The sequence below is a fragment of the Lolium rigidum genome, unplaced genomic scaffold, assembly GCF_022539505.1.
Source record: "Lolium rigidum isolate FL_2022 unplaced genomic scaffold, APGP_CSIRO_Lrig_0.1 contig_34223_1, whole genome shotgun sequence".
Lineage (NCBI taxonomy): Eukaryota > Viridiplantae > Streptophyta > Magnoliopsida > Poales > Poaceae > Lolium > Lolium rigidum.
Window position 1 is genome coordinate 22,104 of NW_025900264.1, and position 144,179 is coordinate 166,282.

A 144,179-nucleotide genomic window follows, 5' to 3' on the forward strand; every position below is an offset into this window, starting at 1 on the left:
CTCGCAGAGGTGCAGCATGCTGCATGATGTGATATCTGGGATGTATACTTTCCTCGTGAACACGGCACTCCCTCCATCCATAATAAATGTCGGAGGATTAGTACAATTTTCTACTAAATCTCGACATCCCTCCGATCTATAATAAGTATCGGGGAATCAGTATAAAGTTAGTATGAATCGGAGGGAGTAACTTTTTATCCCATGACCAACTCACACCTTGATTCAGCTGGAGTAGGTGTTTCTGATAGCTTACTTCGGTTACCATGAATATTAATACACTGATCTTTCGTTTTTGTCAAATTTGTACAAGAATCTCTTGGAATGTAAGTCCAGCGCGAAATGAGTAGGAAGACAGGAGCACGAGCATCAAGGGGATCTCTGCCATATTCTTGTTCCCTGTGTGCTCCATAAAGCTTGAACAGAAACCTTACGCAACAACTTACTCGCTGTCGACAGATCTAGGACCACCTAGCAAAAAAATTCTCCTCATATCCAGTGGCGGAGCGTGACAAAAAGCAAAGGGGGGGCTGAATTTTTTTTTGGCCCCAAATCAAGTCTTCACGCCGGACAGATATAGGGGGCGAATGTCGCGACGCTCCTAGGAGACGCACAATCTAGCGACGGTGATGCATTTTTTGCAAAACAAACTAAAAAAATTCAAAGTTGCTAGGGCTTACCTGGATTTTAGCCTTGCAACTTTTATTTTGTGTCGTGCCGAGGTTTTCTAGAGCAAACTTTTCCCCAACATAATTTTCCATAATTTTTACAGGTTCACATTAATTTTGCTGTTATTTCATTTGTAACATTAAGAGATGATTTTCAAGCTTGAAAATGCACTTACTTTTCTGATTTACACAGAAGTCTACATACCAAGCAAGAGAGGATTTTTTTTTTGGCAAAAATCCACCGATGCCAAGCAGCGATATGCTGATATCTTAATTTTCTATGGAATTGGCATACTAATAACGACTTATAGTTTTATTTGTAATAGAAGAGGATGAGCTAACCTCAATGATGGGCAAGGAAAAAAATGAAGAATCATACCATAAACCAAGGCTCGAGGTTGAAAAAAATAACCTACTGGCCATTGCGGTCAGAGGAACACCAGACAACAACCTACAACTAGTATTAAATTGAGCACTACGCATTGGGTGGCTGCTCTCTGCTCTCTTCTCCTTGCTGCATTGTGGCATGATTGAAAAGTACTACTCCGTACGAAACAATAGCTTGCCAGTACTAGTAGTGCATGTAGCGCATGTAGCAGGGAACATCGATGCAGATGCGATGAAAATTATTCCAAGTCGCGCTTTTGGAAGGTGGGGCTGCCGCCCAGTATCGCCTCCAAGGCGCTCCGCCTATGCTCATATCCCTTCTGCTAGATTACGGTCACTGTTCATAGTACGACACAACTGGCCTTGTCGGATCGGTTGTTTCGTGGTCGATTCGCACTCATGGCCCATGATGAATTAACACTCATCCGCTCAACTTGTTAATCAATCGTCAGCCCTTCGACAGATCAGTTTAGCTTGGACAGAACTGAGTGCTAACTCCGTGGTAGGGGCAGCTTGAACCCGCATGAACTGTCCATGGACTCAGCACTCAAGCTGAGTGCCAGTAATGCAGGACCCTACCATCCGTGCCAGGAGCTACACACAAGTTTTGGGGATCCTGCCTGTTTGGACATGATGTGTGTGTGAGCTAACTGACTGCACAAGTGCTACTGCATCAGGTAGCCTCAACTCTCAAGTGTATATCACAGGTGGGTTTGTGTACTCTGTACTGGGTTATTAGCTGCTAAGGTTGGTGATACTTTATGTTGGTGTCAATTTGTACAACTGGGTTGATCAATGGAAAGGGGGAACTTGAGAAATCCAGCTGTGAGTTTGATGATCTCTGAACATCAATAATACCGTTGCTTGTTGTCCTAGGCAACTGTACCATGAACAAGTAAAACGAAAATTGTGATGTGATGAAGTACATTGCAGGACGCTGGACGCGAACAAAGACTAGCTAGTTCCTTTTTCGTAAGATCAACTAGGCAACTGTGTATCTGTTGCTTTAGAGCTAAACACGATAGGGATACCAACGCTCTTCATGATCCAATACAACTGTTAGTATCTCTAGCCTCACTTTCATGAAGAAGAGGATGACACTAGGAGAGTTGGGGCAATTTTCGTTGGTTTATTTCACACACATCTCACACAATGCCATGCCATACTGAGGGCACGGGGGTACAAATTTATAGCTGCTAGCCAGCCAAAATATGCTAGTCTAAAGATGCTAACTGCCATTCCTTGATGTCTCTGAGTTCTTGATGCCTCTAAAAGCAGTCAAGGATCAGGGATGCTATCCTATCCTAACCACCTGTCCTTCACAAAGGGTCATGTGTGTGCTGCAGTCCACAAGGACCATGTGCTGCAGCAGCTCCACAAAGACCAGAATACAATGACTTATTCATCAACAACTACATCGGTTTAGAGTTCCATGAGTTCATTGCCTCCTGGCATCTTTGATTTACTGTTCACAAGGAGCTGAAGAAGCAATGATGGAAAGGAAGACGACAAGGAACCAGATAAAACAAATGCCAATTGCTAATGACCACCACCCTTCTTGTATGTGAGCTCTCAGAGCCCCTGTATATGTTCATTATGAGATCGGACAAGACCATACTGCTCCATATATTCTCTTACCATGTTGGTGCCTTGGTGGTTTAGCAAAGTTATACTAGACCACCGACACTTATTAAAAATCGGAGGGAGTACATTAATGATTTGTTCACAAATGGTCGTTGTCTCTCCTCCATAGGAGTAGATGCCAAACACCAAGTTCTATCGGATACTGGTTGCCACGTGAGAGCCACATGAGCCTGCCCTCTGCCATGTACTAGTAAACACGATCTCGTTTCTAACTACATCGTCATATGTTGATATATACCTGAAACACGAAGTACGGAACTGAAGCTAAAAATAGTCTACGTTAACTCTTGTTGTTTACGCGGTCGCCTAGGGCGTACTACTGCTCTACTACTTGCTTGATTCCTTCATGAACACAACTAGACCCTTCACACGATGCTAAGTAGCACCTAGGAGTATTTATTTTTGTCCAAATGTCAGACGCAACGATAGTTTCCTGTTACCTGTAAATGAACCAACAATTCTAGCCTGATAGAAACCACATGACCTCAGGAGTAAAACAGGATATAAACACAAACAGCACATGCGAAGACAATTACATTCAGATTTCTTTTTAACAACAGGGACATAGTAGCACGTCCACCCATCCAACACAGTCAGCAACATCCAGTTCACGACGGCTTAATAAACAAGGAAATTCAGCAGACACTAGAGACATTCAGAATTAGCGAGGCTGAGTTCAACCCTTCGAGAGCAAAGAGAGGAGAGATGCCCGGGAAGTTTAGCTCCACGAGGGTGATCCCCAGGTTATTCTACAAACGGCAATGACCCTTACGAAAAGAAAAAAATAGTTTATCACCCATAAGGGGCGACTACGAGGCTGGTTGGGTTAGTCAGTCCCAGCCTGTCGCAGGGATGCTCGAGACGTCGCCCCAACCAGGAGGAAAGGTGTACTTCTGCACATATGCGGCGTCAACCGCACTGTCGTCGTTGGCTGAGTTCTGGCCAGGCTGCACGTCATCCGGCCCAGCCTCTTCCTCGACCTGCTGCAGTGTCTCCTCCTGAGGTTCTGCTCCTGCGTTGGGAGCTGAATGGTAGTCCTCATCTGGCCTGTCGGACCATTCCAACACCTTTTCGGTGGAAGATGGGGCGCTGCCATGTCTGAAGCCACGGTCAGAGGGTTCTTGGTTGTACTCCCACCCAGCAGCAGGTTGGTCTCGGGTGTCACTGTATCCTGAATATCCGAATTCTTCTTCTGGTGGCGGAAGTGGACATCCTTGATAAGAACCATTGTCTGCACAGTACCTCAGGAGCTTATCCCAGTACCGATCCTGCAGCACCGCTTGTTAGTTTCATCAGAAACAGAAAAGGGGCATGATGTAGAAAGAAAATAACTAGTACTACAGCAACACACCTTAGTGATAATGTGAGGGTTTCCTACTATGATGAGCAATGACTTCGCACGAGTTATTGCAACATTGAACCTTCGGTAATTGGTCAGGAAACCAAGATTGAAGATCTTGTCATTCTCATTATGCTTTACCGTTGACCTGACTGTTGAGATGATAATTATTTCCCTTTCTTGGCCCTGGAATTGTTCAACACTTCCGACTCTCAGGTCAGGCATCTCAAATGTCTCTAGGGCCCTCTTTATCTTGACAACTTGTTGACGATATGGAGTAATGACCCCGATATCAGCTTCACGGACTTCACCATCCCTTGTAAGAGTCCTGATGATATTTACTACTTTACTAGCTTCGATTCTGTTGAACCATGATGGGTTGTTGCCTTCTCTTTCATCACATCCCTGAATTCCAACAAAAAGAACAGGGAATGACTTGTTGGGAAGACCAATGCAATCGTAGACAGATGGCACTTCATCTCCCTTGCAAGCAATCAGTTCACTCCCGTAGAAAAGCTGCGATGGTAGCTCTAGGATTGCTGGATGACACCGGTAGTTCCTCAGTAGCTTGGTCACATAGTTAGGGTCCTCCAAATGGTACTGCTCAAAGTCACACAACAGCCTTTGCAGATACGATGTCCCCAAACCATCCTTATCCGCTTGTTTACAGAAAACAACCGGCCCTAATTGCATAGGATCTCCTGCTAACACAACAACGGTGTCTCTTCCACAGAAGGCCGACACAGGAACCATTGCCTCTGGTTCAGAAATTTGGCTAGCCTCATCCAAGAAAATGTGTGTGAAATGCCCCCGGCGAATACCCTCAGCCTGTAGGGTTGATGAATACATGTAGGTTGATATAACTATCCTGTACCGCATTAATGCTCGCATTGGAGGGCACTTGAACACCGTATCTTCAAAGAAGCAGAACCGGATAAAATCAGGATTAACATCATCGTATTGACGACTAGGAGCATTTAGCCTAAAGATATCACTTGGGCGGATCAGATAGCTAGCAGATAGCAGTTTTTCCAATATATGGTCAGCAGCGCTATTGGAAGCAGCACATATGAGAACATTTGCCCTCCTATTGGATGTATAGAGCTGCAAAATGGCCTCAACAAGGGTCATGGTTTTGCCAGTTCCTGGAGGTCCATATATCAAGTATGGTGGAACCCCTCGGCAGCCAAGTATCATCCCGACTGCATCAGCTTGCTCAGTGTTTATGTCAGGATTCAGGGGTTTAAATGGAACCTTCTTGACACTTCTATAACGGGATTGGGAGGGAAACAGAATGTCAGGTCCAATAAGTTCTGCCTCGTGGACAGACTTGTATTGCCTTCTCATGTTCAATCTATTATATGTGAAGCTAGCGTCATACTTATTCCTGTCATGGTGAGCGTTGTGAAACGAATCATCAAATTTCAGAAATATCTCATCAGCTTCAACCTTGTGAATGAAGCCCTGAAGAAGAACAAATCATGATTCATGAATATCAATTGAAACTGATTTTTTTTTTTGTAAGAATGCCCAACAGATATTTGAATGCCAAAGAAAAAGGCACTAACTTGATAAGGCCTATCATTACTTCCAGCATGTCTGGCGACTATATAGTCTCCACTGATTAGTGAAGGCCTTTTTTCTGCCAATCCAAGGACCTCAAGAGACAAAAAACCATTACCCCTCCTTCTCATTGAGACACCCTCCATGTTATATGTTCTCATCTCCTCCTGCGAGTGGGTATCTCAAGTTAGTAAACAAGGATAGAAGCTTTACATTTATGACTACTACTACATGTGTTACCTCCAAATTAATTTCTTCCATGACTAAAAGAGTGCTAAAGAATTTCGCATAGTTTCTGATGCTCAGCTCTTCAGATAGGACATCAGGTCTCTGTTTACACTCAATGAGCTCACGGACTTCTACAGGTATTGCATACTGAGGTAACTTATACTTGAATCCTTGGGTGTGCTGCCGAACCGGCCGGGTACCTGGCACAAATGTAGAACACTCAAATTTCTTTCCTTGACTGCCACGTCCTCTGGAATAAGGTTTATCAGAAAATAAGGCCTTTGAAACATTATCATCAGCCAATAGAAAAGCCACACGCTCAATCTTCTCGTCCCCAATATCAACATGCACTATTGATGTATGTAAACCAATTTCTTTTGGCATACAGGACAGCCAGATTGTTAAAGTTTGCCCAGGCTGAAGTGTACGATCTTCCACAGAAGTCAAACCAAGAAAAGCCTTCTTTGCCTCTTCATCAGCATCATTAGTCGGTGGTGTCATCATGGACAGCAAATAACTATCTTCTGGATTTGAGGAGAAAATTCTAACACTCCACAAGTTTACAGGTTCGGATGAGGTATTCTCTATGCAAATAGTATCTGCGGATGTTTCTCCAACAAGGACAGATTTAGGCTTGCCGTTCTCGAAAGGGAAAGGAGTCGTAACAACCACAGGACCATCATCAGATTGATAATCCTGAAAAGTGTTATCATTCTGATAATCGATGAACTCAACTTCTGGCTTATCACCAGCCACTGAAAATTCCTCATCCGAATGATACCCCATCTTGAATCCTGATGTATCAAAAATATCGAAACAAATTAATAGTAGTCCATTGAGCAAAAAGGAACACTTTTTACTTAAGTTTGCAATAACAAAGCCACTCAGGGTCCTCAAAAGACCAAGATAATATGGTTAACGAGCATATAATTATTTATTATTTTTCTGCAATGTACGAGAACTGGTATCATAACCAAACATCACATATAACATAGTTATCTTAGATAACAAAGGAAAGAGTTTATATTGTTTTGGAACAGCATGCTTTTATTTTTATCCGTGGAACTTATCTAGGAGCTTCAGAAATTCACGAACAAGAGCAGTGATGAGCGTTCAAGCACGGGCGGGCGGCTAGGATAACGCTACACCCTGCCAACTGAGCAGCGACCACCCCTCGACTGTGAACTGATTACTTTCCACACATAAGGGTATGTGCACGTGAATATGAATTTCTGTCATTTAGTTGTACTCGCTATAATCCACATCCATAGATACAAATTCCCACTTGTTAGGCATACCGAGTCATTTTGTGAGGACAATATTTTCCTTCTTTGTGCAAGACACATCATGGCAAGGAAAGTAGGGAATTACACTACACCGTGTCATATTTAAAAGCGTATGACTCTTAACATCCGCATGAGAACAGGGTTGGCGGGAGTGGCGTCGACCGCCCGACCCACCCAGTCTAGAACTCAGATGCCCACTCCTTGCAGTGAAGGCTAGGTCTCCTGACCATAATTAGAAGGGGGGGAATCTAAAACCCCTATCATTCCACTACTGCTTATATCCTAAAACAGCAAGACTGGATTTTTCAATCTGTATAGCCTGGAACGGCATAAACCGACTAGGACAGATATCTCCCTGCGGCCATATCACAACATAGAACATACTGTGCTCCAGCCTCCAGGCCGGATCTAGAAGGTGTGCCGGTGTGCAACCGAGAAATCATCGAGGCCAATTGGGGTTTCTGACAAATCGCTGGATGAAAACAAGGTCATACCTCAAAGCCCAATCGGCAAAGGCTGCGGAGACGGCAGGAACGGCTGTCGCCGACTAGTAAACGGGCGTGAGGGGCGGGGGTGTTTGGGTGGGTGGGGGCGCAGGGCGGGATTCAACCGTAAGGTACGGCAAGACGGCAGCTTTAGGGCAGGCGGTGGCCGTTGGCAGACTACCGGAGAGATTCGGACCGGCGGCGGCGCGGCAGATCAGCACTGAGGAGGAAGAACGAATTTAAGGTACGCGGGAAAGAGGGGTAATGGATCAACTCGAGATGCTGAGTAAATCACGAAAAAAAAGAGAAGAAAGGGGAAGAATCACCTCTGCCCTAGGGGACGCAGGTCGGAGAATCCGGTAGGCTGACGATCGGAGAGGCAAGAACCGCGCCGGATTGGATTAGACCTGGGCCGAGGCGGCGGTTGGAGTAGCCATGAGCGGGTTTATGAGGGGGTTGGCTCTGAGCCTCTGAAAAGAAGGAACACTTCCAAGTTATCGCGAAGAGTCTGTCAGGGGATCTTCCTCATGAAGCCTGGCTTTGATGATTTCCCTTCAGGTTGGTAAGCACATTGAAAAACGTTGGACTGGGAATGGACGGACGAGATAAGCTCCGTGGGTAGTACAATGCACAAACTTTTAAAGAGATGGATGAAAATTAGAGTTTGTTGCTACCCATAGTCACGGTTGATATAGTGTGCCTTGTTGTGCACCAAAATATTAAGGGCATCTCCAGCGGCGCGACGCAAACGGACGCTGAGCGACCGTTTGTGTCCGCCGTGACCGGAAATGCGTCTGGGGCCTGTTCCAGCGGGGCGACGCAAAATGACCGGGCCGTCCGCGGATGCGCCAGGTTTGCGTCTCGGCGAACGCTGCGCGGACGCGTAAAGTGTCCGCTCGGTCCTCGCACGGGCCCGCCTGGCAGCGGCACAACTGCTTCGTCTTCCGCGGCATTACTTCTGGGCGGCGCACTGCAGCCTTTGCAGGGGCCGCGTTAATGGCGTGCCTCAGCTTCCGCGAGCGTGCGCAGCTAGTAGGCGTTGCACTGGCAGGCCATTGAAGGCGAGATGGCGTCGGAGCCTCTTAAAAGGGACGCTGCCGGCGCCCATTTCCCCGACCAAAACCATTGACAAATCCTACAGTATCAACCACACCGACGCCATGGGGAAGAATGCTAGCCGTTCCGGAAGACGAAGAACGACCAGGAGGCTAGCGGCTCGCGTTCCGGCAAGAAGGCACGGGTCGGCCGGTACGTCCGCGTTGACCTCGCGCGGCAGCTGTGGGAGGAAAACCGGCCGGTACCATGAACGGACGCGAACTTGCCGGGAGGGGGCTGGTACCTGAACTCGCGGCGCGTGCCGGTCCCCCCCGTGCCGCTCGTGGGCCGAGAGCGGCGGGAGGAGGTGCGCCGCCGCCGAGCGATCTTGCCGCCGGATCTGCGGGAGGATCCGGCGTACGCGCTAAACTCGTACAACTGGATATCCTTCGGGACGTGGGAGTTCGACGCGCGGCGCCGCGCTGCCTACCTCGCCGACGTAGACTACTTCGAGCGTGAGATCGCCGCCGAAGAAGAAGAGAACGATCAGGAGGACGCGGACGAGGACGGCGACGAGGACGAGGACGGCGACGTGACCATGGCGCAGTACGACCACGACGACGGCGGGCCGGCGTGGGATCCGGAGACTCAGCCGCAGGACATTTCAGAGGAGGAGGCCATTGCCATGGCACTGGCCAACAGCGAGCAGGACGAGCTCAACGAGCTCGCTTTGTGGGACGGACTCGCAATCCAGCTCCGCGAGTCGGCCGCCGCGCAGGGAGGCCGGCGACTCCTCCGGCCACGCCGACTCGTTCCAACGTCCGCACTCCGCATGCTGCTCCAGCGTGGGATCCCTGGCCACAGCCTCCTGCCCGTGCGGCGGTACCTCCTCCACCGCCGACGTACGAGCTTCCATGGCCGACGCCGCAGCTGATTGACCTCGTCAGCGACGACGACCAGTAGACAGCGCGCCTTTCTGGCTTTTTAATGTCTTTTTTTCCATGTAAATTTTGGCGTATGAATGAAAAAAAAATTATGCGTCGTGCCGCTGGAGCCACCCCCGACGCAAACGGACGCCCGGACGCTTTCGACCATTTGCCCCGACGCAAACGGACACGACGCGTCCGTTTGGACGTCCGAAATGCGTCGCGCCGCTGGAGATGCCCTAAACACCATACCAATCATTTTGATAAAGCATATACCTTATTTACTGGAATGCATCCTACCCAGAAACGATGCAAATGGCTAACGTAGCGAGCGGCCAATATGTCAGCGATGATAGACATATAACAAGGGTATCAGTAACTCCCTTCTATCTATCCCAGATTATGATCCTGATCGTTGACAGCCACGATCGTACGGTGCAGAGAGAGAGAGCGGGAGTGCCCTGAGAACGCTGGGTATACAACAGGCTTAATTGCTTTAGTTAATTAATGTGTGGCTTTTTTTTTCACCCGTAACTCCCCCCTTTGCACCGGTTCAGCTTCTCGCGAGCATCTCACCTTATTATCTTCTTTCTTCACAATTGGCCTCCCTAGCCTCTTCGGCATTCAGGTGAAGTCATTGGTCAATTTGCCGCACTCCCCTTCACCCCTCTTCATTGCACCACGCGATGTTGGTGTGCACCGTCACTACCAAAATATACAATCACATACTGTATTTTTTCAATACCCTTTGGGGTTTCTAGTTGAGAGTCATAGGTTGCAAAGTTGCAATTTTGTTTTTTTGGGTTGAAAGGTGAGACACGCCAACCTAAAGCTTCAATTGGCTAATTTGCATAGGTGCATTTGTAGGCGTAGTGGCGCATTTGAATGCATAATAGAGGTGGTTACGTATGGCACTCGCTGCCAACGCAAAGGGTTTCTTCGTACGATGCGAGAGCATCGCCCATCGTACGAGGAAGCTTAAGGCGTCAGCGATAGAGTCTGGCGCTGATGAGCAAGGGGCACACTAGCGGCTCCAGATAGTATGGTGGGTGCTGCAACATGACTGGTGCCGATGTGAAGTGGCAGCGGCTACTAAGGCGCCGAGGCATGGGCAGCCACCAAATGGCCATAACGGCCATCTAAAGTGGGAAGTTATCCCACTTTTTGCTAGTGCCTTTTTGTCATACCACGGAGTATTGACGGATGCAACTATGGACTGATCCCTTATCAAGATGCTTATTGGATCACTACTTCATATCCGGGTGAAAAGCCTTCTCCCGTCCTTATAGGATGGACTCACATGTGACAAATTTGTGTCATTAGCTTGTTGAAGGCATTGTCTACTTGTTGTTGCGGTGGCATTCATTGTTTGGTCTCGTCATACACGATGGTAATCCTTGTTCCCTTCTACGCCCAGCCCAGGCACAGCCATGATGGCGCGAGGGCATTTATCTTCATGAAAATATTGGTGTGGAATAAGTTTCATGTTTATTTCATATCTTATAATATTTTGGTCGTTGTTGCCGTTATTAATTATATAAATTTTTCTAATAATTAATTAAGAAGAGTGGCTACATCACTTTGATGCAGAAGCCCGAGTTTTACCCTCTTTTTTGGAAAAAAAAGGTTGGCAAATTGGAAAACAAATTTGTCAAACGAGGACCACAAATTTTAAGACCTAGTTTGGGTGTTAAACTATGAAAAAATATTATGCATTGGCTTCCAAAAATAGATTAAGAGCGACGAGATGCTAGTGGCATGGTTATGGTGTGAACATTAACTTAGGGTGGAGAGAGCTAATTTAAAATTGAAAAATGTAGCATAATCTAAAGTGGGTAGCAATATGTCACAATGAGCAAGATAAGAAACTCAACTGGTGGCTTGAATAGTGTTTCAATAGCTATATTAGGGTCCCAGCTATTAAATGCGCTTGCATCGGTGCCCCCATAAGTAGCCAGCATAATGTTGAGCTCAATACAATAGATGGAAACCCCATGACGATCTCTACCCTCAAGGGTGGGGTTAGGAGCGACGACAATTCAGGTCATATCGGATTTCACCAGCAGGATCTCCCTTGGCAGCCACACAACCCATTACCCACCCATTCCAACTCTCCCAATCCGCCTCCCACCTCGTAGAATCGCCATCACTACCAACAGTGGCGAAGCTAGAAAATCTCATCATTGGGTTCACCACACTGTAGAATCACTATAGATGTTTTCAAACTTAGTAATTTGCAACAAATTATTAGCAGTTTATAAAGGGGTTAGCATAATTTCATTGGGTTCAGCTGAACCCAATATCTATGTGCAGGCTCCGCCACTGACTACCAACATAGCCGCCGCCCTGTGCTTGCCCCGCACTCACCTACCTAGAATTACCACTGCCACCGACACGACCTCCACCTCCAGTCAACCGCCGTCATGGTTCGGCGGGAATAGCCACCATTTTCTCCATTCTCCGCGAGAAACCTGGCAATGCCGCGGAGCCCCGCATCTTCTGCCACCGACACCACATGTCGTTGGCCCCCCTCTCCACACATCCTCCTTCAACCTTGAGTCTAGCACAACAATGACAGACGTCAACGCAATTTGTTAGCCTCACTCACAAGGTGTTCGTTGTTGAGCAATGGACAACATCGACAAGATGATGCTTTAGTTGTTGATGAAAGAGGTGGCTAATGCCACCGCTGACGATGAACAACGCCTGATGATCTTGTCCGCTCTTCTTCATCTCCGAGAGCAAAATCCATGTTGTTCCTCGGCATGGTGGTTCAAGGGTTGGGAACAAGAAGAACAAGGACTAACATCGGCTTACGAGTGCTATGTTGCTTGACTAGGACTGCTTCACCGATGACACATCACATACCCCCAAATATTTTTGGCTTCAATTTAGAATGAACAAAGGGTACTATCTAGCCAATGGTAACTATCCAGCTTTCAAGGTGGTCTACATATGTGAAGACAATCCCCGACCCACATACAGAGAATAGATCATGGTTTGCTCAATGCCAAGAGGCTTGTCGTAAGGATATCGAACCGACATTTGGTGTGTGCTCCAACAACATTTTGCTAGTTTTGGTATCCTGTTCTTACCAGGTTAGAATTTTAGATGTGGGAGGTATTGAAGTGTTGTGTTATCTTGCACAACATGTCATCGAGATTGAGCGGAAAGATCAAGTGGTTGATGACCATCCATTTGATCATCAGGGACTTCTTGTCCAACTTGACTAGGTGTTGGCTCGGTTTGCTGCATTCTTCACCATGCATCAAGAAATCTGAGACGCATAGATTGTACTCAACATCAAAACAATATATTAGGGCACTTGTGGGCGAGGGGAGGATACGCCGCCTGATTCATGAGCAAGTCGAATTGCAATTTATTTAAATTCTTATACGATTAATTTTATTTATATGTTTAGATTATTGTGGGCTTAAACTAGATAATATTGTTTGAATTATTATTCTTTAAACATAATTATTTGCTATACGTTAAAAAGAAATGAAAAAATCATAATTTAGAGGAACCAACCTACTTGGAGCGGGCGGTGTGGAACGGCCCTCCCAAAAGCAGGGACACATGTGCCAATGCTCCGAATAACGCATTGTTGCCATTATTGAACGCTCCAAATAACGCATTGCTGTCGTTGTTGCCTGCTACAATTTGTTACGCGTTGGTGTAGGTGCTCTTATCAAGTGGTATTTGACAAAACACATTTGCCGCGCATCACGCCTATGTGGCGATGCACATTACGTGCAGCGTGCATCTTTTTGTTTCTTGTACCCAGGCATCTCAAATCTTCAATTTCGAGATAGGCGATTCATTGTATGGTAGGTAGGATAGTACCATAGTATCTTGCACATGTTCTTGGTCGTATATACGACTGTAAATTGCACAGATTTCACCTTGCGAAATAGATGAGATGTTGGTTTCACGCTTACTGCGACCTTGATTTTCTGAACGACTAAATAATTAATTGATCTCTACCTGCTGTCAACTGCAAAGTCCTGGTCATCCTCTTAAAATTCCGTGGTGTAGCAAACTGGTCGAAATGTTTTTTTTATTACCTGAACTGATTAAAATGTTCTTTTACGGAACTGATTAAAATGTTTTTTTTGAGAGAAAACTGATTAAAATGTTGTGCGTAGGATTCATTCGAGTCTGACAATAGCACGGAGAATGCATGCGTCGTCGCGGGCCCTACGCAGGCCGTTTCGAAGGGGGCCCATGTGAACGCGCAACAGAGGTGAGCTGCGCGTGATGGACGACTACCGTCGCGGCCCGGGGGGTCCAGGAGTTGGCTCCCGATGGGGCACGAGGAAGCCGTGACCATGGGCCAAGATGGCACGCGGTTTGGTTGGGCCGTCCTGGGCGCGCGTTACGCATTTCACACATTGGGGTCGCGATTTTCCGACGAACCAGAACAAACGAGGTCGACGTACGTATCCTGAGGCGCCGGCCGACGCATGCAGCTGCTCGCGGGTGGCATGGGGAAAAAGAAGCATGGAAGAATCCATCTCTCTGGTGGACCTCTCGCATGGGCATGCCATCGATCCAGGTGATACGAATCATCACGTCCAACAAAATCATGAACCTCACCTGCAGCTCGTCGACAACCCGATGGATCCAGCGCAACTTACTTTGCTTTGGGGCTTTGGCCTTCGCATGCGTTTGACGTGACTCACCACAGTTTTTTTCTTCTAACTTCTTCTTATTCCGTGCGTTCGATCGTTCTGGAAGATGAACAATTCCAGCGGTTCGTCCACCTTAACTATAACTTCGACTAAGCTCGCCCGTATGTAGGGGTGTAAATGGATAGGACAATTTCCACGTCGAAACTGGTTTAAAATTTGTTTTAAGATATCCATATCTGATTTAAAAAATCTAGCGGATAAGGATATTGATTGCCAAGTGATGCTCAGGATAAGATATAAGATATGATATAAGGGCACGTACAATACGGTGATGTTAGGCTTCCCTTAGAGATGCCACGTTGGATTTTTTGCTTAGTTGGAGGAGAGATAATGAAGAGAGAGAGAGAAGTTTGTCTTCTCTTAGATAAGGGATCATCTCTTAGGAAATAAGAGAATATTATTTTCTCTATTGTATCACATATGTCTTCCCTTAGCAACAAATTTCCTACCAAAATTTAATTATTCATATTAGTTGCTAGAGAAGGCTGTAAGAGATAGTGCATTGTATGACTTATATCTAATGCCTTCTCTAGCTGATATGGCGAGGTAAGGGAAGACATGCCTTCTCTACCATTGTACATGCCCTAACAAATAGCATGTGAATGTGTATTATCCGAAATTTATTAGAATAATCTGAATATTTCAAACTAGATAATCCGATTTTTTTATTCAAAATCTAAAACCAATCTCAAAACGGTAGTAGTTATTGAGTTATAAAATTTGTTTGGCGAGCATGTTTAGTTTAAATTTCTATCTATGCGCTCAATTTTTAATGTATCCCGTCTCTTTTTTCTTAACTACACAAGGAAGAAAATTTAAATCTCTCTCACTACCTATTTTTGTTTCCGTCCCTAGTCTGCCCCATTTTCGATTCGAACCCGCAATCAGGTATATCCGTATTTCAATTTAAAACAATCAATATCCTCTAGATCGATTCGAATCCAAAAAAAATAATATGATAAAAAATATGACATAAGCAAAATTCGATCCAATCTCGTCCGTTTACAACGCTGTCCGTACGCATGGAAAACCCTGCTGCCCGGCGCGCGAAATCGCGAGCTACACGTATACGCTGGGGCTTGCAGTTCGATGGACGTGACGATTCATCAATCCACAAGTACCTAGCGCGACAGCTGACAACGACTGACCGGTCACCAGTCTCGTACATGTACATACATCGATCGAACTGGCCATGCCATGCTTCACGCATGCATATGCGTGGCAGCAAAACTTCAACGACTAACAGACAACACGCCACTGCATGCATTTTCTTCCAGCCATACTATTGGATTTATACGGGATGCTCATCCAAATTTTGGAATCTCAACGCCCATTCTTAAGGTTCACAAAGCAAGCTCCTCTACTCACAATCTCACACTAAGTGAGTGAGACGAGAGGGAGTTCACGTGAACTCCTCATCTCTTGAGCTTGAGACCTGTTATGTGAAAAACTAATTTTTTGTTTGGTTCATTAGCTCGGTTGGGTATATATCAGCGTGCGTGTGCAGACTCAACGTGTGTCCGTCTTCCACTGAATGTCAATTGAGTCGTCTGTTATTCTCCTAGGCTATAACAGAGGGCGAGAAAAGGAACATACCTAGAGTTATGCGTCCCTCGCTATGATTTCCAATCACGACAGCTATGATTCTCCTAGGCTGTTTTTCTCACTAGTCGACATATTCTTTATTGCACTAGTATTTGTTTCACACGTAGATATGCTAGATGTACTAAGACTACTCCATTGGTTAAATTTGTTCTTTGGTAAACAAACTCACTCCAAAGTTGTTTATAATACAAGTTTTACAGTGATTGACATTTTTAATAACCGTACATCCACCCCGATCTAACGGTGGTAGATATATGGAACCAAACAGACGGAACCAAAAATATGAGACCGGAACCAAAATTTGTAGGACCGGAACTTTCAATATATTTTACGAATATTATAAAAGACGAGCGTCCTTTTGAGCGGCCAGAACATCTAATGAGACTGCACCAATCTTAAAGCAATTGACATATCTGCACACATGTTAAAGCAAGCAAATTGAGCATAATCTCTCTCGCCAAAATATCTCAATCGTCTCTCCTCAATCCCCATTCATACTCTCTCACTGATGTGATGGTCTCCCCGACGATCCTTGGGCAGCGGTGGTGGCTGGAGAACCGAGGGGCGACGACTGCTAGAGCACCAAGGGCGGCGGCGACTGGAGCACCGAGGGCGGCGGAGGCGGACGAGATCGAGAGCGTCTCTCCCCGGTGATCCTTGGTTGGCAGCGGCTGAGCACCGAGGGCGACGGCCGGTGGCTGGAGCCCCGAGGGTGGCGGAGGCGAACGAGATCGAGAGTGGCGAGGTGGATGCGCCATATGCTCGACTCCACTGCTCACCCCCCTCAGCGCCCGCATACTCGCGCGCCATATGCCCGACGGAATGCGGCGCCGACCTAGAGTATTCAAAGCGACGTGTACAGTCTCGATGTTGTATTTCTGAAACTACTGACAACCCATGGAGAAAATCTTAGTGCGAGAGGTAAACTATGGTGTTGCCGTGATGAGATGGGCGCGACGCCATCCATGGTGGAGTTGGCGAGGGAGCTAGAGACGATATTGTAGATGACGCCGGAGATGGATGGTATAGTACTATCGAAGGTGCTGACCATGGACCCCTAGGCACACCCCTGGCAGCACGTGGCGTGGACCGAATAGTACTTGTCATCATCCGATGCCTCCGGCAGCAACCTGTTGAGCAGCGTTGTGCCCAGCATTAACCCTCGTTGAGAAACTAACTAGTACTCTGAGCTTAGTCAATTGTTGATTGATATGTTCTGTCACTTGTGTTTGAAGATACAGTATTACAAATTAACATTACCGTTTTGCTCACACCCGCCTCGGGCGAGCACACATCAATACTGCTCAACGATGGTACAATGCACTTGTGTTAGTTGCTACTATTGATCTTATGGTCGATCTTAAGAAGTATTGCGCTCCAGCTGCTACATATTCCATTGATTTTCTGCAGTCTAATGATTACTAATGCACCGAGGAATTGTATTGGCATACCTTGCTCTGCGCCTGAGATATCCAATCAGTCTAATATAAATACGGGATTCATACCCCTATTGCAGAAACTAGCACAAAAGGGCAGCAAAACTGCAGTTGTGTTTAAGGCAGAAGAAACCAAGCCCCATTATTCACTACAAATGTGTATTGCAAAGATGGATTCTCTCACTGAATTAAGAAATCTAACAAGTGATGACATAAAATCCGTTTCAACCTTCTAAAAGTATCTATATCCTAAATCATTTCACTATTGACAAATAGAACCTAGCAGACAATCGACATCATGACAAATAAACAAAGAGCTAGATGCAAAAGTTCCGATACATCTAGAAATAAGAAGATAATAGATTTTAGAGATTAAACACTTCAATATTTGTTCAACAACACGATCATAATATCCATGATTTCAGTAGTACAGTTGCATGTGCTACTAGCAGCAATGGCTACATACAAGTACACAAACACAAGCTCGCTCACTAAGTTAACTGCAATAGAGAGCCAAATAAGGGCAGTTCATCAGTGCACTCAAGCATCAACAGAACATATCACAGATCCAATACTTTGTTCCCAACATCTGCAAGTGAATGACATTGTGCTTCAAGCTCCAATTTATACTACTTGGATCGAACACTGCCACTGTCAAAGATGAAGCCCCATTATCGGTCATCGTCTGGGTCACACGATGATTCCCTGTGCTGTGAATCACCGCTGGCATCCTCTGCGTCAATGTAAATCCGTTTCAGCGCCTGCACCACTTCGCCCATAAAAGGCCGTTGTGATGGATCGTTGACAGCGAAGCAAGTAGCCACTGTTGAGGAAATTGACGCTGATGCAAAGCTCACCAAGCTAGTTGAAATTGATCTGCCATCCTTTCCCAAATGAACCATGCCGTGCCAATGCATTGATAGACCCGAGCATTTACCGGAACAGTTAGTGGGGTCATAATCTGAGCATACAAAGTGGCGCACAGATATTAGGTAGTACCCCAACAACAAAGAGAAGTTAGCAATTCACACGATTAAATCGTACAACCAAATTCAGAAAGACACGTTATACTTAATTAAAACATTTGGCGGCTAGAGTTCCAGACATTTGTGAAAACACACAAACCTACATTAAATAAGAACTGTCTTATGACAGAGCAAACAAAATCATCTGAAACTACACAAACCTACATTTCTTATGGCTTGGGATCATGGTGTGGTTACCGGCTCTGACTTTGATATTCCCCGCTTCTCGGTTACCTCCCATTTTGTTGTTGGCTCCAACTCATGGTGGCTTACCACTATCTACGGGCCTCACTCTGATGAGGATCACGTGCCGTCCCTAGATGAGCTCCGGAACATTAGGGCCTCTCACCAAGGAGGCTGGGTTGTCACCGTCGATTTTAATATGATCTACCAAGAAGCTGACAAAAACAATCCTAATGTCTCTAGGCGGGTGATGGGTCGTTTTCGCAGGGCCATTGATGATCTGGAGCTGCGTGACCCCCCCCCCTGAATGGTCGTCGTTTCACCTGGTCAAATGAGCGCGAGAATCCCACTCTCGAGCGCCTGGTCCGTGTTTTCTGCTCTGTTGATTGGGAAGCTGGACATCCAAACTGTTTGCTGATATGTGCGGCTACTCTCATCAGTGATCACTGTCCTCTCCTGCTGCACACTGAAGTTACTCATTGTCAACACCGCAAATTCCATTTTGAGCCCTTCTGGCCACAGATTCCTGGTTTTCATGAGACAGTGCAAGCTGAACCTGCTTTTGGGAATCCAATCACAGTCGTTGACCACAAGCTCCGCACCCTTGGTCGTCGCCTCAAATCGTGGAGTGATAAAAATGTGGGAAACATTAGGATGCAGATTGAGTGTGCTAAGGAACTCATCTACAGATTTGATGTAGCTCAGGCGTGAACTAAAGAAGAAGTTTTTAGGTCTTTGCTCCCTCCATCGTACTATGGCTCGACAACGACCGCGTATCCTCTGGATCAAGGAAGGCGAGGCCAATACCAAATTCATTCACCTCCATGCCAATCAACGGCGACGAAAGAATTTCATCTCTCAAATTAGCCATAATGGTGATATCCTGGTCGACCAGAACCTCATTGAAGATGCTTTTGCTAACCACTTTGAGGATGTTTTCGCTGCTCCTGCTGACCGAGACTTCCCCCTGAATCTGGATGCCTTGGGACTGCCCCGTTTTGAACTTTCTCACCTCAACGCTGAGTTCTCTGAGGAAGAAGTTCTTGCTGCCATCAAGGACATGCCAAGTGACCGTGCTCCGGGACCTGATGGGTTTCTCGGCCGTTTCTTCAAGTCTTGTTCGGTCGATCATAAAAGAGGATATTATGGCAGTCTTTGCAGCTGTTCATTGTGGTCGTGCTCACGGTTTTTCCAAGATCAACAAGGCCCTTGTCACTCTTCTCCCTAAGAAGCTGGATGCGTCCGAGATCCGGGACTATAGACCTATTAGCCTTGTGCATTGTGTGGCCAAGCTAATTGCAGAAACCATGTTTCTTCGGCTGGCCCCTGTTCTGCCATCCATGGTCACTCCCAATCAATCTGCTTTCATTCGTGGTCGTACTATTCAGGATAACTTCATGCTTGTTCAGCAGCTAGCTAAGTCCTTTCACTCTGCCAATGCCCCAAGCTTGTCTTGCTGAAGTTGGACATTGCTAGAGCTTTTGATACGATATCTCGGTCGTTCTTGATCGAGCTTATGCGGCATCTTGGCTTTGGGCATATTTGGATTAATCTGGTCTGCTTGTTGCTGTCAACCGCCTCTACCAGAATTTTGGTCAACACCAATCCCTCCGCTGAATTCTTCCACCACCGTGGTGTCAGGCAGGGGGATCCCCTATCGCCAAAGCTCTTTGTTCTAGTTATGCAGGTATTTCACTACTTGGTCGACCTATCTGCTCGTTTGGGACTGCTTGCAGCTCTGCCGAGCAGCCAGGGTGCTTGCCGCACATCTCTTTATGCTGATGATACCATGATCTTCTTCAAGCCCACTCTCAGTGACTGTGATACCATCAAGCAATTGATACAGATGTTTGGGGAAGCCACTGTGTTCATACTAATATCCTCAAGAGTGCAGCTACTCCAATCAGATGTTTTGAGATGGATAGACAGCTAATTGCTGATCAGTTGCTTTGCCCTGTTCTTGACTTTCCTATCACCTACCTTGGTGTGCCTCTGTCCATTTACAAGCTGCAGGCCCAGGACCTTCAACCCATCATCTACACCCTCCACCGCAAGCTCTCTGGATGGCATGCGAACCTCCTCTCTAAGGGAGATCGCCTTGTGTTGGTCAAGTATGTGCTATCTGCTGTCCCCATCCACACTATGTTAGCTACCGATATCCCCAAACCTGTTAGTGAGGCTATCGTCAAATGCCAACGGAACTTCTTCTGGTCTGCTGGTCGCAATGATGGTGGTGGGGGTTATGCCATCGCCTGGAAAGATGTCTGTCATCCTGTTGAGCTGGGAGGCCTTGGCGTGCTGGACATCAAAATGCCTGAGTTGGGCACAGCGTGCCAGATGGCCCTGGCTCCACCGTGTTGACCCTGCGAAACCATGGGCCATGTTCCCTATCCACTCCAATGCTCATGTTAAAGCTCTTTTTCATTTGGCCACCTCGATCAAGCTAGGCAATGGCACCAAGGTGCTTTTCTGGTCTGGCAGAATATTTCCCAGCTTGCTCCAGCTGTCCTTGCTGCTGTTCGCCCCAACGTTGTCAGCTTCAGATCTGTTGCTGAGGGTCTTACCAATAATTCTTGGATCAGGGACATCTCTGGAACTCTCTCCGTTGAAGGGGTTCTGCAGTTTCTGCTTTTGGTTGATCTCACAGAAGCTCAAGTGTTGTCGCCTGCCACTGAAGATGAGTTCATCTGGAATCTCTCAAGCTCTGGTCTATACTCTAGCAAGTCTGCGTACAGTGCCCTTTTTGCTGGAAGAACTTTATCTCCGCGCCATTTGGCCATTTGGGATTGTTGGGCTCCCCTCAAGTGCAAAGTGTTTGTTTGGCTTGCTGCGGTTGATCGCTGCTGGACCGGTGAGCGCAGGATGCGACATGGCATGTACTTCTGACACCTGTGCTGTTTGTGATCAAGAATCTGAGTCAATTAGTCATCTTCTGCTGCAATGCCCTTTTGCTAAACAAGTCTAGTTCCATACCCTGTCTAGACTTGGCTTGCAGGCCTGCTTGCCAGGCCCGAATGAGGCTTTCTCGTCTTGGTTTGAGACGGTTGCCACTCGTGTCGCCCCCAACCTGCTCAAGGCTGCAAGGTCCATCATCATCCTCACCCTGTGGAGAATTTGGAAATCTAGGAATGATGTCGTCTTCAACAGCCTGAGCCCTTGTCACATGGATCTCTCACTCTATCCTCGAAGAAGCTTGGCTATGGATTCTTGCCAGCGCCAAGGAGTTATGTCGCTTACCTCTCCATGCTCGACCTCCAGACTCTCCCTGAGTCCCTGGCCGATGGGTTAACAAATGTTAACCCATGTATAGTTTTCTTCTTCTTTTCTTCTTTTTGTCCTTGTCTTTTAGATCCTTTTTTTTTGTTTCTCTGCCTTTCTCTTGTAGCGCAGCTACAGTTTGTACAGTTTTCCGCCTCTTTGCGGCTCCTTCTAATATACAAAGACACTCGCTTAGGCGTGTGTTAGAGAGAAAAAATCATCTGAAAGTAATCTGGAAGCTTGTCCTCTCAAGTTATGATGGATTATAGTATACATAACAACCCAGCTTTCAACCTAAACATCTGAAAGTAATCTGGAAGCTTGCCCTCTCAAGTTGATGTGTCTAATAAAATGCAGTAACAATTTGAAGATGAAGAACATAGGGATCTAGGCAGCTCTTCAGATAGGACATCAGGTCTCTGTTTACACTCAATGAGCTCACGGACTTCTACAGGTATTGCATACTGAGGTAACTTATACTTGAATCCTTGGGTGTGCTGCCGAACCGGCCGGGTACCTGGCACAAATGTAGAACACTCAAATTTCTTTCCTTGACTGCCACGTCCTCCGGAATAAGGTTTATCGGAAAATAAGGCCTTTGAAACATTATCATCAGCCAATAGAAAAGCCACACGCTCAATCTTCTCGTCCCCAATATCAACATGCACTATTGATGTATGTAAACCAATTTCTTTTGGCATACGGGACAGCCAGATTGTTAAAGTTTGCCCAGGCTGAAGTGTACGATCTTCCACAGAAGTCAAACCAAGAAAAGCCTTCTTTGCCTCTTCATCAGCATCATTAGTCGGTGGTGTCATCATGGATAGCAAATAACTATCTTCTGGATTTGAAGAGAAAATTCTAACACTCCACAAGTTTACAGGTTCAAAAGAGGTATTCTCTATGCAAATGGTATCTGCGGATGTGTCTCCAACAAGGACAGATTTAGGCTTGCCATTCTCAAAAGGGAAAGGAGTCGTAACAACCACATGACCATCATCAGATTGATAATCCTGAAAAGTGTTATCATTCTGATAATCGATGAACTCAACTTCTGGCTTATCACCAGCCACTGAAAAATTCTCATCCGAATGATACCCCATCTTGAATCCTGATGTATCAAAAATATCGAAACAAATTAATAGTAATCCATTGATCAAAAAGAAGCATTCTGACTTTAGTTTGCCATAACAAAGCCACTCAGGGTCCTCAAAAGACCAAGATAATATGAATAACAAACACATGATTATTTATTATTTTTCTGCAATGCACGAGAACTGGTATCATAACCAAACATTACATTACAACGTAGTTATCTTAGATAACAAAGGAAAGAGTTTATATTGTTTTGGAAGATCATGCTTTTTTTTATTTTTATCCGTGGAACTTATCGAGGAGCTTCAGAAATTCACGAACAAAAGTAGTGATCATGAGCGTTCGAGCATGGGCGGGCGGCTAGGATAACGCTACGCCCTGCCAACTGAGCAGCGACCACCCCTCGACTGTGAACTGATTACTTTCCACACATAAGGGTATGTGCACGTGAATATGAATTTCTGTCATTTAGTTGTACTCGCTATAATCCACATCCATAGATACAAATTTCCCACTTGTTAGGCATACCAAGTCATTTTGTGAGGGCACTATTTTCCTTCTTTGTGCAAGACACGTCATGGCGAGGAAAGTAGGCAATTACACTACACCGTGTCATATTTAAAAGCGTATGACCCTTAACATCCCCATGAGAACGGGGTTGGAGGGAGTGGCGTCGACCGCCCCACCCACCCAGTCTAGAACTCATATGCCCTCTCCTTGCAGTGAAGGCTAGGTCTCCTGACCATAATTAGAAGGGGGGAAATCTAAAACCCCTATCATTCCACTACTGCTTATATCCTAATACAGCAAGACAGGATTCTTCAATTGCATAGCCTGGAACGGCATAAACCGACCAGGACTGCCGCCATATCACAACATAGAACATACTGTGCTCCAGCCTCCAGGGGCGGATCTAGAAGGTGTGCCGGTGTGCAACCGAGAAATCATCGAGGCCAATTGGGGTTTCTGACAAATCGCTGGATGAGAACAAGGTCATACCTCAAAGCCCAATCGGCAGCCACCGCGGACGCCGGTGTCGCGGACTAGGAAATCGCTGGATGAGAAGAAGTATTAACCCTCATGGCTGGCTGAAGCAGAGATTCAAACATACAAGACATATCAGGATTCAGGCAGGCAGAGATGCGGGCAAGAAAGAAGCAGAAAGGAGGCGGTCGCTATGGGGAGGGGGGGGAGAAAGAAAACCCTAGGTAGCGAGCGAGAGCGGGGCAGGGGGTGTAGGCGGGACCTTGGCTGGCCGGAAAGGGTAGCCCTTGACCCTGGCGAGGACCAGGTCTCCGAGCCGCGGGTCTCGGTCCATTTGGTGCCCTTGGCGCCCGCGCAGCGGCGAGGAGCCATCGGGCGGCGAGGCCCCTATGCGCGCTGCTTCTTCCCCGGAATCCGCTCGTACCCCGGTGAAGAGTACAGGCCAGTCGGCGCCGGGGGGGACCGTGACCGAGAGGGCAGGGCGAACCCTAGCAGCTCGCAGCGCGGCACGACGGGAAGACCCTATCCGACGGGGGGGGAGGGGGCGGTGGCGGTGAGGGTGAGGGTTCCTACGGCGGCGGGGCGGGGCGGTGGCGGCGATCGAATCCGCGCGGGCGGGCGGCGGTGGAGTGGATTACTGGGCTGCAACTGCGATTACAGGGGCAGACGGTGGCCGGCGGTAGACTAGGACAGACCGGCGGCAATGGATCAAATTAAAGAACCGGGAAGAGAAGTCGCAATGCTGCGTAAATCACGAAAAACACAGAGCAAAGGGGGGAAAATCACCTGCCCTAGCAGACGCCGGTCGGAGAATCGGGCGGGCCGACGATCGGAGAGGCAGCAACGGCGGCGGATTGGACTAGAGCTCGCCCGAGGGGGCGGCGGTTGGGGGTGCGAGAGGCATGATCGGGTTTATGAGGGGGTTGATGGCTCTGGCTCTGGGCCTCTGGAAACAAGAACACTTGCAAGTTATCGCCAAGAGTCAGTCAGGGGATCTCTCACATCAAAAACTTTGGAGCAGTACTATTGTTTGGTGAGCACATTGAAGCATTTTTAAATTTAAATTTGAACAAAACCAAAACACTTATCATGAATTGGAGGAAGTACTACCCATAGTCACGACCGGCATAGTGTGTGTGGTCTTTGTCTCCAAACCTCTTCATTTGCGCCGGTTCGGCTTCCACACAGGCACCTCATAGGTTGCCATCATTTTCTTCTTTCTCAGAAACTAGCCTCACTCTCCTCTCCGTCATTTAGATGAGTGCCGCGCGATGTCAGAATGCATCGCCACTACCGGCAAGAAGAGTCATATATTTCCTACTATCCTTTGGGGGTTTCTATTTGTGAGCCATAGCTTGCAAATTGGATCGAGATTTGATTTTGGGTATTGGAAGTTGAGATATGACATCCTAAAGCTTCAATAGGATGGCTGGGAAAAACATGTCTCGTCAAATGAGAGCCGCGAATTTCAAAGGTTCAAAATTTGGGTGTTGAACCGTCAGATTATTATCCGTGGGCTTCTCGAAATAGAGCAAGAGCAAGGAGGTGCTACTCATGTGGCTATGATGTAACAATTGGTTAAACTTGAGAGAGCTATTTTGAGAGTGTGGCATAATCCGAAGTCGACAGTAAGATGTTGCAATGCCTTTTTCTTTAATTAAGGATAACAACGTGAGTAGGATCGTTTTATCACTTTGTTGGGAGCAGCCTATAAATATGAGGGGATAGCTACATGATCTTACAAAAATTAAGGGCTTGTCTGGTTGTGGGGACAAACTTATCCACCATTGGAAATTTAACCAAGTTAGGTAAGTGTTGAATGACAAGTATTGGTGTCGTGCCACATCCTTCAGTTGAATTTGTGTAAGTTAGCAAGTGTTGATTCAGGCCGGTGGCCCTTGGCTCGAAATTGAGGAGGAAGAGTAATGTCGTGCAACATCCTCCGGTTGAATTTGTGTAAGTTAGCAAGTGTTGATTCAGGCCGGTGGCCCTTGGCTCAAAATTGAGGAGGAAGAGTAATGTCGTGCAACATCCTCCGGTTGAATTTGTGTAAGTTAGCAAGTGTTGATTCAGGCCGGTGACCCTTGGCTCGAAATTGAGGAGGAAGAGTAATGTCGTGCAACATCCTCCGGTTGAATTTGTGTAAGTTAGCAAGTGTTGATTCAGGCCGGTGACCCTTGGCTCGAAATTGAGGAGGAAGAGTAATGTCGTGCAACATCCTCCAGTTGAATTTGTGTAAGTTAGCAAGTGTTGATTCAGGCCGGTGACCCTTGGCTCGAAATTGAGGAGGAAGAGTAATGTCGTGCAACATTCTCCGGTTGAATTTGTGTAAGTTAGCAAGTGTTGATTCAGGCCGGTGACCCTTGGCTCGAATTTGAGGAGGTCAGTAAATGTTGATACACGAAAACATGTACTCCCTCGGTTCCTACGAGTAAGTCGTACATGTTCCTACGAGTAAGTTGTACATGTACTCCCTCGGTTCCTACGAGTAAGTCGTACATGTTTCCCAAGATTTAAATTTAACCAAGAATTTGTTCTAGCATATGATGATTATTTGATACGAAATTGGTGCCATCGAAAAGTGTTTCGCGGAACGTAACTAACGGTGTCAGCTTTGCACAAGATAATCGAGATATAGCTGCTATCTTTTTTTGGCAAAGAGAAATCGATCTTGGAGGGTGCACCAAGTAGATCGATGTACACATTCAAGTACCTGCATAACTCAAATCTTTAACCTGGAGATAGAGGATGAAGATACTCGAGGTATGGTAGGTAGGGATCCAAACTGGTGTTATATGTATGCACATGTTGTTGGTTAGTAAATTGCACAGATTTCGTTTTGCCAAACATGAGGCTGGCTTCACACAGTGCTACGTACGTATGGATCTAGTTTTTTTTTTTTTTGAAGCATTCATCCCTTCCCGCTACTGTCCGTCTCCCTCGCAATGAAATTTCAGTTCTGTATCGAGGCATTGGCTGGTGGAGATTGCCGTGGTTGGTGTAGCAAAACTGAGGAGTAATAAATGTTGTAAGCGATAGTGCGATACGATGATGGCACGGAGAATGCACGCCAAAGTCGTGACATGTCTTGGGCCGTACCTAGGCGGAAGAGGCCGTATCGCAGAGGGGCCCACGTCCGCGCGCAACAGAGGTGGGCTACGCGTGATCGGGGGCCCAGGAGTCGGCTCAAATTCGCAACCGTCGGCACGAGCAAGCCGTGACCGTGGGCTAAGATGGCACGAGGTTTGGCTGGGCCGTCCGGGGCGCGCGTTACGCATTTCCAGGAATTTCTCAGGCTGTCCTAGAAAAAAATGGACTTTGTCACGCGTGAACATCGGGATCGCGATTTTCCCACGAACCAGAACAAACGAGGTCGACGTACGTATCCTGAGGCGCCTGCAGCTGCTCGCGGGTGGCATGGGGAAAAAGAAGCATATGGAAGCAGAATCCATCTCTCTGGTAGACCTCTCGCATGGGCATGCCATCGATCCAGGGTGATACGAATCATCACGTCCAACCAAATCATCAACCTCACCTGCAGCTCCTCGACAACCCGATGGATGGATCCAGCGCAACTTACTTTGCTTTGGGGCTTTGGCCTTTGCATGCGTTTGACGTGACTTATCACAGTTTTCATCTTCTTCTTCTTATTACGTGTGCGTTCGTTCTGGAAGATGAACAATTCCAGCGGTTCGTCCACGTTATCTGTAACTTCACTGTCTCCGCTCGGCCAGACGTAGGGTGTAAACGGATAGGACAATTTCCACGTCGAAACCACCCTCGAATCGGTTGTAAGGTATCCATATCTGATTTTTAAAAATCCAGCGGATAAAGATATCGATTTCGAAGTGGTGCTAGATGCGATATATATAGGATATGGCATAAAAATAGCAAGTGGTTATGAATTATCTAAAATTCAATTAGGTTCCAAGGTTTTAAACCGGATAATCCAAAAAAAATAGTCAAAATTAAGACCAATCTCAAAGAGTTAGTAATTATTGGGTCACAAAACTTATTTCACCAGCATGTTTAGCTTAAATTTCTATCAGTGATGGAGTTTTAATGTATTGTGTCTCTTTATTCTTTAGCTACACAAGAGTTAAAATTTAAATCTCTCTCAAGAACTGTAACTATTTACCGATGAAAACACATGTCAAACTATTTTGTTTTCGATCCTTGTCTGTTCTATATCGATTCTAATGTGCTAGCTTGGCTATATCCGCATTCGAATCCAAAACAAATCAATATATCCTCAGTAAAAACAATATGGTACGAGCAATTCGATCCATTCATCCCACCGGTTTACAACCCTAGCCGTACGCATGGAAAACCCGGCCGGCCGGCACGCCAAATGGCGAGCTAGCTACATGTATACGCTGGGGCTTGCAGTTCGATGGACGTGACGACTCATCAATCCACAAGTACCTAACGCGACAGCTGACAACGACTGACCCGTCACGAGCCTCGTACATACATCGATCGAACTGGCCATGCCATGCTTCACGCATGCATATGCGTGGTAGCAAAACTTCAACGGCTAACAGACAACACGCCGCTGCATGCATTTTTTCCCAGCTATATTATTGAATTTATACGGGATGCTCATTGAGACAACGAATTCTGAAATCAAGGCCTATTCTTGAGGAGAGCTTAATTTGTGGACTAGGTTTAGGGCCACTTCTTTTGGGCCTATGCTTATAGAGAAGCTAGCTTATAGATTTCGGTGGGGAGAAACTCCGGTGGGGAGAAGCTCCTAGAAACACTTCATCCCCTTCTTTTGGGCTTATGAAATATATACTTGTTTGTTATGCAATGTCCGTACTGCCCCCTAAATTTGATGTGCAGCTGATTATTGGTTCCATAGTGAGATTTTCCATTTAATTAATACATAGAATTTGGAAAAGCAGTTATCTAGATATTTATACAACAGGTTAGCGTCCAAATCAGTATACAGAAAAATGCAAGCGTTTGAAGTAATACTATGTGACCTTGTAAAAGAAATTCTTCCAAATAAACAGCACATGAATAGTTCGCTCTTTCTTCCAAATACACAGTACAAGAGCAGTTCGTTCCCGTCTTCCAAAAATAGTACAGGAACAACAGTACGCAACGAGTACATACAGTTGTTGGAGGTGGAGCTCGAGGCCTTCAGGGCTTCAGGCGGAGACGGAGATCGACGCCGTCATCGGGTGGGGGCGAGATGTCAATCGGCGGCGGCGGATCGAAGAACTTCTTGCAGGGGCGCCTGTCTGTGCTGCGGTTGGAGATGCGTCGGTGAGGGGCGGCTGCGCCGGTGGGTAGGTGGTGGTGGAGCGCCGGGGGCGGGGGCGGCAGCGCCGGCGGTTAGGCGGTGGTGGAGCGGCGGCAGCACATCGACTCCAGTTTTCTCGATGGGGGACGGGACAGGCCTAGGCCCGAGGGTTCTCGATGGTCTTTTTTTCTTTCTATTCTATATATTTCTGTGATCAACCGTTTTTCCATGTGGAGGGGCAATCTGTCGTAAATTATACCAAACTCGAGGGCAATTTGATGTACCGCTTCGGTTGCCTCACGCATAAGCTCGGGAAACTGGTCTCCACCAGTTTCTGGATTTGCATTGAGAGCTGGCTTCTCGGTGGAAATAAGCCCAGATTAAGCCAGAGAGTTCTTTTGGGCTTCTCCTCTTTGGCACCTAGAAGAAGCTCTAGAAGCTCAAAAGAAGTGGCCCTTACACACTCAGCTCATTGCTACTTGGAAGAGCGTTGGAGTGGTTCATAAGAAAAGCTCTTCTACTCACACTAAGTGAGTGAAACGATAAGGATTTCGCGCGAATTCCTCATCCCCTCGCTTCACCACGCAGCGTTAATAGAGCTCGAGACTTTTTAAGGGAAAGACTAATTTGTTTTTATTTGGTGCATCAGCTCGGTTGGGTATATGTTGGCGAGCGTGTGCATGCTCAACATGTGTTCCTGTCTTCGACCGTGTGGCAGTTGAGTCGGCTCTTCTCCTTCCAAGCTATAGCGGGAAACGAGAGAAGGAATAGATATAAACCTCCTCATCGATCCCGACGTCCGCGTGCTTGGCTGTTCGGAAAGCATGCCTATGATGAAAACCCGTCCGTTGAGATCCCGCACATGAAAATAAGTTGTTTGCGGAATGTCTCGGCGCGACTGCTCGCCTCCGTCTGCTTCCTCGGCGTCTTTCTTTCTGTAGGAGCATGGGCGACATCGACAATGCTGTTGCGATGGTGGCCTTCTCGGCCCGGCATGTGTGTTCTTCTCATATTCTTTATTGCACTAGTACTTGCTTGGGATGTTCTAAGACTACTCCATTGGTTAAATATGTACTTTGGTAAACAAACACACTCAAAAATTGTTTATAATAATCTAACATACTATACACTACAAAAATGGTTCACAAGTAAAACATATATATGTCATAAAATACATGCATGGCATGCATGTGTACAAGTCAGAGTAGTGTGCGCGCATACATAAATGCATCTGGGATGTGCACATCCCATCCAAGTCTCTCTCGCCCCGCGTCGTTCCCCGGGGCGACGCCTGGGCGAACCCTAGTGCCGCCAGCCGCCGCCTCCCCTCCGTTCCCCTCCCTCCGCCGCTGCCCTCGGCGCTGGCCACGGTGGCGGCGGTCCCCGGCGCCAAAGGGAGTCGGGGGGTGGTCGTGGCGTCAATCTGTTGTGGCGGCTGGGGCGGCTACTGCGGGGAGGCGAGCACGGCATCAGGGGCGGCGATCCCCTGGTGTGCGGCGGCAGTTGTCCCTTCCATGGCTTCCCGGCGATGGGGGATGGTGGTGGCTGCGGGTCTGGTTCCCACACAGATCCGTCGTCGGTTCTCCTGACGGCGCGAGGAGGGGGCAGCGACTTTACGAGGTGTGGATGGTGTGGTACCGGCGTCCAAGACCGCGTGGCGTGGCAGGCCCGATCTTTGATCTGGGTCGCGTGGGTCTCGGATGGTGCGTTCACCGATTCCTCCTTCGTTTTCGCTGGCTAGCAGATGACGGTGAGGTGGCCTGTTCATCTGTTTCGTAGTTTTAAGGTGGTGGTCCTAGGGTTTCTCTTGCGCGAAGATGGAGACCTCCTGAGGCCTGCTCTCCTTGATCTAGCCGGAGTGTTGAGTTCTGGAAGGCGCCGCTGGCGAATGTAACAGTGCTTTTTTGCCTGGAGTTTGCTGGATCGGGTGGTATTCGGTCGTGCGCACCCATGTTTTTATTCCAGCCGTTTGGTTCTGGAGGGAGCGGCGCGAAGCTCTGTTCTGTATTGACACCAAGTGATATTTTGGTCCATGGTGAAGTCAGAAGAAGAGAATATCATGAAGGCTGGATCAGAGGTCTAACTAATGGGGAATTAAGTCTCCGCGCTGTTGAGGGACTTGCTTGGTGTTCCGGGCTTCGCAGCAGTGGTATGCAAGTGGGGGCAGCAACACATGTGAATTTCAGAGTCCTACCTTTCAGGGTGAAAATTCAAGGTCTGGCCTTAACTGGTTGTGCCTGGCAATGACCTTGTTGGAGGCATTGTTTATGAGAGCGGGGACTATCTTCAGGGTGAAAACCTAAGATCTTTGATCGGGCGACGACGGCGCTGATGCACTGTTTCCTTCTTGTAGGCGTCGCTTTTGGAGAGTCTGTATTTCAGGTGTTGTCTTGGTGGTGGATGTATTGCTGTTGCTAGGCCTAGAATGCTGTAGCGGGACTTTTGTTTCTTAGTTTTCTTTTTCTTTTTTTAGCCGTGTGCATCCGTACTGCCATTAGGGTCTTGCATTGTTGCAGAGGCTGGGTATGATATTAATATATTCCCTTTATCGAAAAAAAATCTAGGATGTGCACTAAAAAAATAGACTTATAGTTCCCCCCGTGACCGTGTGAGGCTGTGACAGACAGCTGCTTCTGCCGCACGCATGCAGAAACAGCATTTCCAAAGGTGTACCAAGGTCGATCGTACTATCTTTGCTCCATCAACTAGTTTCCAAGCCCAAAGCCTTTCCTCCGGCTTTACAAGCCAAAGTTACGTACGTTGGATCAATGCATGTGTTGGTTGCTTCGCACTCTTCAGATGCTCGACCTCTCCCGTATCTTTGCTCCCGAGCTGATGACCGAGATGGTTTTTTTTCTTCTTTTCTTTTCAAAAAGAACTGTTGATCTATTAATTACCATCAACAACAGTATAAAGAACACCAAAAATAATGGAAACCACAAGTCTGTTTTTCGACAACATAGGAAGACTACGAGCACTCAGAGCAAGCTGCAGGCGCGCTGCCATTCTTGCCTCACCATCATCGGATGCAGGCAAATCTTTTCGAAGTAGAGTTTGTTGTAGTAGACAGACGAAAAATCATTGTGCTAAGACCTTTAGGGTCCACAACAACATATCAGCAACCATCGCAATGATGAGAACCGTAGATCGAAAGAACCGAACTTGTAACCATAGTGACAAGCACAAAAACGAACCGGATCCCAACAGATCCGTCGGACATAAAACTACACGCGCCCTCCACCGGCGCATCACCGGACCAAGCATAGAGCTGCGAGGACCTTATTCTACCATCAAGATGTAGTCGCCGCCGCACCATCCCGAGGAAAAGACACTGAAAACACCTAAAACAGAAAACAGAAAAACTCTCCCGCCAGCGAGAGACCGAGGTCTACCACACCTCCAAGGCCTAAAAGGCCATCAAAAGCGGGGCTGACCGGCGACTCTGCTGGTGGAGGGCACAAAAACTCTATCCGCTCGTATCCCTCTCGTACCTTTTGGTTGATGTGTGACCGTGTTCCCCTGAGATGGTATATATCGATTGCCGGTCAGGATTTTTTTTGCTAGGGGAAAATTACCCGTGGACTACGTTGTTTTCTGTTTTCGCAAATACTAGATATAGAGGTCGAAACATCGCCCACGATATTTGAAGCGAATTTACAATTTTTTCCAACATTTATCAAAATAATAAAATTTAAGAAAATTATGTCATAAAATACATGCATGGCAATGCATGTGTACACGTCAGAGTAGTGTGCGCGCATACATAAATGCATAAAAGATAGACTTATAGTTCTGTGACCGTGTGAGGCTGTGACAGACAGCTGCTTCTGCCGCACGCATGCAGAACAGCATTTCCAAAGGTGTACCAAGGTCGATCGTACTATCTTTGCTCCATCAACTAGTTTCCAAGCCCAAAGCCTTTCCTCCGGCTTTACAAGCCAAAGCTACGTACGTTGGATCAATGCATGTGTTGGTTGCTTCGCACTCTTCAGATGCTCGACCTCTCCCATATCTTTGCTCCCGAGGTGATAACCGAGATGGTTTTTTTTCTTCTTTTCTTTTCAAAAAGAACTGTCAATCTATTAATTACCATCAACAACAGTATAAAGAACACCAAAAATAATAGAAACCACAAGTCCGTTTTTCGACAACATAGCAAAGACTACGAGCACTCAGAGCAAGCTGCAGGCGCGCTGCCGTTCTTGCCTCACCATCACCGAATGCGGGCAAAGTTTTTCGAAGTAGAGTTTGTTGTAGTAGACAGACAGAAAATCATTGTGCTAAGACCTTTAGGGTCCACCACAACATATCAGCAACCCTCGCAATGATGAGAACCGTAGATCGAAAGAACCGAACTTGTAACCATAGTGACAAGCACAAATACTAGATATAGAGGTCGAAACATCGGCCACGATATTTGTAGCGAATTTACAATTTTTTCCAACATTTATCAAAATAATAAAATTTAAGCAAATTATGTAAATACTGGAGAACTTCGTCCGGTAGAAGATTTTCTCCGTGTAACTGCGAGATTCTAGAAATACCGGCCCAGAAAAGAAAACAAAAAGCATGATGCTGACGCCATAGTCCATGTTGCCCGCTCATTACGAGTTGCTATACTTCGTTTCTACATTAATTCTTAATTACTATACTACGGCTTAAATTATGAAACAGAGTGATACTCCGTACTAAGTATGTTTCAACTTTACCACGATGTTTTTACATGTACTACGTGCGCATGCCGAATTTCTTCAACTCTTTTTTGACGGTGCATCATCCCACCATGTGGTTAGTACGTGTTACCCTGGACAACTTTACATGATTATCAAGTTGCATGCAGACCATGCGGTAAAAACAACTCGGCCTTGCTTAAGCATCAAGTATGACGATTTGACCTGACATGCATGGTTGATTTTCTCTTTACTCTTCTACGCATCTTCTTCTATATCTTCATGCGATCATGCATCCATGCTTTCAGCGGCTGCGCGCTTTATATTCCTTTTACTCATCTACTGTGGACGTGCCCGTGTCGATCCTCCATGCATGCACTCGAAAGCGTGGCATTCTAGTGCATACATCTCTATCCCAGTCTTTTTCAACACGAGCCCTGCAAAGCATATGCACGTAAAGAGAAAGAACATCTTGCTAAAACGGAACTCCGGTTGCGTGCATGGGATGCATGGTGGCATATATCATTGACGCGATAGAACACCCTGAGCCCTAGGCCTAGTACTGGTGTGTAAAGACACGACATTCCTTGCCTATTCTGGTGGGAGCTAGATCGATCGCTTGGTTGCTAGCTCTTGTCGTGACCAACACTCACTCCTACGCAGCTGCAGCAGCAAGCAAGCAGGAGGAAACCTGTACCACATGATGGGCGCCATGGTTTTCTGGGAGACGAGCTATGCATACGTACGGTGACATCAGCAGCCATGCATATGCACGCCTCGACGTTAATGCACATCTATTTCAGGGTCGCCTGTCATGCGCTGCAGTGCAATGCACATCGTCCCTCGGAGTCTCTGACCCTCCTCCATCGATTGATGGTGCTTGCACGTAGCAGCCACACGACGAGGTTGTCGCAGCTCGCAACTCTGCTCGATCTCTCCTCACACGTCCATGTCGATCCATCCGTCGTACCATTTTCCCTGGCTGAAAAACATGATAAGCGTTCCATAAGTGATGCCAGAGCAGACGCCAGAAATGCACATGTACATAGCAGATATTTTTCGCTTATACGGAGTATTTCTCAAGGCAGCCATTTTCTAAAACTATGTGGAAACCAAGTCCACTTTTTTACAACAAAAAACTCACTCTACAAAATAGGGTATAATTACTTTAACATACTCCCTCCAATCCATATTATTTGCCACTAAAATAGATGTATCTACAATTTAATTGTGTCTAGATACATCTATATTAATGTCAAGTAATATGAATCGGAGAGAGTATGAAATTTTATGTCTACACATATTCATCTAAATCACAAAAGGAGTGTGAGGGTGCCGAGCTCCGAATCCATACACATATATGCTCCAAGTGCGAGGAAAGGTGTGTATTTGGAACCTGAGCTTGCTAGAGCCCTTTATTTTGTATATTAAAATATTTTGAAGTTTTAAAAGAATCTGAAGAAAATACATACGTACATGGTAGGTAATGATATATACTTGAAATGTGAAATATCTTTATCTGAAATACGATATAATATGGCTAGATATATAATCTGACAAAATTTAAAGATACATTGTTCACACATCTAGATTTATAATTTTATTTTTTTACAATGTTTTTCGAATTGAGACTTTGCACAAGTGAAGTATACATTATTCCCTGTTTGTACATATTTTTCAGATTTTCTTTAATTGTAAAAATATATTTTTGAAATGTTCAAAATTAAAGGGTCCAGTGAACCGGGAGCCAAATTAACGCACTCGAGGAAAGGCCTTAGGCTGGTCATAGTGGTAAGTATCATGTAGTAGTATCATGCATACGATACTTGTGTATGATACTATCACTATAGTGGTTAGTATCATGAAGTAGTATCATAGTTATGCTATATTTATTACTTTTTAGAATCTCAATGCAAATTTGTGCACAAGATTTGTTTGGCATTAACTTTTCTCGTGACATGCGCTATGATACAGTATCTACCTATGTTACTCTAATCTCCTCTCTCCTCCTTAATTAGCTGCCACATCAACATTTTTGTGGGACCAATGTACATGATACTAGCTATGATACTAGCACTATGGGTAGCCTTACAGTACAGTAACCGAGCAACGTGCATGAATTATACGCTGTAGCACCCTGGCCAATCATTAGCATAGACACAATCAACCCAGAAATGCATGCAAAATCCAATCGATGGACTCCTCCCATATAAAGATCGCTTGGGCCCATTCAAAGCATGGCTCTTCAGTACTCACCATGAATGCCTATGGGGTCTAGCAGGGGGAGCCACAAATCTCTCTCCAGCCGTCGTGTCTTCTCATGCATGCGTCCTGTGTGTGTGCTTTTCTCCGATCACTTCGAACTCAAAGATCAAAGCGTCTAATGTGTCATAGTCATTTTCCCCATACTAGAATGATCTTCCCAGGGCTTTAGCTACTTACCCGCTGTCCAAAGCTGCGAGAGACCTGAAGAATGATTGACTAAAATTAATGTTGATGCTTCTTTCATGGAAGACAGTTTAAGCGGAGCATGGGGTGCTGTTGCAAGAGGCCAAGAGCACAAGATGGCTCCGTTATGTTCTCTGCGTGGGGCACTATAGTTGTCAATCTATCGGCGGGAATGGCTGAAGCCATCGCTTGTCTCGGAGGTCTTAAACTAGTTATTAACCTCACACATGGTGATTTGCTTTTCCAAACAGACTGTAATTCTCTGCTGAAGTTTTTTTTACCCTGGATCAGCATGCAGATCACCAACAAGTATCATAGCAAAGGAGTTTCATTTGCTGAAACCTGAGGATAGATCAATCAAATTAGTGCATGTTAGTAGGAAGGTTAATGGGGTTGCCCATAACCTTGCCCAGATGGGGCGTAGTGTGGAGGTGTGTTGCTTGATCATGTTCCGGCTTGTATGTCTGAACTGGTTGTGCAAGATTGCAAGAACAATTTCTCTGTCTAAGTAATATACAACCTCTTTTCCAAAAAAGAAAAACTGCTCACCCATACTGTACCATTTGATTTACTTGGTGTTTAGGTGATAACCCACCCGTTGTATCGGAAATTGAGATTTGATTTCTAAATACTCCAAAGAGAGTAAATCCAACACATGAGATGCTAGAAATTTACCAAAGAACCACATCCGAAGAGAAGAAAATACTTCTTCTAGGTATATTAATATTATGAGTAAATGCCATAAGACCGCAACTATTGTGGCTAGGGTTTTACATAACCACATCTGATGAGAATTTACCAAAGATTAATCTACCACAACATTAATTTGAGGTAACTTGTTTCATGATACCCAAATATCGCAATTTAAGTTGTTTGTCACATGTCAAAGAAATTGTTTCGCTCTGGGTTTTAAGCAGGAACAGAACTGACCTAGCCTGCATAAAAAAAACTGAAATTTGAAAATTTCCATTAATACAAATAAATTAATTGATTAATTAAGGAGGTTGCAAGCTCATTTTGCCCCACTCTTGAAAGCTTTTACGGTTTTCTTAACCCTCAACGGAATTTCAATATAAAAATCAATCTAAAACTAAAAAATTCTATTAACTCAAATTATCTTACCTAGAATAAGTGGGAACTATTTAGCTGTTTAGAAGTTTGAACTTTTTTATGTAGTTCAAAATATTAAAGTTTTCAAAATATCTATAAAAACCACGCCCAAGTTCGCTAAAGCAAACCAGTTCTTTTGGCACGTGATGTCTGATTGGTGGGACCAAGGTGTCGGGAATGATGCAAAATGCTTAAACCGTGAGATTTTGGGGTATGTGAAACAATTTACCCAAGTTATTGTGGTTTTTGTGTGTGAGAGAGAAAACCCGATCATGGATTTCGGAAACTCTTGATCCAATAGTTTTGTGTTTGGGATATTTTTTTGAGAGAATTTTATTTTTATAATTATTTGTTCCGAGAAAATATTTTTGGTACATTGACTATTACATTATATATATATCCACATTTGAGTATTTTCCAGCGCCAACTGTTTCCTTTTGTAAGGGGTGGCTAGTGAGACAGTTATTTCTCCTGCCTAACAGGATCGACTGGCTCGACATCTTGTATGTCTCCTTAAGGCATTTTATTCATTCAGTGGAAAGAGGTGTTAGTGTCGATAGTGTGTTATGTGTTGCTTCATCAATCTTAAAACTCTGCAACTTTAGTTTAGTAGGCGTTGTGTGAGCATGTACACGCCTATGCTGTGTTTGACTTCAGTACAAGGAAAATGAGTATTTATAAGATACGCACAAGAAAGAAGTTTATCAATACGTTCCTATAATAAAACCACATAACATTTAGCAAGCTTGTGATTACATAAATATAGTTGTCCCGATAGATGTGAAAACCAGACAAGCACGTTAAATTGAAGTTTTGCAACATTATTATTTAGTTTTTTTTCCCTTATGACTTATTGCCGTAAGATGTAGGGGCAGTTTTTTGTTTTGTATATTAGTGACTTAAATGGAATGTGCATTTCACTAGTTAGTAGTTGTAAATTCACAACTTATATATAAAGATGTACCACATGTTCGGTACATGCATAATAGCAAGCATTACTATTAGACTGTAATTATTTTTTCTGATCTGACAAAAGTAAACCGTAGGTTGGAGATCTGGCCGTATTTTGTTACATTAAAATTATTTCAGCTCGTCCGTTTTTTAAATGGGATAGGTCTTTGCATCAAGCGACGCATGCAGCCTGCTTTATTGCACAGTCTTAAGGTTTAGATTTTACATCTCGTGGATCACACAAGATCGTACATAATATCAACCAGCAAAAAAAAAAGGAACAAAACAAGTCGCCTATACATCTTGTTAACATTTAAAAAGCCGCCACCCAGAATTATTTCAGCTAGTCTGTGTGCGTGCCCCCTTTCTCCGGTTTCTACCGGACAATGATTTGCTTCAGGAAGCAGGTACTACTGCTGATGATCATAATCCATTAACTCCACAACTGTTGGCGTGGATGATGAAGATTGTTGCCATTGTGCAGCTAGCCGATCTGTCTCAAGTCTCTCAGGTCAGTACTGAATCAAAACACCTGCAGATCATCTTCAGGGTGCACTCAATCTGCTTATCATGAAGCAGCGAATCATTTCCACTCTAGACCTTCCATGGCGTGCGAGCACCCGCAGCTCACAAACACATAAACAAAAACGAATAACATAAACTTCCTTTTGCAGACCACCAGATTCCATCAACACATAAATTTGTTGGCTTTTCTTGCCAAGAAACACAGTGCAGAAACAGCACTGCACAATTTTCCTGCAGAGGTGAAGGCTGGTGAAAACATGACAGGTAGCCTTTTAGTCAGCTCAGTTGATTCAGACAACACTCATGAAACAGGGAGGGCATGAACAATTAATGATGGCCCTATGCACCCTTTTCCATCCATGGAGATGATATGCGAGAAATGCAGGCATTCATGGCCCCCATTTCCCCCTAGCTTTTGAACTGCACACAGAGAGGTAAAACTGTGCAAAGGACTACTACTACTTGTCGTTTGCTGTCCGAAAACAGGGAGAAAGGAAAAAAAATGTTGCCATACAATGTACAGATATATGAAGAAGGGAAAAAAGATCTGGTGCACGCTTTCCGATGTAGTCAGTAGTTGTATCTTTGCTGGGGTTGCCAAAATCTTCTGGACTTATGATTGGATCATCGTACTATCTGATATAGAAACAGACCATTCGGTGTGTGTCATCTGGGTTCCTTGCTACTATCTTTGAATTCAGTGAAATAATTTGAGTCGCAATGGCCACCAGCTGCAGCTGCAGTGTATCACTTTGTTCAGAGTTCTGAGAACGTCGTCCTCACCTGCAGTTGTAGCAATGGCTCATCAGATCTTTATTGTATACCATATGGATCACCACAAATGTTTATATTGTATACCATATGGATCATAGTTGTACCTTGTCTCAGTTACCTGTCCTGTGAACTAGCCAAGCATTTGTTGCATTTCTGAAGATGTCCAATGTGCTAGTCTGGTTTTGATAAATTCAGTAAGCTCTGATGTGCTTTGCAAATCAACTGCATTGATCAACACATACCAATGCCAGTGATCAATTTTAAGAAGCTTAACTTATGTCCGATAGGTCCTGGCGAGTGCACTCTCCTTCACCAATTTAGCCTGTCACCGAAAAACTATTAGTATTTTTAAGCACATACGTTTAACTGTAAAATGAATTCACTATCCAAACGATACCTTTTCATTACTAGTTACAGGACTGAACATTTGGAGGATGCCAATGTTCTTGAACCCTTTCAGTAGAAATTCAGATCAGTGTATCCATACGGATTGATGTCGGTATATCCATATGAGTAAGGCAGTAGTTCCCCGATGTCCAACTGAGAGCTTGAACAGCTCATTTTCTGAATTCTGCTATGATTGATCGACTCCACTTCTGCACTAAAGACGCTGTAGACCGGCCGATGATCTGAAAACCGAGATTCGCCACGAACATATGACATTTGACCAAGACCCCTTCCATACCACAAAATGCGATCACACCTGCACGGCACAATTACTAAAATTACTTAACTGTACAGAATCCGGCAAATATTGCGCATGAGAGTGCAACATGGGTGGCAACACAATAGGCGAATTGAAGCAAATGAGGCTTAGCCTGTGACCGGCACCTGTTTTTATTGTTTTGTTCAACTCTTGGTTCTTTGAACGGCTGTGTGCATCCTAGTTATGCATAGGCTGGGTGTATTGCTACAAAACTTTTTGAGTAATAAAGCGCCCTTTATCGAAAAAATGAGAGTGCAACATACCATGCAGGAGTTCTCCTCTTCTCCTTCTGGTTCATGTCATCCCCAGCATACTTGTCAGAATTGTTCGAGTATTTGTATGTCGGCGGGAAGTATATTCTCCCCTCATTCCACCCGACAAACACTCGCCCGCCTCTTTGTTCGATCCTTAGCTGGAAGCGTAGAATTTACTTGTCAGTGAGATCATACTACAATGTTATGTAATCATTTTCATAACGAGAACAGCCAGGGATCTTCGGCTTTTGCTGACCTATTAGTAATCTTGGAGTAACATGTTAAAGTAACACAATGACAAGACAAAAGCATTGATTGCCTGTGACATAACAATTTTACAGCTTTCCAGGCCCCCCCAACGGTACACACATATACACAAATTGTGTTCAAGAAGGTTTTCAAGCTCTCACCTGATCTTTCTCCAGCAATGCTTTCCAATTGCGCATCTCCACCAGGGCCTTCACTGACCGATAGGAAAGCGCAATTCGGTAATTTAGGTCCCCGAGCCAGATGATACGACTGAAAGGAAAGGCAGGTTAAGGGCCCCAACATTACACCAAATGCACATGAAACAAGCTTTATGAGACCATTTTAAGGTTCTTTGCTTACTCATGCTCTAAGATAGTTTCCGGCGATCGTTCGTACTGCCCATAAACCATTGGGAACCTGGTCTTCCTAAGGATCTCAAGCACATCAGAATTGCGGCGCATCTCATCGCCTTCCTTCTGCCCTGATGTCAGGTGGCTGCAGACGAAGCAGAAGCTTGTTTGGTGCAATGTCATGCTAATCGAAATCGAACCCTGGAAAATAAATACTTTCCTGTTCAATACCTAAGCTAACAATGCTTCTTGTTTGTGACCAATTCAGACAAGGTAAAGCATTACAAAAATAAATAATAAAGAACCACAGAGCATTAGAACAGTGACCAACCTTATTTCCTAGGTAACCCATCAATCCTCTGCCAACACAAGAAACCTTGAGATTTCTTATGTCATCCCTTATGTCCTTCCGAGCCCAAATCATCAGAAATAATCCCACCATTTGCTTGCTCGCAACCAGGCAATATCTGAACATCAGGTTGCCACACAGATTATTCACTAGTATCTCCTTAAACCATACTGTACTTTAGCTCAACAAACAAAAGTACGGAGTACATGAATAACCTGAAACCTGAAGCGCGCGTACCTTGTGTGACCAGAAGCTGGTTTATGGCTGTCGTCCAAAGACGGCGCGTGGCCGTACCCGTACGACATTGGCGAGTACACCGTGCTCGGCGACTCCCCGGTGTTATTGTCGTCGTCCGACGACCCACCCCACCGGCAGTGCGCCTCGTAGTCGCTGGGCCGGCGGGAGCCGTAGATTGCGCGGTCGCAGACGCTGTACCGGCGCTCCAGCCTGGGCTGCGGGGCGAGGATGTCGCCCTCCATCCTCAGGCTCCGGCTGTGGAACGACCGGCGCTGGAAGAAGGCCGCGTTGTTGCTCTGGTGCCTCGACAGCCCCTCGAAGTCGTCGTCCACCTCCGCCACCGGGTCCGGCGGCGCCGGCGACGGCGTCCGGAAGCTGCCGCTGGCGCTGGCGCCCGGGAGGGTGTTCAGCGTCCTCCTGATCAGCGACACCCACTTCCTCGCCGGCCCGTTGTCCTCCGTCCCCAGCACGTTCCCGGCGTTCAGCGGCACGATCTCTTGGAACCTTGCCGGCGGCGGCATCGAAACCCCATCAGACGTGGATGAATCCAGGTTTAGGAGAAGACAGGGGAAATCAACATACCCGAGGACATAGATGTCGGCTGGCGGCGCGGCGTGGAGCCAGTCCTCGAGGCCCATGCCGCTCGGAGGGGATCGGCCACCCACATTCCACGTAGCAACAAAGATCCTGATGTTTTTTTTTCCAAGAACAGACAAGGGGAGAGAATTACACTCGGGCAAGAATGTGGGATCAGTCAGTCAATCACCAACCAGCATTGATACAGATGCAGAGCGGCGGCGGTGCCGACGAACCTGTAGTCCATGGTGACGGTGGCCTCGGCGGCGTCGAGGTCGATCTTGCCCCGCCTGGAGTGCTCGCGGCTCCTCCTGGACGGCCTCTCGGTCCTGCTCTTCTTGGCCGTGCTCGGCTCCCTCCTGGTGAAGCTGCTGCCCCTCCACTCTTCGTCGTCGCCGCCACCGCCTCTGTGGCCGGCCGCAGCGGCGTCGTCGGCGTGGAAGTCGTGGGCCTTGCTCCTGATGTTGAACCACTTGCGCACCAAGCTCTTGGACCACGACAGCTACAAGATGCAAGCACATTTAGGCAGGAGGAAACAGAGCACGGGCAGCGAGGGAGACAGAGCTAGGAATGGGAGGAGAGGAGATACCTTGCTCTTCTTGGTTGAGTTGCAGCCATCTCTCATTGTTTCCTGAGGTCAGGGGAACACAACACTCATGCAGAAGAAGAGCCCAGGGTCGAAGCTGCTGCTGCTGCTGCGAAAATGGGCTGGGCAGCAAGCAGAGGGGCCAAGGAAGAAGGGGTGGAGACAATGCGGCCACTGTTTGGCTTCACACTGTCTACAAACAAAGATTGTGATTTGATGGAAAGAAGAGAGGGAGAGAGAGAGAAAGTGAGGATTGATGAGGATGAGAACAAAATGCGGATTCTCTCAGGTGGAAGGACAGAGGCTGGATAACACTAATGCTGAAAACAAATTCGATCAATGCCACTCCTACTGCTTGCTAGCCTGCACAGCAAAGAAGAGGAAGGGGAGAAGAGAGCATGCCAAGTGACTGAAGAAGGGGGCAAGAAGAGTGAAAGAGTAACCGTGAATGAAAAAAGAAAAATCTGAGTGAGTCGTTTGCCTGTGTGCGAGTAAGCTTCAAATACGTGTGAGGGTGGAAGAGAATAAAGCGAGTGCAGAGGAGGGAGGAATCTTAGGATGGTCAGTGTCTCTGCTTTTTATCGCTGCTCCAGCAAAACCCAAGGAGGGCAAGCCATGCCATGCACACAAGCAATACCCTTCGGGGAAAAAGTGTGTGCTGCAGTGCCAGAATTTGAGCATGTGAGTGAGTGACCGGCTGCTCAAACTTGTGAAGAAAATAACTTGGGATTTCGAAACAAGATGGAACATCCGCTGCAACATTTTGGACTAGCACAACTTGATAGATATTACATGAGCTGCGGCACATTTTCGTGCCTATTTCCTCACTAAATTATGGAATTAAGCACGTCTGCTGAAAAGGATACATTGTTTGGAACAGTGCACTACTGATGAACTCCTGGTGCTCCCACTGGCCGTTCTTCAGGCAGCAGAGGAACAAAGAAAGGAGGAGCAGTCGGGGAGTGAGGCACAAAAAAGGGGAGGAAAGATAAAGCCATGAGGCGATCTCGCTAGCTTTTTTCATCTCTTCCAAGACGTTTTTCCCCTTGCGTTTTTTTGGTACCCGTGTGTGTGTGCCCTAGTTTGTTTGTTTTTCCTTGTTCTTTCCCCAGCCACTGTTCCTGGGTTTCGATACGCTTCGGTACTCGCCACCGACTGACTGGTCGTCTTTGCCTGCTAGATCTCGCGCTCCTGTGCGTACGGCTGGGAGAATGTGAGCTGGAATTTTCACACGCTTTTATCTGCGCGCCAGAAGACAATCTTCATCCAAGTGCAGTACTGTCCTTAGCGGCTTGACGACGACATTGAGGAAATGACCACAATCCTCGCGGCGAAGGAGATCATGGACGTGAGGCCGAAGAAGCGGCAGTGTCGACCATGGGGCGGCTTTGCACCCCTCGGAACCGCGCTCATTGGCACAATATGCTATAAAGGTCTGTTCGGCGCACGAGTGGAAGGAAACTTCTCTCTGGATGAGTCTAGAACAGATGATGTTCCCCAAGTTTCCGATGAGGAAAATAACTTTCTTACTGCCCCTTATTCAGAGGACGAAATAAGAAAGGCGGTTTTCCAAATGGAACACAACAAAGCCCCGGTCCTGATGGCTTCCCTGATGAGTTTTATTTGGCTTTTTGGGATGTCATCAAGTCTGATCTTCTAGATTTGTCCGCTGATCTTCATGCTAGACAAGTAGAGTTGTTTCGCCTAAACTTTGGTGAGATTATTTTACTGCCTAAGGTTAATGAAGCAGAAATGATTCAACAATATCGACCTATCTGCCTCCTCAATGTTAGCTTTAATTTTTTCACTAAGTTGCCACAATTAGGCTGAACACGGTGGCTGACCATGTAGTCCGACCTTCACAAACTGCTTTTATGCAAGGGCGTAACATCCTGGATGGGTTGGTGGTCCTTCATGAAACATTTCACGAACTACATCGGAAGAAGTTGAATGGGGTTTTATTAAAGATTGACTTCGACAAGGCCTATGATAAGGTGAAGTGGTATTTCTTGCAACAAACCCTCAGAATGAAAGGTTTTTCTGAAGAGTGCCGCCCTCTAATTCATAGTTTTGTCTCGGGTGGGAAGTGTTGCCATTAAAGTCAATGACGATGTTGGTAAATACTTTCAAACCAAGAAGGGACTAAGACAAGGTGATTAGCTATTTAACATAGTGGCAGATATGCTCGCTATTATGATTGAACATGCAAAGTCTGAAGGTCAAATTGAAGGAGTTGTTCCCCATCTGGTGGACGGCGTATTGTCCATTCTTCAATATGCCAACGACACAATTCTTTTTATGGAACATGGCATCGAAAAGGCTAGAAACCTGAAATTATTTCTTTCAGCGTTCGAGCAATTATCGGGTCTGAAAATTAATTTCCATAAGAGTGAGTTGTTTTGTTTTTGCGAGGCCCAAGATCATGTTGCTCTGTGTGCTGATTTATTTGGCTGCGGACAAGGCCAATTTCCTATCAACTACTTGGGAATCCCAATTCATTATCGGAGACTGACCAATGCGGAGTGGAAATTGGTGGAGGAAAGATTACAAATTCGTTTATATAGTTGGAAAGGCAAATTACTATCCCTAGGCGGAAGATTAGTTCTTATCAATGCAGTACTAAGCAATATGGTACTGTATATGATATCTTTCTTCCAGCTACCTAAAGGAGTCTTAAAATGATTGGATTATGTCCGATCAAGATTCTTCTAGCAAGGGGATAGTGAAAAAGCGTAAATACCATCTGGCTAGATGGAATGTGTTGTGCCACCCTAAAGAGCATGGTGGTCTTGGCATTCAAGACCTCCAGGTTAAGAATAGGGCCCTACTTGGTAAATGGTTGTTCAAGCTACTAACCGAGGATGGCATTTGGCAAACACTTATAAGGAGGAAGTATATTGGCTCAAAGGCATTATCCCAGGTATATTGGAAGCTTGGGGATTGGGCTGGTCTTAGGGCAACGAAGAGATTCTTCTTTCCATATGGAACTTTCTCTATTAGGGATGGGTCAAAGATTCGTTTCTGGGAGGATAAATGGCTAGGTAATGCCACACTTCGAGAACAATATCCGGCATTGTACAATATTGTGTGTCACAAGGGCGATACTATCGCTAGGGTGTTGGAAACTTTCCCACCGAATGTGGCGTTCAGAAGAAGCCTCATTAGACCCAGGCAGGATTCATGGAATCAATTGCTACAGCGACTATAGTCGGTACATCTGTCGCATGGGTTAGATGAATTCCGCTGGAATCTTACTGATAGTGGTTCATTCTCGGTGGCTTCTATATACAATGTGCTAATCCATCCAAAGATTCATGTTCATAATAATTCAAAAATTTGGAAGATGAAGATACCACTCAAAGCAAAAGTGTTTACGTGGTATCTTCGTCGAGGAGTCATCCTCACCAAAGATAACCTTGCTAAACACAATTGATACGGAAGTAAGAATTGTGTCTAGCTTTTTTCATCATGATGAGACTATAAAACACTTATTCTTCCAGTGTAAATTAGCTAGATCTATATGGTCAGCCATCCAGATAGGTTCTACCTTATACCCACCACATAGTGTTGCGAATATTTTCGGCAACTGGCTCAATGGTGTGGATACTAGGTTTAAGCGTCTTATTAGGATGGGAGCGATTGCCGTTATTTGGTCGCTATGGCTATGTAGAAATGATAAGGTTTTTAACAATGTATCTTCTAATCTCATGCAAGTCATATACCAGTGCACGGCTACTCTACGTTCATGGTCACCTCTTCAACGAGTGGAACATCGAGACCTTTTTATGGAGGTGTCTACACGATCGGAGGATACGACGAGGGATATTTTTTCCCCCCATTATACATGGAACAATTGATAAGCGTTGCCAGCACGAGATCACATAGGAGAAGGGATTGCATAAGGTAAGTTTTACTAAGAATAGTTTCTATTGTCAAATTCCTCGGTAAACACGGTTTGACATTTAGAGGATCCAGTCATCAAATTTACAATGATCTTGATGGTAATTTATTTTTATGTGTTGAGATGGTTTTTGAGTTTGATTTGGTAATGCAAGACCACCTCAGACAGATTCATAACAAAGACATTCGGTATCATTATCTTAGATATATAATGCAGAATGAGTTGATTTCTCTTAAGGCATCTAGCATTACAAACACTATTACCAAGGTAGTTAAAGTGGACAAATATTTATCTGTTATCCTTGATTGTACCCCATATGCAAGTCACAAGAGAAAATGAGTTTGTTGGTTCGACGTGTTAATACGTCGGATGCCCAAATGAGTTTTCTTGGTTTGTTGGTGGTGAATGATGCATCTCAAAAGGCTTTTTAGTGTATACCTTGATTCATCAATTCATATGGTTTTCGAATTGAGGTCATTAAGGTCCAATGCTATGTTAATGGATCTAATATTGAATAAAAAACAAGTCAGTGCAAAAGATGTTGCTTCGTACTCCCTCGGTTTTTATTTACTTCGTGTTTAGAGTTTAGTCAAAGTCAAAGTTTAACCAAAAATTATAGTAAAAATATCAGTATCCATTACACCAAATATATATATGATGAACATATACTTTATGACGATTCTAATACAATAGGTTTTATATCAGACATGTTGATATTTTATCATAAATATTTGGTCAACGTTGCAAAGTTTGACTTTGAACAAACCCAGAACGCAGAGTAATTGTGAACAGAGGGAGTATAAATCAAGGTTTGAAATAGAGTGCAAAAATAAATAGCAGTGGACTCATCCAAACGTTATAAACGATATATCGTGCTAATATCGTGCTATAGTCCAAATAGCGTTTTAAAAAAACTAGATATAGCCTAAAAGTAAAGGATTTCAAAAAAAAAGTCCAAATGAAAGAACTATACATAACCACGGAAAAGAAAAGTTCTCCACTTTTTTAGAAGCCTAACATCAACATTCCACGAGGCAACAACATAGAAGAAATTATTTATTAAGAATCATCAGGATTAGTCACAATATCTTCTGATTAAGAAGAGGAACCAATAGATTGCAATTGATCACCACAAAAAAGGAACCTGTATTTTTCTCATGGAGGAAAACTCGGGCCATTGGGCCAATTGGATCCACAAAATAGCAGGCCAACTTTATGGAGTTTTAGCCAGATATAGGCATATAAAATGTTATATCAAAAATAGAGCCATTGTGAGCAAAATTACTAAAATGTAGCATTGACTCTCTAAATAAGCTATTACGCACTCTTAACGCAGAAATAGCACACTATTTTAAACCTTTGTATAAAGTCAAGAGCTTTGGATATGTCATTCATGTGATTGCCACAGTCTTAATCTCACACTTGATATGGCAAAATCTTGTGGTAAAGTTGTTTCTCTTTTTTTGGAGTTGTGCAACGGATCTATGTTTTATTTGCTTGCTGTACTTAAATATGACTTCTTTTTGCTTGATCACATGGAAAATTTAACTATGAAGTCTATGTCCAACACTAATTGGGAGAGTCAAATAAAAAGGCTAAAGCCATTAGATTTCAAGCTCCTCGGCTAACTTGTGCTCTTCTTGAGTTAAGTGAAGATGGTGATATCGAACTCAAGGTTAGGAGTGATGCAAAAAAAAGTTCTTATATAGTAGCTTTAAATTTTTATTTTGTATGGTAGTTTGGCATGGCATTCTCTTTTCTGTAAACATGGCGAGCAAGAAGTTACAATCACCATCCATTTGCATTGAGTCTACAATACAACAAATATAAGGTATACATACTTACTTTAACATCTATAAAAATATGGGTTTGCTTCTAGTTTGAGAACTGCAAAGGAAATTGCATCTGGATTGTGTGCAGAGCAATCATTCCTAATAGAGGCATCGCGTTTGTAGGACAAAGCAATCTGATGAAACTCAATGCGAGGAAGCAATCTTGCAAGCAGAGGATAATTTTAAAATTGACTACTTATGGTCGATATTGCAATTACATCATTGACACACATGTTTGAAGCACATCAATCATTCAAGTACATGAAGGCTCTTGAAGAGTTTAATAGCCTTGAAGAATTGGGTGGTTCTCAACTAATAGACTGATGCACTAAATTTGCACAAATTTTCTATCAATACCGAGATGGTTCATCTGGTTCCTATGCCGAGTTAAATAAACTGGCTTCTGAGTTAGGTGTTGTGCACCAGCTAGACCAATGTTTGCTATGGAGTTTTCTCAGTTTGTGGAAGAAGCGGATTGTTATCCTACTATTTGCTTTGCTTACCGGATCTTATATATTTTCTATGCACATGGTTGTTGCATCAGCTGAAAGAAGCTTTTCAAATTTGAAATTGTTGAAGAACCATTTGAGATCTTTAATGTCCAGGAGGGGTTTAATGATTTGGCAACTCTGTGCAGAAGCTTGAGGATCTTGGCTCTCGACAAATGGTTATGTTTGGTGATAGAGGCTGGCTTTGAACTAATGGTTGTGGCATCGAGGTGCATGGTGTTACCGGCAATCATTGGCGAGGCTCCTAGGCCTAATTTGCCTCAGCTTCTCCATCTTAAGATGTTGCACGGTTCTCCTCCGCGCTCTGTAAAGATAATACAATGAGCATACAGGGGCGTTTGATTTGCGTGCTCAGTCAAGTCTTACGTCATTTGATTTGGGTCGTGATTCGGGTTAGTCATGAGTAGCATACAGGGGCGGAGCTCAATGAATCATGAATGAACCCTGATGCACAGGTATACGGGTGCATACAAAACTTTAGTCGTTCTTGGCGTCAAAATAGGAACTGTGCATCAGGGTAGGCCGGCAGTAGTGCATCAGGTTTATCTTTTCGATCCTCTGGCCACTCCCGCATGTCCGAGTCCGGCGGCGCCCAGAACCCTTGAGGCTCGTCCAGTACAAACAAGCCTCTCCAGTCTCCACTTAAGTCAACAGACGGATCGATTCACCTGTTCCTTTTTTTCTATCGATTAGTTCCTCTGATCCTCTCGTACACACAGGCAGTTCGACTCGATCGATCACAAGGCGCAAGAAGCAGCCCTCGACGACCCCATCGTTGGTGACCCGCCCTAAATCAAGTCTGTAATTCTGCAGATTTACCTCCTTCCATCAGTATGTTTCATCTCATTGTTTTTTTGAAAATTATGTCCGCCAAATCTTTTTTTTTTTTGAAACTTATGTCCGCCAAATCTCATGAAATTGTGGCTAGTGTTTGTGCAGGGTATGTATATAGTTTGTATACTTCAATGCGTTAGGCAAATTTTCAAGCGTCATTTGAAATATTTGTTTATCAAATATGAGTATGTTATGACAAGTTTATTCTCAAAAGAAAAGCACTATCACGGATATTAGGAAGAACATCAACTGGAGATTCAGTATTATCCATTTAGAAAAAATTCAAAGATACTAAAAAGTATTGTTTAAAATATATCTACTTAAGTAATATCATATTAACCATTATACTAGGTTCACTTGAAAATTAAGTTTAGTTTTTTACCTCGTATGTTAATGAGCCTTTGTGTTGGATGATGTAATTTAGAATTTGGAAATGCAAATACTTTTTCCAAGTAATTTTGTCCTCTATTTCATCATTTATAGTAGACATTCTGGTTTTTGATTGATAGTTCTTTGGATTTATACACTAAGGGTGTGTTTGGTAGCCCGGGTGTCGAGGGTGCTCCTCGGCAATGTCCTCCGATAGGGGCTTAGGATTGATGGAATCCTGCAAGCTGACACGAGACATCGGTTCACAGACAAACGGGGAGAGCGATTTACCCAGGTTCGGGGCCCTCGATGAGATAAAACCCTTACGTCCTGCTTGTCTGTTCTTGATTATGATGAAAATAGGTTACAATGGGGTGCCGAATAGTTCGGCTGAGATCTCGTCGAGATGGCTAAACGCTATGATGATCTAGTTCTAAGCTTCTGCTGGCTAAGTTCGTTCAGATTGATTGTATCCCCTCGGCAGCCCCTCTCCTGGCCTTTATATAGGAGGCCAGGTCTTAAGAGGTCTAACCGAGTACGACTAGGTTTACAATAATTTTAAATCTAATCTCTCCTTGTTCGGCCGCTTCTTTGTCTTGCTTGTCAAGGAATCTTCTAATGCTCCACCCGGATGGGCCGCCTTGCCTCCAAGTGCCTTCATGGGCCCCCAACTAGGGAATATAGGATAGGGCAACGTCGGTTACCCGAAGGGTAGTGCCCACGTAAGTAGCCCCCGAGTGTCTAGCCGAAGATAGTTCGGTTAGAGACTAAAGCATGGCTTCTTCTAATGTCCTTTTTCTTGATTGTTCTTGTTCTTCTTCTGTCGGGTGCGCGTCAGCGCTCCCGATGAGAGTAGTCCCCGAGTCTAGGTACGGATGCTTGCAATCCGTGCGTAGACTAAAGTTGTACCACTCGAATATTTTTGCTCTGCCGAAGTTTTTCTGCAAGTCTTCATAAGTCATCCGATACATTTCCTCATGCAAGGGATAACGAGTAACATGCCCAACTTTTGTTGGTTAACTGCCGATGGCAAAACAACGTTATCCTACACAGAATCAAGTCCCCGGGCATGATCCTGGAGTGCAAAAAAGTTTTATCGGGTGCACGGCCAGTGCTCCCGATGGGAGTAGCCCCCGAGTCTGGACACGAACGCTTTACGATCGGGTGCAGACTCGAGCCGAACATTCCATCCTTCTCTTTAAATATATCTTTGAGTCCTCATTCTTTCGAGTGCGCGTCTTCTTTTTATCGGGTGCGCGTCAGCGCTCCCGATGGGAGCAGCCCCCGAGTCTGGACACGAGCGCCTTACGATCGAGTGCAGACTCAAGCCTGAACATCCAAAGATTATCTATTTCCCTTCGATTGCTTTCGATTTCCTCCATGATGTCATTGATGACGCTTTTACCGATATTTTAACTTTGACTGACAAGATGCGACCCGCTGGGCCTGTTTTTTCTCTGTCTATCCTTGTTTTTAAGCAACATCCTCACCTCTCGCTCAGTTACCGAGGCGTCTCCTCGATTTACGCAATCTCTAATGGCAAGGATCCACTTGATGAACTGATAGCAATGACACGCGTCCACACAGCCCTCAAGTTCTCCCTTTCTTAAAATCTCCAAAGGACGAAAATCTCCATCCTTCTCTCACATTTTCCGTAACATCTTCTCGCCCTTCTTCTTCTTCCTCCTGTCGCTACTGCTGCGCCGCCGCCACTGCTTTTCCAATCTTCCCTAGATCTCGCAATGGTGAAGAAGAAGAGCCTCACCGCCGCCGCCAGTTCTACCAGTGGTGGCGCCGCCGTGATGGCGTGTAACTCACACGTTCGTTGGGAACCCCAAGAGGAAGGTATGATGCGCACAGCAGCAAGTTTTCCCTCAGAAAGAAACCAAGGTTTAATCGAACCAGGAGGAGCCAAGAAGCACGTTGAAGGTTGATGGTGGCGAAATGTGATGCGGCGCAACACTAGGGATTCCGGCGCCAACGTGGAACATGCACAACACAACCAAAGTACTTTGCCCCAACGAAACAGTGAGGTTGTCAATCTCACCGGCTTGCTGTAACAAAGGATTAACCGTATTGTGTGGAAGATGATTGTTTGCGAAGAAAACAGTAAAACAAGTATTGCGATGAGATTGTATGCGATGTAAAGAATAGGACCGGGGTCCACAGTTCACTAGAGGTGTCTCTCCCATAAGATTAAAGCATGTTGGGTGAACAAATTACAGTCGGGCAATTGACAAATAGAAAGGGCATAACAATGCATATACATGATATGATAAATATAGTGAGATTTAATCGAGGCATTACGACAAAGTACATAGAACCGCCATCCGAGCATGCATCTATGCCTAAAAAGTCCACCTTCGAGGTTATCATCCGAACCCCTTCCGAGTATTAAGTTGCAAGCAACGGACAATTGCATTAAGTATGGTGCGTAATGTAATCAACAACTACATCCTTAGACATAGCATCAATGTTTTATCCCTAGTGGCAACGAGCACATCCACAACCTTAGAACTTTCATCGTCACCGTCCCGGTATCTAATGGAGGCATGAACCCACTATCGAGCATAAATACTCCCTCTTGGAGTTAAGAGCAAAAACTTGGCCGAGCCTCTACTAATAACGGAGAGCATGCAAGATCATAAACAACACATAAGTAATAGATTGATAATCACCATAACATAGTATTCTCTATCCATCGGATCCCGACAAACACAACATATAGTATTACGGATAGATGATCTTGATCATGTTAGGCAGCTCACAAGATCCAACAATGAAGCACAATTAGGAGAAGACGACCATCTAGCTACTTGCTATGGACCCATAGTCCAGGGGTGAACTACTCACTCATCACTCCGGAGGCGATCATGGCGATGAAGAGTCCTCCGGGAGATGATTCCCTCTCTCGGCAGGGGTGCCGGAGGCGATCTCCGAATCCCCGAGATGGGATTCGCGGCGGCGGCGTCTCAGTAAGGTTTTCCGTATCGTGGCTCTCGGTACTGGGGGTTTCGCGATGGAGGATTTAAGTAGGCGGAAGGGCAACGCGGGGGGCCACACGAGGGCCCCACACACTAGGGCCGCGCGGCCAAGGCCTGGGCCGCGCCGCCCTAGTATGGCGGTGCCTCGTGGCCCCACTTCCTTTCCCCTTCGGTCTTCTGGAAGCTTCGTGCAAAAATAGGACCCTGGGCGTTGATTTCGTCCAATTCCGAGAATATTTCCTTACTAGGATTTCTGAAACCAAAAACAACAGAAAACAGCAACTGGCTCTTCGGCATCTTGTTAATAGGTTAGTGCCGAAAATGCGTAAATACGACATATAATGTGTATAAAACATGTAGATATCATCAATAATGTAGCATGGAACATAAGAAATTATCGATACGTCGGAGACGTATCAGCATCCCCAAGCTTAGTTACGCTCGTCCCGAGCAGTAACGATAACAAGGATAATTTCTGGAGTGACATGCCATCATAACCTTGATCATACTATTGTAAACATATGTAATGAATGCAGCGATCAAAACAATGGTAATGACATGAGTAAACAAATGAATCATAAAGCAAAGACTTTTCATGAATAGTACTTCAAGACAAGCATCAATAAGTCTTGCATAAGAGTTAACTCATAAAGCAATAAATCAAAGTAAAGGTATTGAAGCAACACAAAGGAAGATTAAGTTTCAGCGGTTGCTTTCAACTTATAACATGTATATCTCATAGATAGTGTCAATGTAAAGTAATATAACAAGTGCAATATGCAAGTATGTAGGAATCAATGCACAGTTCACACAAGTGTTTGCTTCTTGAGATGGAGAGAGATAGGTAAACTGACCCAACAATAAAAGTAAAAGAAAGGTCGTTCAAAGAGGAAAGCATCGATTGCTATATTTGTGCTAGAGCTTTTATTTTGAAAACATGAAACAATTTTGTCAACGGTAGTAATAAAGCATATGTATTATGTCAATTATATCTTACAAGTTGCAAGCCTCATGCATAGTATACTAATAGTGCCTGCACCTTGTCCTAATTAGCTTGGACTACCGGATCATCGTAATACACATGTTTTAACCAAGTGTCACAAAGGGGTACCTCCATGCCGCTGTACAAAGGTCTAAGGAGAAAGCTCGCATTTTGGATTTCTCGCTTTTGATTATTCTCAACTTAGACATCTATACGGGACAACATGGACAACAGATAATGGACTCCTCTTTAATGCATAAGCATGTGGCAACAATTAGTGTTCTCATATGAGATTGAGGATATATGTCCAAAACTGAAACTTCCACCATGATTCATGGCTTTAGTTAGCGGCCCAATGTTCTTCTCTAACAATATGCATGCTCTAACCATTAAGGTGGTAGATCTCTCTTACTTCGGACAAGACGGACATGCATAGCAACTCACATGATATTCAACAAAGAGTAGTTGATGGCGTCCCCGAAGCATGGTTATCGTACAACAAGCAACTTAATAAGAGATAAAGTGCATAAGTACATATTCAATACCACGATAGTTTTTAAGGCTATTTTGTCCCATGAGCTATATATTGCAAAGGCGAATGATGGAATTTTAAAGGTAGCACTCAAGCAATTTACTTTGGAATGGCGGAGAAATACCATGTAGTAGGTAGGTATGGTGGACACGAATGGCATAGTGGTTGGCTCAAGGATTTTGGATGCATGAGAAGTATTCCCTCTCGATATAAGGTTTAGGCTAGCAAGGTTATTTGAAGCAAACTCAAGGATGAACCGGTGCAGCAAAAACTCACATAAAAGACATATTGTAAACATTATAAGACTCTACACCGTCTTCCTTGTTGTTCAAAACTCAATACTAGAAATTATCTAGACCTTAGAGAGACCAAATATGCAAACCAAATTTTAGCAAGCTCTATGTATGTCTTCATTAATGGGTGCAAAGTATATGATGCAAGAGCTTAAACATGAGCACAACAATTGCCAAGTATCACATTATCCAAGACATTTTAGAATTACTACATGTAGCATATCCCGATTCCAACCATATAACAATTTAACGAAGAAATTTCAACCTTCGCCTTGAACATTATGAGTAAAGCCTAAGGACATATTTGTCCATATGCAACAGCGGAGCGTGTCTCTCTCCCATACAGAGAATGCTAGGATCCATTTTATTTAAACAAAAACAAAAACAAAACAAATCGACGCTCCAAGCAAAGTACATAAGATGTGACTGAATAAAAATATAGTTCCAGGGGAGGAACCTGATGATGTTGTCGATGAAGAAGGGGATGCCTTGGGCATCCCCAAGCTTAGACGCTTGAGTCTTCTTAAAATATGCAGGGATGAACCACGGGGGCATCCCCAACCTTAGAGCTTTCACTCCTCTTGATCATAGTATATCATACTCCTCTCTTGACCCTTGAAAACTTCCTTCACACCAAACTTCAAGCAAACTCATTAGAGGGTTAGTGCATAATTAAAAATTCACATGTTCAGAGGTGACACAATCATTCTTAACACTTCTGGACATTGCACAAAGCTACTGGACATTAATGGATCAAAGGAATTCATCCAACATAGCAAATACGGCAATGCGAAATAAAAGGCAGAATCTGTCCAAAACAGAACAGTCCGTAAATACGAACCTGAAAGGGGCACTAGACTTGCTCAAATGGAAAAACTCAAAACTAATGAAAGTTGCGTACATATCTGAGGATCACGCTCGTAAATTTGCAGATTTTTTTGAATTTTTTTACAGAGACTTATGCCAGAATTCGTGACAGACAGCAATGCTGTTTCTGCGTAGCGATCCCAAATATAACATCAACTTTAGCATAGAAACTTTACTTGGCACAAAAACATGATAAGGAGAGGTTGCTACAGTAGTAAACAACTTCCAAGACTTAAATATAAAACAAAGTACTGTAGTAAAAAACATGGGTTGTCTCCCATAAGCGCTTTTCTTTAACGCCTTTCGACTAGGCGCGAAAGTGCAAATCAAGTAACATCAAGAGTAGAAGCATCAACATCATTACCGGGGGTGTTGGGAGTTTTCTCAACAATGCATGTTATCTCGTCTATGTAAGTTTCGGAGGCTCCTTTTTCATTATTCTTAGGCTTGCTATTCTCATCAAACAAATTTTCAGGAACAAGCCAACCATAGTTATTTTCTAGAGCTTCATGCATTCCTAGGAGCTTACAAGGTATTGTTGTCTTAACCTCCCCACCATCATTAATATCATTAGTGTACTTTACTCTCTCCATGTCCATCTTTTCAAGGAGACTAACAAAATTTGTGTAAGAACCAAGCATTTTATATTTAGCAAAGACTTTTCTAGCCTCTCTTGCTACACCACCAAATTCTTTAAGAAGGGTTTCTAAAACAAAGTCTTTCTTCTCTCCTTCCTCCATATCACCAAGTGTGAGAAACATGTGTTGTATTATAGGATTGAGATTAACAAATTTAGTTTCCAGCATGTGGACTAAAGAAGCAACAACAATTTCATAAGTAGGAGCAAGTTCTACCAAGTGTCTATCTTCAAAATCTTCAGCGGTGCTAACATGAGTGAAAAAATCTTCTATATTATCTCTTCCAATTATAAATCCTCGGCCTACCGGTATGTCTTTTAGAGTGTACTTAGGAGGAAACATGATGAAATAAACAAAAGGTAAATAAGTAAATGCAAGTAACTAATTTTTTTTTGTGTTTTTGATATAGAGAGCAAGACAGTAAATAAAGTAAAACTAGCAACTAATTTTTTTGTGTTTTATTTAAGTGCAGCAAACAAAGCAGTAAATAAAATAAAGCAAGACAAAAACAAAGTAAAGAGATTGGGAAGTGGAGACTCCCCTTGCAGCGTGTCTTGATCTCCCCGGCAACGGCGCCAGAAAACGAGCTTGATGCGCGTAGATGTACACGTCCGTTGGGAACCCCAAGAGGAAGGTATGATGCGCACAGTGGCAAGTTTTTCTCAGAAAGAAACCAAGGTTTAATCGAACCAGGAGGAGCCAAGAAGCACGTTGAAGGTTGATGGTGACGAAATGTGATGCGGCGCAACACCAGGGATTCCGGCGCCAACGTGGAACCTGCACAACACAACCAAAGTACTTTGCCCCAACGAAACAGTGAGGTTGTCAATCTCACCGGCTTGCTGTAACAAAGGATTAACCGTATTGTGTGGAAGATGATTGTTTGCGAAGAAAACAGTAAAGAACAATTGCGATGAGATTGTATGCGATGTAAAGAATAGGACCGGGATCCACAGTTCACTAGAGGTGTCTCTCCCATAAGATTAAAGCATGTTGGGTGAACAAATTACAGTTGGGCAATTGACAAATAGAGATGGCATAACAATGCACATACATGATATGATAAATATAGTGAGATTTAATCAGGGCATTACGACAAAGTACATAGACCGCCATCCAGCATGCATCTATGCCTAAAAAGTCCACCTTCGAGGTTATCATCCGAACCCCTTCCAGTATTAAGTTGCAAGCAACGTGACAATTGCATTAAGTATGGTGCGTAATGTAATCAACAACTACATCCTTAGACATAGCATCAATGTTTTATCCCTAGTGGCAACAAGACATCCACAACCTTAGAACTTTCCGTCACTCGTCCTGCATTTAATGGAGGCATGAACCCACTATCGAGCATAAATACTCCCTCTTGGAGTTAAGAGCAAAAACTTGGCCGAGCCTCTACTAATAACGGAGAGCATGCAAGATCATAAACAACACATAGGTAATAGATTGATAATCACCATAACATAGTATTCTCTATCCATCGGATCCCGACAAACACAACATATAGTATTACGGATAGATGATCTTGATCATGTTAGGCAGCTCACAAGATCCAACAATGAAGCACAATTAGGAGAAGACGACCATCTAGCTACTGCTATGGACCCATAGTCCAGGGGTGAACTACTCACTCATCACTCCGGAGGCGATCATGGCGATGAAGAGTCCTCCGGGAGATGATTCCCCTCTCCGGCGGGGTGCCGGAGGCGATCTCCTGAATCCCCCGAGATGGGATTGGCGGCGGCGGCGTCTCTGGAAGGTTTTCCGTATCGTGGCTCTCGGTACAGAGGGTTTCGCGAAGAAGACTTTAAGTAGGCGGAAGGGCAACGCGGGGGGCCACACGAGGGCCCCACACACTAGGGCCGCGCGGGCCCAAGCCTGGCCGCGCCGCCCTAGTGTGGCGGCGCCTCGTGGCCCCACTTCCTTTCCCCCTCGGTCTTCTGGAAGCTTCGTGCAAAAATAGGACCCTGGGCGTTGATTTCGTCCAATTCCGAGAATATTTCCTTACTAGGATTTCCGAAACCAAAAACAGTGAAAACAAAGAATCGGCTCTTCGGCATCTTGTTAATAGGTTAGTGCCGGAAAATGCGTAAATACGACATATAATGTGTATAAAACATATAGATATCATCAATAATGTAGCATGGGACATAAGAAATTATCGATACGTCGGATACGTATCAAGCGACGAATAGTTGAGCCCTAGTTCAAATCTGGTCAGTTTCCAGCGGATTCGGCGGGACACCGCCGGAAGCCGCATGGGTTCCCAAAAAGCTAATGCATGCACATGTCATTTGATAGGTGGTGCGTAGGTGGTCTACTATCATCGCACGGAGGTTTCATGTCATCCTAAAATGCGTCCCATGTAGCTGTTTCACAAATAAAAACTGTTTGGGCACACTAAAAATGAAAAGATGGTCGCCCGTGGATCGGATTAGAAATCCGCATCCGAGGTCTTGCTTCCCATCCTAGGGCCCACACACGTGCCAAATATGACCTTATTTCGGCAAACTATGTCATGCCGAGACCGTTTCCCACCTCATTTTCAATGAAGTCAACTAGATTTAAACTAGAGTTACTTGATCTAATGCTCATGATTTTTGGATAAATTAACTTTGTAGATTCAAAATATGATACTGATGTCATATTTGTATTCCTCTCATTTTTCTGATCAATTTAGACATATTATTTGCCAAATTCACATCTACCGATATTAATTATTTCATATTAAATAAAAAGACAAAAAAATAATTTAATTGTTTTTCAAATTCTACATTATTATATATATATATTCATTGTTGTTTACTTAAGTAATTGATTAGAATTCAAAAATATAGAGGTGTGGCATCACGGTCAAAAGGTTAATATGATTGATATGGTAGTATTAACAACAAGGTGTCATTTCTTTCATGGAAGCTCATCCGAAGAGAACCAAGAAGTTAAGCGTGCTAGAGTGGGAGTAGTGTGAGGATGGGTGACCAAGTGGGAAGTTTGACTACAAGTGTAATTTGACCTAAGATTAGGTGTTCTAAGTGTGATTGTGAAAGATTACCAAGTTAAAAATAATAAGAAGAAAATTGAAAAAAAAAAAATTTTCAAAAAACATAATTTGAATATTTTTTCATCAAATAATTTGAAAATTTTGAAATACTATGCCGACGGTTATACCGTCGGCACAACAATCTACGCCGACGGCCAGTCTATGCCGACGGTGATCGGGCAGTCCCCGACCAGAACTATGCCGACGGTCACCGTCGGCACAGCCTATCTCGGCATGTATGTAATCATGGATCTACACGGGGCTCCCAGCGGCCAACAACAAGATGTCTTCACCGGCCAAAACAACAAGCCGGCCGGTTTCTTCAACGACTATAACTTCGATCGCGCCCAGAAGTGGATGTCTTGGATGACAAGGCGCATCCACACTAACCCAGCCTACGCTACCGTCGGCATGATTGAGGTTCTCAACGAGCCTGTCTCCGGGCATGACCCGGAACGACGGTACCCTGCCCCCGGTCAGGGCATCTCCAACCGGGCGACCCAAACGGACGCGCTGGGCCGTCCGTTTTGGGCCGTTTGGGTGGCCGAACGGACACCCGGACAGCGCCCCGCGTCCGCGTGTCCGTTTGGGTCGCACGCTGCGCCCAACGCAACGGTCACTCCATTTGGCCATTTGGCCTACTTCTTTGGGAAATAGGCCATCCGGCCACGTATACTTTATAAAACAATGTCTAAACCTAGAATAATATCTCATAAACATGGAATAATATATAACTAACATAAAATATAGCAAATAGCATAAAATAGCATCAAATGTAGCATGATAAATCAATTAAAATGTGCCATAGTTTGAGAAAAATATAAAAATTACAATTGAGATTGTCTAACTCAATTTGGGCGCTCGAGGATCTCCTTCTGCATCTTCAAGAACCAAGCTCTCTTCGCCTCACTCATGTTGGTCAAGTCGGCGTTCATGATGAGGTTGTCCTCGGCTTGGCGTTTGAGCTCAACTTCCTGCGCCTTCATCTCCATCTCTTTGGCCCTTGCCATTGCTTTGAGCTCAATTTCCTTCGCCTTCATCTCCACCTCTTTCGCCCTTGCCAGTGTTCGTGAGCTCAAGTTCTCTCTCTTTGAGCTCAAGTTCTTTAGCTTTGGCCTCGGGCCTTGACCTCTTCAATCTCAAGCTTCTTCTGCTGGACATCAAAGAATTTCTTCCTGTCCTCTTCTTTCTCCCGGCGCCTCCTCTCATCCCTCTTGTCCATGGACACCTCTCTATCCGCATGCATCTCCTTCAAAGTGCCATACAATAATACGGAGGAAGCATCACGCTTCATGTCGGCTTTGGTTGACTTGTGGCCGCGTGGACGACTTGCACGAGAACCGGAGCTACCGCAAGGCTGCCCACCATCAAGGTCAATGACTATGGCATCTTTGGCGGGGTTGTTGCCAGTCAAGGTCGCCATGTACCCCTCAAACCCCTCCTGGAACTTGGGGGTGCCCTGGAGTTCCTTCCAACAATGAGGGAAGGCAAAGGTCTTGTCTCCATTGTTGGCTTTGTAGAAGTCCAAAGCTCGCCACACCTAGAGCAAAGCGAGAGAACAACGATAAACATATGTGCGAATATCGGATGATTAAGTTGAGGTTAAGAATCATACCAAGTCCTTCATACCCATGCCACTAACGGGGAGCCGCTTCGCGTGCTCATACGCCGCCTGGAACTTGTTGCATTCCGTTTGAATTGTTCCCCACCTCTTTTGGATCGATATGTCGCTGCGGTCGCTCTCAAATGGCTCCTGTCCATATTTGCGATGTTCATGGAAGTATTCATAGACCCGGCGCCAGAATGCGGTCCCCTTCTGCTCGGCACCTGTCAACGCATCTTGCCCGATGGTCAACCATGCATTGACGATCATCTTGTCCTCCTTCTCCGTGTAGTTGGCGGTTCGCTTGCTTACCCGGCGAGCTCTAGCTTGTGCAGCACGCGGCTTGTGTGAGTCCCTCAACGAACAACGGCTCCTCCTCGATGTTTATGCTGCCGGGACAGGCGGCTGTGCCCTCCTGTGTGTCAACGGGAGGTGGCCGGGGAGCCTCGCTGTGTCGAAGGATATGGCAGGGTGGCCGGCATCGTCCGCGCGAAAGACGTAGGGGCCTGCACGGCCGACGGTGACTGCGCGCGCGCGGCCGACAAATCGTCGAACAGAGTTGCGTGCGCCGGCCATGGCAGCTGCTGCCAGTGTTCTTGTGGCCTTTGGAGTTCGCCGGCGCACGGTTGAGGTCAATGGACGAAGGTGACGGCCCCGACATGGACTCTCCCACCTCCGGTGACCCATCCCGTGATCGGTACGCGTGCCGCCTGTAATGCGCCCCCACTCGTGCCCAAACGGGGCAGAAGGTGGGCCAGCTTGATCTTGGAGGAAGGGGCAGGGTCACGGATGAGGACGAGCTCCCCCCCCCCCCGAGGCCGTGCCGGTGCCGGGGATGAGCATGTGCTGGCCGAGCGAAGAGTGGCCGTAAAACAGCATGGCCTGCGCCTGCTCTTGCATGACCGTGTTCTTCGCCTCGTGTTTGGAGTTGGAGGAGGTGCTCCGCCGCCCGCACCCGCTCCTCCTCGGCGGCGGCCTCCTTCTTCCGTTGATCAAGCGCCCGGCGCCGGTCCGCCCGCTCTTGGACTCCATCGCCCTCTCGCTCCGGGGTGAGCTCGGGCTTCGCCTTCTTCGTCGGCGGCCCGGGCTCCACGACCACCGGAGCGCCCGGTCTCGAAGCCGCCTCCACGGAAGGAGCGGCAACGGCCGCGACCAGTGCCTCCTCTCCGATGGTGGCGGTGGTGGCGGTGGCGGCGGCAGTCGCTTCGTCGGCCATCTCTAGGTTTTGGGAGTGGAGTGGAGTGTTTCTGTTGTGGGAGGCGCGACAGGCGGGCCAGGGGCGGACAAGGGGAGGACGCGAGCGACCAGCCTTTCGCGTCCGCGGCCACGCAAACTCGTCCAAGATTTGGGCCGGGTTTAGGTCGTCCCGGACGGCCCGGCCGTCCGTTTTAGGGATAGGTCCGCGCGCTGGGCCGCGATTTTGTCCGTTTCGACCCATCCGGACGCGCGGGCGCGGGATGGGTCGCCCGGTTGGAGATGCCCGGCTAGTCCAGAAGTACTACCCGGGCGCTCTCAAGGCGGTCCGAGATGCCGAAGCGTCGCTCGGCGTGGCTGACGGCAACAAGCTGCACGTGCAATTCATGTCCCAGAAATGGGACTCAGGTAACCCGCGCGACAACTCTGCTGTCGCCAACGACAAGCGCACTGCGTTCGATGACCACAACTACATTGGCTTCGCCATCAACGACAAGGGAACCGGGACAGCCTCATGAGGAGTGCCTGCAATGACCATCGCATCGTGAACGGGCAGGCGTTCGCCATTACCGGCGAGTGGAGCATGACGTCGGACGTGAGCCCGGATGACACGGACTTCTTCAAGAAGTTCTTCACGGCCCAACAGCAGCTCTACGAGGAGCCTGGGATGAGTGGCTGGATCTACCGGACATGGAAGACGCAGTTGAATGATCCTCGATGGACCTATTCTCATGCCACATACCTCAAACTGGTCCCCACCGATGCCGCTGCCTTGGAAAGGAATGTGTATCAGGATGTGTGTTACCCTTATCGTAGTACTGCTACTTTTTAGATGAGCTCTATTGATACCTCTTATTAATGTGCCGCCAGTTTTCCCCATAAGCATGCAAATTTCATGATTTAAGATTTTAATTTCTACAGTGAAATTGGAATTACTTGTAGTTCAAGTCTAATAATATTACTCCCTTTGATACAAATTACTTGTCGCAGATTGCCTAAATCTGCTACAAGTAATTTTTTTTTTTGACAATCAATACCACATATATTCATAATAATAAATAGTACATGGTAGAGATACACGAGCTGTCTCCAGCGATTACAATATAAAGTCTAAAAGATACTAGCAAATCTTCGAGATCTTCAAACTCTTTCTTCTTCCAAGCCATAATCTTGTACTTTTCTGGAGTCAGCCAAAGATAGATAACAAACCATAGACCTGTAAAGACCAACGACGGTTCTCCCATAATTTTAATTTGAGCCGCAATGCCAAGGCTGCGTGCACGCGCGCAACCATTAAAGTAGTCAATCAACATCGGCAAGAGTACCAACACCAGTATATCAGGGAATAAAAACCGATCTGCCTTGTCGACGTTGATGGAGAGCCGAGAGTACGAATCACCATTGTCGAGGACGTAGCAACCGGGACAAAAACTGCGAGGATAATCCTCCTCGCGGCAACCATGAGAAAAGATCCAAGATCGATCTGGCGAAGCAAGATCTGAACATCCATACCTAGATAATTATAATCTTTCAACACCACCATTGACGTCGGGAAGGAGATCTCGTCGTCGAACGAAAGGCCGAAGATCACTTATTGCAGACGATGTCATCTCCATTGCGGGGAAACCAACAAGAAAACGGCGACCAAAATCCTAACATAGACTACTGAAAAGACTACTTTTATTGAAAACTCCACGCATAGATCGGGTTCCTCACTCCTCCCGACGCCGGCGAAGCCGGCCGGAGGAGGGAGAACCGATCTATGGAGGAGGCTGAAGTGGAGACGGCTAGGGATTTTTCTTTCTGGAGGCGGTGGCCGTAGGAACTTACGTCTGTCGGTCTACCCTAACCATAGTTACTTCCCCGAGTAATTTAATTGAAGTACCAGCGAGTATCTATGAAAAAGAAGTCATCAGGAGTATCCGCGAGGTTTCACATCAAATTCTAATCTGCTTGTCATATTCTGAGTACTTCTGGAGCCCAGATAGCCTTGCACAAAACATGTCTCCATGCAGCCTTGCACCATGTAATCAATCAACTTAAGCCAGAATCGCATAGTACCTCATTGCAGTGCATGTGCCCTTATCAATATCAACTGCAAATCAACATTTGATGCGTGGATTTACATCACCTGAAACCCAATTATCAAGAAAGAAGATCTCACATCACAAGGGCAAAACAAACCTATGGTACCAATGGACAAGTTATCGCATTCTCCCAGAAGTAGAACCTCCTTCTGAATCATGTTAAACTAGGAAGTTTGCCACGGTGGCATGCCACACCCTTGGTTGTTAGACTGTTTGTTATGCTATTTTAGAATTACTACAATATATGAGTTATGTGAAGTACTGCAAAAGTGATATGGCAAAACATTTATACAACAAACCTGTCCCAAGCATAGGCAAGGGAACCGTAGATGGGCAAATGAAATCCAATCAATGAAATAATGGTTTGAAAGTATTGATGAATAAACGTAAAAGAAGTACTACTCAATGGTAGTATTTTCTCCGACTAAAAGAGGCAGCAGGTGATGGAGTACTTCTATCTTTTAAAAGGTACGTAAAAGAAGGTTATAATACTTTTCTAGGTGGAAGACGTGATAGACGGTGCAGTAAGTATAGTTTTTCGGTGGTACCGTAGAAAAACAGAACAATATTTTCCTTGGGTTAAAGAGATGGAGAATGTTGGATTTTTCTTGGCCGTTAAAGACTTATGCACCGACGAAAAATTACTTGCGGGTAATTACTATCCAGAACTATGGATGTGGTTGAAGGTTCGTGTAACAAAATTAGGTAGTTAACGGCCCGTTTTATAGGTGACATCGGCTTGGCGTTCAAGATTTTTCCAAGAAATTGACGTTCGGAAAAATATAGGTAGCTACCAAGCCTCGCGGAAAACTATTGCGATATAGTTAAATTAAAATTGCCACAAAAAATAATGGTAGTATTTTCTCGTGCTAAAAGAAACAGCGGGTGATGGAGTACGGGTGATGGAGTACGTCTATCTTTTTAAAGGCACGGAAAAGAAGGTTATAATATTTTTCCTAGGTGAAAGATGTGACAGACAGTGCAACATGTATATTTTATTGGTGGTACCGTAGAAAAACACAACATTATTTTCCCCAGGTAAAAGAGGTGGCGAATGTTGGATTTTTCTTGACCGCTAACGACTTATGCACCGGCGAAAAATTGCTTGCGGGTAATTACGGTTGTGGTTGAAGGTTCATGTAAAAGAATTAGTTAGTTAACGGGCGGTTTTAGAGGTGACATCGGTTTGGCATTCAAGATTTCTACGAAGAAATTGCATTCGGAAAAATATAGGTAGCTACCACGCCTCACGAAAAACTATTACGATGTTAAATTAAAATTGCCGCTGAAAAGTTATGCTTCGATAAAAATTGCTGCAAGGTAATTAAATTGCTATTGAATCCAGAAATTTAAAAGGTCAAAAAGAATGTGGAACTGTTCATTACACTGCTCATGCACCATGAACAGTGCCCAAAGGCACGAGGGCATAGCAAAGTGCTAAAGCTTTTATATATAGTAATTTTTTCTAGTTGTTCGAGGAATACATACTAATGATTTATAGCCAATAATTGAGTTACAAACTACAAGCAAAGCACCAAGACACTGGACTTTTTTCTCAAACAGAATTATGATGTGGCACTAATAGTTGAAAACAAAGAGGAAGCAGGAAACAGAATATCCTAGGCCAGCCAGAATAAATAATGGAAGGCAAAGCAAAAGCAAAAGCTGAAGCTAAAAAAACAGGGGAATGGAAGCTATACACTTAGCTAGACACAAGGTTTACAACAAAGCATGAGGGTGGCGGCATTCAGCGGAAGATTACTAGGAGGCTTCCTGCCAGCAATCATCCAGAGCCAAGATTCGCACAAGACTGATTCTACCAGATCATCGCAGGGCGGTTGAGCACCAACAGTTAATCCTGCACAAGACTGATTCTACCAATAATATAATGATGGGAGAAGTATCTTGTTGCAGAAAGAATCCAACAGCTAAAATTAAGATGTCCAATAATATAATGCACATAAACTAAATAATATAATGCACATGCTGGAATAAGCACATCACTGCACAAAGAATCCAGGATCCAGGAATCATATAGGTCATAAATTCTTGTGGTGATTTCTGTTTCTAGATCCAGTCAATTGTTATACCTGACTTGTTGCAAAATATGGTGGTAATCTCACCAAATGGAAGAGAAGGTTATCACAACCGACTACCACGTGTGATCCATCTTCCACACAGCCTATATCCCACAAAACAAACAAAAGGTGGAATTGGGACTATCCCATCCACCTAATATGGATGGTTCCATCCCATCCCAACCAGATCAGCAACCAAACACACGCTGTTAAAGTTACACGAGAAAATACTGACTAGGCTCATTCATGTCAGTTAATATCGACAGGAACACCAAGGATTATTTTTCTTTGAAACGGGGGCAAAAGCCTTGCCCCATTCAATTAATTAAGAAGTGTGTTTTACAAGACCGTTAAAGTTTATTAGTACATGAATTACTCCCCCGGCATCATTTCACCCAAATGTTTCGTGCCGGCAAGCGCCCAAAGCCGCGCCTCTCTCTTGATCTTATCGAAGACTAAATGCGACGGAGCTTGTTTATTCCGGAAAACTCTAGCATTGCGCTCGCTCCAAACCTCCCAGGAGATTAACAAGGTGAGGGTTGCCATGGCCTTGCGGTTCGGCATGTGGGCACCCGACATCATGGACCACCATTCCGAAATGCCGAGACCCTCCCAATGCCTGGTGTCAATTGCCTCCATGCCCAACCAATCCTTGATGGAGTTCCAAAGGCGGGCGGTGAAGCGACAATAATGAAGAGGTGATCCACGGATTCCGCACATTGCTTGCAAAGAGGACAAAGCCTGCAATTTGGCCATCCCCGCTTCTCTAACCGGTCCGTCGTCCAAATCCTATTTTGGTTTGCAAGCCAAGCAAAGAACTTCACCTTCGGTGGCGCCGACGCTTTCCAAACCAACTTGTGCATGGGGGAGCGGGTTGATCCCAAGAATTGTATCTCATAGGCCGATTTAGAAGAATATTCGCCATTCGGGGTAAGCCTCCACATTATGTCATCCTCGGTGTCTTGTTCAAAATGGACGTTCGCAATGAGGGACCAAAGCTCAACAAATTGTGAGAAGTGCTCCATGGTAAACGGGTGCCCCAAATCAATTTTCCCCACCCAAGCATCTTCATTCACCACTTGCGAAACCTTACAATTCTTTCTCTTGGACGAGGCATATATGAGAGGGGCGATTTCAATGGGCTTCCTCCCCTCGAGCCAAGGGGCATGCCAAAACGGGGTCTTCTTACCATTTCCATTACTCATGGCATATGGTTATTTCTTTGGTTGGCCAGCATGTAGGAGGACAATTATGTCAATTTTAGCTAAAAGAGAATGACAAGTGGGGTAGGTACCCGAGTGACAGAGTGAGTATGAACCAAACACAATCATTCTTGCCCGAGTAACCCAATCAAACACAACAACTATCGGCAAAATAGAACTTGAGTTATCTTCAAGATAACCACCTTAAGGAAACAAAAAAACTATTTTGACGTAATACGACACCAAACAGAAACCTCTTACTTTTTGTTAAACATTGGTAATAAGAAACCTTCAGGTGCTCAGAAAAGTTTAAGCCACTGTTGCATATTTGTATTGTATGGGTCAAGCAGATGGTACATGATAAGTTACAGTGCATCATAACAACTATAGCATCTCATAAAACATGTAACTAAAAATACCGGTTCCAGTTCTAACATAGGATTATCATAGCGTATCAGGTAAAGTCTGAGAAACAATCAAGTTATACATTCTCCATTCTCGCTCATGAGGTAACAGAAGCAATGAAGTTGAAGATTGAAGGTTTCAGATTGATATAGAAGAAACCCAGACCCACATGATTTAACGCCTACCACGAGGTCCATCGCCTGACCTCGGACCAGGAGAAGAGAATTGGAGGTGCAATTTGTGTGTGTATGGGTCATATATGTCAAACATGTAACCTGCAAAAGGAAGCATCACAGTTTGTTTCCACTTAAAGTTATAACACCGACAATATGTACTATAGTAAGATAGTGGGATTATGCTAACTCTAGAAAGCATGAAATTGATCATCTATGGAACAGAGTTTTATGTACTAAAATACTAGAGAAAGAAAAAATAGTAGTAGTAGCAATACAAGGCACTTGTCGCAATATTCAGGTTAAAAGCTATCTGGTACATGCTGAATATTAAATGAATAAACTTATACTAGGAAAAATGTGTGATACACAAAAAATAGTGAAGACATTAACCTATTGGAAGTGAAACATAGCAGAAAATAATAGGGCAAGTGGACTGCATGCAAATTCTAGCATGTAAACTCTAGCTACGTAAGAACAAGAAAGCTGTGCAAACAAACAATGAAATGGAACAGTCAACAAGGATTGATGATTACCCGTAAGTACTTATGTAAGAGAAACAACTTAGGCAGACAATGATAGTAATGCAAAGGATGTTCAAAACACAAATCAACAAGGAACGGTAACATAAGTATTATAAGTAGAATCCTACAATGTAGGAGGAACAACTTAGGCTGGCAAAGATATTAGATTAATTCACCTTGCAGAGACTCCATGGCAGAAAAGGCTTGGCCAGGAGTGTCAAAGTCAACAAAAGCTATTACATGTCTATTATTAAATCCCCTATTGACTAGCCTTACATCACAGAACCCGGTAAAACGGCGAAATATGTCTAGAGAAAGAAGAGTCAAGGAGCTGAAGCAATAAATGGTGAAAGCTAAGAGCAGGTACAATAGAGTCCAGTCAGCTGGCTATAAGACATTAAATAATATATCTTAGGTGAGTTGGAGGAGAGAGAAGGGGAGAGAGAAGAGAGATGGGCTACTATGCAATAGCAAGCTCTTGCACGTGCTCCTAAGCACTTTGTGAGAGTGAAAGGTGGGCCATGTGTTAGTAAAGTAGTCCATTCTTATAGCCAACTATTATACATGTTAGCTATATGGTGACTACAAATGACATAGCATCTTGTTATAGTCAACAGTTGGCTATACTATTGGAATTGCTCTAAAACACAACAGAAAAGATTGAGAGGTCGATTGGTGAGAACATAAACATAGAAAAAGAATACTATGCAAAAAAGGATACGTGTAAGTTCCCGTCTAGAACAGTTGGTAGGGAGACCGTCAACATATAGGGTGTTTGATGCATTTGGAGGAAGATGGCTCTCATAAGATCTGCCAGAAGGCATCTGCGAAGATGTACCACGTCAAGTTAATAATCCAGTACTTAACATTTACTGAAGAACAAGTGACTACTGTGTTACCTCATTGTGTATGTGAGGCCCATAAGGGACTCCCACTGATTTATCACATCCAGTCATTTCCATCCACGGTCCAAACGGGCTGTCTGCAAAAAGAGTGTAAACACTAAATTATTTGCACATATCTGTCAATTGGCATTACAATTCTAGAGGACACTGAATGTAAAGGGTCCTTTTGAGCTGAGAAAATTACAAGTTATCAATTGAGGAGACTATGAGTTATTAACCTAGCATATACCTCAATGACTACAACAAATATCCAACTAATGCCCAAATGGCCATCAGTCATGCTCTCAATAAAATACTGCAAGGGTATGCGTGACCGGCCTAGACAACTACGTGTACTCATCGACCAGCGGCCGTCCCAGAAAGAGGTTCTCAGGCTCCCGCCAGCCATCTGGTGGTGGACATTCATGATTCTGACAACCAGAATAGAATCACAGTCCACCTTTCCTACTTGTGTTTAACCAGAATGGCATTTTTTTTTTGCAAGAGGCTCATCGAGTAATGGCAAATCTGTTTCCCAATGCAGGATCCAATCGGTCCTCTCTCAGTTTCCATTACAAGAACACCATGTTATTCCATTACTCATGTCAGACATCCCCTAACAAGGACCTTATTCTTCTTCTTCGCGAGCGGAATGGCGAGCGACCCCATGCTGCAGCCGGCCTAGCGGATGGGCAGAGGAAGGTGCAGATGGTTGGCAAGGAGGATGACCAAGGTTCACAATTTGTGCGCCAGCGCGGTGTGGCGTATGGTCAGATCAGATTTCTGACCAAAGAAATCGAATGGAGATATTGGATTTCAAACCTTGGAATGGTGAAGGACGCAAATTTGGGAGCATTCTTAGTTGGTGGTTCTTGGACAGGTGTTTGAGAGCTGTCTTGTGGACATGAGTTGCCATGGGTTTGCTGTTTGGACCCAGATAAACATTACTAACTACACTTTCAGGAGACAAAGCAGGGGGATTAGTTCTTTCAAATACCACAGCCATTATTTTGCTTTAAATTTCATGCAAAAATACATGCCGGAAAGCATAGAAGCACTACTGAACCGTTAATTGATGCATGAAAAGTAAGGGCGGCGTACCTAAGCACCATTTATTTATAATATATTTGGTCATAAACATCCATTTCAAAGCTCTTTACAACGCTATGCTAATGTTTTCAACAATGCAAAATCTAACACTAAACCCAATTGTAAAAAGGCTACAGGCCGCCTAAGAAAGTCACAGAACACCATCCTATAACTATACATCTCTTACTAGGATTACTGAAGCTTTGACAGGAAATTTAGGCTAAGGAAACAGTAACATGCTATCTGATCACTTCTGTTCTGTATTCTCATTACCAAATCTGAATGCAGTGATGTTTAAAAAAAATATAATCTGACCTCAAAAATATCTAAAATATCTCCATGTTAAACTAGAGACAACTAATGGGTTGACTATTGAGCTTCCCTTAAAAACATTGGGGATAATCAAAGATATGGCTACACTGCTGGCTGCAGTCATGTACCTCTTTTAGACATAACTGAAAGCCTAAGCCCACATATAGTCACCAAACAGACAATTGTATAAGCTACAACTATAATCATCAAAAAAGTCTATTGTATAACCTACAGCAATTAGCATCACAAAATCTGATACAGTTCGATTTCTCTATGCTAACTGCAAAGGTACCACATCTATTACGGTTGTCCCTTAAACTTTTAAATATATCTGCACAAACTTTAAAAAAGCATTAATATAACAGAAGAAGAGAGCTGATCAGTGAGCACAAACCGAAGTATTCAGGACGCTGACGCTTGGGCGGAGGGAGGCCAGCAGGCAATGGCAGCCGCGCAATCATGTCTGCGGCCTGTAGGAACTGCATCGCCATCATGGTTCCCGCCTGCATCATTGGTGGAGCAACACCGTGCGGAGGTGGCAGCATGGGCGGAGGACCGGCGGGGGAGAGGCGGTGGTGCCATCATAGGGCCGCCTTGCGGCGGCACCGTCATGGCCGGCTGCTGCATGGGCATCGGCGCCACCGCGGTTGCCCATTGCATCCCCGGGTGCGTCATGGGGTTGACTTGCGGGGACGGAGGTGGCATCAAAGAGACTTTATGGTTTGGGAGTGCCCCAGGAGCGCCGGCCATCCCGGCCGCCGACTCGGCCACGCCGGCCTGGTGGACCGGGTCGGCGGCAAACACAGACGAGTCGGTGGCGGGCGCGGCGGACCGGTGGATGGGATCGGCGGTTAAGAAGGACGAGTTGGGGGCGGCCATATCCGGAGGCTGGTGGCAGTGGGCGGACGACTTGCCGGATCTGTTCGCCGGAATGGGCTAGGGTTCCCGGAGACGGCGGCTGGGGTTGGGAGGAGGTGGAGGCGTGGTGTAGAGATGCGGGGCATTTTTATACGACGGCGCGCGCTCCAGGTTGCCGGTTTTGGCATCCGGTGGCCGTTGAAGGAAGGAAACGCACAGGAGGCGAGGCGAGGCGCGCGCGCGGAGGCGACAGTGCGAATGCCTGAGGGATGGCGCGCGTGAGATTTCTCGTGCTGAGCCTGCGTGGGTCTCTAGTGCTTAACTTTGTGGGTAATCACAGCCCAGTTGCGGGTCTCTAGTGCTTAACTCTGTGGGTGAAGCGAGCACCAGAGCTCAGAGGCACTGAATGAGGAGGGCACGGGCCTAGAATGCAAGTGAGAATGGATTTGGTGTAAGCCCAAGTTTTTCTTTACCATTTTTTTCCAGATTACGAATAGCTTTTCTTAATGAGCCACCCAAGATTAGTTTTACTAACTTAATTTTCTAATTGAAGAAGATTTTTTTTAAGTTGAATAAATATTTATTCACACTGAAGAGAAAAAGGATATTGCTTGTTTTTTTTTGCATATACTACATCCATTCCAAATTAAATGTCACGACTTTGGCCAGATTTGGTCTAGATACACATGTATTAAGATACCTTTTAGTGTGTAAGTTTGCTCATTTTGAAAAAAAAATCTTTAACACTTAATTTGAAAAGGAAGGGAGTGGTTTGATTTAGAACAACAATTCCATTCTACAAAAAGAATTACTTAAGAGAACGAGACTTGATCTAGAAATTCTCTATTTTCTATACATTTTATCAAGCATGAACAATAAGCTCATGTCATATAACCCTTATTTGTAGGTTTGAAACATGACATACATCCACATATTCTTGTACCATAGCTTTATTTTCAAAAAAATTCTAATGAAAGCCATGAATTTGACATTAGGGTTAGTTTTGATGGGTGCGGCCAAACCATTTACTTTACAACCTTGTTGTAAGTCTAGACAAGTTAGTCATATCATGTCTATGAAACTTTGAGGTACAAAAAAGTGTAATTCTACAAACTTATATAGTACTCCACATTGTTTCGTGTGTTACTAACAATGTTGCCATGTGATGATACATGCATCAAGCAAGCTCGTTGATATTTATAACCACTAAAAAGGTAGAAATTATAGAGTTGAACAAAAATCGAAGAAAGGAGCTTCGCCAGCGATACCTCGTTTATGCACCATTTTCAAATATTAAAACTCCAACTAAATCTGCAACGTTTCTTCGCTGTTCTACACCACTAAAGAGAAGAGTTCCACATACATTCAGGGGTTTGAAAGACTTAGTTTTTAAATCGTTTTTTATGTTATAACTTGGTTACGTTCACCTTATTATGAAGATTACGACGTTATTGATACTCGTTTTCCCTGTTAATCTCCCTTGTCATGTGTGCATGTTCTCTCATGCACGAGTAATCGGACATGGGAGATGTAAGGGACTAGTAAAATATAGATGTTTTGATAATGCTTAATTGATATATGTGTGAATTATTTTATCGTCATTGTGCGGATGTTTGTTCATAGTGTGACCAAACATGTTGTGCGGTTTTTCAATACTCCTTTTAAGATCCAAACAACATGATCTAGTTACCTAATTAAGAATGTACTATCGTTTAGTGACTTTGCAGCCTTTATGTGTCAATTGCTGGTATCAATGATAAGCAACTACGTTATGAGGAGCACATGAAGTCACGACATGTAATGCGTTGGTCCGATCTGTTGTTCTTAATTACCAAGCTGATATAGAAGTGCAATAACAGAGAGGAGTACAATATAGTCATTCAAACCCATGCGATGAAGTTTGTCTATCCAATGGTGACGAGCCTACCATGTACGCATGCACAAAGATTAATGTCACACTTTGTTGTCCAAATAGAATTTCTGCTGATATTCGTGAACCAATCATTATTGCGCCTAACCATTTCATTACAGAAAATCATATCTTCAGTTTTGTTTGGTTTGTTTTAGTTTATTACCACAATTCATATTCCTTCATAAATTATCCACAATATCTATGCTACTAAAGTCTTGCATGGACCTACTAGAAGTATGACCTAAACACCAACCAACATAACACTTTGCATCCTCATTGGGATCATAGGAAACTAGTATCGATATTTGTTGTGTGCTTCAACTAACTCTATGCGCTTGCATGATGTGTTAAATATCAGCCAACCATCAAGGTAGTGATAAGAGGGTTTGAGGAAAAGCCACTGGTTCACACCACATACCCTCTTAAATTTATAGTACAACGTACTCTACAAATCTCGATAGGATACTTTTAGACTCATACACTGTAAAATCATGTTTAAAATATGTAGAGACACTAAACGGGATGTAAGAATATATAAACACATTTTGGTCCACCTCAACGGCACATGTACATTGTGGTAAATGGATGCAAGCTTGTAGTTTCTATGATTTTCCTTCATTTAAACGGATTTAACATCAAAAGAATGTTTTAACATAATAATACTGAAAATATAATTTTGAAATGGATATTTACTGGCTTTGGTATGTTAAATACACTAATAATTATCATTGTATTAGTTGATAAATGATGTGATAAATGTTGTGTGATGGATACATATTTAAGATTTAGAGAAATATTGAATTATGCATAAGTAAAAATGTTTAGTATAAAAAGTTTGATAGCATGATATTTTAAAAATAGATTGGGTAATGTTCTCGTCTAATTCAGCCCAATACAAGGTGACAATTTTATATGAAAATTTATTGTAGATTCTCAATTACATTCTTAGAAGTCACATCTGTAGTTGTGTAATGAGAATATGAGTATATAATTAATTAAAATTTGAGGGCATTTTTCCTTTCATTTTCATCATTTTTCTCTCAGAGCACTGAAGCAGAAGACGATGCTTCTAGCGACTGAGCGAGACTCGCAGGTTCGAGCGACACAAATAGTTAGTGTAAGCTTGTATTGGCATGAGACAACGATTTCTTTTTACCACGGTGTATCTAGAAATATTTATGGTGGCATATTTGCACTTCTGCTACATCTTTACATATGCATCGTTAACAAAATAGGAGCAACAAAAATTAAAAAAATTCTAAAATTCTAGACCTATATCACCAACAAATAGCAGGACACCGAAAAAATAATGTAAACCTGTTGAACAAGTACGAATGCTAAAATCCTAAAATTAAGTGATAATAATAATAAGTAATGCCAGAGGCTATGTTTTCTGTTGTTGTTGCTGTCAAAACGTAGCGCGCGCCTAGTGATGAACTCGTCGCCAAGCCCCAAAAGTTGAGCTTATTTTCTCAAGAAACGTGTGTGCTGCAAAATCGACAGGTGGATCTCAGCCTCCAACTCGGTAAAGTTCCGGTGCCATTGTTATCTTGCAAGAAATGCACATGATAAAAAAAAAACCCCCGATCGTTGGATCTCAGCTTCGATCTCGGCCAAGTTCCAGTGCCGTTGTTATCTGGTTCACCTCAGTGTAGTGCCATCGTTATCTTGTTAGGTTAGGTCAGGTGTGATGCCATACCATTATACCAAATCACTCCCGTCGCGCTCAAATCATGATTGTATTAGGCCCTTTACCGCGCAAAGCAACAACTGTTACGACGTCAGAACATCAGAGAGGACCTGCCTCACAGTCTGCCAACGGGGCTAGGTTGGGTGCGGACCGGAGTCGGTGGCCCGTCCGGCGAGCGACCCCCGTTGGTCCGACAGACCTACCCTCGCCACGGCGCCAGATTGGTAACACGATGTGGCCGCACCTGCTACGAATGCGAGTCCACCTGAACCTGTGCGTGGCTTGTGAGCGCGATGTTGTCATTCGACCTCTGATGTCCGAGTCATATTCCCATTTCCCCGAGCCCAAGCCGGGAAACGGAAAGCCCAGCGACCGAGACGACTCCTGGCCGGGTCACTCTCGACTCCAGCCCAACGGCCGAGCCGGAGAATGGTGCGGTAGGTGGTTTGCCTGGCGCTGCGCCGTGTGTGTGACAGCGACATTCTTTACCCTTGCCCCGGCCTCGCCGCCGCGAATATACCTCACCCTCCGCCCCATTTTCACCTCGCCTCGGCCGCCTCGCTTCCCCTTATATGCACTGGAGCTCACTCCATTCGCGCGGAGGAAAAGCCACCGCGCCGCACCGACACGCGCGCTGTTACTGGAGCGGAGGAGTGTGCCCGTTGTCGCTGCGGGGGGCTCGGCGGCGGCGGCGGCGGCGGCGATGGGGCTGCTGTCGAACCGGGTGGAGCGGTCGGAGATCAGGCCCGGCGACCACATCTACACCTGGAGGGCCGTCTACGCTTACGCCCACCACGGTACCTACCCTGCCTGCAGCCCCTCCTCCCCTCCCCCATGTCTCCCCTCCTCCGGTTGCGCCGTCTCTCTGAATTCCAATCTCTCAATGTCCGCCAACGGCTCTTCTGCGCGCTTCTCCTGCCCGATTGCTCTGCGCTCCCGTGCCTGGCGAATGTGGGGCGTCGGCGCAGCGGAATTTCACTGTCGGTTGTGTTTTGCGTCTCGTTTGGCGGTGAGTAATTCAGTGCGCGACTGCCTGTTTCATCTCTACCGGGGCATTCTGGCGATCCCCTGTAGTCTGTACAGACAAGTCCCCTGCTTGAAGCAGGGGTCGGGTCGCTTGATTCGTAGGGAGATGCACGTCAACCACCAACTCTCCCTGCTTGTATTGCTTTTGCAAGGCCAAGTTGCCGAGAAACTTCAGAACTGCTCAGCTGTAGCACCGCAATTCTGCACAGTATAGATAGTAGCCTCCTCCCGTTGGGCTTAAGTCTTCTCTAAGAGTTTGAACACCATTGGTTTTGGTTGAAGACTGTAACAATAGGAAAAGAAAATTATTTACTACGGATGGTAATGATTCATGCCATAGTTCTACTCCATCTCATATTTAGTTCGTTGTAGGAGTTGAATTCTCGAAGGAAAAAAAGGAGTTGAATTGAGGGGTTAGAGTTAAACTGAAGCTCCCGAACTGCATCCCTAAATGCTTCCAGATGGCTGCGAGCCCGTCCCATAATGCTTCCAGATGGCTGTGAGCCCGTCCCTGACGCCACATGCCGTGTCTCCTGCTCTACATGTACAACAATCGACACTTGTTCTTCTTCACCTACTGCTAACCAACTTGCTTGTCCGTATCTATTGTTTCTTGCCTTCGTGGAGTAGCTTTCCTATTACTGTATTATTTCCAGATTGCTCACAAGGCATGAGAACTTGGAGCCCTCTAATTATTAATTTGTCCTGGAGCAACTGTAAACTAATACACTACCTCCAAAGTACCATTTAGTTTTACTTTGTTTTGCTGAGAACTTGGCATCACAGCTGCCCCCCTTTTGTCTTTTATCCTCAACCCCAGCTGCATTTGCAGTAATTCTCTTACTTTGCGTTATTCTAAAAAAGTTCTCTTGCTTTGCTTCTCAGTACTTCAGTAAGTCACGCACCTTTGATATCCCATTTCTACACCGTGTCACTGTGCGCTATATGGGGCTGGTGTCTAAAGCATCAGACATATGTGCTTTTAGTTGGCAGATGCAGTGTTGTATCTATTGACGTGGTCCTTTTTGTGCATTCAGTCAGGGCCGTAGCCCATATGTAGGGAGGACATGTTGTAGGTTTTGCACATGATGCCATGGCGACCTGCATGTAAAAGCTACATTATTTGTCAAAACTGTCTTATCCTCTTGCCCCACACCCACCCACTCACACACCAATCTGTCGGTTCTTCCTGAATCTGTTTCTCTTTTCATGCATATTGCTTTTCCAGATATTATTGTAGTGTTGGGTCATTTTCTTACTCAGTTACCACTGATTGCGTGTTCAGGTATTTACGTCGGAGGAAGCAAAGTGGTCCATTTTACGCGAAAGAAGGAGGTTGAATCTTCAAATTCGTCCAACTCCTTCTCCAGCCTGATCTCATTCTCAGAGGCTTCATCGGAGTGCCCAACATTCCCAGACTGTGGTTTTCAGCTGTCGGATAGCGGTGTCGTACTTACCTGCTTGGATTGCTTTCTTGGCAATGGCTCACTCTACTGCTTCGAGTACGGAGTGCCATCTGCGATTTTCCTTGCGAAGCTGCGAGGGGGAACCTGCACCATTGCCCAATCAGACCCATCTGAGGTCGTGGTCCGGAGAGCTATGCACCTGCTTCAAAATGGGTTTGGCAACTACGACATATTCGAGAAGAACTGCGAGGACTTTGCACTCTACTGCAAGACTGGACTTATTCCCGCCGATGAGCCAGGCATCGGGGCAAGTGGGCAAGCATCAGCCGCCGTTGGGATCCCATTGGCAGCTCTTATGTCGAGTCCATTCAAGATGTTTGCCGCCGGTCCACTCGGGATGGCCACTGTCACGGCTGGGATGTACTGTGCTGGTAGATACATCACTGACCTAGGAGTAAGGAAGGATGTCACCAAAGTCGAAGTGGAGAACCTATCGTCACACCTTGGTTTCCGCCGCATTGAAGATGCAGAATCGGTGAACAGCAGCCCAGATAAAGTGAAGAAGACCTTGCTCCCAATGAAGAGAAAACGCGAGAGGTGACTTCCGCGATACGGTCTGGGAGCATAGACTTCTCTGCACTACATCGATAATTGGTGCAGATATGTGGATACTATATCAAATCTATGCTTCAGTATAATAAGCTTGATATATATAGCCATAGATATAATGTAACTGTGAAGCGTGCTCTCATTTAGTTGAGTGCACACTTCACACCATCAGTTGAATAACTCTCCAAACTGGATCTGTGATGGAAATTTCACAGTTTGGTCTCTAAATCAGATGTGTTTCTACCATTTAGTCTATTAATATGATAAGCTCTCATTCAGGGTGTTTCGCTCCCTGTTCTTTCACTTCTGCTGCAAATTGAGAGCTACAGCAGTATTTTCAGAAGTTTCCGAGTCATGATTAAGACCTAAATTGTGTTGATTGTTTCTCATGATGAACTTAAAATCTGAGCACTTTGGAGGCTGAACTCCAAAGTCAGCTACAGTTTTACACACTGATAGACAATATTTTCAGATGGTACTGAATCATAGTTAAGACCTAAATAGTGTTGATTACTTCTCACTGTGAATGGCCATTTCTAAGCCTCTCAAGATGGTAAACTGTCGGCAGTTTGTTTGTACTTTTCATCAGGTAGAGAGTGTCATAATGTATCACTGACTCACTGTATGATCACTCGAGATGGCCAAGCGTCCGTAGTGTGTTTCCACTTCTCATCATGATTCATGCAGCAGGAGACAATTGAGCATAGTATCACTGTATGATCACTGATCAGTACATATTTGGTCCAGGATTTGATGATTGTAAAATGAAGGCAAACCTGTCCGGAATCTGTATTGTACCAGAGTACCGGATGCAGATGCAGGCACAGAGGAACCAGGAAAATTCACCGCCTTTCTGCATGTGGAGGAAGAGGAAGATCTTGGGCAGGCAAAGACGCTAATGTGACTGTTTCCTTGGAAATTACTCAAGTACTCAGCTCCCTTTTCACCTTTCTCTTTGTCTTCTAGCTTTAATCATTGATCTCGCGGCTTGATCCCCTCTGCTCGAATCATTTCTCTCTTTTGTTTTCGACCGATCCAGTGATCATGTCCTGGATCTAAAGGCTGGCTGGGTGCCAGGTTGTGCATGGAGATCTGGCTGGGCGTGGATTTGGTAGGAGAAAGGTGAGAAATATCATTGCTAGGACCACTGTCACGGAGGGGTTAGTCAGGATATATTATCTCTGGGCTTACATGCCCTTTGTTGTACAAGCTACAGCGCAAGAAATTAGTATTCTGTCAGCAGTGGATCTGGTTGACTTGACTGTACTGTACCGGATGTACTCCGTAGTCTGTATGCCTTTGGGATATGCAGAAAAACCGAAAACTGAAACCAAAAAGACTGAGACTGAACCTGAAAGACTTAGACCGAAAGACCGGTCAATATATTGGTAGCAAATTTCGCAAACCGAATTTAGTTTGGTCAAGTCAGTCATTAGTTCTCAGTAACCGAATTAACGAAACTGACGAGCTTTACCATTCCGCCCAATTTTCAGAACTGTGTGATATGTGTGAATTATGGATTTGTGGTATTATTGTATGTTGATCAAACTGCTATAGTGTGGTTTCGTCTTTGTTTGGCATTGTTGAAGGCTTATTCTTGCCTATCGATAATAACATATGTATTGAAAAAAAAAGTCCAAAATGCATATGGAATGCTGCAATTTTTTACTAGATAGTGTCCAAGTTTTGTGTCGATTGCATTGTCTGGGCATGATGGATGCCGAATTATTGGGTACCCGAATTTATTGGATCGTAAAATAATTATATTCTGGTTTTTATTTTTAAAAGCACGAATTTAAAGTAGACCCAAGTGAACGCACAGACCTAGTCTATACGATTGCATGTGTGCCACCGGAGAGCATGTGGGGAGTGTATATCAAATGGTCCAGCATGTGATTGGCAAAATGATATGCAGTCTTATTATCTTTCCCGTGAGACCGTGACACGTGTGATTGTGACCTCAGTATTACAGATTTTTTTCCGGTATCATTGGCTGTTTTCCTGTCATAGTTCTTATTTCTTCCCACCACGCGAAATGCCGGGTGTGGCCCGATTAATGCATGTGGCCCATCGCATCTCATCGGGCACCGACTCGGAAGATTCTCAACAAAAAAAATTTAGATAATAAAAAAAAATGAGAGTGACATGATCGAAGTTATGGAATTGTTTCGGAATACATGGGCATTACGCTCTTTTCAAATTTCCCATGCCACCAACATGGCAAGCGAGGTCATTGCCTTCATTGATTCACCATTCCTGCGGACGACGTGAGTCCACTAAATGACCAATCCTTCATGGTTTCCATGATATGCCAGTATCTAGGCTCGATATCATCTAAGCCAAGCTAAATCTTTAGGTTGGACCAAAGTCTAACAGTGAACAAACATTTCAAAAGGAGATGTGTGGCCAATTCTAGCACTTGATTGCAAATCTTACAAAAGGCCATAATTTTTCCATTCTCACTGCTCAAGCCTATCTGTCGTCCACATTCTATTTTGAACAATCAACCATGAAAAAATCTTGCATTTGGGCTACCTCCACAGTTTCCACACCAAGGAAATCATGGAGGATGTGATGAGGCTCAAAATTTGCATCATGTATACCAATTTGTCCGAATAGCATTCATTTTTTTTTTGAACTTCCACATGATTGGCTTGGAGTGTCATTTTCCAAATGAATATTGTCAAGGAGGTTCCAAAGTTTGGAGAATCGGACAATGTCTTGGATAGAAAGGCCATTGAACATTGATTTGAAAGACCAAAAAGTTGGTTTCCAAGGTTTTTGCAAGCCTGGAGAATCGGTAATTCTGCTAGATAGAAAGGCCATTACACGAGTTGATTCCAGAGACCGAAAAGTCATTTTCCAAGGCTTTTGCTACCGTGCACTTCTTATTGGAAAGCTCAAAGGTGGAAGTACTTCTTGCATATGCATAATTCATTCCGGCATCGAACCACCCATGATCGTTTTCAAGCTAATTTGGTTAAGCACATGTGAACTCATGCAGGAGAACAACCTAGATAGTCTGTTTCGATATTCAATTTGGGTTGTCTTATTTGTAAAACTATGTGGGATTGTGAAATATTCTTGTTTGAACAAAATTTACTTTTTCTACAATTTGAACTGCCTTGTTTGAATTGCCATGTTATTTGGAAGGCAATGGCCAACTGGCCAGGCCTGGGCAAAGCCAGCGCGGACCGAATGGGTCGCGCCGCGTGGTGCCCAGGCCAGCCAGACCCCGCACGATGCATCATATCCGTGGGCCGACCCAAACAGATAAAAACGGACCGTTTGGATGGCCAATTTGGACCGGCCTGCTGGTGATGCCCTTAGCGTCAAATAGGAGTGGCCTCGTCAAGGGGAGCGCGCCACAGGTCCGGCCTAGTGTTATCTTTGTTTTTTTTTTTTTTTTGCTTTTTCAGGTTTATTCTATTACTTTTCTGCTGGTTATTTACTATTTTTTAATGTGAACTTTTTCCGAGATTGAACATATTTGAAAAATGAACATGTTTACAAATTTTTTTGAAAACTGGCAATTTTTGAAAATTGAACATATTTTTAAATTTTTTTTTTGAAATTTTAACATTTTTAGATTTAACATTTTTAAGATTGAATAATTCTCAAAAATAAACATTAATCCAAAAATTATTATTTATTTGAACTTTTTAGAATTTGAATATTTTTTGAATCCTAAAACTAAATATTTTTTTAAAACCGAGAAAAACCTTACAGAAACATGAAAACAAAAGAAAGGAAAAAACCTGACAGAAAACCACCAAAAGGCTAGGTGAAAAAAATAGCGAAGTATGGTCCGGCCCATAACACGAAGGGGGTGTGCTATTCAAGGTAACCACCAACCTTGTTGATGTATAAGGTTTATACCACAAAAAAATGAAACAAGTAGACTGACTCGGAAAAAAGATATGCATTGCCCGTTGGAAAGGGCCAAAGGCTGTCACCGGCTCACTGGGTGCCCATTAAGCATTGCAGCAAATGAAGCTCACAAACATCCCAACTTCACAACACAAAAAGTTCATCATTTCAATTATTTTTGATTATCATTTTTATTTTATCCGACTTTCTAATTTATTAAAAAATATCTTTTTATTCACTAAAGTTATTTCCTTCTATCTAGGAACTCTTTGCATTGCCCGGCTATTCAACACTTCTATCTTTTTTTTCCTACAGAAGTGGAATATTTATATCAAACTAATACATTAATGGTTCTTTACAAGCAATGACTTAAGGAAGGAAACACCACACAAGCGTCACCGTCACCGTTACTAGATCCTACCAGTGAAGGCTAGATTATAGCTTTCATACCAAAGATCAAGTTCGAAAGACTTCGAGGTTCAGCAACGGTACGACGCATGCACATGTACAACCAACTATGGTGAGATCTAGCTTGATACCCGATACTCACCACCAAATCTCCATGACACGGAAAGACCGAGATGCCTCCATTTCTTTTGCAAATAGGACATACTCCCTCCATCCCAAAATGTAAGGCGTCTAAGGATTGGTTAAAAGTCAAACTTTACTAACTTTGACCAAATATTTAGAAAAATATATTTACATCTATAATATCGAATGGACATATTAAGAAAAAATATTTTATGGTGAATCTATTCATATTGATTCAGTACTGTAAATGTTTATAATTTTGTGTCTAAACTTGATCAACCTTAAAAAAAGTTAACTTTTGACTAATCCTTAGACGCCTTACATTTTGGGACGGAGGGACTACGTTCTATCTTTGATAAGCCGAGAAAGGTCCAACACGTCCGATCAGAGAAACCACTGCACATGTGCCGGGTCTTGACATGAGCTATGAGCGTTGCCACGTAACTGATAGCCAGGCCCGCATAATAACAAGAGCCATCTACGTGTGACCCACGCTCGACATGCATCTTCAAGCGAGTTATAATATGGTTGATTTAGCCTTGACTAAAATTCAAGTGAGTTCGAATTGAGTCCTCATCGATCTGTCTAGTCGATATATATTGGGCTAAGTTTGAACACAATAGGCTGATGAGAATTTCAATCTAGAGCGATGTTTTCAACTACTTAAAAGCACAACAATGTCGTAGTTTTGTATTTTGCGTAGGACTGGCCGCATTCCACCTTACTGCCTAGATTTTCAATACTTTAATTTTTTTGCGGGTATTCTATACTTTTTAATTAATCTTCCATTTTTTTTGTTGCCTAAAAGATGAAGAAAGCTCCCACATCTAGGATACAAATCATCCTAATTTAATATGTAACAATATCACTATATGTATAATTGTATCACTTCAAGCATCGTGCTAAATTGAGCTAGCTAGTGTTTGCTTAAGATCAACCTCTTTTTTTAGTCGAGCTACACAAACACTTCTAGTCGCCTCATTTACCCGAGTCAAGCCCACAAAACGAGTAAATCTCGACATAGTACAAGGCTCAGGCCATGGATCGCTGATATCCATTCTTCCAAGTGAAGAGATATACATGAACTACACATCCACATGGACCACCATGGATGGCAAAAAGGAGGAACCGAACGGAAACGGAGCCTGCTCGGCATGCCGAGCAGTTAACGCGATGTGGTTGTTCCCCACACTCCTCCGCGGGAATCAGACCGTGAGACTGCCGTCTGGAGCACTAGAACTGGGATAAGATAGCACTAGAGCACGACGGGAACGAACTCAACGTTCCCCGTGCCATGTTCAGATTGATTAGCCTACGCTGACGACAGAGAGAAAAACGAGGAGACCCTGGATGGCGACCCGATATCGTTTTTGGCTGGCCGATAGGAATTGCCGGGGTTGTAGCGATGCGATTTTGGGGATGAGACGGATGGGGACGTGGATAGGAACGTTGGTGATCGGACGGGCCGCAGCGAGATATCCGCCGCGCGCCTCGTGAGCGTCACGTATCGCACGGGTGTTCCGTTAAGCCGCACTCACATGATCAGGCCTTCAATTCAAGACGATCATCGAGCCTTCAATTCCAGAGCTGAATTTGGAAGCGATCGGCGGCGTCAATGGAATCTTGAGATCGGAACAAATTGTACGTACGTAGTACTAGGCTGTGTATGTAGCGCATAACTGCACGCTCGCGTCGCCCGGCACGGCACGTATCCTCCATAACTCCGCCGGTATATATCCGTCACGACCCAGGCGGTGTGGCCGTACGTGTGTGCGTGCAACAAAAACCCCACCACCAGGACCCGGCTCTGACTGACGGCGAGAGGAGAGAGATGGCGATCGGCGGCGCTGGCGAGGGCGACGGGGCCGGGAGCGGTGAGGGGAGGAGCGTGCTGGTGACGGGCGGCGCGGGCTTCATCGGCACGCACACGGTGCTGCAGCTCCTGGGCAAGGGCTACGCCGTCACCGTCGTCGACAACTTCCACAACTCCGTCCCCGAGGCGCTCGACCGCGTCCGCCACATCGCCGGACCCGCCCTCTCCGCCCGCCTCCACTTCATCCTCGTACGCACGCCCCACCTTCTACTCCTCCACTCTGGTTCCTTCTCCGATCCTCGTTCCTGCCGTAACTTGCGGCTGACTGGTTTGATTTGGTTTGGTTGGTTCGGTTGATCCCAGGGGGATTTGACGATCAAGGATGACATCGAGAAGGTGTTCGCCGCCAGGAGGTGATTTTTGGATCGATCGTCCATTCCAATTTCCAACCCGATTAAATCTCGCAACCGGTGATGAAATCTTGGGCTTTGCCAGGTACGACGCCGTGATCCACTTCGCCGGGCTCAAGGCGGTGGCGGAGAGCGTGGCGCACCCGGAGATGTACAACCGCAACAACATCGTCGGCACCGTCAACCTCTACGACGTCATGAAGCAACACGGATGCAACAAGGTACTCCATCTTGATCCATCGCCCTAAAACCCCTGTCGTCTGCACTTCAGAGATAGGTTTCTGACACCCGCAAGAACCGAACGTACCAGCTGGTGTTCTCGTCGTCGGCCACCGTGTACGGCCAGCCGGAGAAGGTGCCCTGCGTCGAGGACTCGCCCCTCAAGGCCCTCAACCCGTACGGCAGGACCAAGGTAACTTTCTACAGTCCGTCAGGTTGTCATCAGTCACTGCAATTGGCATCGATGTGACGGTGATCGTCGACATGTAGCTGTACCTTGAGGAGATGCTGCGCGACTACCAGCACGCGAACCCGGAGTGGCGGACGATCCTGCTACGCTACTTCAACCCCATCGGCGCGCACGAGAGCGGCGACATCGGCGAGGACCCCAAGGGCGTGCCCAACAACCTGCTCCCCTACATACAGCAGGTGGCCGTGGGCAGGCTCCCCGTGCTCAACGTTTACGGCCACGACTACCGCACCAGAGACGGCACCGCCGTCAGGGACTACATCCACGTCGTCGACCTCGCCGACGGCCACATCGCGGCCCTCGAGAAGCTCTTCGCCACCCCTGACATCGGCTGTGTCGCGTACAACCTCGGCACTGGCCGCGGGACCACCGTGCTGGAGATGGTGCGCGCGTTCGAGAAGGCATACGGCAAGGTGTTTGATAGTGATATATCTCCGTTGTTGGTATTTGCCCTGTCAGTTCAGATGAAAAAGGGGCTTCAGACTGACCGTCTGTGGCTGCTGCAGGAAATCCCGGTGAAGATGTGCCCCAGGAGGCCCGGCGATTCGGAGCAGGTGTACGCGTCCACCGCCAAGGCCGAGAGGGAGCTCGGCTGGAGGTAATCCATCGCCATGAACTCTAACCAACTGCAACTTCTCTAGTTTGTCGAGTGGGATTAAAACACATACTACGTACACACCTGTACCGCTTTGCTTTGCATTGCAGAGCCAAGTACGGGATCGAGGAGATGTGCAGGGACCAGTGGAACTGGGCCAGGAAGAACCCCTATGGCTACTGCGGCAACGCCGAGAAGGAAGACTGATTTGATCGTGCTACCGCTTTCGATCGAACTCGTCGTCGCCTGAGCCTTGTACTACCTGGAATATGATGTTAATAATCTCAGGGCATTCAACTCTGCCCCTAAAATGTTTCATGTTATCCTAGGAAGAGCATGCGCACAAATTAAGGTCCCCCAAGGCCCAAGCTGGAACTCGGGCTGATTTACGCACCAGCTTGCCCCAGGCTTGCGCTCTGGGAGCTCCTATTCACCGCTTCAGGCGCAAGTGCCCGTGTTTTTTCTAAAAAGCCCGCAATTAGCATGGTCAATTAACGTGTAGTTTTAAAAATCACAAATCATGAAAATCATATTTACTGCTTATAAATCAGTTAAGCGCTAGAAAATATAATATAAATGTAAAAACATGAATGTTCACATTTCTATAGATTATGTTCACATAAAACTGAATAAATGTTAATGTGTTACACAAAGAGTTTCAATATATGATAAGTCATCATATAAATAAAAAAAAGGTCACTTGCATCTAACTTAATGTTTTATGTGTCTTTAAATTACTTTTATATATTAAAAATTAAAAATAATATAAAAATAAGAAACATAAAAACATGAAATAAAAAAGGATGTTTCTAGTTTCCGTATCAACGTTTACGAGTAGGCCTGGGATTAAAACTCGAAACTCGCGAGTTAAACAAGTAACTCGCGACTCGACTCGCCTCAACTCGAACTCGGTGTATAACGAGCCAAGTCGAGTTTTATATTTTATCGTTAAACGAGTTCAAGCTAAACGAGCCGAGCTCATCGAACTCGTGAGTAGCTCGTTTAGCTCGGTAAAAATGGAGTTGGCCCAAGCCCACCAAAATGGGCAAGTATATTTATGGTTTCTCAACTTGGCAATCTTATTCTCATGATATATTGATCGTTGTGATTTATATTGTTCTGGTATCATAGTCATAATGCTTGTTGTTCATCATTCATGCCCAAATACTCGGGAAAATGCATTGTACATTTTACATGTTCTATTTAACCGTTTAAACGAGCTACTCGTGAGTTACTCGCGAGCTTTACGAGTCGAGCCAAGTTTTAAATCCGGACTCGATTGTTAAACGAGTTGAGTCAAGCTAACTCGATTGTTGACCGAGCTTTAGCGAGTCGAGCCGAGCTGGCTCGGCTCGGCTCGAATTCCAGCCCTATTTACGAGCAATATTGTACAAATAAAAGTTACTACTTATGTTTATATACGAAAAGTTGTAGGCTCCGCATGTGAAAGTGTCGTTGTTTAAAATCTAGCCCAACCATTGAGCGTGGCAAATGAGTGGCATTGTTAAACAAACTGGCTCCGAATCTAATGGAGTAACCATTCACCATTTGACCTGACTTTTGATGGGGATGATGGCGGTGATGAGATAGCTAGATTCCTTATCTCTTGTCTCGCTCTTTAATGCTCCTCTGTCCTCTTTGCAACTCTTTGCAACGATTCAATAACAATTAGGTAACTTGTGTGTGTTCTAGATTGGATGCCAGAAACGGCATTAGGTTCTCACATTATGGGTGGGACTACCCGAAAAAATTGAGTTTAATTTAGCTTGTAATGGTTGGCCATCATAGGATACAAAAATCCTGGCTCTCTCGTGGTTAATTTTTCTATATTGTATTTATTTAATAAAAATATTATATCACAAAACGCTAGAGAAAAAATAACCAAATGTTGTTTACAGAACTTTAAATAATTAAAATACTAAATTACACCGGGCTGAAACTATGAGCCTCATCTGTATACTATATTGATCTTTGTAAGACATATACAAAAATTATATATCACTCAATTCAACATTCATTAGTATTTTAACTAGATTAAATGCATTATACTGTGGTCCTATATGGGTTGCGTGCTGAGGTGTTTCATTTAATTATTTTGGCTATGTAAAAGCTAAGACTATTATATTCCATTTTATATTGTCTATCTAACGACATTACTCACAAATAATACTAACATAATATGAAATATGCAGTTCAAATTTCTCTAGTCACAGTCGACAAGGAGAGAGAACTTCTCATAACAATATGACCCTCTTGTTATCATAAGGTTGAATATTATTTTGGACGTCACAATACTTATACTTTAATCTTCAAAAGATGATTTTCTAAACCAGCTGATGACATCCTTAGTGGCTTCCAACGCTAAATACTTATGATTCATAGGAAAGCTTATTAAACAAAGATTTTGAGATTAACAACATGAGCGTTTATTTTCTAGATAATGTTGTTTTTCCAGTATCGTATTTCTATCATTTACATTGTATTATTTTTATTATAATGGAAGTTCTGCAACACCATGTGAGCAACACAGATAAATTCTTATTCCGCTTGGGTTTAAGCAGTATATCAATATCAATATCAATATGTGGCATACAAGTTCTAAGTAAATTGAACGAAGTTCGACTGGTGAAGTGCGCGATGTATGGAGAACATTCGTACTGCACCCTAAAAAAAATCACAGGTACTACTTCCAGTGTACCAAATATCTCAATTGCCGACGGGTGTGTCCGGCAGCGCCGCAGCTTGAAGGATCCTGCTCTGCCTCTTCAGGTCGTGCACGCCCGTATCATGTTCGACCTTATGCTCAACCCGGAGATGGCCTCCTTCTATCATTTTGTTTCACGCCTCGGTTCCGTGCAACAGCAACAATAGCAGTTTGAAGATCTATGTCGCTTGGTCGGTATTTTGTGCAAGTTCGGTTCAGTGTCCTCGGGCCTGACGTCGCCGGCCTCCTCCGCCCCGATGCACCTCAAGATCCTCCGCACGTACGCGTCTATGTGCACGCACCTCACATTGTGCTTGTCCGCTGCTGTCAGGCGCGGCCACCTGTTGGCGTTGTGGTGATGTTGGTGTGTTGTGGTGGTTTGGTGGTTTGGTGATGCAACGAGAATGACTGCCTGAAGATGTCAAGCTGGTGTGCTACTTGAGGCGGCGCAAAATGACCTTCTCAAGATCTTCCCCGCAAACCAAGTGCGACCTCCGCCCGGGAACCGTTGGCGCCAATTCAAGTTCGCCACATGCAAATAAAGCCGGAACCTCAAGTTCGTCTTCCTGGATCCGAAGGCCGAGACCTCGACTTCATCTTCTTCCTCTCCGAACCCGAATCCGATGACCACCTTGGTTCCGATACCGTGAGATTCCGACCATAACTAACCCTATTTTATAATATGGCACCTATCTTGTTGCATCTCTTATCATGTTGCACCGCATCACATATCTTGTGGGTTCGGGTAAATGACGAATCACTTAATATTAAATATGGAATTATGCGGGATTGTTTATCTTATCCCGGTTCTATTTAATTTTGCGTAGCTCACCCATGCTATGTTTTGCCATGGTAATCAACATTTAATTTGCGGGGTAAAAAATAACTCGAATCTAATAATTATTTGTCCGAACTCCGGTTTCGATTTAATTGGATAAGTTGCATTGTATCATACATGCATATCACCTCGAGCATGCCGGTTCTTCTTCTATAGTAGTAAGAATTGCATCTGATGTTTGTTCCAGCATTTGCTTTTTCTCGGATAGGATCACGAAGTGGTGTTGTGAGATAGGCAAGTTCTCCGACAAGTTCTTATGCAGCTTTTCACAGGCGAGCTCAGCACTTCACCTAGTTTACAGTTTTCTGCTCATTGTTCTTTTGCTATCCACATGTTACGATTCTGTTGTGTCCGTGTCATATTCCATTGTTACCAAATGTTGTTACGGAGATGCCAACCAATGTATTTTGTTTAACACTGGTATGCTTGGTGCAAGTTTTTTCTGTTCTCTTCTTTATTTCTTTTACCAGAAGGGTTGATAGTTTCAAAAAGACTTGTTCCTTTATCTCTAATAGTGGAACCCGGAGCACTTTGTTGCTTCATATGGAAAAAAATATTGTCCACAAATATAATATACCAGGTTGTCAATATAGAGCTCTAATCTGATTTCATGTTGTCGTACTCAATATCAGCTTTTTTGTGGTCTTCTTTTGATAATTGGTATGTCACATTTGTGTATCGCCGCGTGCCCATGAAGGTGTGGAACTGGTCGTAGAAAGTTTCCTATGGTGCATGATTGGATGGTGTGTGCGCAAGGTGATGGAAGGTGATGGAAGACGATTGATGAAGTGAGTATGGGAAGTTATTTGGATTCCTTTGCCAAATTATCACAAGTTAAGCATTTTCCACATACAATCATCCATGTACCGGGAGCTTGCGTTTGATTTAGCCGATGTATTCTCTCAAATGATAGAGTGCTAATCATTTCTCTCTATTTTACATGTTCTCTCGATGTATACATGTAGTAATTGATATGGGATATGAAAATTTGACATGATAGTCCATAGCTGTTAGGGTGCATGATGCAGATCTAAGCATATACAATTGATTTTTCAAACAACATTAACTACTCCCCATCTCTTTCAAGAATAAAACTTCTGATCTCTAACTACTTCAAGTTAGAAAATGCACTGAAATCATGTAATTTATCTATAAGTTAGTTCTTGATCGAGAGTTGATAGCAACATAACAATTTAGTTCGCATGTATATTACAATGTTTAGATGTCCCTCCACTGCTCTTTTGTAAGGAATATTGAAGAAGCTCCATTTTATCTCAAAATTGGTTAGACCTAGGAGTAGAGATTAGTCTGTCTCAACTTTGTATGCATTGTACATATCATGAATTATACATATTTTGATCATTGTATGTAAGCCTAAACTTTTTATTTAGATTGTGGCAGCGCACATGCATTCTACTAGTAAGGAATAAATTTAATAAGCTACGTCAATTTTTCAACTATTGCGTACGTTAAGTCACATCTATGAATTACTTTTATGAATTGCATGAACACTTAATATGAATCGCCATGCCAATTTATCCAAAATGCATGATCATTTTATTTGTCCATTATAACAATTAGTGCTGACTAGTAAATATGTTTACCCGTTTTGGATACACAAGTGATGTCGTTCTTTGAAGATCTAGTCATGCAAACAATTCATTTCCAAATTCTGTTTTGGACATTGCATATTTCTTTTTTTACTTTTAGCTATAATCTAAGGAACACATTGTTGCTATTTATCTAACTTCACCCATGTGCAGTTACAACATTTTATCCGAGAGATGACACAAACATATAGCTAGCTAAGATCATCTCTAACAATAGCCCTAAAATGGCATCCTAGGAACGCTTACTTCTCTATCGTTTAGTTTTTTCTATTCGATGAATAACCCTCATCTTCTAACACCCATGATCTTGGGGAAGCTGCTATATTTCTTGAGACAAGTCAACATGATTAGGAGTTATCTACCCTAAAGATATCCTTTGTTCCTTATAACACGGTTGTAATTATTTTTTCATCAAGTTTGTTATAGTGGTGGAGTCAGCAAGAGGGGGTTGAGGGCAGGGTGTTGGAGCAGAGGTGAAATATGGAGAATGCTGGTTAAAAGTTCTCCAAAATTTTAAGATTGGAACGGGGCCTTGAATAGAGGGATTTCACTGAGACTAAAATGGGGAGTGTCCGTCTTTGCAAATCTTTTGCGGACCCTGTGTGAGTATTGTGACGCCCCAAAACCGGTACCATGAGGATCCCAGCGAATCCGCCAAAATCCGCACGATATCGATTTTAGGAGACGCACCACCAAGCGCCTCGTACACGCCGAAGCATGCACGCGATGCGGGTGGAATCAATCACGAGCAGTAACATTACAACAGGATTACAATAGAGCCCACAAGAAACATATATTACAACAACGACTCCATCGAGTCAAGATACAAATAGATACATACAAAGATCAAAATCATACAGGAGATCAAATACGTCCGAGTACGGACAAGATACAAATTGGACTAAGAGTTCTGAAGATAACCAGTGGCGTCCATAACCCTGCCCAGGCCAAGCCGGAAGGGTAACCTTGCTAGCGTCGTTCTTCATCGTACCGATCTTCATACCTGCCCGGTTATATCCCGTAGAAGCAGCAATAAGTACGGGTTCGTACTTAACAAGACTTCAAGACGTATAAGCATTCGTCAACCAGTCGTCCTTTGTACTTGAGGCACGCAGGGGACTTAGAGGACGCAAGAGGAACGTCATAGGCAATATGGTGGGGTTAAGCGGCAGCGCGCAAGCACTAAAAGAAACCTATAGAGACACTCTACAACAGTCGTCTAATCAGAGAAGGTGAGAGAGCGCATAAACTAACAGTTCTATACTCTGCAAACATAACACAGCCGATGCGTTCCCCCCTCGCAAGGAAGTACTTATAAAGGCACTCACACGGTTGTCAAGTTTTAACCATTTATTATTGAAGTTGTGCTAACTTACTACGCAAGTTATTATGATTGAAACAGCAGGTGTAAGTTGTCTATGGTCGAGTCATACAGCTCCAAGTCGTCCATAACCGCGGACGCGGCTTATCGATAAGATTTAACCCTGCAGGGGTGCCCAAATGTGCCCACACGCACGATCAACCCACTTGCGACAGGTGGATATAACGACTCGCACTCTCCTTCACGACAACAATGTCCAGGAAGCCACCTAACCAAGTTGAACCCGAATCGAAGTCCGGCCGTATCTCCGAGACGGACCTAGCTGTTTGCGACCACGACTTCCGAGGGTCAAAACACACACCGGGGCGAATGACCCGCTTCAGCACGCGATAAACGCTCGTGCCGCACCTATACGTGCATACCGAAACAAGGGATACAAGGCACCCGAGGGCTTCCCAAAGTAATTAAGTAACAAGTCGGCATGCACGCAACAACAAATGGTAAAACATTGCAAACTAGTTGTGGCCACTGCACAAAGCTGTAGATTCCGGCAGTGGTCGAGGGGAGACCCAGAAGCATACCCACGTGTGGTTAGAGCGCTCAGTCTCGGAATAGATAACAGGAACTCGGGTCCTAAGCTTTAAAGAAACACAAGTGAGCCGTCATAAAATGAGCAGCTGACCCACTGATACGTCTCCAACGTATCGATAATTTCTTGTGTTCCATGCCACATTATTGATGTTATCTACATGTTTTATGCACACTTTATGTCATATTCGTGCATTTTCTGGAACTAACCTATTAACAAGATGCCGAAGTGCCGATTCTGTTTTCTCGCTGTTTTTGGTTTCGAAATCCTAGTAAAGAAATATTCTCGGAATTGGACGAAATAAAAGCCCGAGAGGCCTATTTTCTCACGAAGCTTCCGAAGTCCGAAGGAGAGACGAAGAGGGGCCACGGGGTGGCCAAACCCTAGGGCGGCGCGGCCCCACCCCCGGCCGCGCCGGCCCGTGGTTTGGGCCCCCGTGCCGCCTCTTGACTTGCCCTTCCGCCTACAAATAGCCTCCGTGACGAAACCCCCGATACCGAGAGCCACGATACGGAAAACATTACCGAGACGCCGTCGCCGCCGATCCCATCTCGGGGGATCCTCGGAGATCGCCTCCGGCACCCTGCCGGAGAGGGGATTCATCTCCCGGAGGACTCTACACCGCCATGGTCGCCTCCGGAGTGATGAGTGAGTAGTCTACCCCTGGACTATGGGTCCATAGCAGTAGCTAGATGGTTGTCTTCTCCCCATTGTGCTATCATTGTCGGATCTTGTGAGCTGCCTATCATGATCAAGATCATCTATATGTAATTCTATATGTTGCGTTTGTTGGGATCCGATGAATAGAGAATACTTGTTATGTTGATTATCAAAGTTATGCTTATGTGTTGTTTATGATCTTGCATGCTCTCCGTTATTAGTAGATGCTCCGGCCAAGTAGATGCTTTTAACTCCAAGAGGGAGTACTTATGCTCGATAGTGGGTTCATGCTCGCATTGACACCGGGACGAGTGACGGAAAGTTCTAAGGTTGTGTTGTGCTTGTTGCCACTAGGGATAAAACATTGATGCTATGTCTAAGGATGTAGTTGTTGATTACATTACGCACCATACTTAATGCAATTGTCCGTTGTTTTGCAACTTAATACTTGGAGGGGTTCGGATGATAACCTCGAAGGTGGACTTTTTAGGCATAGATGCGGTTGGATGGCGGTCTATGTACTTTGTCGTAATGCCCAATTAAATCTCACTATACTCATCATGATATGTATGTGCATTGTCATGCTCTCTTTATTTGTCAATTGCCCAACTGTAATTTGTTCACCCAACATGCTCGTTCGTCTTATGGGAGAGACACCTCTAGTGAACTGTGGACCCCGGTCCAATTCTCTTTACTGAAATACAATCATCTCGCAATACTTGTTTCTACTGTTTTCTCTCGCAAACAATCATCTTCCACACAATACGGTTAATCCTTTGTTACAGCAAGCCGGTGAGATTGACAACCTCACTTGTTTCGTTGGGGCAAAGTAGTTTGGTTGTGTTGTGCGGGTTCCACGTTGGCGCCGGAATCTCCGGTGTTGCGCCGCACTACATCCCGCCGCCATCAACCTTCAACGTGCTTCTTGGCTCCTCCTGGTTCGATAAACCTTGGTTTCTTTCGAGGGAAAACTTGCTGCTGTGCGCATCATACCTTCCTCTTGGGGTTGCCCAACGAACGTGTGAAATACACGCCATCAAGCTCTTTTTCTGGCGCCGTTGCCGGGGAGATCAAGACACGCTGCAAGGGGAGTCTCCACTTCTCAATCTCTTTACTTTGTTTTTGTCTTGCTTTATTTTATTTACTACTTTGTTTGCTGCACTAAATCAAAATACAAAAAAATTAGTTGCTAGTTCTACTTTATTTGCTATCTTGTTTGCTATATCGAAAACACAAAAAAATTAGTTTACTTGCATTTACTTTATCTAGTTTGCTTTATTTACTATCGCTAAAATGAGTAATCCTGAAGTTGAAGTTCGTTCATTTAAGCAACAAGGGGAGAATGTTTAAAAGATGCTTGGTATAGAATTAGTGATGCCCATAATAGGTGCACTAAGAAATACTCCACCACTATCCTACTCGAGGAATTTTTATGTTGGTATCTCTAGTTGGAATAGATATGTTCTTGATTGTCTCGCGGGAGGTAATTTCCTAGGTGTTTCCGCTTTAGAAGCTAGTTGCATTATTGAGAGTTTATTTGGAATACCACCTGTTAATGAAACTAAAAGTGAAACCTCCCTTGAGGATGTTATGAAAAAATTAGAAACCATAGAGAAAAATTGTAGCGTTGAAACTAAATTGGAAATATTACTGGATAATACTGATAAACTTGATAAAATCCTAGGAGGAATTAATGAAAGAATTGCTACTCTAGAAACTTGTGCTATCCATGATAATCAAACCCATAGAATTGGTAAAATTGAAGAAGCTATGAGAAAATTGGGTTCAACTTTTTCTTCTCTTAAATTTAATGAGAAAGCTTATGTGGGTAAGGAGCAAAAATTCATGTATGTCTCTAAGGTGCCTAAACCAAAGAATTACTATAGGCCTAAAATTGATAAAACTCCCAACACCGCTGGTAATGATGTTGATGCTTCATCTCTCGATGTTACTTGATACACACTTTCTGCGCCTAGCTGAAAGGCGTTAAAGAAAGCGCTTATGGGAGACAACCCATGTTTTTACCTACAGTACTTTGTTTTTATTTTGTGTCTTGGAAGTTGTTTACTACTGTAGCAACCTCTCCTTATCTTAGTTTTGAGTTTTGTTGTGCCAAGTTAAGCCGTTGATAGAAAAGTAAGTACTAGATTTGGATTACTGCGCAGTTCCAGATTTCTTTGCTGTCACGAATCTGAGCCTACTGCCCTGCAGGAAGCTCAGAAAATTATGCCAATTTACGTGCATGATCCTCAGATATGTACGCAACTTTCATTCAATTTGAGCATTTTCATTTGAGCAAGTCTGGTGCCATTTTAAAATTCGTCAATACGAACTGTTCTGTTTTGACAGATTCTGCCTTTTATTTCGCATTGCCTCTTTCGCTATGTTGGATGAATTTCTTTGATCCACTAATGTCCAGTAGCATTATGCAATGTCCAGAAGTGTTAAGAATGAGTGTGTCACCTCTGAATATGTCAATTTATATTGTGCACTAACCCTCTAATGAGTTGTTTCGAGTTTGGTGTGGAGGAAGTTTTCAAGGATCAAGAGAGGAGTATGATGCAACATGATCAAGGAGAGTGAAAGCTCTAAGCTTGGGGATGCACCCGGTGGTTCACCCCTGCATATATCAAGAAGACTCAAGCGTCTAAGCTTGGGGATGCCCAAGGCATCCCCTTCTTCATCAACAAATTATCGAGGTTCCTCCCCTGAAACTACATTTTTATTCGGCCACATCTTATGTGCTTTTTCTTGGAGCGTCGTTTTGTTTTTGTTTTTGTTTTGTTTGAATAAAATGGATCCTAGCATTCACTTTATGGGAGAGATACACACTCCGCTGTAGCTTATGGACAAATATGTCCTTGGTTTCTACTCATAGTATTCATGGCGAAGTTTCTCCTTCGTTAAATTGTTATATGGTTGGAATTGGAAAATGATACATGTAGTAATTGCTATAAATGTTTTGGGTAATGTGATACTTGGCAATTGTTGTGCTCATGTTTAAGCTCTTGCATCATATGCTTTGCACCCATTAATGAAGAAATACATAGAGCATGCTAAAATTTGGTTTGCATATTTGGTTTCTCTAAGGTCTAGATAATTTCTAGTTTTGAGTTTGAACAACAAGGAAGACGGTATAGAGTATTATAATGCTTTCAATATGTCTTTTATGTGAGTTTTGCTGTACTAGTTCATCCTTGTGTTTGCCTCAAATAACCTTGCTAGCCTAAACCTTGTATCGAGAGGGAATACTTCTCATGCATCCAAAATACTTGAGCCAACCACTATGCCATTTGTGTCCACCATACCTACCTACTACATGGTATTTTCTAGCCATTCCAAAGTAAATTGCTTGAGTGCTACCTTTAAAATTCCATCATTCACTTTTGCAATATATAGCTCATGGGACAAATAGCTTAAAAACTATTGTGGTATTGAATATGTAATTATGCACTTTATCTCTTATTAAGTTGCTTGTTGTGCGATAACCATGTTTACTGGGAACGCCATCAACTCATTGTTGAATTTCATGTGAGTTGCTATGCATGTTCGTCTTGTCTGAAGTAAGGGCGATCTACACTGAGTTGAATGGTTTGAGCATGCATATTGTGAGAGAAGAACATTGGGCCGCTAACTAAAGCCATGTTCCATGGTGGAAGTTTCAGTTTTGGACAAACATCCTCAAATCTCTAATGAGAAAAGAATTAATTGTTGTTGAATGCTTAAAGCATTAAAAGAGGAGTCCATTATCCGTTGTCTATGTTGTCCCGGTATGGATGTCTAAGTTGAGAATAATCAAAAGCGAGAAATCCAAATGCGAGCTTTCTCCTTAGACCTTTGTACAGGCGGCATAGAGGTACCCCTTTGTGATACTTGGTTAAAGCATATGTATTGCGGTGATAATCCAGGTAGTCCAAGCTAATTAGGACAAGGTGCGAGCACTATTAGTACACTATGCATGAGGCTTGCAACTTATAAGATATAATTTACATGATGCATATGCTTTATTACTACCGTTGACAAAATTGTTTCATGTTTTCAAAATCAAAGCTCTAGCACAAATATAGCAATCGATGCTTTTCCTCTATGAGGACCATTCTCTTTACTTTTATGTTGAGTCAGTTCACCTATTTCTCTCCACCTCAAGAAGCAAACACTTGTGTGAACTGTGCATTGATTCTTACATACTTGCTTATTGCACTTATTATATTACTCTATGTTGACAATATCCATGAGATATACATGTTACAAGTTGAAAGCAACCGCTGAAACTTAATCTTCTTTTGTGTTGCTTCAATACCTTTACTTTGAATTATTGCTTTATGAGTTAACTCTTATGCAAGACTTATTGATGCTTGTCTTGAAGTGCTATTCATGAAAAGTCTTTGCTTTATGATTCACTTGTTTACTCATGTCATACACATTGTTTTGATCGCTGCATTCACTACATATGCTTTACAAATAGTATGATCAAGTTTATGATGGCATGTCACTCCAGAAATTATCTTTGTTATCGTTTTACTCGCTCGGGACGAGCGGAACTAAGCTTGGGGATGCTGATACGTCTCCAACGTATCGATAATTTCTTGTGTTCCATGCCACATTATTGATGTTATCTACATGTTTTATGCACACTTTATGTCATATTCGTGCATTTTCCGGAACTAACCTATTAACAAGATGCCGAAGTGCCGATTCTTTGTTTTCTCGCTGTTTTTGGTTTCAGAAATCCTAGTAAAGAAATATTCTCGGAATTGGACGAAATAAAAGCCCGGAGGCCTATTTTCTCACGAAGCTTCCGGAAGTCCGAAGGAGAGACGAAGAGGGGCCACGGGGTGGCCAAACCCTAGGGCGGCGCGGCCCCACCCCGGCCGCGCCGGCCCGTGGTTTGGGCCCCCGTGCCGCCTCTTGACTTGCCCTTCCGCCTACAAATAGCCTCCGTGACGAAACCCCCGGTACCGAGAGCCACGATACGGAAAACATTGCCGAGACGCCGTCGCCGCCGATCCCATCTCGGGGGATCCCGGAGATCGCCTCCGGCACCCTGCCGGAGAGGGGATTCATCTCCCGGAGGACTCTACACCGCCATGGTCGCCTCCGGAGTGATGAGTGAGTAGTCTACCCCTGGACTATGGGTCCATAGCAGTAGCTAGATGGTTGTCTTCTCCCCATTGTGCTATCATTGTCGGATCTTGTGAGCTGCCTATCATGATCAAGATCATCTATATGTAATTCTATATGTTGCGTTTGTTGGGATCCGATGAATAGAGAATACTTGTTATGTTGATTATCAAAGTTATGCTTATGTGTTGTTTATGATCTTGCATGCTCTCCGTTATTAGTAGATGCTCCGGCCAAGTAGATGCTTTTAACTCCAAGAGGGAGTACTTATGCTCGATAGTGGGTTCATGCCCGCATTGACACTGGGACAAGTGACGTAAAGTTCTAAGGTTGTGTTGTGCTTGTTGCCACTAGGGATAAAACATTGATGCTATGTCTAAGGATGTAGTTGTTGATTACATTACGCACCATACTTAATGCAATTGTCCGTTGTTTTGCAACTTAATACTGGAGGGGGTTCGGATGATAACCTCGAAGGTGGACTTTTTAGGCATAGATGCAGTTGGATGGCGGTCTATGTACTTTGTCGTAATGCCCAATTAAATCTCACTATACTCATCATGATATGTATGTGCATTGTCATGCTCTCTTTATTTGTCAATTGCCCAACTGTAATTTGTTCACCCAACATGCTGTTCGTCTTATGGGAGAGACACCTCTAGTGAACTGTGGACCCCGGTCCAATTCTCTTTACTGAAATACAATCATCTGCAATACTTGTTTCTACTGTTTTCTCTGCAAACAATCATCTTCCACACAATACGGTTAATCCTTTGTTACAGCAAGCCGGTGAGATTGACAACCTCACTGTTTCGTTGGGGCAAAGTAGTTTGGTTGTGTTGTGCAGGTTCCACGTTGGCGCCGGAATCTCTGGTGTTGCGCCGCACTACATCCCGCCGCCATCAACCTTCAACGTGCTTCTTGGCTCCTCCTGGTTCGATAAACCTTGGTTTCTTTCTGAGGGAAAACTTGCTGCTGTGCGCATCATACCTTCCTCTTGGGGTTGCCCAACGAACGTGTGAAATACACGCCATCACCCACCGATGCCTCCGCTTAACAATTATTAACAAGTAACCATGATACCCTCAACCGATATCTCCATAAACCATGTGTCATGTTCCCCAACAGATAACCCGATAAAATAGCAGTAACGGTAACAACATATAAACAGCACTAGCATGCACTACGACTCGCAAGGCAGACACGAAACCAAACAATAGCTGTGGGAGGTTGGTGGAGGCAATATGGGCTGCTTGAGGTAACAGTGAAAGGGACACGTGACAAGAACGCAACTTAAGGATAGCATGAGGGAGAAGGCAAAATAAAATAGGTAAGCGACTTCTGCAGGGGCAGGAGTATAAGGGAAATGCTTGCCTGTTAAAGCTTGCCGAGGGACATCCGGAGAACTCGTCGCATCTCACTGCACCACTTCACGATCCTATCCGAGAAGAAGCAAATGCTGGAACACACATCGGATGCAAATCTTACTACTACGGCAGAAGAATCGGCATGATCATGATATGATATGCATGGCATGGCAAACATGATGCGGCGATGCAACTTATCCAATTTAAGCGGGATCGGAACCCGGACAAACAAATTATTATGTTCGAATTGCATTTCTACCGGCAAAGTTAAATGGTTGTTAGCATAGCATAACATGGCAGGGGTGAGCTACTTCAAAGTTAAATGGAACTGGGACAACATTTATATAATACCCCACATATTTCATATGTTATCTATTAGGTGATAATGCAAACTAGCACGAGGCAACATGATGCAAAATGCAAACAGGCATATGAATGGCATATTTATATTCAGCATATTTTTATGATCAATTTCATATAAAATACTTTGCATTTTGACAAACAGTTTAAAAGATATGGATTTTGCAAGATATAGACTTGTCCTGCCATTTTACAGAAAAGCCAGGGAAGGTTTTCTCACCGCACGAGAAGCTATCCAAGGGCACTGACTGGCGGAGCCAAGGATTGCTGACTGAATGCTGGATGTTGATCTTTTTTCTCGCCGGACGGAAGTTAGCACATGAAAACGTTTGGAACCCAGCTGTCAGCGGACAGAGAAATAGAATAAGCAAACATAGGCTTTTGCATGCAACTGGATTGGAAGCAAAGATTCGCACGATTGCATACACAGGAAGAGAACTGGATGGTTACTGCAGGGATTTGATCAGCAGCAGCCGCGACACTTCTTGAGCCGGACCAAGATGAAGACCTGTACCAGGTGGCCGGCCGGCCGCGACGATCAAACGACGCAGACCCAACTGCCATTTACACAGCGATCAAACAACAAAGCATCAGGTTTCTGTGTGGAGCAGAAATCGAATACGAGCGGCCAGAATGGAGGAGCAAGCAACATACCAAGTACACTGTGTACGTGGTCTTGTCAAAGGAGCAGACGGTGCATCTTTTCATCAGGAAAAGCCACGCCTTGGACCCGGACGACGCGGAGGAAGACATGACCGGACGGTCGCTTCGGACGGCGACACTGGTTGATGGAGAGAAGATCGGTCCAGGGAGCGACATTGCGGAAGCAACACATCAACGAAACGGAGGCTCCATGGCGGAGCGCTGAAGAGGAAGAATAGTAGGGGCTAGGGTTGTGCAGGGGTTGGGGATTTTATAGGACGGAGCCGGAGCAGCTCGTCCGTCCCATCAAGTCGCAGTCGACGTGGAGTCGCTCGGATTGCTGCCGTACGAAGAAGAAGGATACGGAGAGGAGGTGGGCTGATACGGGAAGTGGACTTGCATGGAGTGGGCTTCATGCACCGAGGCAGCGTTGGGCTCAAGTATGGAACGGCCAGGAAAGACATAGACAGGAAAAGAGGCCAACAAGGAGATTTTGGCCAGAACGTAGTGTCCAACCATCTCCAAGGATCTTGCCAATTAGCAAGAATAAAAGGAAGAGATAAAGATATGGAGAAAGGAATAAAAAGAGAGTTCAAGATAGAAGAAAGCAAAGAGAGAAGATATGGGAGGAAAGGCTGCAGATATTTCATGAACTTTATTGTTAAATCTATAACAACTTTTCAAATACTCATAAACGTTTAGTTTTGGGGTTTTCTTAAATAAGAAAAGGTCGAGGGTGGTTTTATATAGAACCATATGAGAGGGAAAATAAAATAATAAGGGTTTATAAAATAATTTTATTTTGTAAAAACATGGATGATATGATGGATGATGTCATGATGATGCACAAAAAGAAAAAATAACAAACAATTCTATAGGGATACTACCCTGGGCCGTTACAATCGACACCACTAACAAGGAACCTCGCCCCGAGGTTCCACGTCAACCTAAGGGGGAGTTGGTTAAACTATCGGATCTTCTTGTACCATGTTGACAAACACCCGACCTTGAGGTGGAACCTTTTTCTAGCGAAGTGTTGATCTTCTCGACACCACTAACAAGAATTGTTGCTCCATGTAGAACGGCGACACCACTAACAAGAAGTCGGTGTTCCGTTGTTGATGATGCACTTCTGCCGGGACCTCTGAAGATCGGACCTATTAGGATAAAGACAAAGATCGTCCGACCCGCGTAGAGACCTAAGACTCAGAAAACTCAGATAAGAGAGAAGACTCCAAAATCGTAAAGGTAAGAGGAGAAACAATATAGATAAGGAGAAAAATAGAGCTAGTCAGATCTATCCAACGATTTTCGAAAATAGTTTTTGCCACTCTAAACCTAACGACCATTGGCAAGGTTATCCTAAAGGCTGGACTAGTGGGGTACCGTCAACCTGATGCTCTGATACCAACTCGTGACGCCCCAAAACCGGTACCATGAGGATCCCAGCGAATCCGCCAAAATCCGCACGATATCGATTTTAGGAGACGCACCACCAAGCGCCTCGTACACGCCGAAGCATGCACGCGATGCGGGTGGAATCAATCACGAGCGGTAACATTACAACAGGATTACAATAGAGCCCACAAGAAACATATATTACAACAACGACTCCAACGAGTCAAGATACAAATAGATACATACAAAGATCCAAATCATACAGAAGATCAAATACATCCGAGTACGGAAAAGATACAAATTGGACTAAGAGTCCTGAAGATAACCGATGGCGTCCATAACCCTGCCCAGGCCAAGCCGGAAGGGTAACCTTGCTAGCGTCGTTCTTCATCGTACCGATCTTCATACCTGCCCGGTTATATCCCGTAGAAGCAGCAATAAGTACGAGTTCGTACTTAACAAGACTTCAAGACGTATAAGCATTCGTCAACCAGTCGTCCTTTGTACTTGAGGCACGCGGGGGACTTAGAGGACGCAAGAGGAACGTCATAGGCAATATGGTGGGGTTAAGCGGCAGCGCGCAAGCACTAAAAGAAACCTATAGAGACACTCTACAACAGTCGTCTAATCAGAGAAGGTGAGAGAGCGCATAAACTAACAGTTCTATACTCTGCAAACATAACACAGCCGATGCGTTCCCCCCTCACAAGGAAGTACTTATAAAGGCACTCACACGGTTGTCAAGTTTTAACCATTTATTATTGAAGTTGTGCTAACTTACTACGCAAGTTATTATGATTGAAACAACAGGTGTAAGTTGTCTATGGTCGAGTCATACAGCTCCAAGTCGTCCATAACCGCGGACGCGGCTTATCGATAAGATTTTACCCTGAAGGGGTGCCCAAATGTGCCCACACGCACGATCAACCCACTTGCGACAGGTGGATATAACGACTCGCACTCTCCTTCACGACAACAATGTCCAGGAAGCCACCTAACCAAGTTGAACCCGAATCGAAGTCCGGCCGTATCTCCGAGACGGACCTAGGCTGTTTGCGACCACGACTTCCGAGGGTCAAAACACACACTCGGGGCGAATGACCCGCTTCAACGACGCGATAAACGCTCGTGCCGCACCTATACGTGCATACCAGAAACAAGGGATACAAGGCACCCAGGGGCTTCCCAAAGTAATTAAGTAACAAGCTGGCATGCACGCAACAACAAATGGTAAAACATTGCAAACTAGTTGTGGCCACTGCACAAAGCTGTAGATTCCGGCAGTGGTCGAGGGGAGACCCAGAAGCATACCCACGTGTGGTTAGAGCGCTCAGTCTCGGAACAGATAACAGGAACTCGGGTCCTAAGCTTAAAAGAAACACAAGTGAGCCGTCATAAAACGAGCAGCTGACCCACCGATGCCTCCGCTTAACAATTATTAACAAGTAACCATGATACCCTCAACCGATATCTCCATAAACCATGTGTCATATTCCCCAACAGATAACCCGATAAAATAGCAGTAACGGTAACAACATATAAACAGCACTAGCATGCACTACGACTCGCAAGGCAGACACGAAACCAAACAATAGCTGTAGGAGGTTGGTGGAGGCAATATGGGCTGCCTGAGGTAACAGTGGAAGGGACACGTGAAAAGAACGCAACTTAAGGATAACATGAGGGAGAAGGCAAAATAAAATAGGTAAGCGACTTCTGCAGGGGCAGGAGTATAAGGGAAATGCTTGCCTGTTAAAGCTTGCCGAGGGACATCCGGAGAACTCGTCGCATCTCACTGCACCACTTCACGATCCTATCCGAGAAGAAGCAAATGCTGGAACACACATCGGATGCAAATCTTACTACTACGGCAGAAGAATCGGCATGATCATGATATGATATGCATGGCATGGCAAACATGATGCGGCGATGCAACTTATCCAATTTAAGCGGGATCGGAACCCGGACAAACAAATTATTATGTTCGAATTGCATTTCTACCGGCAAAGTTAAATGGTTGTTAGCATAGCATAACATGGCAGGGGTGAGCTACTTCAAAGTTAAATGGAACTGGGACAACATTTATATAATACCCCACATATTCCATATGTTATCTATTAGGTGATAATGCAAACTAGCACGAGGCAACATGATGCAAAATGCAAACAGGCATATGAATGGCATATTTATATTCAGCATATTTTTATGATCAATTTCATATAAAATACTTTGCATTTTGACAAACAGTTTAAAAGATATGGATTTTGCAAGATATAGACTTGTCCTGCCATTTTACAGAAAAGCCAGGGAAGGTTTTCTCACCGCACGAGAAGCTATCCAAGGGCACTGACTGGCGGAGCCAGGGATTGCTGACTGAATGCTGGATGTTGATCCTTTTTCTCGCCGGACGGAAGTTAGCACAGGAAAACAGCGTTTGGAACCCAGCTGTCAGCGGACAGAGAAATAGAATAAGCAAACATAGGCTTTTGCATGCAACTGGATTGGAAGCAAAGATTCGCACGATTGCATACACAGGAAGAGAAGCTGGATGGTTACTTGCAGGGATTTGATCAGCGGCAGCACGCGACACTTCTTGAGCCGGACCAAGATGAAGACCTGTACCAGGTGGCCGGCCGGCCGCGACGATCAAACGACGCAGACCCAACTGCCATTTACACAGCGATCAAACAACAAAGCATCGAGTTTCTGTGTGGAGCAGAAATCGAATACGAGCGGCCAGAATGGAGGAGCAAGCAACATACCAAGTACACTGTGTACGTGGTCTTGTCAAAGGAGCAGACGGTGCATCTTTTCATCAGGAAAAGCCACGCCTTGGACCTGGACGACGCGGAGGAAGACATGACCAGACAGTCGCTTCGGACAGCGACCTGGTTGATGGAGAGAAGATCGGTCCAGGGAGCGACATTGCGGAAGCAACACATCAACGAAACGGAGGCTCCATGGCGGAGCGCTGAAGAGGAAGAATAGTAGGGGCTAGGGTTGTGCAGGGGTTGGGGATTTTATAGGACGGAGCCGGAGCAGCTCGTCCGTCCCATCAAGTCGCAGTCGACGTGGAGTCGCTCGGATTGCTGCCGTACGAAGAAGAAGGATACGGAGAGGAGGTGGGCTGATACGGGAAGTGGACTTGCATGGGGTGGGCTTCATGCACCGAGGCAGCGCTGGGCTCAAGTATGGAATGGCCAGGAATGACATAAACAGGAAAAGAGGCCAACGAGAAGATTTGGGCCAGAACCTAGTGTCCAACCATCTCCAAGGATCTTGCCAATTAGCAAGAAAAAGGAAGAGATAAAGATATGGAGAAAATGATAAAGAAAGAGTTCAAGATAGAAGAAAGAAAGAGAGAAGATATGGGAGGAAAGGCTGCAGATATTTCAAGAACTTTATTGTTAAATTTATAACAACTTTTCAAATACTCATAAATGTTTAGTTTGGGGTTTTCTTAAATAAGAAAAGGTCGAGGGTGGTTTTATATAGAACCATATGAGAGGGAAAATAAAATAATAAGGGTTTATAAAATAATTTTATTTTGTAAAAACATGGATGATATGATGGATGATGTCATGATGATGCACAAAAAGAAAAAATAACAAACAATTCTATAGGGATACTACCATGGGCCGTTACAAGTATTTTGGCCAAAGTCCTCAAAAATTGATCTAGTTTGAGTATGGGCTCTCTTGTAGATGCTCTAGTTCAAGCAGATGGTCGGATTATCACTACCAGTCTGAACGTGCGGCAAGTCATGTTGATCTAGCACGCCATAATCGTTATATAAGGGCATCTATACCTCAACACCATAAGGTCGCTTAAATGGAAACAACCTCCGGTTTGTGGCCATCATTTTGTGATAAAGAAAGAGAGTTTCCGGATTGGCTTGAATCGCGTGGATTATAGTTTTTGTACATATGTTAGGTTTGTGTGGATTTGATAGCAGCACCTCTCCAAAATTAACAACATTGTACTAATGAAAATCCCTTGCAACCATACAAATGCATGTTTATCGACCACATGCAACGCCTCCTCTATATGTGTCTCATTATAGGCTTGGCGAGTTGGGACCGGTGTTTTGGTCCTACATATCTGTCGCCGCCTACCGGTGCGATGAAATCTTGTTTTTCACTTGACGTTACTTGGCATTGTGGTGACGGTGGTGTTGATGCTTGTTTTGGTGTGTTGCTCTCTCATCTCAGATTTTGGTGCTCCTTATACCTTTCTCATATATCTGCTGATGAAATGTCGGGCTTGCACATGTGTTTACATGGTCACAACATGGTTTTAGATGGAGCTAGCAGTTCATGTCATTCCTGATAACATGTGTACTAAGTCTAGTATGTGTATGTTTGGCCATCAAACATATGGAGAAATGACGAGACGCGGAGAAGCCTAGATGGAGACAACAACTTTGGAGAACATTGACATGAATTTAAATTTTACTAGAGGGTGCTCTTGTTTGTTTTGTTTTCATTTTGTTATGTCTATTAGTTAACAATATTAATATCTATGTTTTTGCTACAACGTAACAATTTTAAACCAGTGATTGTACAGAATATCATATCCTGACCGAAACTACCAACAAAAGTTAGTAAATGCAAACAAATGAGATGTCCTTGTATAATTTTTTTTGCCTACTCACATCGACCTCCATGCACATCAATACTAACTCCATTAATCAATTAAGCTCGTTCAAAAAAATCAATTAAGATGTAGAAAAGATTAGGAGCAACATATAGTTTGTCTAATGCCTTGGACCCAAAATATAAGATTTTCGGGTACGAAAAAATAGCTTACCAAAACATATTATATTATGGGCAGAAGAAGTAGAAACAAACACAAATCAATGCTTCAATTCTGGGACGCCATCATATTATACTTGCCATTGCACATTTGTAGCTAGCGCAAAGAAACAGAACTTCTAAAACCAGTATGCAATTATCTAAACTTCTATAGCATGCCCATTCTATTTCATGAATGGAAAATATTTTGGCACAACATAAGATAGACTCAAAAGTATGTAAGGTATATATTTCATATTAAATCCATGTAATATTTTCTTCAAATTTATTAATGCGGTCACTAATCTAATTAACTCGAAAGTATCATCGCAATAAAAATCGTATTGTGTAAGTGAACTTGAATTATTTTGCATCTACTTCAATAACTAATCATTTTCCATTTATGCTATATATTAGTACATCATTTATAGTCCATCCAAATTTGTTATAGTAGAACACAAATTAGTATTATTAATTTTACAATATTACATTATGTATGTCATACTGATTTTAAAAACCATCTCTAACAAACAAACAACGGAAAACACTGAAGGACTTCGTACTTGGACTATAAGGAATGACATTTCTAAAATATTAATCGTCTACATATTTCCACACCGATAAATATTATGGAAGCTAAGCCATTCACGATTGGTTGGAGGGAAAACACGTATATACATAACACGGAGCAAGATGGGGACTTGTATGACATACACAACTCACATTGCAGTAGAAAGATGGAGCAACAAATTATTAGTAGATTGTTTGAGATTACAAATCATGTATTCACCACGCAGCTCAACTCGTAGATTAGATCACTCTTTGTTAGGGTACCATCTTAAACATTGACAAGTAAGAAGTTAAGCTTATATGAATTTAAAACAAAACAAACCAACTCATATGGGACAACCTTTTGTAGCCTTTGAAGTTGAGTGTAATTTAAGGAAAAAATTCACAATATTATTTCCACAACCAAGACTCCGAAAATTGCCCTATTCACTTAAACTGTTGCCACATAAAAAAAAGATATAAACTATATTCCACAAGTAGCGACAAACTATATTATCCGGCAAGGATTCTTTTATATAGATAACCAATTCCTTGGAAAATAAACTTTATCCTTTTAAATAGATCAAGTGGCCGAAGCATACAGAAGCTTCGGATATAGTAGGCCGAAGGATAGAGAAGCTTCGAACAGTAGTAGGGTGACAAAATATCACAAATACCAAGTCCCCAGCGTATAATTCCAGGTCCCCTAGGAAACAAAACAAAAAATCTTATCCGAATCGCCGGACAGATGGTCGACACGTGCAGCAGTCCAGGCTGGCGCAAGCCCGCGCCCACCCGAAAGTTCCAGAACGCCCAGCCGCGACAACCCATCGAAACTTCTCGCTCTTTCCTACCGCCGCGGGCCCCACCGCACCCATCCCGCGGGCCATCGCGCGCAGAATCCCAGCCGTCGCTCCCCCACCAGATCCGCATCCGACGGCGGAGACGCCCCCGGCGGGAGATATGTTTTACGCGCGAGCCGGGTCCACGCGCCGCGGCTTTCTCGGTACGAGTGGTCTGTGTCGTGTCGCAGTCCGAAAATTTCATTTATCAAACAGTGCGTTTTCTTTTGCCCACATTTTTTTTTTATTTCCGTCTCATCTCTCTTCTTTTTCTCCGGCTTTCTTTCTCCTCCTCCCATTCGCGTATAAATTTCCTAATCCGCGGGCGAAGGTTCCAGAAGGCTTCGTCCGTACGTTCCTTTCCTTTCCCCAGTGCCCTCGCATCTAGAACCTACCACGGGTTTCCCCGGCCCAGATCCGGCCGCCAGGAAGGCTCACCGGCCCGGCCAGATGGCCGCCGACCATGGCGCGGACGGTGCTGGGGCTGGCGGCGGAGCGGAGGCTCCTCCTCCTCCGGCCCCCATGCCGGGGCTCGCGGCGGACGCGGCGGGGCAGCGGTCCCTGCCGACGCCGTTCCTCACCAAGACGTACCAGCTGGTGGAGGACCCGGCGGTGGACGACGTCATCTCCTGGGGCGACGACGGCTCCACCTTCGTGGTGTGGCGCCCGGCCGAGTTCGCCAGGGACCTCCTCCCCAAGTACTTCAAGCACAACAACTTCTCCAGCTTCGTGCGCCAGCTCAACACCTATGTACGTGCGTTTTTGCTCGCTGTGCTGGGTTGGTTTGGTTTCTCGGTCTCGGGCTCGGGTTTGGATTTGGCTCGGTTTGCCCATGTCGTTGATAGATTGGATTTTGGGTTTGCTGCGACGTGTAGGGATTTAGGAAGATCGTGCCGGACCGGTGGGAGTTCGCCAACGACTGCTTCCGGCGCGGCGAGAAGCGGCTGCTCTGCGACATACACCGCCGGAAGGTGGTGCAGTCGGCGGCGGGGCTGGCGGCCGCGGCCGCCGCCGCGGCCGCCGGTGCCGTGACGGTCGCCACGGCGGCGATCCCGATGGCGGTGCCCGTGACGCACTCTGGTTCTCCCGAGCCGCAGCTCTCCTCCGAGGAGCAGGTCCTCTCGTCCAACTCCGGCTCCGCGGCGGAGGAGCTCCCGCTGGCGGCGGCTCCATCCGGCTCCGGCGGCACCGGCGGCGGGACCGGCGTCGGGTCCTCGTCCGGCGACGCGGGCGACGAGAACGAGCGGCTGCGGCGGGACAACGCGCGCCTCACCCGCGAGCTGGGCCAGATGAAGAAGCTGTGCAACAACATCGTGAGCCTCATGTCCAAGTTCGCGTCCAGCCAGCAGCTCGACGGCGCCGCGTCGCTCTCCTCCGTGGTGAACTGCTCCGGCGAGTCCGCCCTGGCGCCCGCGCCGCAGCTCCCCACGGCGATACTGGATCTAATGCCCTCGTGCTCGGCGCTGGCAACGGCCGCCGGCCTCGCCGCCGCCGACGGCGACGGCGAGCCCGACGCGAGCGCGAGGCTGTTCGGTGTCTCCATCGGGCTCAAGCGGTCCCGAGACGAGGAGGACGACGAGGACGGCCGCCGCCGCGAGGACCACCATCCGATGGAGGTGGACGGCGAGGCCAACGGCGGCGGCGGCGACGTGAAATCGGAGCCAGCGGCGAACGGCAGGTCGGAGCAGTCGCCGGACCAGCGCTCGTGGCCGATATACCGGCCCAAGCCCGTGTACCGGGCCTGCAACGGGCAGGACGGGGCCGGGTCGGATCCGGACAACTCCAACTCGAGGTGAGGCCCCACCATGTAGAAGCTTCGACGCTTCTAGAGCCAACTAATTATTAATTAATCAATCGTCAAGCACCAAATAATAGTAGTACTGTACAAGCATTAGTAGAGACATGATGGTAGAAGTCTTGAACTGCTTTGCTTCTTGGGGAACTTGTCCCTTCTATGTGTAATGTAATGTAATCTGCCCATTTCATTTTCTCATAAGATGTATCTGTACTCTTCTTTAATTTCATCGTGGTAGAGTTTGCCGTGGAAATGGGAAGTCCATTTCCCGGATCTGTACATACCTTTCTAGGAAGAGATAGTATCTGCAAGCAGAAGTTACTAGCCAGTCTTGGAAACTACGGAACTTTGGGCTCGTATGAAACGTGGACGATAGATGCAGGCAGCTGCACTTGTGAAACCGTGTTCAGACGGGTCAAATTGAGATGATATCTTGTTCCAAAGAAGAAGTCGAGATGGTGCATGGAGCGCCAGAGGCACGTAACCCCCGTGTAGACGTCACGGCGGTAGTCGCTACTAGAAGGCTCGAGGAGGAATGCGCATTTGTTGGTTGTGGGCATGGGGCATTGGGGCGAGATGGGGACGCGTCGTCCAATGGCTGCGAGTCAGGAGAACCAACGTGCGCTGCCTTTCACCGGTCTTGTTCTCTTGTTTATTGCCGTCTTTTCCAGTTTCCTGAAGGCGTAGATCTCCACGTCGAGGGAACAGCTGGTGCGTCGCTACTCGCCGGTGGAGTCTGGTTGGGATCTCCAAAAAATATCTGCCATCGGCACCTCGCGGTTCTAGACTTTGTACTGGTGGGTCCCATGTTGGGTCGCACCGGGTTCATGTGGACTACGGCGGCAACTTCAAACCTCGGGTGTTCGTGTTTTGGTCCAGCATGGTGCAGTTGTATGAGAGGTCAGAGCATCTCCACCAGTAGCCCCTAAATAGGCGGAGGTGCTGGCACTGCATCCTCCATTTGGCGAAGCCGTTTTCACACCGGCGCCCCCAAACAGGCGTCCCGATATATTTAGAAAATCAAATTCAAATGTTAAAAACGATATTCATACGATGTTCGAACGAAATTTATATAGATTTAACACGAATTCAAACTAAAAAACTAAAAAAACATCTAGCGACGCGGGGAGTCGAAGGCGCTGAAGTCTAGGTCGTCACCGCCGCTGGACGACGGGAAGGACCAGCTGTCGGCGTCGGCGCCCTCCTCCTCGTCGGCCTTCTCCTCCTTTGGCGTCGGCAGCTCCGATGGTCTGGCGAGGTCGACGTAGTTGGCGCCGTGGTCCCTAGCGGACCACACCGCCACCTGCCGCGGGTCGATCGCGATGTGACGGTTGTCCTCGTCGATGGAGCGGCCGACAATGTACTGCAGGCCGGGGAACTTCTCATCGTCGCCGTCGCCACGACGGGCAGGTAGGAATTGGACACTAACATGTGGACCTGATCGTCCTGATCCGACGTGGATAGTGTGGAGTTGGTGCCGACGTCACCGATAACCTCCCTTGGCATATGGGTTGGTTGGGGGTGGCCGACTATTTTATTGGGCTTGTGATGACATGTATTTCTTATGGGGGCGCCAATGTGAGCGTTAGAGAGACATATTTGAAATCAGAGGTTGTGTTATTATCAGAGAATGGGACGTTGATCCTCAGACATGCCTATCCTGAGTTTTTGTCACTGGTCTCTTATATATAGTCCTCTAAGCCATTTTATGTTTTCGGCTCGAGACCGTTTTAGCCGTTAGAGGAGAAAAAAGTACTCCTCTATATCTTATTTAGTGGTTTGGTTAGAGATGCTCTTGTACTGGTAGATTCTGAAAGCTCACATTGTTTTGTTAACTAGATAATACCCCGCGCATTGCTGCGGAAATTGTTTGATAATATCTGTTTGTATTTAAGAGGATGTTTGTATTAATAAGATCATAACTCACAATCGGAAATACTTACCATTTGATTATTGTATTATCAGAAAATATTAATAGAAAAAGATTTTGTGGGTTTTATTTAGACTTTGTGGTGGTTGCCTTCTTCATTGACGACAATTTAGACATCGGTTTCCTCTCTACATAAAGTTAGTATTCGATAGTTTTCGTGGGTGATCCCTGGGAAGCTCTGTGGTGTTGAATCATGAGGATATATATCAGTTTCCTCAATGAGTGTATGACATCAATTATACAATCGAACTAACCATCCGATGCGTTCAACTCTGAGTGTCACAAAGAAGCAAAAGCAAAAATAGACCATAATCTTGCATGAAACACCTCGTAACACAATGAATCAAAAACAACATATCATGATTAAAAGGAGGTGTCACAATCTGACATAACTTGCATCAACCCTAGTCTCCCATGAATCGTGTGATGCAGAATCTCTTTATTCACTCAGTAGGTTATTGTACACTTTCTAAGACAAAATGAACAAAAATAACATATTGATTTTAAGACATTTCTTGGGTTTCATAATCTACAGCATGACTTACATCGTGCAAACTTTTAATATCAATCTGCTCACACGCAATCCAATCTGGGTAAGGAAGTATGAATCATTACTAAGAATAGGTTTCTGCCAAACATACACAATTTTTCTGACATTATTTTTCAGATTATCCTTGAGCAGAGCTTCCTGGTCCAGTTCCACATCAATATATCCACTTGACCTCCGACTGCAGTTTCTATCTGTAGGAAGTAATTTCATAAGTTAGTTAATAGGCATTAATCGGACATTACCTGTCAGCTCTTATATATATAGTAACCTATTGTGAAGTATTGTACACTTGTATATTAATGTGTTGTTAGGTGCACATTTCAAACTTGTATACTAATAACTCATGTAAAGTGCATAGTACAAATATTAGAGAAAACGAACAACATCTCATTGTATATAGTGCAGAATTAACACGGTTACCAATTGATAGTAAATCATAAAATATGGACTAAAAGGAACTATTGTGGCGGAAATTCGTCTTGGCTCCCGGGAGCATTTGCTCCCGGATTTTTGGGGAGCAAATTTTGTTTTTCAAAACTTTTCAAACAATTCCGAAAAAAATCATGCACGTACCTGACCATGGCACGCACCACCTTGTGAAATGTCGCTGCGAAATGTCATCGTATGCGTCCTGGGCAAAAATGACAAATTTCCAGATCTGAGATTCATATTTTTGGATCTCATTTCATGTCAGAAATTTGTCATTTTTGTTCAGGGCGCATACAATGACATTTTGCAACGAAATTTTACACGGTGGTGCGAGCCATGGTCAGGTACATGCATGATTTTTTCCGGAATTTTTTGACAAGTTTTCAATTTGTTTTAATTTTTCGAAAAAACCGGAAGCAAATGCTCCCGGGAGCCAAAACGCCTCTCTATTGTGGCTACTTCTGAAAGAGGCTTTACTTCTGAAGATAAAGCATCCTGCTTTCAGTTTGACAGAAAATTGGTGATCATTATGTATCAGTAGTATTCCTGAAAAGCATAACACGAAAAAATAGATATCGATTAGAAACTAATGGAAAATTTGTGTGGGACAAAATATTAAGAGCATCTCCAGTCGCGTCCCCCAAACCGTCCCCCAAACCGCGCCGGATTGAGCGTTTGGGGGACGTGTTTTGTTCGTGCCGCCTTTGGGGGACGTCGCTCCCCAGCCGCGTCCCCCAAACGCCGCCGCCAAACATTTAAAATACTTTTTTTAACACATAATAAACCATTTATCAAATGTAGCATATGAATAAAAATGTTTGCGAGGATTGTTTTCAAATTAAATTACAACAAATAATAAAACAAGTAATCAAATATAATAAATAGGGCTAGATGCTACATCAAGGTGCCACAGTATTTTCTTTGATCCTCCACAAATGCTCAACGAGATCAGCTTGAAGTTGCTCATGCACATTGCTGTCACGGATCTATGCGTGCATGGCGAGAAAATCAGCAAAATCTGCAGGCAACTCATGATCAACCTCCGCAAGAGGGCCTTGACACTCATAGGGACCAACATGTGACCTAACATGATTCTTGCGGTCATCCTCAATGATCATGTTGTGCATGATCACACAAGCCTGCATCACCTCCCACATTTGGTCGTGAGACCAGCTTAGAGCAGGGTACCGGACAATGGCAAATTGTGCTTGAAGCACACCAAATGCCCGCTTGACATCCTTCCTGCAAGCCTCCTATCGTGTAGCAAAGTGGGAATTCTTCGGACTCGATGGATTCGAGATTGTTTTGACAAAAGTGGCCCATTTTGGATATATACCATCGGCTAGATAATAGCCTTTGGTATATTGGTGGCCATTGATCTCATAGTTGCATGGTGGAGCATGCCCTTCCACTAGTCTGCTGAACACCGGAGACCGCTGCAACACGTTGATGTCATTGTGTGATCCCGCCATGCCAAAGAAAGAATGCCAAATCCACAGGTCATAATCTGCCATAGCTTCAAGCACCACACTGCAATATCCATGACGCCCTTTGTATATACCTTGCCAAGCAAACATGCAGTTCTTCCATGCCCAGTGCATGCAATCGATGCTTCCAAGCTGGCAGCATTTTGTGCCATGATCCTTGCAGTCTTTTCCTCGGTTGGCCCTCTCAAGTAGTATTTGCCAAACTTTCCCACCACAGCTCGGCAAAACTTGTACATGCACTCAATGGCGGTAGACTCACTCATGCGAAGGTAGTCGTCCTGTGTATCGGCAGGTGCTCCGTATGCAAGCATCCTCATGGCGGCGGTGCACTTCTGAATGGACGAGAACCCGAGAACGCCTACAGCGTCGGGCTTGAGCTTGAAGTAGGGGTCGAACTCTCGAACGCCGTGGAGGATATTCATGAACAGCCCCTTGCTCATCCTGTACCAGCGCCGGAAATTGTCGGCTTGTGTTGCGTCGTCGGCGAAGTAGTCGTTGTGCAGCATGGCATGCCCCTCCATCCTCTGCCGGGGCTTCGACTTCCTTCTTCCCGGCCTTGATCCTCCGCGGCACGGCCTCTTCCTCTTCTCCGCCTCAGCGTCAAGCATGTCCTGCGGGGACGCGATGATCAGCAAATGCTCCCGCAGGTCGTCGTCGAAGGCTTGCTCGTCCTCCAGCAGCAGGGCAACCATCTCATCGTCGCTGTCCATGGCTAAAGCAAAATCAATGGTTAAAATTGCGCCGAGGCAGACGATGGAACAAACGCGGCCAATCGCGCCTACCTGGCAAGTCGTCGAGCACCTTCTGTGCGCGGAGGTGGGGCGGATTTGACGGCGCGTTCTGGGACGCGCTGGCGACGCGGCGGCGGCGCCACAACCGGCGGGAGCCCCAGCCGCGACAACGGTGCCGACTCTCAGCAGAGATCAGACGCCCAAACGGCCGGGAAATCCAGCGGCGGCGGTGGGGTGGGAGGCGCGGGAAGGAAGGAGCGACGAGAAAAGAGGCGCGAACCAACGGTTTATGCAAATAGTCGCCGACATGTGGGAGCCCGCCTCGCTTTTCGTTGTGTCCGGCGTCCCCGGTGCGTCCCCTGTGGGACGGGGACAGGCTCGGGGCGCCGGACACCGTATCGGGGCGCGCCGGACAAAAATGGGCTTTGGGGGACGCGGCTGGAACGTATTTTCTGTCCGGCGCGCCCAAATCCCTTTGGGGGACGCTTTGGGGGACGCGACTGGAGATGCTCTAAGATTGCACTATGAAATACATATATAGAATTGCTACCTCAGAGTAAGTGAAAAGATCAGAACCAAGCTTACATAATGTATGGCATAATTCAGAGAAAAGAAATTGTGCTCTCCACGGGGGAAAGTAACCAAGTGCACTTTTAGCTACGTGCACAACTTATAAGTAGATTATATAATTGATGTTATTAACATTTGTCCAGGTGGTGAAAATCTTTTACCGAAGATACTGCATGTACCATATTCTAGTGGAAGGTTACCTGAAAGGCTTAAATGATTATTGCTCAACTAAAACAGAAAGTTTAGCATACACACATAGAACATGGGAATGACAACATATTTATTCCCATGGAAAGAACATAGTCATTGAACCTTTAACTTTATACAAAGTTTTTCCCTTAAACAAAATCTGGATGGAGAGTGTGCATAAAAGATAATACTTACAAACAGGAAATAATAGGTCTGTTACATGTTAAATAAAAAAATAAAACAGACAAAGAAGAAATAATATACCTATCCGTTTTTTTTTAGAATTATACCTATCCGTATTAACATATATCTGCAGAGATCCACCCGTCAGAAAATCCACCTGAAGCTTGTCTGCAAAAACTGAACGAAAATAAACAGTTTGCAAACATGAATCATACTCATCAGATCAAACCCGCTCGTGCCCAAAATAGTGGGGTCGCCTGCTGTACTAAGGGGAGAACCAAAGGAGTAGTTTTCACCTCCTGCTTTACTTCTAATAAATGTACAAACTGAGGCTATACAAAGCAATGACAAAACAGCATATGTATGATCCTTCAAACCTTGCACACACAAAAAATAAGGGAATAATAAAGAACCTCTCTAGTAATAAAGTGGATAGTAAGTAGAAAATCATGGATTTGGTAGGACCGTAGGAGCTGTGCCGGAACCGGTCCTTGCGGCATTTGAGAAAGCCATCTGAGTCCAGTCATGTCCCCATTGATCAGGGATGGCAGACCACTGGAAAGCAAAGATAAGAGAATAACAAATAGAGACTTTACTGCTCGGGCGACATAGCTTGGACAGGAGAGATACACCAAAGAGAACGTAGATGGGAAAATTAGCAGGAGAACACGACAGCCAGCCGTAGGGCTACAGATTCTCACCTAGCTGTTTTTGTTGGAGACCTGGAGTGAAATTGATTTATAGAAAGAAGGGGAGGTGGAGAGGCAGCAGTATGGAAGAAGAAGTGAATGAGGCGATCATGTCGTGCAGGCGTTACTGGCAGACGATGCTGATCTTGGGCACTCTTAGGCAGAGCGTGGGAAGAGGAAACGATAGGTTCTACGGAACGAAAAGAAGGAGAAAAATATTACTACATTTTTTCTAGAAAAGTGACGTGGTAATTTTAGTGGGGTCAGCTGAGGTGGAGTGCCTGCATGTTGAGAGAAATAGGTAAGTGGGAATGATCTTCTTAGTTATACTAGATGATGTCCCGCGCGTTGCTGCGGAATTAGATGCTCCAAATAAAAAAGAAAATTCCATGTAGCATCGATTAACACATGCGTGTAGTGTTAATAAGGCTGTCACTAATTTACTCTTAGTTTTGTTATGTTGTTGGTAAAGTATACTTACTGAATAATTTTGATTGCCTAAAAGATAAACCATTGCAGTTAGTATATTCAAACCAAAAACATCTATACATGTGGCAACTGAGAAATAAGAGCACTGATTTTTGCCAGTAGGTGAAAAGAGTGTAGTATGTCATTTATACATCGAAATTATGAAATGGGAAAATCACATGCTGCCGGACTAATGTTATCTCGAGAGTCATTCCACTAATGTACCTGGATTTTTGTTGGAAAAATTAGCATGACATCTGGACCTGAGAGAGCGGGGGGTTAGTAAAAGCAAATATTTATCTAGATATGTTTAGACATCGCAATATTGTGTGCACATGAATGGTTAATCAAATTAGAATAATCATAATTTTACAGTAAAACTTAGTACTAACTTCGCCAACATAGAATAGCTGCTTGTTCAGGTGCTTCATTTGGATCAACATAGACGGCCACAGGCCACTGAAACATAGCAAAGCCCCACAGTGACACTGATAAGAGGAAGACGTGCCTCATGTACATCTTGATATATTAAGTTGCTGCATATGTACACATCTCAGATCTGGAAATTAGCTGCATAGATCTATGTGTTTATCACCCTTATATTGACAGAATATGCAACACATCCAACTCTTTGTTCAGGATACAGCGATCAGAAGTATCCTCTTTTGCTGATATTGTGAAGCGATAGCCATGCAAAGTAAAGCTGTAAAATCGATGCTAGTTTTATTTGTACCTGCATATGATGATTCTGCTGGGGGCAGTATGGTGGCAAGGGATCAATCAAACCAACCGAGCGAAGGTAACGTGAAGATTTAGTACTCCACGGTAGATCCCCACCAAAGTTCTTCATGCAATCTTGAAATTAAACATTGGTGAAACCAAGCAATTTTCAAGGGGCGGAAAGATATATAATCGCAATTACCGGAACCTGATACCTGTTTCACCTTGGAGTACCAAACGTCCAAACCCAGTACTCTGACAGGGAGAGAGAGACGAACTGTGGGAAGTTGCAGGGAATCAAGATGTATGAGTGTATCACCAGTTCACCATCACTATACCACATCTGCAATGAAACGCACGGAAGATGGCTGAACGCTACCATGACGATCTCGTGCAGATCTTCTAATTGATTCTGTCTAAACAGATGGACACTAAAGCTAAGGTTTTATATAGAGGGCAGTTATTCGTGGGTCTATCGGGAAGCTCAGGAGATCGATTAATAGGAAACAGATGCACTATAAATTGAGTAGCTAGGAGAGCCGGGAAGAGTTAGTGACTGCTGACGCTTAAGATACTCGCAAGCAGTTGCAGAAGAGAGATGAAGGGGAAGGAAGCAATGGAACGCCCGCACAAATGTTTGCTAAAAAAATAATAATTGATAGGCTGGGTGACGTAGACCAATTAGATTCTTGCTGATGTGTATAGCTTGCATGTTGAGAGAATTACTTTTAGTGGGTTGCTCCCATTGCAGCTGAATTAAAGGGAACTACGAGAGCTACGAGTCATGTGAAAGTGAAGAAGGTTGATGGTGGAATTCTGCCATGTGAAAAGTAAATTGTGGGGTGTGAATGGTGGTTCCAGGGAACTATATTCCGATCCAACCTCAAGGTTATCCCGCTACGTGCTTATGATGTGATTATTGGAGCCTACGGTCGACAAAGTAGCCTACGGTCGACAAAGTAGCCTTGTCCTAGCCGGATCACCGAAGGCAGCCACAAAAGCCAAGTACTCCTGGCGACAACAAGGACTGAGGTGGTGCCAGCGTGCATGACAAAGACATGAGACATCGACGCGGTCGGCTCCGGTGCCAGTATTCCTCCTTCCGCGGCAAGTGCGCACAACTACGCTGATGAGAGGTCTGGCCTCCAGCAAGGAGCGGTCGAAGCTAGCAGCACTGATAGTGGTTAGGAACGGCATTAGCGGCAGCATCGCGGTGGTGCTGCAACAAAGAGGGAGAGGGTCGATTTGAATGTGGACTGGTATGTGTGCTACTGGCAGGCAAACCAGAAGGACATGAGGAGGACACACGCGGATGTGACCTCTATCCGCGCGACAACATTCCCAACCCAAATTTAAGCCTAAAATGGGGCCGTGGAACTCGGTCTGCCCGCGCCACACAAAGAGACTAGCGATGCAGTGTTTCTGTATATCATCTTCCAAGAAGGACCGTGCTACACCGATCTCATGATGCACGAAGGAACTCTGCAAACCATGTTGCCCCATGCTCTGGCTTAACCAATTCACCATGAAATTAGCATTCGTGGTTATAGAGGTTATCATGACGCTCATCATCAATGATCATTTTGTGCATGATCGCACAAGAAGTTATCACCTCTCACATGATCTCATAGCTCCTTGTTCTAGCAGGGTACGAAATTATAGTCTGCCAAGCACAACAAATACCCGCTCCACATCCTTTTTGTACAAGCCTAACCTCCAATATTTTTGTTGCATGGAGCCGTGAAACTCGGTTCATTTAGGTCGCACCGTATCTTCTATCCGCACGGAGGAGTTCAGACAGTCCCCCGATATGCCAAGAGATAGTGAGCTGACAACCAATAACTTTTATTTTGTAAGTGCAAAAACGCATAAATTGTGAGTCAATGGATTCCCTCTAGTCTTATATTGCGAGTCAATGACTATTAGTTCCAGGAATGGCTGTGGAAATTGCTGACAACTGGACTAATACCCTAATTTTGATGGATGCAACGCGCATTCCCTCCAAATTCTGCCAATTATGTATATTATTGTACTACTACTACTACCTATTTTGAGGAGATAAGGTTCGTCCACTGTGCAACTTTTCAATCAAGTCGTCTATATCCTTTACACCTTTCGTTCACGCGTATGCGTGACATGCCCGTCATGACGTAAATTGCGCCATTGAAGCTTCCATGAACCTGTCGTCATCTATGTTCGGAAACAAATCACTAGGCCCGTCTCCGACTTAGGTTCGTAAAGTAATTGTAGATCCAGAAACGGAAAGAAGGAAATAGCACCCTAAAACCCTAAATCGAAACTGAGACGGATCGATCTCCGACCTTGACCAAGGCCCCGAGGCCCCGAGGATACGCGCTTGCCGTTACCAATATAAGCTGCGCAGAGACCCGGCCTCCATGATCCAAACGTACGCACCGATCGAACTAGATCACCAGCGACCAACTAACAGGCAATGGCGCTCAAGGGCACAACCAAGATCCCCGCGGAGTGCTCCTCATCGTCGTCGCTGTTCGCGAAACAGCAACCTCCGCCGTCGTCGCTGACGGACCTGGAGGTGACCGTGCTGTCCGCGGAGGAGGTCGTCCTCGGGGGCACCGTGCGGCGCAAGCCGCTCGACCGGGGCGCGTACGCCGTGGTGCACACGGACACGGCGGCGGCGCGCACCCGCGCCAACGACGAGGACGGCCACTGCAACGGGTACCCCTACTGGGGCGAGGCGTTGCGCGTGACGGTCTCCGATCGGGCGACAGCGATCGACGTGGAGATCTACCGCCGGAAGAGCGACGGCCGCGCCGAGTCCGTGGCGGCTACGCGCGTGCCCGTCGCCGACTTCAGCGTCGGCCCGCCGGGCCACCTGCATTGCCTCAGCTACCGGCTCTACGACAGCGGGTCGAGGATGGGGACCCGCAACGGCATCATCAACATCAGAGTCAAGAGGCTCAGCGGTGCGGCGCCAACGAAAGAGCTGGGGAAAGCCGGCAAGACCGTGGATGAGGCGGCGAGTGGGAGTGATGGTTCCTGCTGTGGTGGTGTCGCCAAGGAGGGGAAGGTGCCTTCGGCGGCAGTGGCAGGGGTGGCGGCGGCACCCGCCGGCGTGGTGATGGGGTTCCCCGTCGGGTTCAATGCTGATGGGCAGCCCAATGGCAAGGGATCAGCTTAGAGTACGTAGTAAAACCAATGTGGTTCCGAATTTGATCGTGCAATGTAAATGGTGATATTTGTGCGACTAGTAGTTGCGAGGATGTTGGCTTAAATTCGAGCAATCCGTATTTTAAAGAATGAAATTATTGTTTGAAAAGGATGCACTCTAGCTATTTGATCATGCAATGCAATGTATAAATTATGATATATTTGGCTACTATTTGCCATCTGGATGTTAATTAAGAATGTGCTTCTAAGGTGGAGCAGGGTATTTGCCACACCCAACCGAATTGGATATGTTGCAAAATTGAAAGATCAGCTAGCCGGAAGTTAGCAAAGCTGAGGAGTCGCAAACCAAATATAGAGATGGAAAATTTATCTTTCTCGTTGCAAATAGTTGGTCCAAATTAGAACTATATTTGTGTGTGTGGTTGATTATCCATCACTGCAACAAGAGTTAATGGGCATAGCTTCTGTGTTTTGTCGAAAAGTATATTCCTGATCTTTCGACGTTGGATAAGACGAAACAAAGTCAGTCTCTGTCACGATTTAGTAATGCTTGTCTGCTGGTCAGCCAATTTGATTTGTACTCAAGAGCTTCACGATGAAATCGACATGTTATTTCAACAGTTTTGCACTGTCAGGCCAGGGCATGGATTATGTCAGCAAGAAGACGTTAGCCTGAGATCACATCGTTCCCACCTGTGGACTTGACCGAAGTCTTTGCTTTGGGAACATGGTCTTGGTCAATGCTAGGCACATATTTCTTGTCCAACTGGCTTATAGTTATATGAGAGGAATTTCGTCTGCATTCTGCGCACCGAAACCCATCGCTTTGCCGGTCGTTCACCGGCAAATTCAGAGCGGGAAAACACTGAGTTCTTAACTGGGATGCGCATATTCAGAACGCTGCAGATCATCTCTGAAGCTTCCACCCTCTGTACTTGATCCAGCAGTTGCAAATTGCAATGGAGAACATGTTGAAGTCTAATCCTCCAAGCAGTGTAGCACATCCTGAAACCTAAAAAACGAGAAAAGTTCTTTCTTCGACTCTAAGCAATGCAGAACACCAGAACTGGAAGTGAAAGGTCAAAAGCAATTTGTACATTTTGCCTGCTTGGAAATATGGCTATTGTTCAGTTTGTGCCGATGTTGCACATTTCAATCTCAAACTAGCAGAAGTTAAGATCGCACGAGATTGCTTCGTTTTGAAAACTCTCTGCTAATTTCTTCTGAAATTTGGAAAGTTCAACTAGTCAGGGATATCCCTAGTCTGCCAAATAGTTTAGATGGTTCAGTGGTTCCCCATCATTCACATAAAACTGCACACTTTGCGTTTCTGAATTTGATCATGCAATGAAAATTGTGATATTTGTGCGACTAGTAGTTGTGAGGAATGTTAATTAGCTTAAATTGGAGCAAATCCTTATTTTAAAGAATGAGATTATTGTTTGAAAAGGATGCACTCTAGCCCTTTGATCATGCAATGCAATGTAGTTTATGAGAACAGTACTATATATTTTGCTACTATTTGTCAGGATATTAATTAAAAATGTGCTTCTAAGGTGGAACAGCCAAACAGGGTACCACAATGTGGCGACAAACAAATTGGATATGTTGCAAATTGAAATACCAGCTTTTTTCGATAATGAATTGAAATACCAGCTAGCCGCAGTTTTGCACTGTCAGGCTAGGCATCGATTATGTCAGCAAGAAGACGTTAGCCTGAGATATGTTGCAAATTGAAATACCAGCTTTTTTTCAATAATGAATTGAAATACCAGCTAGCCGCAGTTTTGCACTGTCAGGCTAGGGCATCGATTATGTCAGCAAGAAGACGTTAGCCTGAGATCGCATCGCTCCCACCCCCTGAACTTTGGATGTTGGATAAGACACAACAAAGTCAGACTAGTAATGCTTGTGCGCTGGTCAGCCAATTTGATTTGTTTACTCAAGTGCTTCACTATGAAATTGACATGTTATTTCAGCAGTTTTGTGGAACCTCCGCAGCACCTCGCCGCCGAGAGCCGCCGTTGAAACTCACGCCGCTGCTTGGGAGGAAGCCACCACCACGCGAGGGAGAGGGCCCCACCGCCGCCTGGGCTTCGCCCGGCGGGTCTTCCGGCGACGGCGAGGAGGAGGGGTGGACAGGGAGCGGGCTGGAGAGGTGGCGGAGGGATCCGCCCCCGTGTCGCGTAGGGTTGGGCGACGCGGGGGCAGTTTTTTCTCAGACCGTATATCATAATGACGAAATGGTCACCAAAAGTGGTGCTGCCCCCCCCCCCCCCCCGCCAGTGATGATATTGCTCCGCTACGCCTCCGGCAGCCTTAGGGTTTTGAAGGCGCGGCGGACCAGGACCCCTCGCCGGTAGGAGGTTTTTTTTTTGTTTTTTTGTTTAAGTCAGCGTCTTCTTCGAGATGGTGAGGTGGCGGCTACATCTTCAACTGAGTATAAGACCCCCCTTCCGCCATATGCTCGCTATAGTGGGGCGCCTGGAGTTGTGCGTCCCACCAACCTCCTAGAATCCAGTCGATTTTCGTGTTAGTTGGTGTGATTTCAGTTTTGGCTCATTCGATCCACGAGTCTCATCTTTGACGATGGTTGCTGCTCCGGTGTGCTTTTCCTTTGGGACCTTAGCATGCACACTCCCTGTTATGTGCTACAACAAGCTTTGTTCAGCTCTAGTGATGGAGGGGCGAGGATGGCAGCGCGCCTTCGGCTCGCACTAGTGTGTAGTCGTTGCTAGGTGGTCTAAAGATATATTTGTAGTTTTATTTTTTATTTTTTGGGTTCTTTGTACTATTATGCATGCTTATCAATAGATTTCAGTGGAATTTTTGGTAAAAAAAAATGTGGTGATTTTTTGCATTTTTCTCTAGTTTTGTGAGAAGAATTCCATTCACATTCTATGCGAAAACAATGTTAAATTTTGTGCTATATATTTATCTATGAATTACAAATATGTTGCACAACATGAACTACACATAGCTCTCAACTGGCAGATTCAGTAACATACCGCACTTGAGGATCATCTCTAAAGTTGCAACCACTAAGATGGTATGAGATTATTTATAAAAAAAAAGATGGTATGAGATTGCTTTGATTTGAAAACACTCACCTGATTCCTTCGAAAACATGGAATGTTCAAGTCCGAGATATAGCCTGCCAAAATCGTGCACACGTAGTGATTGTCCAGAAACTGGAAAGAATCTTACAGTACTAATGACGCCGATCTGCTCTTAATGAAACACGCAATCTGAAAGGATATACTGTGATATTTAGCAGATCATTTTTACATTCTTGGGGGGCGGATATGGGGGATTATTGCACCGTATTTTTCTCCTATATCTATAACCTCTCTCTATATAAGGAACGATGTGTAGACAGAACAATCATCATCTGGTAGCTAGTATTGATCAGAAATCAGACTCCCCCGTAGGCATCGTCAAACTTGCACCTTCTTGCATAGTCTCCATGGACAAGCACACGACCTCTCTCAACGCATCCACCGTTCTCCTGCTGATTCTTCTCACGTTCTTTGTTACGCATGCAAGGTGTAAGTGAAGACGCCTAACAAAAATATTAGTACAGCTGCTAAATTACAGAGCTAGCTTTTGGCTCCCGTGAGATCTACTTTTTTTTTATGAACGAATGCTAATGCTAATTTTTTTATGTTGCATAGGCAGAGTCCTGGAAACCAGGGATGATGAGAAGATAAATTTGCCGGGTGGACTATGCGTCGAGAGAGGAAGTGCTACAGATTGCGGCAGTAGTTCGGGTTTTTGCTACTGCTGTTTAGTAACGGGTATGTGCTACAAAGGCATTGACTTCTGCAACGAAGATTGCAAAAAATCTTCGGCTTCAGACATAACGATGACTAAGACATATCCTCCATTGGCCCTTCGTTAAGACCATGTATAGGTTTGTTGAAGCGATGATGGGGGTTGTGCCGATGAACAATATAGAATAATATTGGTGGCTACCACTGATCATATATTCCTTACCCTTTAGTTCGTGACTAAGTTTATTTTCTTCGAAGTCATTTTGTGGGATGTGTTGATCTTCCCAATTCATAGGAACAAGATACAATATTATTGTAAGCGGTGTATTTCAATTTCTCACAATCCAGATAAACATGTTAACAACTACGATGCACGGATACTTCAGAAAACTCACATATCCGTATCGGATACGTATCGGATACCAGTGGCAGGGCCGGTCCTGAGGTTTCGAGGGCCCGGGGCGAAACTGGAATCTAAGGCCCCTAATAGGAGCATCGAAAATGAATCGTTATACTCACATCGTCCTAAAATATAAGGTGCCTTTTAATATTGTTGGTCAACAACTTATAACTTTAACTATGGTTTGTACTTATAATATGTTCTCAAAATTTGTATAAATATATATATTAATTGAAAGAGATTTGCAAGACAATGCAACAATATTATTTATTTATTATGAAACCACATAATTTGTTATATAGTGCATTAAACACCGTTCAAAAAAACCTGGCTTATACTTTGGACGGAGGGAGTATGAAGTAATGCATAATGTTACCTCAAAAATAGCTTAGTATATCACGAGTGCACTTTCCGGATAACATGACGACACCGACATGTAAAGAAATAATTAGTAATTAGAAACAAGTGCAAAGATACACAATTACTAGATTAAGTCAACAAATGCTTACTGATCATCACGTGTTGAACTCACAGATCACGAGACCCAATGATATACTTGTATATTCCAAAATAATGAACAATTCCTTTTTTTCGAAATGGAATAATGAATACTTCCTATCAATCATCCCTTTGGAACAACTAAAACACAATGTTTATCACCATCAATCCAAGAACGATCTACAATTATCAGAAATTAGGGCATAGAATAGGCCACTTATATGGGAAGAATCGGAGAAATACATGTGGGCTGTCGCACCGTCCTGATGGCCAATTTCTTCTCCGTGCTCGTTTCCGATGTTTCCCCGCAGTATCTGATCGGGAGACAGCGAGGGCGGCCGTCCGCGAGCAGCAGTTTCTAGGGTCGGCAGTTTCGCGATTTGCAATGAACAGAAGCGTACACGGTACACGTACGTATATACACGCACCGATCGATCTCATCTCAATCTTCCTGAACCCTTCGTCTGGTTGCGGTAGTGGGCCTCTTTTATTTCCTGCGCTTATTTACTGCCGATAGGCCCTTGTACGCCTTGTACCTGAAGAAGGAGAAAAGTAATACATAGCCCAAGAACTGGGCCCCTAAAATTTCTGGGCCCAGGGCGGCCGCCCCGCTCGCCCTGCCCCAGGGCCGGGCCTGACCAGTGGATACCTATCACGTACATAGCAGCTGATTTTCCATTTTTTTTTAAAGAAACTAAACTGTTACTTGAGAGCTAGGTGGAGAAGCGACTAAGAGAGCGCTATAGTTGTGAAGCTTTTAGGCAAACAACCTACAGGTACTCCTATATGGTAGTTTTTCTGGTAAAAAATTAGAAATTTGTATATATGTTATTAATAATTATATGTATACAAATGTATCTCCGTATCCGTGTTTTTGGAAAATCAACGTATCGCGGTATCCATATCCGTATCGCCGTATCCAGACAACCTAGGTTAACAAGTATTAAGTTGTAAGTATTAAGTTATGTGTGTGTGTGTGGGGGGGGGGGGGGTGGGGGGGGGGGCTAGGAGTCGGATGCCGATTTGTTGCTTTCGATCGGACCAGTATTTGGCCGAAGGATCTAAACAACATTGAGCGTACGATTTCAGCAACGCCCACATGGCTCTTTCCCAGTAACCTCTCCCGTTATTTTAGGGATGGATCGCATGCATGCTTCATATAAGCTATTCCCAGTAACCGCTCTCGTGATGCACGCTTGCACATCTCGCTATTCTCTCCTGCCTTTCTTCTTCCCCAAAGTTGCTTCTTACATGGAAAATAGATATATCAGGAGATTGAACAATGAAAAGTCTGTGAACCATGAAAGACAATTTTTTATGCAGGAAGCATACCATTATTAAGTCGGTAGTTGTAATTCAGGGTGATAGAGTGAGCCATTTTTGGCTTTGGAAGCAATGAAACTAGTATTAAGAAGCACATATGTGTACAATCAATGGCCATGGGAGGTGCATCACGTTGAATTTCAGAGAAGCACATTCTTTGGCTGAAAGAAGCGTACAGATGATCCATCAGAAGCACTGTTATTGTTGAGGTGTCTATTTTAAGAATGAAGGAAGAAAGTACTACGTAGTATTTGGATTCGGACAGTGGCGAAGGACGAAAAAAATCTATGGTAGGGCGAACCTTGAATGATGTAAATACCAAAATAGTCCAAAAACAGTAATAATATTTTAATACAATAAAAACAAAATTATATTTGATTATAAGTAGAACCTAAAAAAATACCAATAATGCTAACTCAATGGCACATCTTTTAAAAAATATAATGTAATTCGAACAATCAAGACGTTTGATTATCTCCCGTTCGCACAACTCGGTTTTGATAATCTTTTTTTCTGGAAAATTCCTTTCAATTTTTCATGTCACCACGGGTAAACCCAATGTCATCTTAATGGTGTAATAATGTGGTCGGAAAAAGTATGACGTGCATTTTGAATATCTTAAAATCTTTGAAGTCTTGAATTCTATAAGTATGTATAATGAATAACTCAAGCTTATCTTGTATATACTAGGGTACATTCAATCATAAATCTATGCAATACAAGCAATGTTATTTACATTGAATCTAGAATACGAGTTTATGTTTGGAGGTAAAATAGTTTATGTTTTTGTTTGTAATCAATTTTGCGCAGTGTTCACCGAAACACGCATAATTTTCTCATGCAGAGTCCGTTTTCGACGTATAACCACTCAAAATTTTCAGAAAAAACACGCGCATCTAAGTGTATTCACCAAAATTTAAGGTAGGACGGCTCCGCCCTACCTTACCCTACTGGGAGCTTCGCCCCTGGGAGAGTGCATACATGAAACCGAGCGGCATTTAAATCTGCTGCAACTTGGCCTATCTATCATTGGTTAAGAAACTTAGAGCATCTCCAGTCGCGTCCCCCAAACCGTGCCCCAAACCGCGCCGGATCGAGCGTTTGGGGGACGTGTTTTGTTCGTGCCGCGTTTGGGGGACGTCGCTCCCCAGCCGCGTCCCCCAAACGCCGCCCCAAATGAATATTTGTGCACGAAAATAAAGGTTTTCATTCAATTTTGATTATATATTACAAAGTTTGAATGAAAACGGCTAGATTTCATCTAAAGCTAGACTACTGACCGCCCGACGGCGCGTTCGACGGCCCCGCCCCGTCGTCGCCTCCCCTACGCCGCAGCTCCTCCTGCGCGCGCCTCCTCTCCTTGCGTTCGGCGGTGGCCAGACGGTGCCGCTCCCGCCGCGCGTCCTCCGCCGTCCCCTCTGCGCCGCCTGGAGGGAGAGCTCGATGGCGCGACGAATATGCGCCTCTTCGAGGGCACGCGGCGTCGTCCTGGAGCTTCTTCTCCGACTCGAAGGACTCGACGAGGGCGCGTTGCTGATCGGCCGTCTCGTCCGGGTGCGGGGCGTCGTCGTCGGACCAGTCGAACTCGTCGTCGTCGTCGTCCTCCACCTCGGCCTCCTCCGCCTCGGCCTCCTCCTCCTCCATTGGCGCCTCCTCCTCCACATCTGTTGGCGCCTCCATCATCGCCGCCGCAAACGCGTCGGCCGCCGGCAACTGCTCCGCCCGCCTCCCCCATAGCGCCGTAGCGCCGACTCTCGCCGGTCGACGCTCCTCCGCCGTCGCTCGCCGGCCGGAGCTCGATCGACTCACGCCGCCGGCGCTCGATCGAGTCACGCCGTTCACCGCGAACGGCGCGCTGCCGCTCATCGCGCCGGCGCCGGCGCTCGTCGGCCCATCGCTGCTCCATCTCCTCCCGGTACGGGCGCCGGTCGCGCCTCTTGTCCCGTCGAGGCGTCGAACGCCGCAACGGTGTCGCACCGCCGCTCTCGCCACGCTGTTGCCGCCGCGGCCTCCTCGCCTGCGGAGGCAGGGGCGGAGAACGCCGCTAGATCCGCCGCCTGCCGCGCCTCACGCCGCCGGGCGGGCCTCCTCCTCGAGTGCCTCCTCGAGTGCCGCACGCCGCCGCCGGCTCGTCAATGGAGGAGACGGCGGTGGAGGGAAGTGGCCATCGCCGGGGCGGTTCGCCATTGCCACCGGTGATGGAGGAGACGGCCGTGGAGCGACGAGGGGCTGTGTTTGTTGCCGGCGGGGTGTGGCGGCTACCATTGATGAGCCGGGAGACCTTTTATAGACGCCGGCGTCGGGAAGAAAGCGCGGGAACAGACGAGAAGAGGCGGGAAGATCGCGCGGGAACGGGCGGTGGCGTGCGAACGCCGGCGACGCGTGGAGGCCGCGCAGCGACCGACGAGACGTCTCGCCCGCCCCTCCGTCGCCATTAAGGCAAAGATGCCGCTGCGCGCGAATAACTTCCGTCGCGAGGTAGGCGGCGGTTAGGTTAAAATTAACCGTGCCGCCGACGCGTCGGCCCCGCGCCTCCTCGCCTCTCACTTCGTTGTGTCCGGCGTGCCCGGTGCGTCCCCTGTGGGACGGGGACGGGCTCGGGGCGCTGGACACCGTATAGGGGCGCGCCGGACAAAAAAGGGCTTTGGAGGACGCGGCTGGAACGCTTTTTTTTGTCCGGCGCGCCCCAAATCCCTTTGGAGGACGGTTTGAGGGACGCGACTGGAGATGCTCTTATGGCGAGCCCACAACTGGATGTGAGCTTTTGCATATACAGGTAACCAAAACGAAAGTTTCAAGTTCGAAGTGTGACTGATCTTGGGCAACGGCCTAGGAACGGAGACCGACATTACCAGCGTATTTGTGCATCGGAATGAACTGATTCAACTTTCATTAGTTCAATTTTGATTTTTTTTCAGATTTGAAGAGTTTTGAAATTTGACCATTTTTTGTTTTAGAACATTTTCGAAATATGAAAACTTTCAAATTTTTACAGTTTAAACTCTGAATATTTTTGGAACGTTTTTAAAATTGGAACTTTTTTGAATTCAAACATTTCTTCAAATCCTTGGAAAGCAGGAAAATCGGAAAAACCGGAACATTCGTCGAGCAGACTCTGCGAGCGCGTGTAATAATGGGCCGGCCCATTCTCGGACCTAGCGGGCGTGCACTTGAAGTGCACCTACCGGGCCCATGTATGTGGGCGTCAACAAATGAGTAGCATTTCTGGCCTCGGATTGTTTCATTCGGCCCAGTCTAGCCCTTTGAACTGTGAACTATCGTTGCTGTTGACGAGATACACGATGCGATGCAATCGGTGTCCCGCTAGAAATCGCTACCACACGTTCTCCCTCCGCCGATCCGTGTGCCACGGTGCGCATGGAACGAACTCTACGAACTGCTTGGGCACGACTGTGCATAAATGAGTTCGCACACTCCAAGACACACACACGAGACACGCGTCGATCAAAGTTTTGTGGGTAGGGCTGCAAAAAAAGCTCGATAGGGATTGACTCAAAAAGAAATGAGCCAGGTATAAGAGCAACTACAATAGAGTCAGTCAGCTGACTATACGACATTAAATAATACTCCCTCCGTTCCTTTCTATAGTGCCTATAGATTTTTGGCATTTGTTTCAGAATATAAGGTTGTAGCTTAGCTTTTTTTCAATTATCCCCTCCCCGTTCAGCTCCCAAATCGTCCAAATCTCTCAAAATTGTTATGATAAGTTAGGAAGATATGGATTTCCCAAATTTTACGTTGATCTCAAATCGTTCAGCTAGGGGTCTTGTGTACAAAATACTCTTGCGCTAATTTCCGTGCCAAAAAACAATAAGCACTATAGAATGGAACAGAGGGAGTATATTTTAGATGAGTTGGAGGAGAGAAAAGAGGAGAGAGAAGGGAGGTGGGCTACTATACAATAGCCAGCTCTTGCATGTGCTCCTAGTCACCTTGTGAGAGTGAAATGTGGACCATATATTAGTAAAGTACTACATTCTTATAGCCAACTATTGTACATGTTAGCTATATGATGACTACAAATGATATGACATCTTGTTATAGCCAACAGTTGGCTATACTATTGGAATTGCTCTAATCATCTTCTATAGCTAGATCAAAGAATGACTCGGTCTTGACCAATGCTAGATCGCTCAATTAAACACCATAGATTGAAGAAAAATATATTTATAATGTTTATGCTATATATTAAAAATATTATAATTAATTATCTTATATGATGTGGGCTGAATTTATTTCTTCTACTTTCAATGAAATTTAATTTAAAAAATCTGAAAGTTGAACGTATAGCTTTCATTTGTTGCGGAGGATATTTTTCTTCCTCCATATGTAAATATTTTTTTATTGTTTTTCATAACTCAAAACTAGCTTCAGATTGATTTGGGATTGGTTGGTACAAGCTGAGTTATAACCAAATTTTACAGCTCGACCTTTACTGGAATTTTGGTATGAGTCAAGCTGAGTCTGACCACGAAGCCCGCTCCCCCGCTCCCCGAAAAAACCCTAGGCTCCCACCCCCCGCTCCCCTTCCTCCGCCGCCGCCAGAGGTCCCGCCGGGCAAAGCCCAGGCGCTGACGGCGGCGGCGGGGCCTGATACGTCTCAAACGTATCTATAATTTCTTATGTTCCATGCTGCTTTTATGATGATACTCACATGTTTTATACACACTTTATGTCATTATTATGCATTTTCCGGCACTAACCTATTGACGAGATGCCGAAGAGCCAGTTGCTGTTTTCTGCTGTTTTTGGTTTCAGAAATCCTACAAAGGAAATATTCTCGGAATTGGACGAAATCAACGCTCAGGGTCTTATTTTTCCACGAAGCTTCCAGAAGACCGAAGGGATTACGAAGTGGGGCGACGAGGCGCCGCCACCATAGGGCCGCGTGGCAAGGGTGGGCCCCGCGCCGCCCTATGGTGTGGGGCCCTCGTGCCTCCACCGACGCTGCCCTTCTGCCTACTTAAAGCCTTCGCCGCGAAAACCCCAGTACCGAGAGCCACGATATAGAAAACCTTCCAGAGACGCCGCTGCCGCCAATCCCATCTCGGGGGATTCAGGAGATCGTCTCCGGCACCCTGCCGGAGAGGGGAATCATCTCCCGGAGGACTCTTCATCACCATGATCGCCTCCGGATTGATGAGTGAGTAGTTCACCCCTGGACTATGGGTCCATAGCAGTAGCTAGATGGTTGTCTTCTCTTCATTGTGCTATCATGTTAGATCTTGTGAGCTGCCTATCATGATCAAGATCATCTATTTGTAATTAATGCTACATGTTGTGTTTGTTGGGATCCGATGAATATGGAATACTATGTCAAGTTGATTATCAATCTATCATATATGTTGTTTATGTTCTTGCATGCTCTCCGTTGCTAGTAGAGGCTCTGGCCAAGTTGATACTTGTAAATCCAAGAGGGAGTATTATGCTCGATAGTGGGTTCATGCCTCCATTGAATCTGGAACAGTGACAGAAAGTTCTAAGGTTGTGGATGTGCTGTTGCCACTAGGGATAAAACATCAATGCTTTGTCTAAGGATATTTGTGTTGATTACATTACGCACCATACTTAATGCAATTGTTTGTTGTTTGCAACTTAATACTGGAAGGGGTTCGGATGATAACCTGAAGGTGGACTTTTTAGGCATAGATGCATGCTGGATAGCGGTCTATGTACTTTGTCATAATACCCTGATTAAATCTCATAGTAGTCATCGTGATATATGTATGTGCATTGTTATGCCTTCTTTATTTGTCAATTGCCCAACTGTAATTTGTTCACCCAACATGCCATTTATCTTATGGGAGAGACACCACTAGTGAACTGTGGACCCCGGTCCATTCTTTACATCCGAAATACAATCTACCGCAAACTCGTTCTTTATTGTTCTTCGCAAACAAACATTATCTTCCACACTATACATCTAATCATTTGTTTACAGCAAGCCGGTGAGATTGACAACCTCACTGTTACGTTGGGGCAAAGTACTTTGATTGTGTTGTGCAGGATCCACGTTGGCGCCGGAATCCCTGGTGTTGCGCCGCAGTACACTCAGTCACCAACGACCTTCACGTGATCCTTGACTCCTACTGGTTCGATAAACCTTGGTTTCTTACTGAGGGAAACTTGCTGCTGTACGCATCACACCTTCCACTTGGGGTTCCCAACGGGTGTGTGCTTTACGCGTCATCAGGGCCTCTCCCTCGCGCGGTGGCGGCCTCCTCTTCCGGCGGTGGGGTGCGTGACGCGGCGGCGCTCCGGCGGCGAGGTGCTGCAGGAATCCGGCGTTCGGCGCATCTCGGGTCGGCGGAGGTGCTGCTCTCCCCCGCGATGGAGGCGTCCCCTGCGGCGGCGGCTGGGAACTCAGGGCCCGCCGTGACGGCTGCAGGCCAGCGCGTGGACGCCTGTTGGCGTCGGCTGCTGGGCACCATGGAGGTGTCGGCGGCCGGCCGGGCGGCGGCGGGCTGGAGTCACACCCTCCAGTCCCCGTTCTTCGCACGGTGAGACGGAGGTCAGCACCTCCCTCTCCGACGACGGCATCGTTGCTTCTCGACGGCGGTGTGGCCAAAAGGCGGCTCCTTGCGGCGCTTCTCCGACGGGCTTGGGTTTGGCGGCAGGACCGGGGAGAAGTCGATGCGTAAGCTGGCGACGGCGACGTCCGTGGGCGCCGTCACCTCGCTGGAGGCGTCGTCATGGTGCTGCTCGCTCTTCCCCGCGTCGAACATCGGGGGAAACCTTGATCCGGTCTTCGGATCAGGCGGCGGCGGCACGGCTGTGTCGTTTTCCTTCTTGGAGGCGTCGCCTAGATGGTTCGGGAGTCCTCGGTGCGCCATTTGGAGTCGGTGGTGGCCGCCGCTCAGAGCTTGGGCTTCCGGGGCGCTATGTACACCTTCGGTGGCACTTCTTCGTGGTCGACGCCTCCTTCGATCTGGTTCAATCCCGCCGTTCACTCGCCGTCCCTGGGCACTTTTGGGTGGGCGGTGCGTTGGCTTGTGCCATCTTGAAGTTGGAGTTGACTTCCCGGAGTTCCTTTCTTCGGTCGTGACGCGGCCCAGTAGCTTAGTGTATCGTCTCCTCTGGATCGTGCAAGGCGAGTTTGTCGTTCGGCTGGTGTAGGTGGTGTGTGGCGTCGTGTTTGTATTGGGTTGCCTTTGTTGGCGTTGTTCGGCCGTCTTGGCCTCTTCTTCTATGGAATTTGATGCACCTTCCAGATCGAGCCGTTCCCCCATCCCCTTTTTATGGCTCTACCATGCTAGCTAGCTACTAGCTCAGTTAAGCTGCTCCTCGCCGCCGTCTTCGTTGATCCATCAGCTCGCTCTCCCGACGTCCCGTCAGTACAGGAGAGTAGATACGCGCGCGAGTACGAGCGTACGTCTCCATCGGCCAGCCGCCGGCTTCAATGCGCCGTGCACGGCTAGCTGCCGGCGACCGGTGGTTGCAGGCATGACTCCATGGCAGTTCACGCGAGTCCATAGTTAAAACCATGCTGCATGTCCATCTATTGCTACTGCTAGTAAAGATCTTCGCTGAAAGCGATGATGATCGTGCTGTGCAGGAGTAGGTTATTGCCCTAGGCCAGCGGCGCATACTACCAGCTTGCGGCAGGACATTTACAGCCATGATAAGCTTTTGTGTCCACCAACATTAACTTTCGAAGAACATGGCTCAAGTTATTACTCCACTAAAGCTGGTTCATCTGCCCTTATCTTTTCTGTTACGACCACTAAAGCTGCATCCTGCATGCCTAGCTAGGAGCACTCTCATGGTTATTGCCCTTCTTATAGGATCAACAACTCTCGGAGACCATTTACAGCGAAGATAATGTGTCTGTCCAGACACCACAGAACACACATTAATTAACTTTGAAGAACATGACGAAGTTATTTGTAGTTCAGTATGGAGTGCGGACACATGGAGCTCCTGCAGGGCCGGTCCTGAGGTTTCGAGGGCCCGGGGCGAAACTGGAATCTAAGGCCCCTAATAGGAGCATCGAAAATGAATCGTTATACTCACATCGTCCTAAAATATAAGGTGCCTTTTAATATTGTTGGTCAACAACTTATAACTTTAACTATGGTTTGTACTTATAATATGTTCTCAAAATTTGTATAAATATATATATTAATTGAAAGAGATTTGCAAGACAATGCAACAATATTATTTATTTATTATGAAACCACATAATTTGTTATATAGTGCATTAAACACCGTTCAAAAAAACCTGGCTTATACTTTGGACGGAGGGAGTATGAAGTAATGCATAATGTTACCTCAAAAATAGCTTAGTATATCACAGTGCACTTTCCAGATAACATGACGACACCGACATGTAAAGAAATAATTAGTAATTAGAAACAAGTGCAAAGATACACAATTACTAGATTAAGTCAACAAATGCTTACTGATCATCACGTGTTGAACTCACAGATCACAGACCCAATGATATACTGTATATTCCAAAATAATGAACAATTCCTTTTTTTCGAAATGGAATAATGAATACTTCCTATCAATCATCCCTTTGGAACAACTAAAACACAATGTTTATCACCATCAATCCAAGAACGATCTACAATTATCAGAAATTAGGGCATAGAATAGGCCACTTATATGGGAAGAATCGGAGAAATACATGTGGGCTGTCGCACCGTCCTGATGGCCAATTTCTTCTCCGTGCTCGTTTCCGATGTTTCCCCGCAGTCTCTGATCGGGAGACAGCGAGGGCGGCCGTCCGCGAGCAGCAGTTTCTAGGGTCGGCAGTTTCGCGATTTGCACTGAACAGAAGCGTACACGGTACACGTACGTATATACACGCACCGATCGATCTCATCTCAATCTTCCTGAACCCTTCGTCTGGTTGCGGTAGTGGGCCTCTTTTATTTCCTGCGCTTATTTACTGCCGATAGGCCCTTGTACGCCTTGTACCTGAAGAAGGAGAAAAGTAATACATAGCCCAAGAACTGGGCCCCTAAAATTTCTGGGCCCAGGGCGGCCGCCCCGCTCGCCCTGCCCCAGGGCCGGGCCTGAGCTCCTGCTCCCCCTGAAGCTCGGCACTTTTCGAAAATAATATCTAAATTTTTTAAAAAAATCTATATCTCTTGTACATACACACATAAATATGATTTATATAAACGTGCACTAGTAGAAAAAGCAACATTAGTCCCTGGTTGCGCAACCAGGATTGCGCAATCAGGACTAAAGGCCCCCTTTAGCCTCGGTTGTGTTGCAAACCACGACTAAAGGGTCTCCACGGAGCTGAGCTCGAGCGCCCAAGCTGGAGGGGCTTTAGTCCCGGTAAGTAACAACTCCACGTGTACAGTGTAGGAGCTCCTTTTTGTTCTGTGTTTTTTTTTTCATTTTGTGTTTTCATTTTCATTTTGTGTTTATCATTCAATTCTTTTTCAATAAGTGTTTTCGTTTTTATTTTGTGTTTTCCATTTAACTCGACGTAGTACATACAACAATGAAATAACCATTACACAACATCATCATGAATATAGAGATCGAGTGACCTCTTTCTTTGTCATGCATATACAACATAATTTCTCTTATGATCCCTATTGTCTAAATATAAATTCCCTATGGTTTTCTCCGGTTGGAGATACGATCTCCCTAAGTAAGAATCCCGTCGATTCCTCTTGAACTGCTCATACGCGATCCTTTAATAGGAGACCATCCCGCATCCGTTCGATCTAATTTAAAGAAGAGGATGGTAATAAAATAAAATTGTCAATATTGTTTACGTACTGCAAGTTGTTGTAGAATTCCGCCCCATGCCGTCTGGTGAATAGACTCGCAAACGTTGTATCCACATAAATTATTCCCGTCTTCCTGCCTCGAACACTTCATGAGAATAGAGTTCAATCAAAATAAAAATCAAGCATTATAATGGTATTGAAACAAGAATCAAAGAGATGCACGGACCTAGCTATAGCTCTACTTACATTGAGATCTCAAAATTCCAGCTCATGTTTCCATTCACCCCTAATAGCATTGACAAACCATTTGCAAACCCCACCTGGCAAAGAAATGAGTAAAGGAGTTATTAATTACTTGATATCAGGAAATGAACGAAACATGCCGATATGGTGCGATAATGATTGAAATTACCTATGGAGCAGTTCAATCAGATTCGCCCACATCTCATGGTTTTTATGTGCCACGTCCATGACAAGTACTATTCCTTGGTCAACTCGATCGGGGAGGAAAGAAAGATCGGGGTAGACTGATGATGGCCCTGCCCCGTCCGGCGTCCTAGCCATTCTAACCGGGACTAATGTGCCATTAGTCCCGGTTCGTAACGCGGCCGGGAATGATGCTCGGGCAGCTCCCGAACGGAAGCCATGTTTTCGCCTACTGGTGTAAAGTATTGTTTAAAAATATGGTATATCCTGGACTACAAGAAAAATAAAATAAAATATGGCTCTAAGTAGGCAATTAAAAATATGTACCTGTAATTCTTTTCAGGAATTTTGAAGTGAATAACATTTTTTGAATATTTTAAAATCCAGGCTCCCTTTGGAATTTCTGTTTTGCAATATAGTTATGTATTTAAATATAATTTGATATGCTGGCACTGCAACTCTTAACCTAAAATGTGCAAAATAATTCTTTTGTGCTACTAAATATGCTTTGGTCATTTATCTTGGTTATTAAAATTTCATTTTGGCCGGTAGCACTTCATGTATGTGCTATTGCACATTTTGCAACATTCTGTTTTTCTTTTGTAATGTGCCCATGACTATTTTGTGCCACTGAATATATTTTTTCTTCCATTCATTTTTCCACTATTGTTTTTGGTAGACCAAACTTTAATTTTCCTAATGTGCTAAACAAATATGTTACTAATAAGGATTTTCTAAACGGTTACTAATAGTTTTTTCACTTGCATGTGTTTCTTGCATTTTATTTTACTTTCACTTTCATTTGGTCGACATTTTTCACCGATTGTGACAGTCAACTCGTGAGCCAAAAAATTCAAGTGGACTGATGTATATTCAGACCCAGTTAAATGCCGATCTGGCGATCTTTACAATCCCTGAAACAGATGCCAGCGCTCAGGCTATTGCATTCACGTTATTGCCCTTCTATTACGACCAACAAGTCACATAATAAGTAATTCGCAGGCCATCTACAGTCAAAGATAATTTGACTGTCCATAAACCTCTGACCACACATATATTTAAGAACATGCTGAAGTTATTAGTAATAGCAGTATGGAAGTAGGGACAGTAGGAGCAATTCACTATCGTTCTCATCGATCGCTCAAAGAGATGCGAGCACTCTGACGATTCTATGCAGGTTATTGTCCTTCTAGTATTCATCGATCGCTCGAAGAGATGCGAGCGCTCTGACGATTCTGTGCAGGTTATTGTCCTTCTAGTATTAAGATACACACGCCACAGATTTATAGCTTGCAGGTCATTTACAGTCAAGATAATGTGAGTGTCCAGACACTCCAGTCCACACATTGATCTTGAAGAACATGCTGAAGGTATTAAGTAGAAGTAGTACTGTAATTAACTGTCTATCTGATCATCAAGTCATTTAAATGAGAATTTGAAATTTGGTTCCAGGAAAAAGCACGTGTGCATCAATGTAGCCTGAGTGGCACTATAAATGTGCGGTACCTGTAGCAGTAAAAATTTGCTAAATCAAACTTCAGTGTTGGTGTGCAGGCACTGTTTACTGTAAATTATTCAAAGCAAGTGGCCAGTGTACGAGACACTACGCTTGTTTCAGTCAAGCCACGAATCATATAACGAGATATGAAATCTGCACGTAAAGATCGCTTGACAAAGAAAGTAAAGCTTTACACAGAGTGTCATAATGTTAGCAGTCGCTACATGAGTAATCATTCATTCATTGTTTCAGGTGTAGTTAAACCTAGTTAATGAAACCTTGCAGGACGATCTGGTCGGTCATTACGTCAATTGAAACGGACACATTTAGGCGGGTTCCACCATATCTGAGAAAAACATAATTCTGCCTGACCAGCTGCCATGTTATCTCCATATCTGTCTAACTCTATCCCTGCCTCGATGTATATGGCACTATTACCCGAAAGCGGTAGGAAACAGCAGAACTGCGAATTTGAAAGTACCACTAAAATTTACTCCACTAAGAACTAAGCCTATAGCTGAGTTGGTAGGGGGCATGTGCTTAAATCACCCACAGATAATAATTTCAAGCTGCTTTACAGTTATCTGAAAACACTAGCTCTACCACTACCACGGAAAGTATAAGTAATAATGAAATTCCATTGTCTGGAAACCCTTACCACTCTTGTGACAAATCCTGCCCTCGGATTCCATCGTCTCGCAACCCTTACCACTCTTATGACAAATCCTGCCCTCGGATTACATCGTCTCGCAACCCTTACCACTCTTGTGACAAATCCTGCCCTCGGATTCGTCGTTGGTGCTATCGTCCCTCTTATTTCGTGCAAAAATTTCACCGATATATTAATAATCGTCAACATAAGTACAAACATTTCAATAAGTAATAAAAACAATTTACAGATATGTATATAACCACCTAGTGACGACTACGTACAAACACTAGAGTGATCTCCTTACAACCCAGTTATTCAGTTGTGTCATTACATATAGGTATATAAGGTCTCTTGCGTCGCTCCATACACTCTTGTGTCATTATCCTCCAATTTATGAATTAGGCTGAAGGTCTCAAGTTAACCTTGCAGGACAAGCAATCTAAATTAGGCCGGACCCAACTGGGACCGGTGTGCCTACGGCCGAGTCCGGCCGACTACTGAAGTCAATGTTACTGAAGTCTTGCATGTGACTACTCAAAGTAAATGCACTTAGAACCGGGAAATGCACTTTGCCTCGTAGGAGCATATGCTCCCATTATGTGAATCCATATTTTAAATTGTTAAAAAATTCTAAACTAAATTTTTACATGTACATCTAGACATTTTATGTTAGTACACAAGTTTTCAGAAAAAAAAATATTTTTCTGTGCCTCCTGTAAAAAAGACAAATTTTAATGATGTAACACGACTACGTACGAGACATTTTTTTTTTGTCTTTTTTGTACATACCACACAAAATGTTGTTTTTCCAGGAAAACTTGTGAACAAACATAGGATGTCACGATGTATACCAAAAAAATTATGTCAGATTTTTTTTGACATTTTCAAAAAAAAAAATCTATAATGGGTGCATATTCACGCGTGTGCAAAACGATGGTGGTAACTCAAGTTTAGTCGAAACGTCTATGAAGATAACTTTTGCTTCCTTGTTGGGATCGCTAGCAAGCCGAGAAAATATCAAGCAGCTAGCAAGGTAGCGAGAAGATGATACGAGGACAAACAACCTTTTCACCCCTCCTATGCTCTAGAAGTTAAAGAGTACTAATATCTAAACAAGATAATTGTGCTTTTTAAATCTCCGATCGGATGTGCGTCACGCATACAACATGCAAACCTCTTAAAAAATTGTATATACAAAACTAAACGTAAACACATTTACGGTACACCTCAATGCCACATTGTTCCGTGAATGTACGCCCGTCTATCATGTTTTATGCTTAATTTTATCTACATTTAAATGGATTCATGATAATAATATGCTTTCGGGTGTAAAAATAATGCAATTTAAGAAGCGATCTGCACTTTGATATATTAAATAACATTTAATAATAATAAAAGGAACCAATAATAATTATCATTAAAAGTTATTTAATATATGTTGCGCGATGACAACTTTTTTTCGAAACGGGGTGTGCCTCGGCCTTTGCATCGGTTGATGCACACATCCTTATATTAATAAACTGATCATTCAAAGTTTACAATTCAAAAGATCAACGAGGATCGATACAAAAATCAACCATCGAAACAAAGAGAAAACAATGGAAAGCTGCTAAGCTGATGATGCATCATGTAATCTCTTAACAGACCGCCAAATAGACTGGTAGAAAATATCCTGGGCAACCATTCGAAGGCGGCTGCATCGAGAAACCATGCACTCCCGCTGATCCTCTAGGAGTAAGAAACACCAAAGCTGGATCTAGGGAATCATAGTGTGAATAAGCTGCAAAAAATTAATAGAGTCCTTTAAAAAAAAACCATATCATTTCTGCAATTCTAAATTGACCAACATAAAGCTGAAACACCGATGCAGATCCTAGCTTTATCAGTTTTGTCAGTTCCATTAAGCCAATTTCCAAACATATTTGTGACATTGGATGGAGATGGAATGTTATATGCAGCAAAAACCACCCGCCAAATAAGTCTAGCAAAAGGACAGGAAATAAACAAATATTCCACTGATTTCTCGGTGTCAAAGAAGGAGCATTTCGTATTACCATTTCAATTCCGCTTTGCTAGATTATCACGGGTCAAAAAGACTTTCTTACTAAGGAACCACATAAAGATTTTTATTTTTAGTGAGATTTTTATTTTCCAAAGATACTTACGAAGTTATCTTGTATGTCCATTCAACATATCACCATACATAGATTTAATAGTGAAATTTCCTGAAGATGTTAGACCCCGAACGAACCTATCTTGGTCATCATTTAAATTTATATCCATTAATATCTAGCATAGGTGAACCCATTGATACCATTTATTGCCGATCAGCCTTCTCCAAAAACCAATATTTAACGGAGTTGAACTGTCAACACCCGGATTTTTAAGTCCAGATGCCTATTATGCCGTACATCGCAATCCCAGGAATATTATTTTTGCGAGACATAATAGATTGATATCACAGCACATCATTCATTACATACCATAATCGTCTTACAAATAGAGGATCACATGATCCAGTCTTACAACATAGTGGATCTAGAGATCCAAATACAAAACACATAGCGGAAGCGAAGTAGCGGTTGCGGTCCATCTGTTACACAGGCAACTGTTGACGTCAGGAGTAGTCCTAGTTATCATAGACGTCCTGTTGTCCATCTTCTTGGTTCTGGTACTCCTCTTCATAGTCTGGCCATTTGAATAGCCAGGGACAAAGCCATGAGTACTTTAAAGTACTCGCAAACTAATACTAATGTAAGTACTATCAACTATGGTAAGGGGGTGCTAAGCTCTAGGTTCATTTGCATAAAGCCAGCTTTATTTCATAAGCACTTTAGTAATAAAAGACTCTTCATTTGCCTAACTTACTCAAGTGGGAACATTAGTGTCATTCCCACAACTCTGTTGGGATTCAAGTCAAATTCACTTTTCAAGTTCAAGTCACAAGTCACCAGTCACATGTAACATTTTTGAAAAATTCTGATGACGGAACAGTATGACCTTTCCAACCGTCCATAACCGTGGACACGGCTATTCGAATAGTTTTACACTCTGCAGAGGTCGCACACTTTTGTCACAACATTTGCAATAATCCGTCAGGTTTAACTGGCCCTGATTTATCACACTCCGTGTGCGGACTACCAACCATAACCTTTCACTTACATACCCTAGTATAGGCGCCTCTCTCCATGAGCTTGGCCTCCCAGTGAAGACAAACCGTCAGCCTGGGAACTGCACAGGGCTTGGGCCAGACATTCACCTCATTTCACGTCATTTCACATCATTTCATATTTCAATGGAGGCAGCCTCGGCATAACCCCTATGACGCTTGTTTAGAGGGAACCCATACTAAAGCACATTAAAATTTCCAGTTAAGCCCTTGATACGTCTCCGACGTATCGATAATTTCTTATGTTCCATGCCACATTATTGATGATATCTACATGTTTTATACACATTATATGTCATATTTATGCGTTTTCCGGAACTAACCTATTGACGAGATGCCGAAGGGCCAGCTTGTTGTTTTCTGCGTTTTTGGTTCCGTAAATCCTAGTAAGGAAATATTCTCGGAATCGGACGAAATCAATGCCCGACATCCTATTTTTCCACGAAGCTTCCAGAACACCCGAGAGAGGCCAGAGGGGGGCCACTGGGCCACCAGACGCCAGGGTGGCGCGGCCAGGGCCTGGGCCGCGCCCCCCTGTTGTGTCACCGCCTCGTCGACCTTTCGACTCCGCCTCTTCGCCTATTTAAGCCTCCTCGACCTAAAACCTCGACACAGAAAAGCCACGGTACGAGAAACCT

At 44.9% G+C, this 144,179-nt stretch overlaps 6 protein-coding genes and 1 pseudogene across 7 annotated transcripts; 5 read left to right on the forward strand and 2 right to left on the reverse strand.

Annotated features, from left to right (window-relative positions):
- Positions 1-3,217: 3,217 nt before the first annotated feature.
- On the reverse strand, positions 3,218-24,753 carry LOC124681123 (probable RNA helicase SDE3). 2 transcript variants are annotated; one of them, XM_047216076.1, is made up of 5 exons: positions 24,625-24,753; positions 5,839-6,620; positions 5,604-5,765; positions 4,048-5,499; positions 3,218-3,964 (listed from the first exon to the last, which is right to left on the reverse strand). In XM_047216076.1, the coding sequence occupies exons 2-5, from the start codon at positions 6,610-6,612 to the stop codon at positions 3,527-3,529; spliced, it is 2,826 nt and encodes a 941-aa protein (XP_047072032.1). In that variant the 5' UTR covers positions 6,613-6,620; positions 24,625-24,753; the 3' UTR covers positions 3,218-3,526. The 2 variants fall into 2 exon arrangements, with proteins under 2 accessions (XP_047072032.1, XP_047072031.1); XM_047216075.1 differs by lacking the exon at positions 24,625-24,753 and adding an exon at positions 7,924-8,125.
- Positions 24,754-39,821: 15,068 nt separating this feature from the next.
- LOC124681131 (type I inositol polyphosphate 5-phosphatase 4-like) lies at positions 39,822-42,959 on the reverse strand. The gene is made up of 10 exons (XM_047216083.1): positions 42,878-42,959; positions 42,525-42,790; positions 42,295-42,399; positions 41,713-42,216; positions 41,458-41,593; positions 41,137-41,327; positions 40,938-41,046; positions 40,537-40,685; positions 39,965-40,270; positions 39,822-39,889 (listed from the first exon to the last, which is right to left on the reverse strand). The coding sequence occupies exons 1-9, from the start codon at positions 42,911-42,913 to the stop codon at positions 40,024-40,026; spliced, it is 1,743 nt and encodes a 580-aa protein (XP_047072039.1). The 5' UTR covers positions 42,914-42,959; the 3' UTR covers positions 39,822-39,889; positions 39,965-40,023.
- A 1,227-nt stretch (positions 42,960-44,186) lies between these two features.
- On the forward strand, positions 44,187-63,287 carry LOC124681132 (annotated as a pseudogene).
- A 13,078-nt stretch (positions 63,288-76,365) lies between these two features.
- Positions 76,366-78,988, forward strand: LOC124681125 (protein LEAD-SENSITIVE 1-like). Its single transcript, XM_047216078.1, has 2 exons — positions 76,366-76,466; positions 77,981-78,988. The coding sequence occupies exons 1-2, from the start codon at positions 76,373-76,375 to the stop codon at positions 78,700-78,702; spliced, it is 816 nt and encodes a 271-aa protein (XP_047072034.1). The 5' UTR covers positions 76,366-76,372; the 3' UTR covers positions 78,703-78,988.
- Positions 78,989-84,942: 5,954 nt separating this feature from the next.
- LOC124681127 (UDP-glucose 4-epimerase 3-like) lies at positions 84,943-86,725 on the forward strand. The gene is made up of 7 exons (XM_047216080.1): positions 84,943-85,173; positions 85,288-85,337; positions 85,420-85,555; positions 85,645-85,746; positions 85,824-86,216; positions 86,310-86,401; positions 86,509-86,725. Exons 1-7 carry the CDS (start codon positions 84,943-84,945, stop codon positions 86,603-86,605), a joined length of 1,101 nt encoding a protein of 366 aa, XP_047072036.1. The 3' UTR covers positions 86,606-86,725.
- A 22,729-nt stretch (positions 86,726-109,454) lies between these two features.
- LOC124681124 (heat stress transcription factor B-2c-like) lies at positions 109,455-111,214 on the forward strand. Its single transcript, XM_047216077.1, has 2 exons — positions 109,455-109,942; positions 110,068-111,214. Exons 1-2 carry the CDS (start codon positions 109,643-109,645, stop codon positions 110,986-110,988), a joined length of 1,221 nt encoding a protein of 406 aa, XP_047072033.1. The 5' UTR covers positions 109,455-109,642; the 3' UTR covers positions 110,989-111,214.
- Positions 111,215-121,385: 10,171 nt separating this feature from the next.
- LOC124681133 (BON1-associated protein 2-like) lies at positions 121,386-122,093 on the forward strand. Its single transcript, XM_047216085.1, has one exon. The coding sequence runs from the start codon at positions 121,386-121,388 to the stop codon at positions 122,091-122,093; it is 708 nt and encodes a 235-aa protein (XP_047072041.1).
- The last annotated feature ends 22,086 nt before the right edge of the window (positions 122,094-144,179 follow it).

Bases quoted from the DNA above. Each gene is read 5' to 3' on its own strand.
- LOC124681123 (XM_047216076.1), bottom strand. From the start codon at position 6,612: ATGGGGTATCATTCGGATGAGGAATTTTCAGTGGCTGGTGATAAGCCA. The intron at 5,500-5,603 runs GTTAGTGCCTTT...GTTCTTCTTCAG, and splicing joins GTAATGATAGGCCTTATCAA to GGCTTCATTCACAAGGTTGA. The intron at 3,965-4,047 runs GTGTGTTGCTGT...GCGGTGCTGCAG, and splicing joins ACCCTCACATTATCACTAAG to GATCGGTACTGGGATAAGCT.
- LOC124681131 (XM_047216083.1), bottom strand. From the start codon at position 42,913: ATGAGAGATGGCTGCAACTCAACCAAGAAGAGCAAG. The intron at 41,594-41,712 runs GTACGCGCGCTT...CCTGATGTTCAG, and splicing joins CCAGCTTCTGGTCACACAAG to ATATTGCCTGGTTGCGAGCA. The intron at 40,271-40,536 runs GTATGTTGCACT...TGTGCCGTGCAG, and splicing joins AAGAGGAGAACTCCTGCATG to GTGTGATCGCATTTTGTGGT.
- LOC124681125 (XM_047216078.1), top strand. From the start codon at position 76,373: ATGGGGCTGCTGTCGAACCGGGTGGAGCGGTCGGAGATCAGGCCCGGC. The intron at 76,467-77,980 runs GTACCTACCCTG...TTGCGTGTTCAG, and splicing joins CTACGCTTACGCCCACCACG to GTATTTACGTCGGAGGAAGC.
- LOC124681127 (XM_047216080.1), top strand. From the start codon at position 84,943: ATGGCGATCGGCGGCGCTGGCGAGGGCGACGGGGCCGGGAGCGGTGAG. The intron at 85,747-85,823 runs GTAACTTTCTAC...GTCGACATGTAG, and splicing joins ACCCGTACGGCAGGACCAAG to CTGTACCTTGAGGAGATGCT. The intron at 86,402-86,508 runs GTAATCCATCGC...TTTGCATTGCAG, and splicing joins GAGAGGGAGCTCGGCTGGAG to AGCCAAGTACGGGATCGAGG.
- LOC124681124 (XM_047216077.1), top strand. From the start codon at position 109,643: ATGGCCGCCGACCATGGCGCGGACGGTGCTGGGGCTGGCGGCGGAGCG. The intron at 109,943-110,067 runs GTACGTGCGTTT...TGCGACGTGTAG, and splicing joins TGCGCCAGCTCAACACCTAT to GGATTTAGGAAGATCGTGCC.
- LOC124681133 (XM_047216085.1), top strand. From the start codon at position 121,386: ATGGCGCTCAAGGGCACAACCAAGATCCCCGCGGAGTGCTCCTCATCG.